Source organism: Dendrobates tinctorius, unplaced genomic scaffold (genome assembly GCF_039654945.1).
Source record: "Dendrobates tinctorius isolate UK_male_01 unplaced genomic scaffold, ASM3965494v1 ptg000098l, whole genome shotgun sequence".
In the NCBI taxonomy this organism is placed as follows: domain Eukaryota; kingdom Metazoa; phylum Chordata; class Amphibia; order Anura; family Dendrobatidae; genus Dendrobates; species Dendrobates tinctorius.
Genome location: NW_027361766.1, coordinates 9,553,281 through 9,697,459, shown reverse-complemented (window position 1 = coordinate 9,697,459; position 144,179 = coordinate 9,553,281). Strand labels below are relative to the sequence as shown.

Below are 144,179 nucleotides of genomic sequence, written 5' to 3'. Positions count from 1 at the left end.
TTCATGAAAAACCTGTTCCTAATGCAGACTTTGAGTTTCTTTTTTGTAGATGGCCCCAGATACCACCAGGATGGACGATTCTACACTGGATATGCAGTAGTATCCTCACATGAGGTAATCCGAGCGGAACCACTCTCTCCTCACATGTCGGCGCAGGAGGCAGAGTTGAAGGCACTCACTGAGGCGTGTAGAGCCGCTGCAGGTAAAGTCGCTAATATTTTCACAGATTCGAAGCCCATTAAAAATGCAGAGCTGGTGAAACAATTGATGGAGGCATTGATGTTACCAGTCCAGGTTGGCATTGTCAAGGTAAAAGCACACACAAAGGTGACTCCGTGGAGGTAGAGGGCAATAGAAGGGCGAACGAGGCTGCTAAAATAGCACAAGGCGGCCTAGAGAGAGCAGTGGACGGTGGCGGGGAGTCAGCGTATTCCAGCCACATTGGGTCTAGATGTCCTGAAATCCCTCCAGCATAAAGCTGCCCAAACAGAGAAGGTACACCGGGGGAGACTGGGAGCTGAGCTGAACTCAAATGGAGTATGGAAGAATAAGGATAAAATGTGCCCACCAAAGTCCCTGTTCCCAATCATGGCGCAAGCAGCACATGGCCCCAATCACACCTCAAAAAGTCACATGTGTGCCATGGTAGATGCCTTCTGGATCGCTCCTGGCTTCAGTTACGCAGCCGCGAAACTTGTACAATCATGCCTCATCTGTGCACAGCACAACCCAGGTAAAACAGTAAAAGTCCCTAAGAAAGCGACACCTAGGCCTCTCTACCCGTTTCAGAGACGGCAGATTGACGACATACAGCTACCAAGGTAGGAGTGTATGCAAATATCCTAGTATGTGTAGATCTCTTCTCTGGTTGGCCGGAAGCCTATCCGGTAAAACGTGCAAATGCTAAAATGACTACAGACAAACTGATGAAAGAACTGATCTGCAGGTATGGTGTCCCAGAAACCACAGAAACAGATAGGGGTGCACACTTCACGGGAGAAATAAAGAGGGGAGAAATAAAGAGGGAAGTCATGCAGGCCCCGAGTGTACAGCAAACATTTCATACACCATATAGGCCACAAGGTAGTGGGAAAGTGGAAAGACTAAATGGGACACAAACTGAAAATTCAAAAGGCCATGGCAGACACAGGAAAGAGCTGGGTGGAGTGCTTGCCTCTTGCACTCTTTTCAGTCAGACACACTCCAAATAGAAACACAGGCTTGTCTCCTTCTGAAGTCCTGAGACTTAGAGATCAGTATGATAAAGACAATGATCGTACTACAGATAGTTGGTGGTCAGACACTTTCTCCTTTCTTAATCCAGCTAATTGGTTTAAGGGTATTGGAGGCTGGATAGCTGGGATTATACTAAGTTTATTACGTATTGCCGTTTGTCTCCTTATAATATATGTGCTATTGAAACTTGTTTTTTGGTGTATCTCTGTATGCAAGAAAAGATGTAGAAATAGATAAGGAAGTTTGACTGTAAACAACAAGAATTTAACTATTATTCCTTTGAGTCCTAGATTGACATCTCATTTCTGGCATGAAGGAGCGTACTCTTGCAATGATGGACGTGGCTTCAGTATCTGGGGGATGGAGAAGGTAGAAGACCTGTCTCCCTTGGGCAACCCGTCGGCCTGGGATAGTACCTGGTGAACGAGCCACTATCCGCTGTTGTTGCAGGATCCAGTGTTCCAGATTGTGGAAAATGAAGATGTCAAAGGGGGGAATGATAAGAACTGAATGAGTTAAATGAATTCTGCTGAACTTTATCTTTTCTTCGAGGAGATGTCTCAGACATCTCCCCTTGTGAACCAAGGTCAAATATTTCCTGCTTACATGGCAAAGCTGTTGTAGAAGTAACTATTTTTCTTTTCTTTATTGCGCATGTCTGTAAATGTCTAAATTCTTTGCTATAAAAGATGGAAGCCTAACTGATAAGCCAGAGGCGTCTTGGCAGGCATCCCGAGTTGTATTATACAGCTTGCGTCTGTGTTATTCTTCTCGATGGAGCAATCAATTAGAGACATATGGTGCCTTACACCCAAGAACATCGGTCCTTCAGATGAAAGAGATATCTGAGGGATCCCGACATTATTCATATGACATTTAGTCTGGGAAACTTTAGGATGTGTGCACACGTTGCGGATTTGGCCCTGTGGTTCCTCAGCGGTTTTCCATGCGGTGTACAGTACCATATTTCCTATGGAAAACAAAATTCGCTGTGCACATGCTGCGGAAAATTCCACGCAGAAACACAGCGGTTTTCCGCAGTATGCCAATTCTTTGTGCGGATTCTGCAGCGTTTTTACACCTATTCCATTATAGGAATCCGCACTAAATCTGCACAAAATCCGCAGCAAACCTGCAGGTCATTTTACCTGCTGATTCTGCAGATTCCGTGCGGAAAAATCCATAATGGAATCCGCAACGTGTGCACATACCCTAAGGCTATAGCGATCTCGTGAGACTATGTCATTACAGGGCCTTGCCGCAAGGCATTACTGGGAACGCTAGGCCGGGAATGCAGCGCGTGACGCCGGAAGGTAAATATACCCCGATTTTTTATTTTTTATTCTTTTTTTACAGGGGTATGGTACCCAGGGCCTGGAGGACAGTCTCCTCTCCTCCACACCGTGGGTACCAACCGCACATGAGACGCTTAACTTCCCGCATGGTGGGCATAGCCACATGCGGGAAGTAAGCGGTTCTCATGCATTCCTATGGGTGCGGAATCGCGGCAATTCTTTGCGATTCCGCACAAAAGAATGAGCATGCTGCGATTTTTTCCGCAATGCGATTCCGCCGCGGAAAAAAGCGCAGCATTAGCACAGCATGTGCGGAATGCCATAGGAATGCATGGGGGGCGTTCTGTACACGATTTTTAAACGTTTTCACAGCGTTTTCACGCCAAAAATTGCAGCAAAAACGCTTAAAAATCGCTACATGGGCACATAGCCTTAAACATTTACATCTGTCACATTTGTCACATAGTGAAAAGCTCACCCAGCCTACTACTGGGGCCTTCATACACTTCACGTTTTGTACAAATTTATAAGATGAATTTTCTCTCCCCGATCATGGCCCTGGTGGGTGTTGAGATACATGAAGTAGACTGTGACCCCACTATCAGTCTAAGGCCTCTTTCACACATCAGGTTTTCGCCGTCAGGCGCGATCCGGCGCTTTTGACAGAAACCGGATCCGGCGAAATGCAATGCCGGATCCGGTTTCCCCCCCATTGACTTGCATTTGCGCCGGATCGCGCCGGATGGCCATGCGTTTCATCCGGTTTTCGCCGGATCCGGCAATGTGTCGCGATCCGGCGTCTGGAAAAAACGGAGACTGTAACGTTTTTTGTCTCCGGCGAAAAAGCCGGACACGCCGGATCTGGCGCGTCTGGCTTTTTCACACAATGAAAGCCTATGAGCGCCGCAATGCGCCGGATCCGGTTTTTTGGGTCTGAGCATGCTCAGTAGCTCTGCCCACAAGACATATATAAAAGCAAGACAGTGGGACCCACAGCCACACCCAACATGCCACCCAAGAAAGCAACGAAGCGCAGCAGGAGAAGGCAGGAGACCACTGCAGCACCATCAGCACCACCACCACCCCAAATGGAGCAGCAAATGGAACATGCTGAGGAGGGGAGGCCAGCAGCAGATGAGAGACGGTAATTATCAAATCCCCCATTCCTCCAAACTAGGGCTATTGAATATCAAGATATTCATTGGCCCTTTGTTTCTCTTTATTCAACAGCCGCCCAATAGATGCAGCAGCAGCAATGGCAGCAGGTGGAACACCACCCACAGGCATGGAGTGTGGCCACCAGGAAGACAGCACATCATCTTCTGGGAGCCCTCCCTCGCATCGCAGCGTTTGACGGTAAGTTTTTATTTCCAAAATCCATCATCTCTGTAATATATGTCTATTCATTGCCTTTTATTTCAAAACAGGATTCACAAGATGAAGAGGAGCTCCCAGAAGAAGAAGGAAGGGGTGGACAGACACTTGGAGTGGGCTCACAATTGGTAAGTTTTTTGCATCAAAAGCAGAAACACAACATCACACTACACACAACACATAGAAAACAATGTTCTGCAGACCACACACAGCAAACAAATGCCTACATCCAAAGACATAACATTTTTTGTTTTCTTCTCTAGTCTTCCCAATCTGGTGCTCGGCCAAGAGGTCCTCGCAGTGCCTCCCAGGGTCGTCGGCGACAGCAACGCGGCGGTCACCAGCGTGTAAGTATAAATATTTTTGCTTTGTTTTTTTGCACTTTTTATTTCATTTCTTTTGTGGAGGCTAATTATGTTATTTTTGTCTTTTTCTTTAACAGCCTTCACAGCGTGCTCCCGACTCTGACGGTGAGGATGGAGGACTCGATGTGGACCACCTCATCGATCTCGTCAGAGAAAGGGAGCCGCTCTGGAATATGGCTGACCGCCGCCACGCTGACCTTATTGTTACCCGACGACTCTGGGAGGAAATCTGTTCGCTCCTTGTGGGCCGCTGGGAGGACCTCGATGTTCGGGCCCAGATTAAAGAGCGTAAGTATATACAGTACCGGTTGCTTGATGTAAACCAGTGTTTCCCGAACTCCAGTCCTCATGGTCCCCACGGATCATGTGTTCAGGATTTCTATTTACTATGGAAATCCTGAAAACATGACCCCTGGGGACCATGAGGACTGGAGTTTGGGAAACACTGATGTTGTATACTAACCACTTTGTCCTTTCTCGTTTCAGGAAACAGAATTGTGAATCGGTGGCAGTCTGTGAGGGATCGTTTCAAGAAGGAGTTCAATAAAGAGATGCGGGCCCCGAGTGGATCTGGAGGACGCAGGAGCAAGTACAAGTACGCAGAAGCCCTGTCGTTCCTCCGGGAAACAATGGTCACTAGAAGGTAAATATTACACACCACATGTGAAAAAAAATGTTAGATGTAAATTTTTTTTTTCAGCCAGGGCCATACCATGTCAGTATTTTAATTGTTTTTTTTTCTCTTTATTCCACAGCACGGTGAGCAGCACTCGGGAGCCTGCACGATTGGACCCTTCTGAGGCGATCCCTGAGGAGACCAGCACCGAGGGACACTTCGACCGCCCCGGTACATCTGCACCTTCCCAGCCTTCCCACACATTCGACCCATCTGTCCCATCCACCAGCACAGGAGCATCGTGGCCACCTACATTACATGAAGCTGCTGGTGAGGAGATCGCTTTCCCTTTACCCCACCCTTCTGCCCCTGCCACCTCTAGTACACCTGCGGGTACTGGGCGTCAGCGGCAGAGGGGTCAGGAAAAGACTTATGCGCCAGAGTTCTTGCATCTGAATGCATCTTTCCAGAACGGTCTAAAAGTCTTGTCAGAGCAAATCTCCGCAGGCTATCAGCAGATCAACTCCAGCATTCTGGAGGTGAAGACACTTCTGCAAACCATGCATTCAGAAGCAAGATCTTTGCCAAACCACACCTTTTTCAGGTCTGTTGTGGAGCGCATGGAAACGCTCTCTCCTGCCCAGCAGATGCATGTAATGCATTCATGCCACGCTGCTCTCCAGCAAGTTACCTCCCAACCTCCTCCTCCCACCACAGTAGTTCCTCCACCTGCACCCCCTCCAGCCACTTTCCATCCTCCCCCTCCTATTACATCTACACCCCCTCCAGCCACTTTCCATCCTCCCCCTCCTATTACATCTACACCCCCTCCAGCCACTTTCCATCCTCCCCCTCCTATTACATACCATCCACCTCCCCAGCACCATCCACCTCCCCAGCACCAGCAACCTCCCCAGCACCAGCAACCTCCCCAGCACCAGCAACCTCCCCAGCACCAGCAACCTCCCCAGTACCAGCAACCTCCCCAGTACCAGCAACCTCCCCAGTACCAGCAACCTCCCCAGTACCTGCAAACTCCCCAGTACCAGCAACCTCCCCAGTACCAGACATCTCCCCACTTCCAGCAACCTGCCCCGTACCAGACATCTCCCCACTTCCAGCAACCTGCCCCGTACCAGACATCTCCCCACTTCCAGCAACCTGCCCCGTACCAGACATCTCCCCACTTCCAGCAACCTGCCCCGTACCAAACTCCTTCCCCATACAACTTGCCATCAACATCATCTGCTCCTACAGTCCCTGCCCAACCCTCCACTCCACCACCCACCACCTCTTCTGCTTCCCACATGTCCACCCATTCTGTAGTTTTTTCCACACCTTCACCTCTAACTGTTCCTTCCCCACCACGATCCCAGTCCTCTCTCCACACTCCCAGTGTCGAAGTGTCCCGCAGCCCCTCCAGCAGTATTTCCACCACACACTACACAGATTTATAATGTGTGTATTTAAATAAAAAAGACCAGTTTTATGGTTTCAAAGCTTTATTAAACAAGTTTATTAAAATTTTAAAAAAGTTTACTAAAAAAAACATTTTTCAATAAAAGTTAAATTATTTTACACTGGTTGTCTGTCATTTCTTTCTGCGGCGAAAAAGGTTAAATACAGGGTATTTAAAAGGTGAAATGGTATTCAAAACTAGGTATATAACTGTGGGTAAATTTTAGCTTTTTGCCACAGTTGTGTTCCTGGTTGTGTTTGAAGCAAAGTATTTCACCTAAAAAGTTGTGTTTATTGTTGGTGATTTCCTAACAATGTACACAACTTTTGTTAAAAAGTGAAATACTTTGCATAAAACACAACCAGGTACACACCTGTGGCCTAAAGCTAAAAATAGTAAGACCATGACAAGATAGCCAACTTTGGTTGGCAAAGGTATATACTGTTGGTACAGAAGGTACACAAGTTTGGTTGGGCACAAATCTTTCATACTCTGTCATCCTGCCAGTGTACTCTGCCTTGAGGTGACATAAAGTATATTGCAAAATTGTCCCTCATTACTGAAACCGTCACAGAACTTCTAGTGGTAATGTCATGGTAATCTTGCAAGGTGGTTTCTTCAGAGGTGTCCTCAATGGAAATGGGTTCCTTGCAGATAACAAAATTGTGGAGTACCACGCACGCTTTGATCACCTCGTCCACAGTTTCTGTCTTGAGGTTGATCGCAGTCAATAGGACCCGCCATTTGGCTGTCAGAATACCAAAGGTACATTCAACCATTCTTCTTGCTCTTGTGAGGCGGTAATTAAAAATGCGTTTTGTTCTTGTCAATCCTCTGCTAGAGTACGGTTTCAAAAGGTGTTCTGACAGCTGGAAGGCTTCATCCCCTACACAGACAAATGGCATAGGTGGACCAGATGTTTGCGGCAGCGGTCTAGGTGGTGGGAACTGGAAGGTGTTTCCATACAGTTTATGCCCCATGGCAGACAGTTTGAAAACTTGAGAGTCATTGGAGCGGCCATAGGCCCCAATATCAACAGCAATAAATTTGTATTCCGCGTCAGCGATGGCCATGAGGACAATTGAAAAATATTTCTTGTAATTGAAATATTCCGATCCCGATCCAGCTGGCTTTACAATGCGGATATGTTTCCCGTCCACAGCGCCCAAGCAGTTTGGAAACTGACATATCTGTTGAAACTTGTCAGCAATTTCAATCCACCTCTCTGTTGTGGGCTCTGGTAAAAACTCTTCAGCTAAGGAGTCCCACAGTGCACGGCATGTGTACTTCACTATTCCAGATATGGTGGAAATCCCGAGTCTGTACTGGAAATGCAGTGACGAAAGGGATTCTCCAGTTGCAAGAAATCTGTGGGGAATTAAAAAACAATAAATTAGTTTTAAATCACAGCATTACATACCAAAACTCAGCTATAACACTTGTAGATACAAACTACCACCAACAAGATTGCAGTGAAAGTGTGCTCTGATGCGATCATATCCAATAAATGTGGCTTACCTTAAAGTCACCATCAGACGCTCTGCGGGTGAAACAGAGAAGCGGCAATAGGTGTCTGCTTTTCTTATGAGGTGTGCAATGCGCTCCACCAAGTAATCAAAATTCTCCATTTTCATCCTAACATATCCAAAAAATTTATCCGGGTTTCGTCGAAGGTCCATGCAGAGTGTAGAATAGACCCCACACGTCATTCTCTTGGCTGTGATGGGGTGGATCCACAAACGTCGTCTACGATGCCTGATGCGCTGCTGTCTCGCTCTCTCCTTCTCCAGAACAATCACCCTCAAACGATTCGCCTCCGCTGTAAAATCCGCCAAATTCTTCAAAATATTTCCAATGACAACATCCATCTTCGCCAGTAACTTGCTCTTCTCTCCAACCTGCACTTTCTCCTCTACAACCTGTCAAAGAAGGGCTGTAGGAACACGCTATATATAGTTTTCCAGTAGCCAATCCCGTTCGGAAGGCCACAAGGGTCAATTTTAAAAACCGGATCCGGCGTAATCCGTCGAAAAACGGATAGAAAAACGGATGAACCGGATGAGACGGATCCGGTTTTGTCTGTCAAGAAAAAGACGGATCCGGCAGAAAACCGGATCCGTCACATCCGGTTTTCCGAAACATTTGCCGGATCCGGCGTTCCGGCACGACGCCGGATCGCGCCTGACGCCGAAAACCTGATGTGTGAAAGTAGCCTAAGGGCTCACACTCACTGGAGAGAAATACGGACGAGTGCAATCCAACAAAAAATCGCATTGCACTCGGACCAATGTTATTCAATAGGTGACATCTCATTTACGATTTTTTTCTCAGCTGAAATCAATCTCAGCATGCTGCGATTTGCTGCGATTTTTGGATGAGACTCGCCAATGCAAGTCAATGGGTGCGATAAAAAAAGGACCAAAAGCGGACAATCCGTTTTCCATCTGTTTTTTACGGATACATTACCATTCTGTGTCATAGAACACTGTAAATAACTGCGGAAAAATAGTTGCAGAGAAAAACCGCATTGCATATGGATGCTATGTGAGAAAACTCACATTGTACTTGCATGACACTCATCCGTTTTTTCAGTCCGGAAATCGGACTGGTTTTTTTTCTTGCATCTGGGTATGAACCCTAAGGATAAGTTTACACAGGACTTTTTCTGCAGAAGAGTCATAGACATTAGCATGGACAAAGAGACAAAAAACGCACCTAAACCTGCGTTTTTGACGCAGCTTCTTTCCTGATAAGATCAGGTTTTGCTGCAGAAAGAAAAAAGCAGCAAAAAAAGCCGTGTGTGAACTTCCCCTTACTGAACGGTCTCGTCTTCCCTGTAAAGTGTGTGCATGTGATACAATTAGTGCAGGAGGCGCTGCATTCCCCTAATTGTCCACTAGAGGGCACAGCATACAACAATATTATCACGATCATAGCACGAAACGACTGTAGCGCCGCAGACATGGTTCTCACATCACCGCCAGCTCCACCGTGATATAAACCTCCAGAGAATAACGTCATGGTGAATAAACTGGAAGTTGCCAGGACAAGACATGGCCGCCCGAATACATAACGTAATCGTAGCCATGTCAATGACGTCACAAAGATGCCACCAATCAGAGCGCATGCTTGTAACTTCCGGTGAGTGGAGGCGGAAGTTGCTGGGACAGTGGAGCGCCGGCCGGGCAGGTTTGGCAGGTGAGTGTCGGTGACTGGCAGGAGCGGGGCAGCGCGCTGTGTGACCGGTGTCCTGTCCTCCGGCTCAGGGAGCGGTGATGCCGGACCGCTGTGTCTGTTGATCGTCCTGTGCAGCCATCACAGCTCTGCCTGCAGGTGGGCTCAGGAGGAGCACTGGTTGGAGGCTGCCGACTGCACACTAGCTGGCTCTACTGCCTTAACCCCTTAACCCCCAAGGGTGGTTTGCACCTTAACTCCCGGGCCAATACTGACCACTGTCCCTTTATGAGGTAATAACTCTGGAACGCTTCCATGGATCCCGGTGATTCTGACATTGTTTTCTCGTGACATATTGTACTTCATGGTAGTGGTAAAATTTAATTCATATAACTTGTGTTTATTTATGGAAAAAACGGAAATTTGGTGAAAATTTTGAAAATTTCGCCATTTTTCCAACTTTGAATTTTTATGCCCTTTAATCACAGAGATATGGCACACAAAAAACTTGATAAGTAACATTTCCCACATGTTTACTTTACATCAGCACAATTTTGGAACCAAAATTTTTTTTGTTAGGAAGTTATAAGGGTTAAAAGTTGACCAGCGATTTCTCATTTTTACAACACCATTTTATTTTTAGGACCACATCACATTTGAAGCCACTTTGCGGGGTCTATATGATAGAAAATGCCCAAAAGTGACACCATTCTAAAAACTGCACCCCTCAAGGTGCTCAAAACCACATTCAAGAAGTTTATTAACCCTTTAGGTGCGTCACAGGAATTTTTTTAATATTTAAAAAAAAAAATGAACATCTAACTTTTTTTCACAAAAAAAATACTTCAGGTTCAATTTTTTTTATTTTACCAAGGGTAACAGGAGAAATTGGACTGCAAAAGTTATTGTGCAATTTGTCCTGAGTACGTTGATACCTGATATGTGGGGGGGAACCACTGTTCCGGCGCATGGCAGAGCTCAGAATGGAAGGAGCGCCGTTTGACTTTTTCAATGCAGAATTGGCTGGAATTCAGATCTGATGCCATGTCACGTTTGGAGAGCCCCTGATGTACCTAAACAGTGGAAACCCCCTACAAGTGACCCCATTTTGGAAAGTAGACCCCCTAAGGAACTTATCTAGGTATGTGGTGAGAACTTTGAACCCACAAGGGCTTCACAGAAGTTTATAACGTACAGCGGTACAATTAAAAAATCATATTTTTTCCACAAAAATGATCTTTTCACCCCCCAATTTTTATTTTCCCAAGGGTAACAGGACCCTAAAAGTTATTGTGCAATTTGTCCTGAGTACGCTGATACCCACATGTGGGGGTAAACCACTATTTGGGCGCATGGCAGATCTCGGAAGGGAAACAGCGCCATTTGACTTTTTTGGCTGGAATTGGGATTGGATGCCATGCTGCGTTTGGAAAGCCCCTGATGTACCAAAACAGTGGAAACCCCCCCATAAATGACACCATTTTGGAAACTAGACCCCCAAGGAACTTTTCTAGATGTGTGGTGAGCAATTTTTGTTCGGCGGTATGATAATAAATCATTATTTTTTGCTTTGTTTTTTATTTTTTAAGGGGTTCGCTAAAGGGGTTAACTAATGGGACAGTTTTATAGGGAGGGTCGTTATGGACGCGGTGATACCAAGTATGTTTACTTTTATTGTTCTGTGTTTTTTTTATTTCCAAAAAATGAATTTATTAGGGAATTTTTTTTTTTTTAATTTGGCGATTTTTTTTTTTTTTTTTTTTTATAAATTATTTTTACACTTTTTTTTTAAACTTTATTACAATGTCCTTTGCAGGCATGAGGAAGCCGCCTCCCTGCAGGGCCCCGAAGGTCCCCGCTGCCATTTTGGATCCGGTGACCTGCAGGGAAGGAGGCCCCCGCAGCAGCGCTGCACATTGCGCTGCTGCGGGGGGGGGGGGTCTCAGGGAAGCATGGAGGGAGTCCCCTCCCTGCCGATGCTTCCCTAAACCCCCGGTACACTGCGATCGAGTTTGATCGCAGTGTGCCAGGGGTTAACGTGTCGGGGGTAGTCCGTGACCGCCCCTGACACGTAGTGCCGGGTGTCAGCTGTGATAATCACCTGACACCCGGCCGCGATCAGCGACGCTCACCACGTGAGCGCCGCTGATCGCTATGACGTACTATCCTGTCCATGGGCATAGGGGCCCGGGTCCCATGGACGGGATAGTACGTCTGATGGCAGAAAGGGGTTGTCCAGCTTTTAAAGACATTGGTTGTACTTACATTCATGTATAAGGGGCTAAGAATGCTTGTTACAGGTGGGTGTCATTGAAGAGTTGCACCTTTTGCCTTCAATGGCCTCTGCATTGTCTATTGCTGGCTGTGGAATGGGTTAACTGGGAATCTGTCAGTGAGCTCATTGTGGCAGTCCGGTGGGAGAGTTTCCAGCTCTTTTCTTTTTCTGAGCTCCTCATTGCTCATTTATGACCAAAAACCACATTAAGATTGACAGTGCCGGGAAAGTAAGCGTCTGCAGCAGCCGAACGGTGCAAAACTGAGGAGGAAACCAAATGGCAAAAATGATGTTTAGCCGTAACAGTGTAGAGAAAGCTGGACCGCCCCACACAGGGGATCTTTATTGGGGTCTCCCAGGGGGAGCGCTGTGTATACTATTGATGGTGCCCGGAGCTTCTCTAAATGCAACCTTGGTGTGTTCTAGACATCTTAGACCTCCGTCACACATCGCTGGTTAAACTCGTACGTGAGAAACCAGTACGGGCACCATCAGTGTTTATCCGGTACGGTTAAAGAAGGCATTAAATCAGGGGCGGACACTGACAGCTTGGGGCCCCTGTGCAAGAAATGCGTCTTGTCCCCCCTCCCTGCCCGGCATCATGCTGCTTATGATAGAGCAATATGGCAGTGGGACCCTCGGAGCCTCATTTGTGGCAACAGGCCACATTGCCCATAATATTACTGAGATATATATATGTGTGTGCATCTCACAAAATTGGAATATCAAAAAGTTAATTTATTTCAGTTCTTCAATAAAATAAAGTGAATCTCATGTATTTTATAGAGTCATTACAGACAGAGTGATCTATATCAAGTGTTTATTTCTGTTAATGTTGATGATTTTGGATAATAGCTAATGAAAACCCTAAAGTCACTTTCACTTTTTGTATTGAAGAACTGAAATAAATTCCATTTTTGATGATATTCTAATTTTGTGAGATGCACCTGTATATGTGTGTGTGTGTATGTATGTATGTATATATATATATATATATATATCGCCATTAGAAATCGGTTCTGCTGGTTCCAGCGCAGTCAGGTGACAACTAGTGTCGGCTGTCAGTGATTAGAACACTGCGGAAATGGCTGACACTCTAGGTGGCACATGATGGCAAGTGTGCAGAGCGCATCCTCGTGGTTATGTGATAACTGCTGGAACCGGCAGAGCCCGACCATGTATATATGATATTACATTATATGCCTGTATTATCTGGTATCTGCTCTATTCGTTGTCTATGGAACTGATGGAAATAACAGAGAGCAGCACTCAGCAGCTCTATAGATAATGAAGAGAGCAGAGGCCGTATGCACAACTCTGCTCCATCCAGGACGAGACTGCAGACCCATGTTCTCGGAATCTCTGGGGGGGGTCCAGTGGTCGAATCCCCAGTGATCAGCAAGTTATCCACGATCTGATGGATCACACACATACCGTACATACATACACGCATAGTATACACATACCGTAGATACACATCCTGTACATAAACACATGTCCCGTACATGCATACATACATACACACACACGTAGATACACACATGTACATATCCAAACACATACATACTAATCTATCATGTCCGGTGTTCAGAGATCAGCTAGAGAAGGCTGCAGAACCTACTGTGGGGGACACAGAGCAGAGAGGATGTTGGCTCCCTGCTGCTGCCGTTCTGTCCCATGCAGCGAGCCTCCTCCCCCGACCTTTTCTCTGTCAGATGCTGCTGGGAATAGAACAGGGGAGGGAGCAGAATACACACTGTAAAGGCCCCTTTACATTTAGCGATGCACCAGCGATACGACCCGGTCAGAATCGCTGGTGCATCACTAAATGGTCGCTAGTGAGCTGCCAAACAGGCAGATCTCACAGCGATGCAGCAGCGGTCGTTACCTTTCACACACAGCGATGCTGACGTCCTCCGCCCGCGTCCACACGTCTCTCGTCGGCGCCAGCAGGAAGCGCTCGACGAGAAATGGACCCGGCCGATCTCGCGCAATCAGCGACAGACAGCGGGGGAGCCCGTCAGAGGTAAGTATCACACATAGCGATATCGCTAGCAATATCGCTGCTGCGTCACAAAATCGGTGACGCTTTAGCGATATTGCTAGCCATATCGCTATGTGTAAAACCCCCTTAAGTCCTCCTCTTCCTCCGCTATTGTCCCAGTGTAGTGTGCGGCCCAGGCCCCCTGACTACAGATGAGTGCTCACCATTGGGCGCGCCATGCAGGAGGACAGACGGCAGCCAGTGATCGCTCTCATCAGTCTGGTGGGGAAAACATTCATTGGCCAGCGTCTCTCCTTGTATGATACGCCCACTTTGTGAACTGCTGCATTCTGTGCGCCACTCTCTCCCCGGCTCTGGGTAGTCACGTGATTACAGGAGGGAGTGAGAGGAGCAAAATGCTGCGTGACACCGCGCCCCTCTCACTCCTGCCTGTAATCTTGAGTGAGTGGCCCTTTTGCGTCTGCATGGTCTACTGCTTTGGACAGTCCGCCTCTGCCTGCTGGTACCCCCTCCAACTCCGGGCCCCGGTGCAGTTGCACTGGCGGTATGTCCACCCTTGCATTAACTCACAAAGCTTCTCCTATACTTTGTGATGTTAAACATGGACTGTACTGATGGCATCTGTATCCTGTATGGAAACAGTCATACAAAAACGAGAAAAAGGCCAATACATGAGTGATGGGACCATGGAGACCAGGCAGCTGTGGGGTAAAGGAGCAGCGACTATTCCTGCATTTGAATGGACATCATCTCCATTACCAATCCCACTGATCCTTATGAAGTGGCGCATCCAATAAATGCCGCCTGTGTTACCAATGCTACTGACTCTAACAAAGTGTTAGAAACAAGAATCCTATATAAAGAGTGCTCGGGCTCCCAGGGGAGGAAGCACCAAGTGTGAGGAGTAAGCCAGGTATCTAAGACTGTAAGAGGGTGCATGGTGTAAGCGCAAAGGAGGGAAAGAAGGCGGAAATGCTCACATATAGGGACTATGAAGGCACATAGAGTTCCAGATGCTGGACTGCCAGTTGGATTTGAGGCAGACCCCAACTTGCATATACTCAAGAAATGAGGAGGAAGACCATGATAGCTTGTTGCTCAGAGGAACTTTTTAACATCCCCAGGATGCTGTAGTGTGGCACATAGGCATTATTACATATGCTGTCATTCTCCGCCTTCCTCTCTCTGCCCAGTTACCTGCACTTTTTGCTGGGTCTGAGTTCTCATTCACCACGATAAAAAAAAAAAAAAAAAGTCAGAACTGGGGTGTACTGCTGATGTCCATTACCAGGACAGGGTTAATAGCAACGGAAGATGCAGTGTAATCACAGCATTGATGCCGGAATTGGGGGACCTCGGTTGGAAACTCGGAGCAGCGTAATTTAATTACAGCTGTGAATTTGCCGAAGAGTGTATTGGGGCAGGTACATTGGCTTGTGAAAGTATTCACCCCCTTGGGGGTTTTACCTATTAAGTTACATTACAACCTGTGTTTGAAATATTTTTGTGTTCCGATCAGTGTGAGATGCATCAGCACTAAATGGTCTAAGTTGGTGAAGTGAGAAAAATATAGCCTTAAATTTATGGAATCAAATAGCTAAAAATTGGCCTGTGCATATGTATTCACCGTTTTTGCAATAAAGCCACAAAAAAATTCTAGTGCAAGTAATTACATTCATAAGTCACGTGCTTAGTTAAAAGAAGTCCACCTGTGTGCAATCTTAAGTGCCATATGGTCTGTCAATATAGTAGGCCACAGATTCTGCAACACCATTAACCCCTTAATGGACAGAGCTATTTTTGGTTTTGCATTTTCATTTTTTGCTCCTCTTCTTTCCAGAGCCATAACTTTTTTTTAGTTTTCCGTCAATATGGCAATGTGAGCAGGGCTGTGCAGTCGGTAAGCCAAACCTGCGACTCCGACTCCTCAATTTCCCTTACGCCGACTCCCACATATATTGCTTATATTTAAGTGAAAAATGTATTGTAGTACAATGTGAACATCAGACATTGAATCATTTTTATGATACAATAATCAAGATATTTAGGTAGAACATAATATCTATTTATTGGAATACAACTTTAGAACACAAAAAACTGTAATAAATTGTAAATATGTAATACACTATGTAATATCGATTACATATATACAGTACAGACCAAAAGTTTGGACACACCTTCTCATTCAAAGCGTTTTCTTTATTTTCATGACTATGAATATTGTAGATTCACTCTGAAGGCATCAAAACAATGAATTAACACATGTGGAATTATATAATTAACAAAAAAGTGTGAAACAGCTGAGAATATGTCATATAGTCTAGGTTCTTGAAAGTAAAAAAGAGGGGGTCTCCAGTACCAAAATTAGTGAAAAAAGATAAAACTCACATTTATTAGGAAGGTTTTAAAGGACCTATGACTAAGGACATGCATGTAATATCTGTCTGAAACGCGTAAGGTAGCCTTGCCTGTCATGGTGGCTTATTAATATGATTTTAAAACCTTCCTAATAAATGTGAGTTTTATCTTTTTTCACTAATTTTGGTGCTGGAGACCCCCTCTTTTTTTTTTTTTTTTTTTTCTTTGGAATTGGATTTATAGCGGCAGTTGAACCGCACTGGACATCTCCTGGCATCAGACCATTTATGGACTATATGGACACTGATGTACGGTAGCTGAATATATTTTTTCATCTTTTTCTGCTGTTCTTGAAAGTAGCCACCTTTTGCTTTGATTACTGCTTTGCGCACTCTTGGCATTCTCTTGATGAGCTTCAAGAGGTAGTCACTGGAAATGGTCTTCCAACAGTCTTGAAGGAGTTCCCAGAGATGCTTAGCGCTTGTTGGCCCTTTTGCCTTCACTCTGCGGTCCAGCTCACCCCAAACCATCTCGATTGGGTTCAGGTCTGGTGACTGTGGAGGCCAGGTCATCTGGTGTAGCACCCCATCACTCTCCTTCTTGGTCAAATAGCCCTTACACAGCCTGGAGGTGTGTTTGGGGTCATTGTCCTGTTGAAAAATAAATGATGGTCCAACTAAACGCAAACCCGATGGAATAGGATGACGCTGCAAGATACTGTGGTAGCCATGCTGGTTCAGTATGCCTTCAATTTTGAATAAATCCCCCACACCATCACACCTCCTCCTCCATGCTTCACTTTGGGAACCAGGCATGTAGAGTCCATCTGTTCACCTTTTCTGCATCGCACAAAGACACGGTGGTTGGAACCAAAGATCTCAGATGTGGACTCATCAGACCAAAGCACAGATTTCCACTGGTCTAATGTCCATTCCTTGTGTTCTTTAGCCCAAAGAAGTCTCTTCTGCTTGTTGCCTCTCCTTAGCAGTGGTTTCCTAGCAGCTATTTTACCATGAAGGCCTGCTGCACAAAGTCTCCTCTTAAGGCTATGTGCCCACGATGCGATTTTTAAGCGTTTTTGCCGCGATTTTCGGCGCGAAAACGCTTAAAAATCGTGTACAAAACGCCCCCCATGCATTCCTATGGCATTCCGCACATGCTGTGCTAATGCTGCCCTTTTTTCCGCGACGGAAACGCATCGCGGAAAAAATCGCAGCATGCTCATTCTTTTGTGCGGAATCGCAAAGAATTGCCGCGATTCCGCACCCATAGGAATGCATGAGAATCGCTTACTTCCCGCATGTGGCTATGCCCACCATGCGGGAAGTTAAGCGTCTCATGTGCGGTTGGTACTCATGGTGTGGAGGAGAGGAGACTGTCCTCCAGGCCCTGGGTACCAAACCCCTGTAAAAAGAATAAAAAATCGGGGTATATTTACCTTCCGACGTCCCGCGCTGCATTCGCGGCCTAAGCGTTCCCAGAATGCCTTGCGGCAAAGTCCTGTGATGACGTAGTCTCGCGAGATCGCTATAGTAACGCGAGACCAACGTCATCACAGGTCTCGCAAGGCATTACTGGGAACGCTGTGGCCCGGGATGGCAGCGCGGGACGTCGGAAGGTAAATATACCCCGATTTTTTATTTTTTTTATCATTTTTAACATTTTATCTTTTACTATTGAGGCCGCATAGGCGGCCTCAATAGTAAAAAGCTGCTCACACTTGTCAAACACTATGTTTGATGAGTGTGACCAACCTGTCAATCACTTTCCAAGCGATGCTTCAAATCGCTTGGAAAGTGCTTGAGAAAATCGCGACAGAATCGCGGTGAAATCGCGCTGAAAAAAACGCGCGATTTCTGGGAAGGAGTCCGGTTTTTAGTGTGCGTTTTAAAACACTACGTGGGCCCATAGCCTAACAGTTGTTGTAGAGATGTGTCTGCTGCTAGAACTCTGTGTGGCATTGACCTGGTCTCTAATCTGAGCTGCTGTTAACCTGTGATTTCTGAGGCTGGTGACTCGGATGAAAAATGAAATGATGGTCCAACTAAACACAAACCGGATGGAATAGCATGCCACTGCAAGATGCTGTAGTAGCCATGCTGTTTCAGTATGCCTTCAATTTTGAATAAATCCCCAACAGTGTCACCAGCAAAGCACCCCCACACCATCACACCTCCTCTATGCTTCACGGTGGGAACCAGGCATGTAGAGTCCATCCGTTCACCTTTTCTGCGTCACATAAAGACATGGTGGTTGGAACCAAAAATCTCAGATTTGGACTCATCAGACCAAAGCACAGATTTCCACTGGTCTAATGTCCATTCCTTTATTTTTCAACAAGACAATGACCTCAAACACACCTCCAGGCTGTGTAAGGACTATTTGACCAAGAAGGAGAGTGAGGGGGTGCTAGGCCAGATGACTTGGCCTCCACAGTCACCAGACCTGAACCCAATCGAGCATCTCTGAGAACTCCTTCAAGACTGTTGGAAGACCATTTCCAGTGACTACCTCTTGAAGCTCATCAAGAGAATGCCAAGAGTGTGCAAAGCAGTAATCAAAGCAAAAGGTGGCTACTTTGAAGAACCTAGAATATAAGACATATTTTCAGTTGTTTCACACTTTTTTGTTAATTATATAATTCCACATGTGTTAATTCATTGTTTTCATGCCTTCAGAGTGAATCTACAATTTTCATAGTCATGAAAATAAAGAAAACTCTTTGAATGAGAAGGTGTGTCCAAACTTTGGTCTGTACCGTATGTATGTAATCGATATTATACAGTGTATTACATATTTGCAATTTATTAGTTTTTTGTGTTCTAAAGTTGCATTCCAATAAATAGATATTATGTTCTAAATATCTTGATTATTGTATCATAGAAATGATTAAATGTCTGATGTTCACATTGTACTACAATACATTTTTCACTTAAATATAAGCAATATATGTGGGAGTTGGAGTTGGTGTAAGGGAAATTAAGGAGTCGGAGTCGCAGGTTTTGCTTACCGACTCCACAGCCCTGCTGGTGACTACCTCTTGAAGCTCATCAAGAGAATGCCAAGAGTGTGCAAAGCAGTAATCAAAGCAAAAGGTGACTACTTTGAAGAACTTAGAATCTAAGACATATTTTCAGTTGTTTCACACTTTTTTGTTAATTATATAATTCCACATGTGTTAATTCATAGTTTTGATGCCTTCAGAGTGAATCTGCAATATTCATAGTCATGAAAATAAAGAAAACGCTTTGAATGAGGTGTTTCCAAACTTTTGGTCTGTACGGTATGTGTGTGTGTGTGTATGTGTATATATATATATATATATATATATATATATATATATATATATATATATATATATATATATATATATATATTATACACATTATGACTTATCTCAGCAAAGACAAACCCTAGATCCTCAGGCTACATTCACCATTCACAGCATGGGTGTAGCCAGGATCAAACCTGGGGGGGGCAGAACCTCATACTGCACACCTCAGCTGCTGCAGAACCTCATACTGCACACCCCTACACTTGAAAATAAAGCCTGCACCATAAGAAGATGTGGTGAATGCAGTCTATTTATTCCAACTATCAACTGATGTGTTGCTAAGGACGAGCAATGCCTGTCCTGGGCGTCCTTTTGGGCAGCTATGAGATGTACCTTACTGGTGGTAAAAAAAAAAAAGTGTTAGGGTACCGTTACACCTAGCGATGCACCAGCGACCCCGACTAGCGATATGACGCGGTCAGAATCGCTGGTACATCGCTAGTGAGCTGCCACACAGGCAGAACTCACCAGCGACATCGCTGGGGACGGGGATCGCTACTTACCTGTCAGACGCGGCGATCCTGCGTCCTCCCGCCCGGCTCCACGCTTTGCTCGTCGTCACAGCAGGAAGTGACCAAGAAATGGTCCAGCAGCTTCTCGCGTGATCAGCGATAACCAGCGGGGGAGCCGGTCGGAGTTAAGTATCACATGCAGCGATATCGCTAGCAATATCGCTGCTACGTCACAAAATCGGTGACTTTACAGCGATATTGCTAGCGATATCGCAGTGTGTAACGGGGGCTTTAGTCTCTGTGCTACCCGGCTTTCATTCTTTTTGGTACAGATAAGATATGGAGACAGATATGGATAAATGGATAGATAGAGCAGATTTCTAATCTGCTTTTGCTATTGAAAACATTATCTATGAGCTCAAAAACCTTTCAGGTGATGTGGTTTTTTAAAAAGCTGATCTGCTTTTGCAGTCGAAAAACGTATCCTCAAAAAAGGCAGGAAAAACGCTGTGTGTGAATGTAGCCTTAGATCAGGAATAGAACAGTCATTTATAGGACATTTCATAACTTTCCCAAATTCCTGTGAAAAAATATTCAGCACATTCTGCATTGAATTAATGTACCCAATTTATTATATATTTTAGGAGTCGGACCATTTTATACCGACTCCACCAAAATGAGCTCCAACTCCACGACTCCGACTCCACAGCCCTGCATGTGAGGGCTTGTTTTTTTTCGAGGACAAGTTGTACTTTTGAACGACACCATTGGTTTTACCATGCCGTGTATTCGAAAACAGGAAAACGATTCCAAGTGTGGTGAAATTGCAAAAAAAAAAGTGCAATCCCAGAGTTGTTTTTTGGATTTTAGTTTTTCACCATGCTCACTAAATGCTATAACTGACCTGCCATTATGATTCTCCAGGTCATTACGAGTTCATAGACACCAAAGATGTCTAGGTTCCTTTTTATCTTAAGTGGTATAAAAAAAATTCCAAAGTTTGTTTTAAAAAAAAAAACAAACTGCGCCATTTTCCGATACCCGTAACCAGAGGTCGCGCTACATATTTTTCAGAGGAGTAAAAATACTCCTCCCAATATTTTTGAGGAGTATTTTTCACCACGGAGGAGTACGCAATTTGTATGAATTAAAATTGATGCTACACACGCTGAGATGCACAGAGAGAGCGCGCGCCGCGATGACGTCAGTCGCGCGGGTCACGTGTCCGTACGGCCGCTGCTGCACGCTACCACCCGCTGAGAGACAAGCACAGAGGGCGCGCCGCGATGACGTGAGTCGCTCCGCAACATCTGATACTGCCCATCCCCAGCACCGTCCAACTCACTGCCACTGTAGCTTAGAACAATGCGTCCCGTGGCGTTAATGCGACCTCTGAAGACACCTTATAAAAGGGATTTAAATCCGCTTGCAACTTTGGAAGGAGGAACATTCCGCAGACGCGGATTTTGCTGATTTTTTCCATATTGTGGAGATGAATCGGGAACAGAACCGGGACCAGAAACTGGGGGCGTTAAAGAGATAAAATGCCCCGGACAGAAATCAGTCCATTCACATATAGAAGATTCCAGAACATCACCCACTGCTAGAAGGGAGACCCCCGGGGGTCGTACAGGGACACAACATGCCTCGTGCGCCCCCTGCAGGCCGGGCAGGAAGCACAGTGAGGGGAGCAGGCAGCACGGAGGCCTGTGGCCGGTCACCGCGGCCCGCACTCCTTTACAGCCGACAGGAGCATGGACGAGCAGCACACAGCCCTCCCCACAGTCCCCAAGGGCTGAGGACCTGGCACTCACCGCCCACCCGGTACATTTTCGCCACCATCTTTCGCTCTCCCGCGCACAATAACTCGGGGCGCTGAGTGTTTCCGGTGCCCGTGATGGGGGCGGGGATACTTCTGGTAAGAAGGAGAGGGAAGGACTGAGCGCAAGTGCAGCTGCAATGTAGACGGCCTGTCACTGAGTGCAAGTGCAGCTCTGATACTGCCCTTTCCCCAGCTCCGTCCAACTCGCTGCCACTGTAGGTTAGAACGATGCGTCCCGTGGACGTATCGTACTAATCTGAAGGCGTTTTTTCGCCTGCCAGTGCGTCATAGACGCCCTGACAGGCGTTAATGCGACCTCTGCCCGTAACGTCTCAATTTTTCATGATATCGGCTGGCTGAGGGCTTATTTTTTTGTGTGCTGAGCTGACGTTTTTAAGGATACCATTTTGGTGCAGATACAATCTTTTGTTCGCCTGTTATTGCATTTTAATGCAGTGTTGCAGCAAACAAAAAAACACATTTGTCGTTTTGAATTTTTTTCTTGTTACACCATTTAGCGATTGGGTTAATTCTTTTTTCATATTGATAGATCAGGTGATTCTGAAGTCAGCGATACCAAATATATGTATATTTTGATTTTATTTTTTTATTTTATTTTGAATGGGTCAAAAGGCGGGTGATTTGATCTTTTATATATTTTAACATTTTTCAAAACTTTTACTTTTAGCATGCTTCAATATTTAGTCGCCATGGGAGACTAAAATCTGCCATAACCCGATCGGCTCTGCTACATACAGGCAATGGTCAGATCGCCTCTATGTAGTAGATTTACTGACTTGCGATGAGCACCGACCCCCAGGCGGTGCTAGTAGCAATCTGGCATTGACATCCGTAGAGGTCCGCAGGAGACTTTGGTTGTCATGCCGTCCCATCGGTGACCCACTATCACTTGACGCTGGTCACCGGTGGGCGGCTTTCTGGTGCGATTGCCAGAATCAAATGTTAAATGCTGCTATTAGAGTTTGACAGCTGTATTTAATGGGTTAATAGTCGCGGGTGGATAGCGATTCCACCCAAGGCTGTTCTGGGCACATGTCAGCTGTTTCGGGCACATGTCAGCTGTTCAATATAGCAGACCTGTGCCGGGAAAGATGTGGGCTCACCGCCGTAACCCACATCAAAGGGAGGAAGTCCATCATCAGCGTAAATGTACGCCCGATATGTCGGAAAGGGGTTAAGCAAGAGGCAGCACTAACCAAACTACACTATGGAGATCTCCAAATATTGTGTAGTCTGGCTTTGCAGTGGTGTTATGGTCTTACATTAGCCCTCTCACTTTCAATCTGTATGTAAATTAGAAGTAGGGGTTGTTAGTAACCATTAGCTTGTTTATTAGGATTCTTGATTTCTGCCACATATTGGAGCGCTAAAATGTTTACCAAAAGGGTATGTGTTAATGAAAGATGAACGGACATATCCCTGGTGGCAGGGCTAATTGACCCATTAAAAGTGAATTGGATCTGTAACGGAGCCTGCATGAACGGAAGGCAGGGTGAGCGGAGCGTTAGTTTACGTCTAAATCTGTATGAGATATTGAGTGTGTAAGGGAATGGAAAATGTTATTGTTTTATCTTTCATCTCATTCTTATATTTTACTGGTACTGCTACACTTTCATGTGTATTACCATTATGTGTGTGTCACATGGGTACTGCTACACTATTCTGTGTATTACCTTAAGGGATAAAAGTGTAATGTATATTTCTGTTAATGCTATGTATAACTACTGTTATAGTTGTAGGGAAAGCGTAGTACCCCAGTTAGGCCACTAGATGGGGTGGAGCACATACTCAGCCTGTAAATAGTTACATGTTTCACTACATCCTCCATTAAATAATGCAGGAAAAGAAAGGCATAGGCCAAAAATGTAAAATCAACACATTTATTGATCAAAAATTTAAAAAATGAGACAAGGAAATTTCAGTAAACATGCCAGGGTCAAATAATTACACCATATTGATGGGAAACAACGTTAATGCTATCCCTCAAAAGGCAAAGTATATACACAAAAATAGTATATAATAAAGTGCTTAATGCCAAAAATCCATGATAGCTGGCAATGAATTCATACCAATATAAACAATGCATTTTTTTTTAGCTGCAAAAAAAGTGCATGATATATAAAAATGTACATAATACATAAAAAGTGCCAAGTGCCAGTAAACAAATAGTTAATGAAGGATTATATATAATAATTCGCTCAGTGCATAATGAAGTTATCCCTAAACCAACTAACTATAATATTTTATAAGGCAATTTTGCACAGTATTATTTTAGATGTCAAAAAGACTTACATGAATATAGCTGCAAATATAAGTTAATATAAGCAATGTGTTTATTGGTTGCAATGAATGTGCCTAATGCATAAAAAGTGCTGAATGCCAGTAAACAGATATTGCAGGATAACGTAAAGTAATCCGCTCAGTGCCTAATGAAATTATCCAAAACTAACGATAGTATTATATGAGGCCAAATTTGCACAGATATTATCTTAGCTGTCAAAAGACTTACATGAATGTAGATGCTAGTGCCGCTTGTGTATATATCCCCTGGCTACCCCAACAGCGCCGTTTCGCCGTATGGCTTCCTCATGTATGCATATTATATTTATATATACATACAGTGGCTTGCAAAAGTATTCACCCCCCTGGCTTGCCTCAGATAAGCTCGCAACCCAAACGTCAAGGGTCCCCATTTTATTGCGAGTCCTAACTAAACATCAATTCAAAGCTCACAGACAGGGCAAAAGGACTTTAAACCCCTATAAAAAATTTTTTAGCAAAAACACATGATGAAAAGTAGCCTCAACAACCCTTGTCAAATGACCAAAGCACTAGCAGAGCACAGCAGGCTCCCACAGATAAAGGCTGGAGCAGCACAGGTGCCCTCCACTGATGAGAACAGCCACCCCATCACTAAACTAGTGACGATGGGGGCCCTTGACGTTTGGGTTGCGAGCCTATCTGCTTTGTCCAAAATGGTAAACAAAACCTCATTTAATGCATTTATCATATGCATTATTTTTGTATCTTTTTATTGCACCTTTTATCATTTTTTCAGGATGCAGCTGGGCTCCTTTTTGATGGCTGTTTTCTGTGTGATGCATATATAGTGCTGAACAGCCCTCTTTCCATTATAGGCGTTGTAAATAGGCTGTCATCCAGACACTGAGCATCGAACTTTCCTGTGTGACTTATGTCCTAAGCAAGCCCCATCTGTGTGCTTTTTTCCACTAGGCAGCTGACACCTTCATCATCACTGCTATAGTGATGGGGTGGCTGTTCTCATCAGTGGTGGGCACCTGCGCTGCTCCAGCCTTTATCTGTGGGAGCCTGCTGCATCCTGCTAGTGCATTAGTCATTGGACAAGGTTTAGTGAGGCTATTTTTCATGATGTGTTTTTGCTAAAAAAAAAATTTACAGGATTTTTAAGTCCTTTTTCCCTGTCTGTGAGCTTTTACCTTCATAAGGCTACTTTCACACATCCGGTGTGTGGGGTCCGGCGGCGTGCGGCGAAAAGCCGGGCCGCCGGATCCGGCCTGCAGCCGTGACACCGGATGTGTGTGCGGCGAGACGATACGGCTCGGACATTATTAAAGGAGCCGCAGGACAGAGGCAGCCAATGAGACAGCTGCTGAAAGGGAGGTGAGGGGAGGAGAGGATAGGAGAGGGGAGGAGAGGGGAGGGGAGGGGAGGAGAGGGGAGGGGGGTGGAGAGAGAGAGACATGGGGGGTTAACATTAGTGTCCAGGCAAGAGAATCTCTCTCTCTTGCTGGGCACTTGTGGGGTTAACCCCACAGAGAGATCTCTCTCTCTCACCCAGACACTGTGAGTGTTAACCCCACAAGTGCCCGGCGAGAGAGATCTCTCACAAGTGTCCGGGTGACAGAGAGAGATCTCTCTCTCTCTCGCCGGGCACTTGTGGGGTTAACATTCACAGAGTCCGGGCATGCGCTGTGGAAAAAGCCGGTCCGGCGCTGACAAAAAACGTTGCAGGGAACGTTTTTTGCAGATGCCGGACGGCTAATTTATGCCGTGTCCGGCAACAACCGGACACGACGCATAACCATCCGGCACGATGCGGCGCCCATGAAAGCTTATGGGACAAAACCGGATCCGGTTATTAAAAATTTTGCCGCATCGTGCCGGATGACAAAAACCGGATGTGTGAAAGAGGCCTAAGTCACATGATTCGTGAAAGGAAATCCACCAGTGCAAGCTAAGTGTCACATGGTCTTTCAGTATATATACACCTTTTCTGAAAGGCCACAGAGGCGGCAACACCATTAAAGGGAATCTGTCACCCTTTTGGGATAAATGCAGATTACTTCATAAGGTTACAAATTAAGGTATTCCGTACGGACTACTGTAATCCCCAGTCGATGCAGGCCGCTCCGGGTGGTCTCTGCCAGGACTGTAAGCCAAGATGTCCTGTTCTGTAGTCACCTGAGGCAAGTCACTGGCTGGGAATCGGGTGACTGGAGAACAACAGAGCGGCCTGTGATGGAGCGTTGGGAGGGTTAAAGTTGTTGGTTTAACCCCTTCCTGACATGAGACGTACTATCCCGTCCATGGGACCCGGGACCCTATGCCCATGGACGGGATAGTACGTCTAGCGCGATCAGCGGCGCCCACGTGGTGAGCGCCGCTGATCGCGGCCGGTGTCAGCTGATTATCACAGCTGACACCCGGCACAATGTGTCAGGGGCGGTCACGGACCGCCCCCGACACGTTAACCCCTTGCACACCGCGATCAAACATGATCGCGGTGTACCGGGGGTTAAAGGGAAGCATCGGCAGGGAGGGGGCTCCCTCCGTGCTTCCCTGAGCCCCCCACGGCAGCGCAATGTGCAGCGCTGCTGCGGGGGGCTCCTTTCCTCCAGGCCCCCGAATCCAAGATGGCGCAGGCATGAGGAAGCCTTCTGCAGTGCCTGTGTCAGATCGCTGATCTGTCACAGTGATCTGTGATGTGACAGATCAGCGAACTGTCACAGGACAGTGATGTCCCACCTGGGACTATTTAATAAAGTAAATAAAAAAAAATAAAAAAAAGTGTTAAAATAATTAAAAAAAAATCGCCAAATAAATTAGAAAAAAAAAAAAAAATATTCCCCCAATAAATCCATTTTTTGGAAATAATAATAAAAAAAAAAAACAATAAAAGTACACATATTAGGTATCGCCGCGTCCGTAATGACCCGCCCTATAAAACTGTCCCATTAGTTAACCCCTTTAGCGAACCCCTTAAAAAATAAAAATAAAAAACGAAGCAAAAAATAATGATTTATTATCATACCGCCAAACAAAAAGTGTAATAACCGGCAATCAAAAAGACGCATATAAATATCCATGGTACCGCTGAAAACCTCATCTTGTCCCGCAAAAAACGAGCTGCCACACAGCATCATCAGCGAAAAAATAAAAAAGTTATAGCTCGCAGAATAAAGCGATGCAAAAATAATTATTTTTTTATATAAAATAGTTTTCATTGCATAAAACCGACAAAAACATAAGAAAATGACATAAATGAGGTATCGCTGTAACCGTACTGACCCGAAGAATAAAACCGCTTTATTAATTTTACCGCACGCGGAACGGTGTAAACGCACCCCCCCAAAAGAAATTCATGAAACGCTGGTTTTTGTTCATTCTGTGTCCCAAAAATAGGAATAAAAAGCGATCGAAAAATGTCACGTGCCCGAAAATGGTACCAATAAAAACGTCAACTCGTCCTGCAAAAAATAAGACCTCACATGACTCGGTGGGTCAAAATACGGAAAAATTATAGCTCTCAATATGTGGTGATGCAAAAACTATTTTTACAATAAAAAGCGTCTTTTAGCGTGCGACAGCTGCCAAATATAAAAACCGCCATAAATAGTAAATCAAACCCCCCGTCATCACCCCCTTAGTTAGGGAAAAATAATAAAATTAAAAAAAAAGTATTTATCTCCATTTTCCCGTTAGGGCTAGGGTTAGGGCTAGGGTTAGGGCTCAGATTAGGGTTAGGGGTGTGTTGGGGTTAGGGTTGGAGTTATAATTGGGGGGTTTCCACTGTTTGGGCACATCAGGGGCTCTCCAAATGCAACATGGCGTCTGATCTCAATTCCAGCCAATTCTGAGTTGAAAAAGTCAAATGTTGCTCCTTCCCTTCCAAGCTCTGCCATGCGCCCAAACAGTGTTTTACCCCACATGTAGGGTATCAACCTACTCAGGACAAATTGCAAAACAATTTTTGGGGTCCAATTTCTCCTGTTACCCTTAGGAAAATAAAAAATTGGGGGCAAAAATATCATTTTTGTGGAAAAAAATGATTTTTTTATTTTCACGTCCGAGTGTTATAAACTTCTGTGAAGCACTTGGGGGTTCAAAGTGCTCACCACACATCTAGATAAGTTCCGTGGGGGGTCTAGTGTCCAAAATGGGGTCACTTGTGGGGAGTTTCAATAGTTTAGGTACATCAGGGGCTCTCCAAACGCACATGACACCCGCAGACCATTCCATCAAAGTCTGCATTCCAAAACGTCACTGCTTCCCTTCCGAGCCCCGACGTGTGTCCATACAGTAGTTTTCTCCCACATATGGGGTGTCAGCGTACTCATGCCAAATTGGACAACAACTTTTGGGGGTCCAATTTCTCCTGTTACCCTTGGGAAAATGAAAAAATTGGGGACTAATTGATCATGTTTCTGGAAAAAATACGATTTTTTTATTTTCATGCCCTGGCATTATAAACTTCTGTGAAGCTCTTGGGGGTTCAAAGTGCTCACCTCACATCTAGATAAGTTCCTTAGTGGGTCTAGTTTTCAAAATGGGGTCATTTGTGGGGGGTTTCCACTGTTTAGGTACATTAGGGGCTCTCCAAAGGCAACATGACACCCGCAGACCATTCCATCAAAGTCTGCATTCCAAAAGGTCACTACTTCCCTTCCGAGCCCCGACGTGTGCCCATACAGTAGTTTTCTCCCACATATGGGGTATCAGCATACTCAGGACAAATTGGACAACAACTTTTGGGGTCCAATTTCTCCTGGTACCCTTGGGAAAATAAAAAAATGGTGACTAAAAGATCATGTTTGTGGAAAAAATACGAATTTTTTATTTTCACGCCCGGACATTATAAACTTCTGTGAAGCACTGGGGGGGTCAAAGTGCTCACCACACATCTAGATAAGTTCATTAGGGGGTCTAGTTTCCAAAATGGTGTCATTTGTGGGGGGTTTCCACTGTTTTGGTACATCAGGAGTTTTCCAAACGCGACATGGTGTCCGATCTCAATTCCAGCCAAAAACGTCAAATGGCGCTGCTTCCCTTCCGAGCTCTGCCATGCGCCCAAATAGTGGTTTACCCCCACATGTGGGGTATCAGCGTACTCAGGACAAATTGCACAATAACTTTTAGGGTCCTGTTACCCTTGGGAAAATAAAAATTGGGGTGAAAAGATCATTTTTGTGGAAAAAATGATTTTTTAATTGTACCGCTGTACGTTATAAACTTCTGTAAAGCCCTTGTGGGTTCAAAGTTCTCACCACATATCTAGATAAGTTCCTTGGGGGGGTCTAGTTTCCAAAATGGGGTCACTTGTAGGGGGTTTCCACTGTTTAGGTACATCAGGGACTCTCCAAACGTGACATGGCGTCCAATCTGAATTCCAGCCAATTTTGCATTGAAAAAGTCAAACGGCGCTCCTTCCATTCTGAGCTCTGCCATGCACAGAAACAGTGGTTCCCCCCCACGTATCAGGTATCTGCGTACTCAGGACAAATTGCACAATAACTTTTGCAGTCCAATTTCTCCTGTTACCCTTGGTAAAATAAAAAAAATTGAACCTGAAGTATTTTTTTTATGAAAAAGTTAGATGTTCATTTTTTTTTAAAATATTCAAAAAAATTCCTGTGACGCACCTAAAGGGTTAATAAACTTCTTGAATGTGGTTTTGAGCACTTTAAGGGGTGCAGTTTTTAGAATGGTGTCACTTTTGGGCATTTTCTATCATATAGACCCCTCAAAGTGGCTTCAAATGTGATGTGGTCCTAAAAATAAAATGGTGTTGTAAAAATGAGAAATCGCTGGTCAACTTTTAACCCTTATAAGTTTCTAACAAAAAAAAATTTTGGTTCCAAAATTGTGCTGATGTAATGTAAACATGTGGGAAATGTTAGTTATCAAGTTTTTTGTGTGCCGTATCTCTGTGATTTAAGGGCATAAAAATTCAAAGTTGGAAAATTGCGAAATTTTCAAAATTTTCGCCAAATTTCCGTTTTTCTCACAAATAAACGCAAGTTATTTGAATGAAATTTTACCACTAACATGAAGTACAATATGTCACGAGAAAACAATGTCAGAATCACCGGGATCCATGGAAGCGTTCCAGAGTTATGACCTCATAAAGGTACAGTGGTCAGAATTGTAAAAATTGGCCCGGTCATGAACGTGCAAACCACCCTTGGGGGTGAAGGGGTTAAAGGGAATCTGTCACCTCATTTTTCCAATATGAGATGCGGCCACCACCATCAGGGGCTTATCTACAGCATTCTGTAATGTTGTAGATAAGCCCCCGATGTAACCTGAAAGAGAAGAAAAACACGTTATATTATACTCACCGGGGTGGGTGGTCCGGTCCGATGGGTGTTACGGTCCGGTCCGGCGCCTCCCTTCTTCATGAGATGACATCCTCTTCTCCCGTCCTGAAATGGCTCTGGCGCAGGCGCATTGCTCTGCCCTGTTGAGGGCAGAGCAGAATTCTGCAGTGCGCAGGCGCCAGACCTCTCCCGACGCCTGCGCACTGCAGGACTCTGCTCTGCCCTCAAAAGAGAGGACCGCCCACCACAACTCTGCCCAGGCAAGGAGGGCATTAATCAGAGACAGAGTTCCCAAGCAGAGGCCGGAGTATCTGTCCATATGACCACAATAAGCTGTACATTCCATAGATGTTGCCTTTATAGAAGTGTGGGAAGAAAAAAGCCTTTGCTTACACACAACAATTGTAAGTCTCATTTTGAGTTTGCCAAAAGACTTGTGGGAGACGCCCCAAATCTATGGCGGAAAGTGCTGTTCTCAGAAGAGACCAAAGTTGAACTTTTTAGCCACCTAGGTAAACGTTATGTCTGGCACCAAACCAACACAGCTCATCACCCCAAGAACACCTCGAGTCAGACCATTTGCCCTGTCCCTGCTGCTGAAAAACATCCCCTCAGCATGATGTGGCCACTAGCATGTTTCACTGTGGGGATGATTTTGGGCAGCAGAGAGTCGAGGCGAAGATGGATGGTGCTAACTACAGGGATATTCTTAAGATAATCCTTTAATCGTCCCACCATGGGGAAATTCAGAGCATTACAGCAGCAAGGCAGGAACAAATACAGATGCATAAAGGCATTACATTGACGGTAGGTACATATACGAAAAAAAAAAAAAAAAAAAATGTAACCGGACTGTCACAACTTTGGATCTATCAGTTCACTGTTTGGGTCGTTCTCCGTTTTGGACAGTGCTGGTTATACAGCCTAACTGCAGCAGGAAGGAAGGACTTTCGATAGCGCTCCCTCTCACATTTAGGATGAAGTAGCCGGTCACTGACAGTACAGCACATCTTTGTCACGGTCTCATGCATGGGATGGGAATCATTCTGCACCATGTAGCTCACCTTGGCCAGTATCCTCCTGTCGCCTACTTCCTGAACTGGGTCAAGGGAGCATCCCAGGACAGAGCTGGCCCTTCTAATCAGTTTGTCCAGCCTATTCCTGTCCCTGGTTGATATGCCACTACCCCAGCACGCCACACTAAAGAAGATGACTGATGCCACAACAGAGTTGAAGAAGGATGCAAGGAATGCCCCTCTAACTCCGAAGGCTCTCAGCCTTCTGAGCAGATAAAGCCTACTGTGGCCCTTCCTGTACACTGCATCCAAGTGATGGGCCCAGTCAAGCTTATTATTGAGGATCACACCAAGGTACTTATAGGTGTCGACTATCTCAATGTCATTTCCCTGAATATTCACCACTACTGGTGGATTTTTGCCCTTGCGAAAGTCCACCACCAATTCCTTGGTCTTCCAGGAATTAATCCTAAGGTGGTTCCTCTGACACCACTCCACAAAAGCTTGGTTAGTATCTCTGTACTCTCTTTCATCTCCTCCTGTGATGAGGCCTACTATTGCAGAGTCATCAGAATACTTCTGCAAGTAGCAGCTAGATGAGTTGCACCTAAAATCCGCAGTGTACAGTGTGAAGAGAAAAGGGGCAAGAACTGTACCTTGAGGTGCCCCTGTTTCAGCAAAACCTGTTTCAATCTGTCAGTGATTTGAGCCTGGACAGAAATTCACCTTCCAACAAGACAATGACCCAAAGAATACTGCTAAAGCAACACTCGAGTGGTTAAACGGAAAACGTGTAAATGTTTTGGAGTGGGCTAGTCAAAGCTCAGACCTTAATCCAAATGAGAATCTGTGGTCAGACTTGAAGATTGATATTCACCAGATGAAACCATCTAACTTGAAGGATATGGAGCAGTTTTACCTTGAGGAATGGGCAAAAATCACAGTGGCAAGATGTGGAAATCTCATATACAAAGCGACTTGCAGCTGTAATTGAAGCAAAAGGAGTTACTACAAAGTATTGACTTTAGGGGGGTAAATATAATGCACACTGAAGTTTTCAGTTATTTTGTTCTATTTATTGTTTGCTGCAAAATAAAAATAAAACCAAATGTTCACAGTTGTAGGCATGTTCTTTCCATGAACTGACGCAAAACCTAAAAAAAAAAATACAGGTAGCAAAACACGAAAATACTTTTGCCAGCCACTGTATTTATACACAGTATATGAGCGGTTACTTTATGTCTGTGTATACAGATGCTTCTCACAAAACTAGAATATCATCAAAAAGTTTTTCAGTTCTTCAGTACTAAAAATGAAACCCGTATTATAGAGTCATTGCAGAGTGATCTTTTTCAAGTGTTTATTTCTGTTAATGTTGATGATTATGGTTTACAGCCAATGAAAACCCAAAAGTCATTATCTCAGTAAATTAGAATACTTTCTAAGCTTGAAAAATCATTTTAAAATCCGAAATGTTGGCCTACGGAATGTATGTTCAGTAGATGCACTCAATACTTGGTCGGGGCTCCTTTTGCATCAATTACTGCATCAGTGCGGCGTGGCATGGAGGCAATCAGCCTGTGGCACTGCTGAGGTGTTATGGAAGCCCAGGTTGCTTTGATAGCAGCCTTCAGCTCGTCTGCATTGTTGGGTCTGGTGTCCCTCATCTTCCTCTTGACAATACCCCATAGATTCTCTATGGGGTTAAGGCCCCGTTACACGCATCAATGTCCCAATGATCTGACGTGGATGGGATCGCTGGGACATAGGTGATCGCTGGTGAGCTGTCACATAGACAGACCCACCAGCGAGCAAGCTGGTTTCCAAGGTAAACAGCGGGTAACTAAGAGCCGCGCGGCCCAGGACATTCAAGCGCGATCAACGATACCCGGCAGGGGGGCCGGTCGCTGATACATGTCACACACAGTGATGTCGCTGATGAGATCGCTGTGGCGTCACAAAATCCGCCATCTCGCTGGCGATCTCGCTGTGTGTGACGGGGCCTTTAAGGTCAGGCAAGTTTTCTGGCCAATCAAGCACAGTGTGGACAGGTGCCAAGTCCTGCTGGAGAATGAAATTTCCAAAAAGCTTGTCGGCAAAGGGAAGCATGAAGTTCTCTAAAATTTCCTGGTAGACGGCTTTGCCGACTTTGGTCTTGATAAAACACAGTGGACCTACACCAGCAGATCACATGGCTCCCCAAACCATCACTGATTGTGGAAACTTCACACTAGACCTCAAGCAGCTTGGATTGTGGCCTCTCCACTCTTCCTCCAGACTCTGGGACCTTGATTTCCAAATGAAATGCAAAATTTACTTTCATCTGAAACCAACACCTTGGACCACTGAGCAACAGACCAGTTCTTTTTATCCTTGGCCCAGGTAAGATGTTTCTGGCGTCTATTAGTCATGAGTTACTTGACACATGGAATGCGACACTTGTAGCTCATGTCCTGGATATGTCTGTGTGTGGTGGCTCTTGAAGCAATGACTCCAGCAGCAGTCCACTCCTTTTTCTCAAATTTTGGAATGGCCTTTTCTTAATCCTTTCAAGGCTGTGGTTATCCCGGCTGCTTGTGCACCTTTTTCTACCACACTTTTTCCTTCCACTCAACTTTCCATTAATATGCTTGGATACAGCACTCTGTGAACAGCCAGCTTCTGTAGCAATGACCTTTTGTGCCTTACCCTCCTTGTGGAGTGTGTGAATGACTGCTTTCTGGACATCTGTCAAGTCAACAGTCTTCCCCATGATTGTGGAGCCTACTGAAACAGACTAAGGGACCTTTTTAAATGCTTAGGAGCCTTTGCAGGTGTTTTTTGTTAATTATTCTAATTTACTGGGATAATGACTTTTGGGTTTTCATTGGCTGTAAGCTATAATCATCAACATTAACAGAAATAAACACTTGAAATAGATCACGCTGTTTGTAATGACTCTATATAATATGAGTTTCACTTTTTGTATTGAAGAACTGAAATAAATTTGTGAGAGGCACCTGTATGTTTGAGATTCTGAAGAACCCTGCTTAGAAGAACCCATGACTGCTGTTTATTGGCACAAGGTTAGAGGAGGCAGAGTTTTTATAAAGCTGGGAAATTTGTATCTGGCCTTTCCTTACGAAGATAGTGAACGAGCCTTAACAGGCCAATTAAGGTCTGAAACCTTGGTCAAAGTTATCTAACAATGTTTTTAATCATACATGCAAATACTGTATGTAGTTACACCAAATAAAGCCATGTGAAGCCGACTGCTGACTGTGGCCATGCCTATGTGTTCTGTTGGGGCATGGCGTGTGAGATACACATAAGTGTGTGTATATAATACACAGATTTATTTGTACTACTTTTCAATTGCAGCCATGACGTGCACCATTGACAAGATCTTACAGGACGCCAAGACTCTGCTAGAGAGACTTAAGGATCATGACAACGCTGCAGAATCCCTAATTGAACAGTCCAGCTCGCTACATAAGCATGTAGAAGCTATGAAGGAGGTTGGAACGACTCTGCCAGAAAAGGTAGGTACTCAAAAGCATAGACCAAGTGTTAGCATTTATCTGCGGGAATATCAGTGGGTCTCACTGTTGAGACTGATGGACATCACTAGTGTTCCCTAGTAGTTCCCTTCTAGTATGTGGAGTGTAAAGTACATGTTGGTTCTTTCTTTTGTTAACTATTCCCGTACTTGTTTTTCAGTACCAAGAAGACTTGGCAGAAATAAAGGACACATCAAAATACAAACCTCATGTGCTGTTATGTCAGGAAAACACTCAGATTCGAGACTTACAGCAAGAAAATAAAGGTGACTATGAGCTGAGGCCTAGATATGGTTGAGGCCTGTATACCAAAAACCTCAGGAAAAGGCACAATGTGCATTTTATTACCTGCTAAGATAATAAAATCTTTGGGGTGCACACACAGACGGCTATAGAAAGCTTCACTACAGGTAAATCGGCCTGGTACAATGACCGATTTTACTAGGACATCTGGTTAGACCAACTATCTTCATGCTGCCACTAGAATCCAGGCTATCTTGTGATCAGTCACTGGGACCACTGGAGCCATTGTCTCTGTCCTTTTCTGGATGCTTCATAGCAAGAATGATTGTATCTGTGTTAGCATTTACTTTTAGGAAATCTGTTTTCCCATGGAATGGTGGTATGTTACATAAGTGTTGGTCTGATCTTCACCACACACTCTAGAATAGGGGACTCGCGTTCTCACTGATACATTTGGCCACTACCAGGACTGGGATGGAGATGACTGGGGAGTCTGTGGGACGTAGTCACATCACCAACGATATGTTACATTTTATGTATAATGTATTTTCATCTTTCTCAGAGCTGTGGTTGTCTTTGGAGGAACATCAGTATGCACTAGAACTGATAATGAGCAAATACAGGAGGCAGATGCTACAGCTAATAGCAACTAAAAAGCCTGTCCCGACAGAACCAGTGCTGGGAGCTCATGAGACCTACTCCTCTGTAAGTCCTACATATCCTCATGTTGTATTATTATTTACACTGAAATTGTCAGCAGGTTTTCGCTATGAAATCTGAGAGCAGCATGGTGTAGTGACAGAGACTCTGATTCCAGTGATGTGTCACTCGCTGGTCTGTATGCTGTCATTTTCATATAATCTCTGTATTCTCTGCTGTAGATCTACCAGTGCCCTATATAAACCAGCCCACACACTGTACATTGATTGAAAGCTGCTAATCGGCGGTGGGGAGCAGGGTTATACTGAGCAGTTGACTAGGAGATATAAGCCACCTAGTCCTGTAGTTATCTCCTGCTGATAAAAACACTGATGTTATTGAAACCGCAACATACAGCCTAATATGGGACACATCACTGGAAACAGGGTCTTGGCCCCTATATCAAGCTGCTATTCAAAGATTTCTTTGCAAAAACCTGGTGACAGATTCCCTTAAAATTGTAAAGCGCTGCCTGGCCAGATAAAAACTTTTTAAATGTGCTTGAGGGGAATCTGTCACATATATGACCAATCTAAACTATTAATATAGGCATACAGGTTATAGACTGCTGAGGAGAGTGATCCCTGTATGCCTCATACCAGATGCCTTGTTGTGAATAAGCAAATTACCTCTCCAGAGAGGAAGAGGACTTGAATTCCATAGCGCCACCTTTTGGAAGCAGCGATCTTACAAGGCACTATCGACTTTTACTAGTCTTGCGATATGTCTTAGGATAAAAGCCAAATCAGAATCTCAATTTGCAGACATGGTTTTTTTAGCGTATTGCCCCTGGTCAGTGCAAAGTATGAGAACAGGGATAAATCCTCTTTTATCACTTTATATAAATGACCTCTTCAAGGCTATGGGGTGTACTCTGCCTCCTCACTTCATTATACTATCTTTCTCCTCCCACATCGTCATTGTTTCTGGACGTCAGGTGCACAACTGGAAATCCCACACTTGCACCTTCTGACTTCTGTCGCTCCTCTTCACTGTTCCACCCACAGGTACCGGGGAGTCACTGTAACTTCTGCTCCCAGTTTTCCCCGGCGTGCAGAAAAGGTGCACTTCGACTTGCTTTCTCCCGACCTGCATAGTAAGATGTCATTCGCTCTTTCCTTGCGCACCCGCGATCACATAACTGGGTCACCGGTGGGCGTATTTCCGGCGTGATTGCAGGAAGCACGCGTTAAATGCCACTGTCAGAGTTTGACAGCAGCATTTAATGGCTTTATAGTCACGGGTGGATTGCGATTCCACCCGCGGCTGTTCCTGGCACGTCAGCTGTTGAAAACAGCTGACATGTACTGGGAAAGATGTGGGCTCACTGCCGGAGACCACATCAAAGGGGAAAAATGACATGCGCAGCACATGTATGGCGCATGTCATGTAGGGGTTAATCTAAATTAATAAATGCCAATTGCTGCCAATACAGATATGTGGGGTTGTGTTTAATTGTGAACTAACATATACTTTTGTTAAAGGAAATAGAAAGTTATATTGACAGAATTTGTTCCATGGGGGAAGTGATGAGAAAAGCCATTCAAGTAGATGAGGAGCAGGCCTATAGTATTCAGGAGAGACTCGCCCAATTAGAGGTAAGACCTGATCGGCGCTCAGGTCCCAAACAGATAATGTGCAAAGAAATGCAACACGGTTCCAGACCACTGATTATTAGTTTGTATTCATGATACACAGCCCTATTAGAACACAAATACTGTTATGTATAATGAAATAACCAATGTGTATGTTGTATACCAATCTGTTATGACAGTAAAACAATTTACAGGTAAAGTGTATAACATCACTGATTCTGTTTAGGGGTGAGATATATACAGTCATGGCTAAAAGTATTGGTACCCTTGAAATTATTCCAGAAAATTAAATATTTCTCCCAGAAAATTATTGCAGTTACACATTTATTTCCTTTGTTTGTATTGAAACAACACCGAAAAAAGCAAATTGGACATCATTTCACACAAAACCCCAAAAATGGGCTGGACAAAATTGTTAGCACCCTTAACTTAACATTTGGTTGCACAAGCTTTTGAATAAATAACTGCAGTCAATCACTTCCTATAACCATCAATTCTTACATCTCTCAACTGGAATTTTGGACTCTTCTTTCCTGGGTCTCTCATATTTGTAGGGTGCCTTCTCCCAACAGCAATTTTAAGATCTCTCCACCGGTGTTCAATGGGATTTAGATCCAGATTCATTTTTGGCCGCTTCAGTACTCTCTAGAGCTTTGTTTCCATCTGTTTCTGGGTGCTTCTTGAAGTATGTTTGAGGTCATTTGTGCTGCTGGAAGACCCATGGCCTAGGATGCAAACCCAGCTTTCTGACACTGGACACTACATTGTGACCCAAAATCCTTTTGGTAATCGTCAGATTTCATGATGCCTTGCACATAGCCAAGGCACTGAGTGTCAGTGACTGCAAAACAACCCCAAAACATCTTTGAACCTCCACTTTATATTTGACTGTACGTACTTTGTTATTTTCTTTGTAGGCCTCATTCCATTTTTGGTAAACAATAAAATGATGTGCTTTACCAAAAAGCTCATTTTTGTCTCCTCTGTCCACAAGACTCTTTCCCAGAAGGATTTTGGCTTACATACATTTTGGCAAACTGCAGTCTAGCTTTTTTATGTCTGTGTCAGCAGCGAGGTCCTCCTTGGTCTCCTGCCATAGTGTTTCATTTCATTCAAATGTCTACAGATAATTTGCACTGACACTAATGCACCCTGAACCTGGAGGACTGCTTGAATTTTTTTGGAACTTAATCGGTGCTGCTTATCCACCAACCGAACTATCCTGCGTTGTAACCTTTCATCAATATTTCTCTGCCGTCCACGTCCAGCGGGATTAGCTACAGTGCGATGAGTTGGTTTCAACTTTTTGATTTTGTGCACTGTCAACAAAGGAACATCAAGATCTCTAGAGATTGTTGATATTCTTCAACAATTTTGCTCAAACAATTCTCTTCTCCATGCTTGGTGTGGCACACACAAACACAATGCAAAGATTGAGTCAACTTCTTCCCTTTTTTTTTTTTTTTTTTTTTATCTGGCTTCAGGTGTGATTTTCATATTGCCCACAATTTTGGAAAGGTGACAACAATTGTCCATTTTAGGGGTTTTGCATTAAATCATGTCCTACTTGCCTTTTTTTCCTCTGTGTTTTGTGTTTCAATACACACAAAGGAAATAAACGTGTATAACAAAATGTGTAATTGCAATAATTTTATGGGAGAAATACTTAAGTTTCTGGAACAATATCAAGGGTGCCAACACTGTCGGCCATGACTGCAAGGCAACATGTGAATAGTCAGATCTCGATATTGATGATGTGCTCATAGCAGGAAAAATGGGCACGTGTAAGGATCCGAATTAATGGCGTGACTGGGTCATAATATATCCAGTACACCAGTTGTTAGTATCTACCAAGATGATTTTCTTATATGTAAATGAGCTGTTCAGGGCTATGGGCTGGACAGAGAGCTACAAGAGTCTGTCTCCGGACCTTATTTTAACCCCTTCATGACCAGATCTTTTTTTTTTTTTTTTTTTTTTTTTCCCGCTCCCCTTCTTTCTAGACCTATAACATTTTTATTTTTCCGTCAATATGGCCATGTGAAGGCTTATTTTTTGCGGGACGAGTTGTACTTTTGAACGACATCATTGGTTTTACCATGTCGTGTATTCGAAAACGGGAAAAAAATTCCAAGTGCAGTGAAATTGCAAAAAAGTACAATCCCACGCTTGTTTTTTTGCTTGGCTTTTTTGCTGCGTTCAATAAATGCTAAAAACTAACTTACTATTATGATTCTCCAGGTCATTACGAGTTCATAGACGCCAAACATGTCTATGTTCTCTTTTATCTAAGTGGTGAAAAAAAATTCCAAATTTTGCTAAAAAAAAAAAGCGCAGTTTTCCGAGACCCGTAGCATCTTCATTTTTCGTGAGCTGGGGTCGGGTAAGGGTTTATTTTTTGCGGGCAGGGTTGACATTTTTAATGATTCCACTTTTGTGCAAATAGGTTCTTTTGATTGCCCGTTATTGCATTTTAATGCAATGTCGCGGCGACCAAAAAAATTCTGGCGTTTTGAATTTTTTTCTCGCAACGCTGTTTAGCGATCGGGTTAATGCTTTTTATTAATCGGGCGATTCTGAATGCGGCTTTTTGTTTTGTTTTGATTGGGGCGAAAGGGGGGTGATTTGAACTTTTGGCATGCTTCAATAGCCTCCATTGGAGGCTAGAAACATGCCACACTTGATCAGCTCTGCTCCATATGGGCGATGAACAGATCGCCCATATGTAGCAGATTTACTGCGTTGCTATGAGCGCTGACCACATAGCAATGTGCCTGCAACAACCATAGAGGTCTCTATGAGACCTCTGGTTGTCAAGGCAACGCATCGCCGATCCCCGATCACGTGACGGGGGTCGGCGATGTGCTCACTTCTGACCCGGCGGCGGTAGTTAAATGCCCGCTGACAGCGTTTGACGGCGGGATTAAACTAGATAATGGGCGCAAGCGGATCGTGATTCCACTCACGCCTATTGCGCAGCTGACATGTCGTGGTTTTGAGGTGGGCTCACCACCGGAGCCCACCTCAAAGCAGGGGAGTCTGACCACTGACGTACTATCCCGTCAGCGGTCAGAAAGGGCTTAAATTGAAAGGGAGAGTTACCAGTGTGAGGCATGTAACTAACACCGAACAGTGGGACTGAACTTTGTCCCATAACAAACATGTTAGCAGCTCCAGGTTTCACACCTCTTGCAATAATATTACAACCTTGTCTGCTGTTGAGATGGGAGCTGAAGATGAGAGGAACCAGTAAATATGTTAGTTATAACCACACACAGAGCGACCATTAGATATCACACTGGTAAAGCTCCCTTTTATTTAAAATAAGCTCTGCAGAAGGATTCTTAGGAGGGTTGATGGTACTGACAGATGCCCTTTCTAAATGTTTGACCACGTCAAAGGTGCATCGAGCACCTATACTTTGTTTGAGCAGTCATTCAGTGCCGACCGTTCCTTTAAAAGATCTACCTCTAACGTTTTGGTGTCAGATGCCATGGACCTCTTCAGAGATCCTGTCCATGTCTTCAGTGGTTAGAGGCAGAGGTCTGAAAACTTACACAATTTACAGCTGCTGTTGATCACCCATTCATGTTATTTGACAGTTCTGTATGTCATGCAATGCGTCAGGCTCTGTTCCACACAGGAGTGTTCTCGGCTGTGTAACAATGTTTAAGTATAAAGATAATGTAATTTTCTGTACATGTATTATGCAGTTAAGAGTTATGACAGGTTTTGTAAAATTCTATTGATTTCCTTTTTTTATATTGTCAGCTGGAGAACAAGGAGCTTCGAGCGGTTCTGTCGGTGAGCAAGGAGTCGTTACATTCAGATAAAAATGAAGAATGCAGCTCAGCGGAGAAATCACAGTGATGTCTTCCAGATTGTAAGACAGTCATCTAAATGTTTGGCTGGAACTTCAGAAGTGATGCAAGAAGGCTGTCAGTGTTCCTACACATATAAGCCTGCACCAGTATGACTGGGCCACTGCCTTGAAAGTGAATGTGTTGTACTGGCGAGTGGGAGAAGATGAAGTTGGTTGTTTTTGTGAATTCCAGAAAGTGACTTCCGGCGCACGTCTTGGACTTAGAGCACAATGACAAAAATAGATGTTTTATTTAACTATATGCAAAAAGAGGAGTCTAAGTATAAATAAAATATACTAGGAATTATTTGTTATTGCTGTCAGTCCTAACCACATTTCTTACTCACTGAGCATACTGCTAATATTGCTGCTCACTGTGGCCCCTGATCATCAGTTCCATTTTTCTGTATTCTGGTATTTATTGCTGTCTTTTGTGCCAGATTCTTCAAAATGGCACATGTGGTTTATACATTTTGTGCAAAGACAATCTATTCTATTTCTAAACACTGTTTTTTGGTGATTCCTTTGTATCCCTGTTCATACTCCATCCACACACACACACAAATAATACACCATTTGAAAGGTAAATTTGCCCCCTTCAGCAAGAAAATAGCCAAAGAAACCACATATCCACGATTTGATCACAAAATACAGTTGAAACATTTTCATAAACCTGCAGTAAAGAAAAATGACCTGCAGATGGCACCACAGTACCGCAAAGCACACTACCAACATATTTGTAAACGTGCACTGCTTTTTTGGGGACTACTTCACCCCACACACTATAAATACACCATTTGAAAGGTAAACTTGCTCCCTTCAGCAAGAAAACAGCCAAACAAACCGAACATTCACGATTTTATCACTAAATACAGTTTAAACATTCATTTTCATAAACCTGCAGAAAGACACAATGACCAGCAGGTGGCACCTCAACCGGAAAACATTTTTTGGCCTCTTCTTATCAAAACAGTTTATTGTATTACCAATCTACATATATAAATACCTATCTGTACAACCTCTAGTAGTAAAACACGAGGTACGACGATAAATTGCCAACGTTTGGAAGATTAAAAATCTTAATATAGTATGATTCAAACTTGAAGCAAACAAATGATAAAATATGATGCAAATCAAGCTAACGGAACAAGAAGGAGCACGAGAGCAGGAAGGTAAAAGGTAAGTACCAGCAATCTGAATCACAAGTGCTATTCAAAAAGCAGAGGCTCTAATGAAAAACAAGAATCTCCAAATAAAATATGGGCTAAAGCAATGCTTATTCACATATAGAAACACAGTGCATAGTGCACATTATGAAACAAGCAGCATTCCCAAAGAATGACATGAATAGATTCTTAATGACAATATGTATATACGATTGCATAGACTAGCAATGACCAGTGAAATGGATCATATAGATTGATCCAATAAATACATATTCCCATGAGCCATGAAAGAAGGTAGACCAACACAGTGTGATGATATAACTATAAAGTGCTTCAGTGCAAAGTCGTGCTATGAATCCAAATGTTGTGATAAATTCATATTGCCATAAACCAAGGTAGAAAAATCAGTGTGATGATATATCTATAAAGTGCTTCAGTGTACAGTCACGTACTATGGGCAATAAAGCAAAATGAAAGATCACAGTGTAAAGTTATACTCCAGGCACAGCAAACCTTCTTGCCACAGCTCGCATTGATGTGCCATCCTGGATGAGCTGCACTACCTGAGCCACTTGTGTGGGTTGTAGAGTCCGTCTTATGCTACCACGAGTGTGAAAGCACAACCAACATTCGAAAAGTGACCAAAACAGCCAGAAAGCATTGGTGCTGAGATGTGGTCTGTGGTCCCCATCTGCAAAACCACTCCTTTATTGAGGGTGTCTTGATAATTGCCAATAATTTCCATCTGTTGTCTATTCCATTTGCAAAACAGCATGTGAAATTGATTGTCAAACAGTGTTGCTTCCTAATGGACAGTTTGATTTCACAGAAGTTTGATTTACTTGCAGTTACAGTATATTCTGTTGTTTAAGTGTTCCCTTTATTTGAGCAGTGTAGTTCTTGCATAATTTGGAGGTGTGCTTTGGGTCATTGTCCTGTTGTAGGATGAAATTGACTCCAATCAAGCGCTGTCCACAGGGTATGGCATGGCGTTGCAAAATGGAGTGATAGCCTTCCTTATTCAAAATCCCTTTTACCATGTACAAATCTCCCACTTTACCAACACCAAAGCAACCCCAGACCATCACATTACCTCCACCATGCTTGACAGATGGCATCAGGCACTCTTCCAGCATCTTTTCAGTCTGCATCTCAAATGTGTCATCTAAACGCCTAAAACTTGGATTTGTCTGTCCATAACGTTTTTTTTCCAATCTTCCAATGTCTGTGTTCTTTTGCCCATATTAATCTTTTCCTTTTATTAGCCAGTCTCAGATATGGCTTTTTCTTTGCCACTCTGCCCTGAAGGCCAGCATCCCGGAGTCACCTCTTCACTGTTGACACTGGCGCTTTGCGTGTACTATTTAATGAAACTGCCAGTAGAGGACCTGTGAGGCATCAATTTCTCAAACTACAGACTCTAATGTACCAGTCTTGTTGCTCAGTTGTGCAGCAGGGCCTCCCACTTCTCTTTCTACTCTGGTTAGAACCTGTTTGTGCTCTCCTCTGAAGGGAGTAGTACACACCGTTGTAGGAAATCTTCAGTTTCTTGGCAATTTTTCGCACAGAATATCCTTTTGTTTCTAAGAACAACAATAGACTGTAGAGTTTCAGATGAAAGTTATTTTTTTCTGGCCATTTTGAGAGTTTAATGGAACCAACAAATGTAATGCTCTAGATTCTCAACTAGCTCAAAGAAAGGTCAGGTTTATTGCTTCTATTATCAGCCAAACTTTTCAGCTGTGCTAACATACTTGCACAAGGGTTTAAGGGTATTCTAACCATCCATTAGCCTTCTTACACAGCAAACACAAAGTACCATAAGAACACTGGAGTGATGGTTGTTGGAAATGGGCCTCTATACACATATGAAGATATTGCATTACAAACCAGACGTTCGCAGCTAGAATAGCCATTTACCACATTAACAATGTATTGAGTGTATTTCTGAATCCTTTAATGTTAGTCTCATTGGAAAAAAAAACTGCTTTTCATTCAAAAATAAGGAAATTTCTAAGTGACCCTTAACTTTTGAACGGTAGTGTACCTCTACAGCAGTGGTTCCCAAACTCCAGTCCTTGCGAACCCCAGCATGTCATGTTTTCAGGATTTCCTTAGTATTTCACAGATGATGGAAGTATCATCAAGGCATCAGGAATTCTCTCACATGTGTAACACTATGGAAATCCTGAAAACATGACCTGTTGGGGTCTGCAAGGACTGGAGTTTGGGAAACACTGCGCTACAGGCTGAGGAACAAGTGGTCTCTTGAAGGACAGAGCCAGACATGACCATTTCCTCACATGAATCACCACTCTGGGCTGGGAAGGGAAGATGTTGCAGAAGATTTCACTCAAAAACCTTTTGGAAGGCCCCCAGGAAGGCCTGCAGGTCTCCTAAGAGGTTGAGCCATGCCATAGCATCTCCTGCCAGGTAGTACATCAGGAAATGCCACCTTGGCCTGATCGGAAGAAAATTGCTCATCGAAAATTTCATAGTACAGCACGCACTGCTCCAAGAACCCACAGCACTACTTTGGATCAACATAGTACTTAGGCAGATCAGACAGGACAGGTTCCACTCCAGAGGCATAAGACTTTGGAAGTTCTGACATTAGTTGTGTCAGCCCTTCCAATCTGGTATCCAAGGTTTTTAGAAAAGGAAAAATGACAACCTTCCTGGCACTCTCGCTAATAAGACACCTGTTGGTACAGCTCAGTGTGTAGCGTGGACTGGAGCCCAGCAGGACCCACTATGCCACAGACTTGCCTAGGAAGAGGCGCAGCTAACTGGTGTTCACTGGAGCTCCTGAAGGTGGAGACAGGTTGGGCTGCAGGTAGCCGCCAGGTACCACTTCTAGGCAATCCCCATTACTGCAGGTGCTGACCCCCATTGGTCAGATTCGCCAATATAGGTACAGGGGACAAAGTTCAGGCCACTGGGCACACACACGGTGCGGGGACAAAGTTCTGGCCACGCAAGGACCAAAATGGACCCAACCACTCGCTAGGAGAAACTGCACACTAATGAATACTGTTGCTTCAGCGACTTACTAAAAAGGGAGGAAGTCTTTTCTACAAGATGCCTCCCAGCAATTGGCTGAGAGCCATCTTGTAGGTGTACTCTTATACTAAATGCATGCCTGCAATTAGCTGGGTGAATTTTACTATGTGTGCCCGCCACCCTCTTTAAGTACCAGGTGACGCATGCGCACACTAGGCGTGCCACCAGGAAGTGCGGCGAGCACAAACGGGCAGCATGCCACCCGACGGGAAGGTGAATGTGCGGCAGCGACGGTTAAGTATGTCGGCATCCCTGCATGGGGAAAGGAGGAAAGCTAGGTGGAGACACCGGCATAAACATTACACACCTTGTCCTCAACTCACGGTGCAATGGAGTAAGATACAACTCAATAAATTTGGCACTTCCTTCAACGATCATACACCATCGCAAGAAATATACACTAGCCAAGTAAATCTCTATAATTAACAGCACAAGTGGCATAGAATTGAGTTTACTGGACACACTTGTTCACATCCCCTCTCCAGAGCTCAACCCACTCCATTAAATTGGCAATCAACTTGGCATTTCAAGCAGTTTTATGCCAGAATTCTGCAAAGTTCTCACATTTCCTTTTTAAAAGGAAATCGTTCACTTTCTATGTGTCATATTAGAATTCACAAATTAACTACAATTGAGGGCCCCGTCATACATAGCGACTCAACAGTGATCCTGACAACGATAACTTGTCAGGATCGCTGGTGAGCTGTCAGACAGCTTCACCAGCAATCAGCGTGGCGTCGCTGTGTACTTTAGTTAGTTACCAGCTCCCTGCATCAGTGCACTGGTAACTAAGGTACACATCTGGTTTCTAAGGGGCGTGCATCACACAGCGATGTGTGCTGGCCAGTGGGAGACCAGCGATCAAAAAAATGTCCTGGCTATTCTAGGACGATCAGCGATAACTGGCAGGGGGGCCGATCGCTGTTGCGACACAAAACATGTGACTCAGCAACAATCTCGCGAGATCGCTGTGTGACGGGGGCTTAAGTCTGCAAAAGTATAACCCCACCAACTCCAATGATTGATAGCTCTGGCTATGCGTAGTATACACAGAAAGCTGACAATCAGTGTGGTGTGGGCAGGGTTATACACAGAGCTCAGTATTCAGAAAACTGGTAGATCTGTAGTAAACAGCCATTTTTATCAAGATGCCAGCAAGCAGCCCAGTAATTGTCAAAATCACTGGAATTAGGATCTCTGCTCTCAAAGGGAGCATGTCAGCAGGTTTTTTCCTACCCTATTCAAGTCCCCCAACCAAAAAGAGAATATTGCTACCTCATCACCTACTGAACTGTAGTTGGAGCTCAAGTAACTGATGACCGACCAGAATTGACTACAGCTTGTAAATTGGGCACTTGACTGACCAATGGATCTATAAAGAACCACTGAAGAAATATTTGAGGCATTGGAAGAACAAGGGTATCAAAGATGCATTTCTCTCTCTCTCTAAGGCTAGTTTCACACTAGCATTTCTGGGCGCAGCGCAGGGCCGCTGCTAAGCCCTGCGCCTGGCCGCGCCCCCTCCTGTCATCTCCTTCGATTAGCATACCCTATACTTAGCGTTGGGTGCGCTGATCGTACGCTGGTCTGATTCTGCTGGTGCTGCGCCCAGCGCACAAAAACGCTGTGTTGCATTTTTGTGTGCTGGGCGCAGCGCCAGCTAAATCAGACCAGCGCACCCAACGCTAAGTATAGGGTATGCTGATCGCATGCACATTCATGCGATCGGAGATGACAGGAGGGGACAGGGGCGGGGCTTAGCAGCGGCTCTGCACCCAGAAACGCTAGTCTAAAACTAGCCTAAGCAACTTTTATTAACGACTCGCTTACATGAACATACAGAGTGAACCGATTGTCATTAACATAATTGGCCGATTGACTCATGTCTGACCACAGCCTGCATCTAAGGTTAGGATTTCCTTATGTGAAAAGCACTGATGCAAATTAATGTAATTGTAACGAACTTTGTGGGGTTAATGGCTGTTAAAGTATAATTTCTATATGGATCGCATATGCTAAAGGATCGATATTGAACTTGTATAGAACACTGATTTGGCATAAGTGTACAACCACAGTTGTATGGAGTAGTGTGTGACAGCCATAACAATCAGCAAGCGTGCAAAAACAAACAAAAAAATAAATTGTACTAGCTTTTGTCAAATGCTAAAACATGGGACTATCTTCCTAAGAAGCAATGCTTATTGGGAAAAGTTTTTTTAGATGGATAAATAGATAACATGATTTTTGGTTGTTTACCGTAAAATCTGTTTCTCGGAGCCTTCATTGGGGGACACAGGAACCATGGGTGTATATGCTGCTGCCACTAGGAGGCTGACACTATGCACATAAAAAAAGGTTAGCTCCTCCTCTGCAGTATACACTAGGGTGACCGCAAAAAATCGATGTCAGAATTTTGTCCGTCTGGACCCCACAAAACGATTCCCCTTTCCAGATATTGAGATAGCCAAAATTTGAGCTCGATCAAACGAAGTTAACCCGTGCCGCTCGTCGCTCAAAGTTTGAAAAAATCCAAATTGAGGTATTTTAAGATTTAGGTATTTTGCATAGTCTGTTAGACTATAAAGAATGTGACAACAACATTGCAGAAATAGCCCTGACCAAATTTTCGAACCATTTGTGGTATTTGAATGCAGAGTTGGGATTATCGTTTTTTGATCCCACCATTACAGACAATGAAAAGTTGTTAATGGCTAATAAATTGCTCAGTAGCACAGATGAACCATCAGAGCACGCTAGGGTTGTAAATCCGAAAGTTAGGAAAGAAAAATTAAAAGAGGTAGGAAGTAACCGACTTTAACGACCATCTGACAAAAGATGAAGAACAAAAGCAATATGTCCTGCAAGTTGTAAGCAAATGCCGAGCATTCTATTCTGACGTTTCAAAAACTACTTTAACAAAAGCTCTAGAATAGATTAGATAACTATGTAAAATTATCAACTCATGTAGGTTAGCGTGCTCTGATGGTTCATCTGTGCTACTGAGCAATTTATTACCCATTAACAACTTTTCATTGTCTGTAATGGTGGGATCAAAAAACGATAATCCCACCAACTCTGCATTCAAATACCACAAATGGTTCGAAAATTTGGTCAGGGCTATTTCTGCAATGTTGTTGTCACATTCTTTATAGTCTAACAGACTATGCAAAATACCTAAATCTTAAAATACCTCAATTTGGATTTTTTCAAACTTTGAGCGACGAGCTGCACGGGTTAACGTCGTTTGATCGAGCTCAAATTTTGGCTCTCTCAATATCTGGAAAGGGGAATCGTTTTGTGGGGTCCAGACGAACAAGATTCTGACATTTTTTCCGCCCCATATGAGATCCGGTCACCCTAGTATACACTCCACAGACTGGCACTAAGTTAATCAGTTAGTTATAAAGCAGTAGGAGATGCAACAGGATAGAAAGAACAGACAACTCCAACAACAGAACACAGGAGAAAGAACGGAAGTTGTAAAAACATGGAAGGGTGCGGGGTCCCCCAATGAAGGCTCTGAGAAACAGATTTTACGGTAAGCAACCAAAAATCCTGTATTTGCTATCACTTCATTGGGGGACATAGGAACCATGGGACATCCCAAAGCAGTCCCTGTGGAGAGAAAGCGGCAGGAAAAAAAAGAACTCCATTCAGGTCATATAACTTGCCACTGCCGCCTGCAAGAGCCTTCTGCCTAGGCTGGCGTCCACCAAAGCGTAGGCATGGACCTTGTAAAATTTGGCAAACATGTGGATGGAAGACCAGGTTGCCACTTTGCAAAGTTGTAGGGCAGAGGCCCGATGCTGTACCGCCCAGGAGGCGCCCACTGCCCGAGTAGAGTGAGCCTTAATCCCAGAGGGAGGCACTCTGTTCTTAACTCGGTAAGCCTCCAAAATTGCAGTTCTAATCCAGCAAGCAATCGTAGCCTTGGAGGCCAGCAGACCTCTTCGCGCACCATCTGGAATGATAAATAGGAGATCTGTCTTCCTAAAGGAAGCGGTCCTAGCCAGATAGATCCTCACCACCCTGATCAGGTCTAGCCTGTTCAACTAACGCTCCAGAGAATGAGTCGGAGCATCACAGAAAGGAGGACAATATCCTCATTCAAGTGAAGGGGGGGGGGGGGGGGGCACGGGATTCCGGTACAGGGGAATTGCATGCTCCACTCCTTAAAGGAAAGTTCTAACTTGAGAATGGGAGGCTAAGGACTTCTGAAAGAGGATGGAGAGGGCTGACACCTGACCCTTTAGAGAACGAAGGGCAAGGCCAACATCAAGTCTCACCTGTAGAAAGGCCAAAATGGAAGGGAGCGACAAAGTCATCGGTGGAATGTCACTGGAGTCGCACCAGAGGTAATAGGCTTTCCAGGTCCGATAATAGACCCTGAGCGACGATGGCTTTCTAGCCTGGATCATGGTAAGCATCACCCGATCGGAAAAAACGGACACTCTCAGAATCGCAGTTTCAACAGCAACGCCATGAAATTGAGCGACCGAGAACTCTGGTGGCAGATTGGTCCTTGTGACAGAAGATCTGGCCTGTCTGGGAGAATCCAAGGGGCGTCCCCCAGAAGATTGACGATCTCCACGAACCAAGACCTTCTGGGCCAATCCAGTGCGATCACAATGATTGGCAACCCCTCCGCTTTGATCTTCAACAGCCTGGGAAGAAGGGGAAAGGGGAGGAAACAGGTAGGGAAGCACGAATTGCGACCACGGAATTGCTAGAGCATCGGCGCCCACCGCGAGAGGATCGCAGGACCTGGAAAAACCGTGGGACCTTCCTGTTCAGCCGGGATGCCATGAGGTCCACATCTGGAGTTCCCCATCGAAGGCAAATCTGACAGAAGACCTCCTTGTCCCACTGAGAAAGGATGGCTCGCTGAAGCAGTCTCAAGTGGAATTGTGCAAAGGGGATTGCTTCTGAGGCTTCCACCATTCTGCCCAGGACCTTCATAGCTGAACGGAAGGAAAGGAGCTGAGGGCCTTGTAGAGAACGAACTCCCTGCTGGAGGATTGCTCTCTTTTTTGGGGATAAAAACTCTCGCCTGTCGGGTGTCGAACAGCATGCTTAGGAAGACAAGGTGCTGAGTCAGAACAAGGCAGGACTTTTTCCTGTTGACTAGCCACCCGAACCAGGCCAGGGAGTCGAGGACGATGGACAGACTTTCCTGGGCCTGAGAGAGAGGCGGAGCCTTGATGATGTCGTTGAGGTATGGGATAAGCACTAGGCCCCTGATCCTCAAAATGGCCATCAATGCTACCATGATCTTTGTGAAGACCCTGGGAGCGGTCACGAGTCTGAACAGCAGGGCGACAAACTGGAAGTGGTTCTGCTGTACTGTGAAACGCAGGAACCTGATGAGCTGGGCAAATCAGAACGTGGAGGTAGGCGTCATGGATATCTATGGAGCACAGGAATTTCTGCGTCTCCATGGAAGCAATTACTGAGCGGACGGACAATCCTGAAATGTCGCAGGCGGACCCTTTTGTTCAGCAACTTCAGCTCCAGAATGGGCCGAACCGCGCCACCCTTCTTTGGCACAACAGGTTTGAATAGAGACCTGTGAAGGGTTCTCATTTTGGGACAGGGATGATAACCCCTGAAGGGAGGTGATGGATGCAAAGAAACCCAGAACCAGAGCAGGATTCTTTGGAGGACGGGATTCCAAGAACTGATCTCTGGGACACGAAGTTAACTCTATCTTGTATCCTGAGCGTACTACTTCCCTGACCCATGTGTCCTCAATGGAGGCGAGCCAAACATCCCTGAAAAACAGGAGATAACCACCTAGCCTGGGAGATACGCTGAGCTCTGGACTCGAGTCATGCCGAGGAAGATCTGCCAGGTCTGGGCCTAGTGGCCCTACTGTGGGAGCTATGAGGACTCCAGGAAGGAGTGGACTTGAAGGAAGCCTTTTTCCTCACCTGGCATGTCTACGGCCTGCGTTGATCGGAGGAATCCTCAGTTGCCGTGAAACGGCAAAAGGGCCAAAAGGAACGGACCTGCCTCTTTAAGGAAGGTCTTCGAGGTTTGGACTGTGGAAGGAGGGAACTCGTGCCCCCTTAACAATCTGGTCCAACATGGAATCAAACAGGCGGACTCCCTGGAAGGGGAGGCAGGTAAGCGACATCTTTGATGAAAGGTCGGTCTACCGTACTTTGAGCCAAATGTTCCTCCGGATGGCCACCATATTGCTGGATGCCTGAGCAGCGCAGGACATGGCATCCAGGGAGGCAGATACCAAATATTTCACTGCATAGGAAATCTGGTCTGCAAGGTCAACTAGCGCTCTCGGAGGAGCTCCCGCAACGATGCCCTTACAAAGCTGTTTGGCCCATCTGGCTATGGCCTTTGAGACCCAGGTAGAGGCAAAGGCCAGGCATAATGTAGAAGCCGCCACTTCAAAGGCCGATTTAGCCAGCAATTCTACAATTCTATCATTGAAATCCTTGAGGGACGCTGCATTAGAAAGCAGGAGGACCGCGTTGGTGGACAGTCTGGAGACTGGCAGATCCACAGCAGGGGAAACCATCCAGTTAGCTGTGAGCTCAGGAGAGAAGGGGTACAGGATGACGAGGCACTTCCCTCTTTGAAAGCGTCTGGTAGGATTCTCCCTTTCCCTCTTGAGTATCTCCACAAATTCACTGTGTTGGGCAAAGACCTTGGAAGGTGGTTTTAGAGGTATCCTTGACGCCTAAGGTCTGGTTGACTGCTACAATAAGGCTCTGGACCATATTTGTCATGCTGGAGGCCTGTTCTGAATCTAGGTCCAACTCATCTAAAAGCATGTACGGTGACGACTCACCTGATTCAGGAGAGGAGGACGCGGAAGAGGGATCTCGCCGTGAAGGACCGGATGGCGAGATGGAGCGGAAAGAGGACCTACAGCGGTGCTCCTGTCTGGGTCTCTTGCGGCCCGAGTTGAAAGAGCCGGACAGAGGATCTTGTGACCCACTGGCGACTGCGGGAGCATGATGGGGCAATCTGTCTAGCACAGACACCAGGGTCTATGACACCCTGGTGAGATCCGCCACAGACTGACAGAGGAAGACCACCCGGGATAGGGGTCTCTGTCTCGTCTGGGGAGAGAACTGACCTGAAGGGAGTCTGCTGTTGCAAGAAGAGCATGCAAAGTGTCTGACCAGAGTAGAGGAAACTAGAGGACGAGCAGGCTCTTTGTGCTTAGGCATGGTGAGAAGACCCACTAACTGATGCCAGAAGGTTAGGGGACAGAACAGTTGCAGAAGAGAGTGTCAGTCTGCAGGGCAGAGCAGCTACTCACGGTATCCTGTCAGCTGCTCCTAGGGGGTGATGAGTAGGGTGCCAAGGAAATGCATGGTAAAAATTAAGTAGCAAGTTTTTGAAGATCTTACCTCCTAATTTTGTTCCTTTTTGGTCATAGATATTTTATAATTTTCTTTTTTAAGATTAGTTATCATTTACTGGTTGCTCAATGGCACATCATATTGCAGTTTTAAATGTTTGTTTAGTATTTATCATGCATATCCCACGTTATGTATGGTATGTTATGCCGTTTACCAATCAGATTGATTTTATATTTTGATAGATCGGGCGTTTCTGAACTCAGCGATACCGTGTGTGTGTGTGTTATATGTGTGTGTGTGTGTGTGTGTGTATATGTGAGTATGTATATGTGTGTGTGCATATATATGTGAGTTTGTGTATTGTGAGAATCAAGTGGGAATAGTGGATGAGGGCAGGTATATCTCACCCAGATTCCTCTCCTATGTGGCCTAGTCTGGTCAGTATCGCACCTGCTTACTAATGGATAATGGGAGGTGGATATATAAGGATGCAAGGTGGTTGTGTGAGTGTCTCAGCCTGGGAACACAGAGAGCCTGTCTGTATGAGAGACACACAAGTGAGTGGAAGCAGTGCCCACTGCAACTTTGGTTTGGCTGGACGGGAGAAGCCCGCCAGTTGGTAGTTAGGTTGTCCATTGTTTAGTTAGTGCCGGACAGGCAAGGATTTGTTTTATGTTTTATTTCCTTTTGCATTGCTTTCGCCGTTAATAAACCTGACCCAGGGTCAGTTATACACGAATCCCCGCTCTGCGCCTGAGTTTCATGCTGAAGGCACGTGACCTTTGACCCCAGCAAAGGCGATCCCGGAGTGTTTTATCACAGGATGTGTGTGTGTGTGTGTGTGTGTGTGTGTGTGTGTGTGTGTGTGTGTGTGTGTGTGTGTGTATTACACACACATACACGGTACAGACCAAAAGTTTGGACACACCTCATTCAAAGAGTTTTCTTTATATTTATGACTATGAAAATTGTAGATTCACTCTGAAGGCATCAAAACTATGAAATAACACATGTGGAATTATATAATTAACAAAAAAGTGTGAAGCAACTGAAAATATGTCTTATATTCTAGGTTCTTCAAAGTAGCCACATTTTGCTTTGATTACTGCTTTGCACACTCTTGGCATTCTCTTGATGAGCTTCAAGAGGTAGTCACCGGAAATGGTTTTCACTAGAGTTTAGCGAAACGGGGCGAAAAAATTCAAAAGTCACCGACTTTCGCCAAAGTCGGGTTTCATGAAACCAAACCCGACCTTAGCGTGAGGTCGGCCATGAGGTCGGTGACTTTAGCGCCAAAGTCGCGTTTCAAAAGATGCTTTAGCGCCCTTTTTCAGTCAATCAGGAAAAACGGACACTGTGGGCAACGTGATGACATAGGCAGCGGTCACCACCATCTTGGAGAAGGGCATGCAAGTGATTGACTTGCTTTGTGTGGCATCACAGGGGGTATAAAAGGGCGGGGATGCCGACCGCCATGTTACTCATACTGATCTCAGAATAATGAGAGCCTGCCTTTTAAGGCTAGCTGCATTGCTGTGTGCACACTGGTGTTCAAACTGCTTTTTTAAAAGCAATCCAAATTGTATTGTTTTGTCCTGGTGAGTTAGTGAGCGTTCATTTTTTCACACACCATACAGCGGTGTACGCTCCTCACACAGTACCGTGTAACGGCTGTTATCACGGCCAAATTGAAGCTATCTACGTGTGTGACTCTGTAAGGAAAAGTCGAGGAGTTTGTCCGTTCTTACAGACCTACACCTTATAGTTTTGTCCATTTTTCAAACAGTTTAGTATATTTGCTGTTTGATTACATTCAAAACTAGAGAGAGACAGCATGTGTCAGTCCGTATACAAAAACACGGAGCTTGACAATTTTACATACACCGTACAGCGGTGTACGTGCACGCTCCTCTCTCAGTACCGTGTAACGGCTGTTATCACGGCCAAATTGAAGCTAAGTGTGTGACTCTGTAAGGAAAAGCCGAGGAGTTTGTCCGTTCTTACAGACCTACAATCTAGGGAGATTCCAATTCTGCCCAATTCTATATACACCTTGTAGTTTGTCATACACTAGGCAATTTCTGCCGGTCACATTGCGGTGTTATAGACACAGGGCCTGACAGAATCCAACTGTGTCCTGAAGTGTAGAGATTCCAATTCTCCACAGTCCTCTATCCACCTTTATTACACCATCCAGAATCTGCTTGTCACATTGCGGTGTAAAATAAACAGGGCCTGACAGAATCCAACTGTGTCCTGAAGTCTACAGAGATTCCAATTCTCCACAGTCCTCTTTCCACCTTTATTACACCATCCAGAATCTGCTTGTCACATTGCGGTGTAAAATAAACAGGTCCTGACAGAATCGAACTGTGTCCTGAAGTCTAGAGATTCCAATTCTCCCCACTACTATATACACCTTGTACTTTGTTTTACAGTACCATATAGTTGGTGGTTTTTTGGGCACATTTTCCCTAAAAATGAGGAAGTGTGGTGGAAGAGTCCGCGGAAGTGGGCGGGAGTTGGCAGCTGGTAATGATGGTGTTAGTGGTGGATCTGCTGGTAGTGGCAAAAGCAAAATAGCACCTAATGCAGGAGGTGTTGAGCCTGCGTCATCTTCTGGCTTTACAAGGCCTCGAAGGCTCCCTTTTCTGGGAGTAGGTAAACCGCTTTTAAAGCCGGAGCATCAAGAACAAGTTTTGGCTTACATTGCTGACTCAGCCTCCAGCTCTATCGCCTCCTCTTCTGAAGTTGTAAAAAATAAAAGCACTGAGTCATCATTGGAGGCTCATGTTCATGAACCACACCTTTCCTTGTGTCCTTCACCCCAACCAAAATTGAAGGATGCGGCAGGCCACACTACAGATTACTCCATGGAGCTGTTTTCAAATACCATGCCTGGGTTATCAAGTCAAATCGTGAATTACCCAGGCAAAGATGAATCTGACATGGAGTGTACTGATGCACAGCCACTGATAGATGATTCTGCTGGTACATTCACTCAGAGCACTACATTGTCCTCGCAGTGTACTGAGCCAGAATCTGACCCAGATGAACCTCAGGTGCCCCTTCCCGCATACTATACCACCATACACGGTGACACAGAGGAAGGTGCACATGACATTGAAGAGGAGGTGATGGATGACCCAGTTGTTGACCCAGATTGGCATCCATTGGGGGTAGAGGGTGCCGCTGCCAATAGCTCAGAAGAGGAAGAGGAGCATCCGCAGCGGGCATCGACATCGCAACAGCTGTTATCTGGCAGGCCCGTAGCAGTCCAAAAACGGTTTACAGAAACCCAAAGGGTTGCAGGACAGCTTGGCCAGACGGTCAAATTAGCACAGCGTGCAAGGCCTCAAAATGTCTTCCATAGTAGGAACAGTGCAGTGTGGCACTTTTTTGAACAAAATTCTAATGATCAGGCAAAGGTTATCTGTAAGAAGTGCGCAAAGACCTTTAGCCGAGGGAAAAATCTGAAAAATTTGAATACCAGTTGCATGCTAAGACATTTAACCACCATGCACTTGCAAGCGTGGACGGACTAACAAAACTCACGTACCATATGTGCTACTGCTCCCAAAGAAGGTAGTCAGCAACGCTACATTGTTTCCCCCACTGTAAGTCCACCGGTTAGCACACCACCAGCAACAAATGTTGAGTTGTCGTCGCAAGGGCAAATCAGTCAGGGAATCACACTGTTATTGCAACAAAAGACTGAATCTAGGCCATCAGAAAGAACACCAACTCCATCACCATCATCAACCCTCTCTCAGTCCGCCATGTCCATTGCTAGTTCCACCATATGCAGCTCTCAAGTACAGCTCACCCTACCAGAGACTAAGAGTAGTACAAGAAAGTACTCATCCTCTCATCCGCATACACTGGGTTTGAATGCCCACATTGCCAAACTAATCTCGTTAGAGATTATGCCCTTTCGGTTGGTTGAAAGCGCAGCTTTCCGCGAACTCATGGCCTACGCAGTACCACGCTATGACCTATCCAGTCGCCACTTCTTTTCTCGCAAAGCCATCCCAGCCCTCCACCTTCATGTGAAAGACCGCATTGTCCACGCACTCAAGCAATCAGTGAGTGGAAAGGTGCACCTCACAACTGATGCATGGTCCAGTAGGCATGGCCAGGGCCGTTACGTGTCCATCACTGCACACTGGGTTAATGTGGTGGATGCAGGATCCACAGGGGACAGCTGTGATGGCACAGTGCTGCCTAGCCCACGGTATAGGAAACAGTTGGCTGTAGGCATTCGACCCTCCTCCTCCTCTAGAAGCGAAAGCTCATCCACAGAGCGCAGTCGCACGAGCACTGCATCCGCAGCTGACAGTGGTGCACACGATGTGTCCCACTATCGATCAGCTAGTGGAGAGCGTCAGCAGGCTGTGTTGCAGATGATGTGTTTGGGCGACAGACACACGGCGGAGGTACTGGCCGACTACTTTCAGCGACAAACTGAGTCATGGCTGGGCAGTCTACATCTTGAGGCAGGCAAGGTAGTTAGTGATAACGGCCGGAATTTTGTGGCAGCCATAGCCCTTTCATAACTCAGACACATACCTTGCTTGGCTCACACCTTGAACCTGGTGGTGCAGTGCTTCCTCACTAATTATCCGGAGTTAACAGGCCTGCTCCATAAGGTTCGAAGACTGTGCTCGCACATCCGCCGGTCGCCGGTACACTCTAGTCGTATGCAGAAGCTGCAGCGATTGCTCCACCTTCCCAAGCACCGCCTAATTATCGACGTTGCAACAAGGTGGAACTCCACCCTGCACATGGTTGAGCGGCTGTGCGAATAGAAGCAGGCCGTAATGCATTTGTAGGAGGATACACGGGCAGGCACTTTGAGGGCAGACATGGAGTTGACAAGTGTGCAGTGGTCGAAGCTGAAAGACCTCTGTAAAGTCCTTCAATGTTTTGAGGAATGCACACGGCTGGTAAGCGCAGATGACGCCATCATAAGCATGAGCATCCCACTTATGCGTCTGCTCATGCAAACATTGACGCTCATCAAGGAGCAGGCATCTGCAGCCGAGGATGATGAGGAAGAGGAGGGAAGCCTTGATGACAGTCAGGGAACTGTCGTGGACGAGGTGGAGGAAGACGAGGAGGAGGAGGATGATGATGATGGGGATGATTATTTAGGGGAGGAGGATGCTTCTCGTGGGGCAAGAGAAAATGTTGGCGTGGCAAGGTCTTGTACTGGGTTTGTGCGTGACAGGAGGGATGTGGATTTGCCTGAAAGTGCTCCTCCACCCAGCACTCGCAGTGCATCATTGACACCGGGAACATTGGCCCACATGTCAGATTATGCCTTTCAGATCCTAAAAAGGGACCCCCGCATTGGCAAAATGATGAACGATGATGACTACTGGTTGGCCAGCATCCTGGATCCACGCTATAAAGGCAAATTCCAAAACATCATGCCACAGGAGAACCTTGACCTAATATTGGCTAACAAACAAGCAACTCTGGTAAACCGGTTGGTTGAGGCATTCCCAGCACACAGCAACGGTGATGGTTGTCACACGAGCCGTAGGGGCCGGGGGCAACTTGGAAGAGGTGTTGGTGGTGCACACATCAGAAGTGGCGATGGAGACAGGGGTTTCATGACCATGTTGTGGACTGATTTTTCAAGTCCCGCTCACACGACTGGTAATACTGCATCAATTGAAAGTGACAGGAGACAGCACTTGTCAACTATGGTTACAAATTACTTTTCCTCCCATATCGATGTTCTCCCTCACAGGTCATTCCCATTTGACTATTGGGCAGCTAAACTGGACACCTGGCCTGAATTGGCACAATATGCCTTACAGGAGCTTGCTTGCCCAGCTGCAAGTGTGCTATCGGAAAGAGTCTTCAGTGCTGCTGGATCAATCCTGACAGAAAAAAGGACCCGTCTGTCGAGTCAAAATGTGGATGATCTAACCTTCATTAAAATGAACCATGCATGGGTTTCCAAGGATTTTGTCACACCTTACCCTGATGACACATAGGTTGCCAGAAAATGGCTTTCTTTGGTCCGCCTCTTCCTGGGACTTGACCAATTTCGCTAACCGTTAGTTTGAGACAGTAACCGTTAGTGTAGTTACTGTCTCAAATGGGTACACCTTGTCGTGGTGGGACAGCTTTATACTTTTTTGATCAAAATAGTGTTTACTAAGTACCCTATGTTATTTAATGCACTTGCTTTTTTACTTATTTATTTTTATTAGGGTATATGCATACATTGTTTTTTTCCTTTGGTTTTGCTTGCTTGCTTTTATGGCCAATGTGAACATGCTTTTACATCATGCATGTCATTCAATTCTACTTCAGTTCAGTTTTTTCTTCAGCATTTTTGTATTCAGTACAAATAGGGTGTGGCCTCCATTCTACTGAGCTGTGTAGTTTATTTAGTACCTCTGAAGCTGGGTGTCCATTTGGGACCCAGAGACTCTGCTACTATTCACACTAGGTAGGTTTTAACCGTTAGTGTAGTTACTGTCTCAAATGGGTACACCTTGTCGTGGTGGGACAGCTTTATACTTTTTTGATCAAAATAGTGTTTACTAAGTACCCTATGTTATTTAATGCACTTGCTTTTTTACTTATTTATTTTTATTAGGGTATATGCATACATTGTTTTTTTCCTTTGGTTTTGCTTGCTTTTATGGCCAATGTGAACATGCTTTTACATCATGCATGTCATTCAATTCTACTTCAGTTCATTTTTTTTGTTTTTTCTTCAGCATTTTTGTATTCAGTACAAATAGGGTGTGGCCTCCATTCTACTGAGCTGTGTAGTTTATTTAGTCCCTCTGAAGCTGGGTGTCCGTTTGGGACCCAGAGACTCTGCTACTATTCACACTAGGTAGGTTTTAACCGTTAGTGTAGTTACTGTCTCAAATGGGTACACCTTGTCGTGGTGGGACAGCTTTATACTTTTTTGATCAAAATAGTGTTTACTAAGTACCCTATGTTATTTAATGCACTTGCTTTTTTACTTATTTATTTTTATTAGGGTATATGCATACTGTTTTTTTCCTTTGGTTTTGCTTGCTTTTATGGCCAATGTGAACATGCTTTTACATCATGCATGTCATTCAATTCTACTTCAGTTCAGTTTTTTTGTTTTTTCAATTTCGCCTTTAGCAGCAGGTGAATGTCCCACATCAACATATGCCATTTTATAAACCTCCCTAACTGGGCTGCCTCCTCCCCCCATGGCCGGGGTCACCACCTAGCGCACGCAACCGTGCGAGTGCCGTTGCCCTGGACAGGTGGGTGGGCCGACTCTTGGGAGCAGGCACTGGCACAGGGTCCCTCATAGTGCAATCAAGTGTCTCTGACGGTGGGGGTGCACACCCGCCGTCAGACACACTGCCGTACTATGAGGGGCCCAGTGCCAGTACCGACGCCCACGAGTGGGCCCCCCTTGCTTGGGCAGGGCCCCAGCGATTGCAATGTTTACCTCTCCCTGCTCCTCCGCTGTGTAGTCTGGGCTGTCAAATCCTTCACTGGCACTGCCACTACAAATTTGGTGAACTGATAGAAGATGATGGTTAAGACGTAGCTATGCCCTGTCCCGCTGGCCGGGATCTAGCTTCAGATGATCAATGGCTTCCATTTCTTATGGACGTCGACTCACAATGAGATGCAGTGGTGGTTTCTCATCAGCTTTCACAGTTTTCCTACCCACAGATGTGTGCGATTCTAGCACACATTTTTAAATGTGCCCTCTCACGCCAATCCAAATGAATCGCCTACGGCCTGTGGCTTCTGTCTTTTGCACTCCAAAGATAAGTGACAGAGCATGATAGGCACTGAGCACCATGTTTACATCTCTTCATGTGATCAAAATTATATGGATATGAGTAATGGCGATGGGATGAACGGTACTGCGATACAGCAACACTTTCTTCACAAAGAAAGGTTTTAGCTGTGTCCACACACTAATTAATTGAGGGTCTGCATCGCCTCTGAGAATTGTGACGGAAGTTTATCCCGTGAATAGGAATTCCTAGATTTCTGCAATCACTAGAATTTATGTATCTCATTTCCTATTGCGGAGAGTCTGGACTGTCTTAGTGAGACAGAAATATATATGAAGATTTAAAAATACCAGCAAAAGTGTATACTGGTGTACGCTTCAAATACATTTCCTTTTTTCTATTTTTTAGATTGCTGTCTAATCCATACTGAGAACATGGAGATTTTAAATATTTAAATTATGCTATATAAACCTGCTATCCAGTGATAATGTACCCTTTCTCAACTTTGTACAAGCTGGTCAAATCCATACTGGGCCTGAGACCGTCTGAGCCTACCTCCTGATCTATAGACATAGGTTTTTAATGTGTAAACTATGCTATACATACCTGTAATCTGGTGATACGTTACCCTTTCTCACCTTTCTCCAATCACGTCTAATCCATACTGGGCCTGAGACCGTCTGAGCCTGCCTCCTGTTATATAGACATAGGTTTTTAATGTGTAAACTATGCTACATATATACATGTTACCTGGTGAAACTGTACCCTTTATCAACTTTCTATAATCTTGTCGAATCTATACTGGGCCTGAGAACGGCTGCCAAGCTGTTAAGCAAGCTACAGCAACTGTGGTTTGGACACGTAATTTTTTGCATTTGTTCAGGAATTGCGGTTGACCTGCACTTACTGGGAAATCATCGTTCGCGGGGAATAATTGGAATCACAGATCCCCATCACTAACGGTGTTCTGCTGGTTATCTGCACCTGTAAGCGACAAAAGCTGGTCCTTTCAGTGTAGCGCGCATGCAGCCCTGGACATGTAATGCCATGATAGACCATGATGGTGCCAGAGCCTCGCGTATCCCTCTAGTAAGCTTGACGCGTACCGTGGGGGCATGCCGGAGTCTCGTTCATTAACGGAATAAAGCTGCCAAATTGCTAGCACAACTACAAACGGACATAACACACCACACACACAATCGACAAAGCTTTCAATATGTGCATCTTTTCTTGAGGTGGCATGTCTGTGGTTTCCCGGGTGGAGTCCAATTAAGCCGCAGGCTCCACGCCTGGTGGTGCCCTTTTGGACATTCCTTTAAGGTTCAGCTTTGCAATCTTACTGCCTCCAGAAAGCAAACACTTTGCCTTCATGGACGCTGTTTGGAGGTTCGTGGGAATAACGCCGCCCGATCGCCAGTTGGCATAATTTAGTCGTGGGAAGTCCGACAGTATATGATCGTGTTCGATTTCAGAATTTTATTCTTTTTGGTTGGTATTTTACATTTTTATTCCAGCCTTTCTTGACTTCATAAGGGAATGACAAACCTATATCTGTGTCTCCTTCACTGCCTCCTTTTACTCCACCTCTTTTCTAAATGTAGTTGCCCTTTTCCACATGTAATTTTTGTCTTCTGAGCATTTTCTCTGCTTTGGGACACCTTTTAAGGTGTTTTGTAATTGTTTTCTATGTGTTTGTCTGCCATTGTTTTCAACGGGGTTCGACGAACATTCGACGAACTTGCCTCCTGTGTGACGAACCAAAACACGAGCGTGGTGGCTCAACACTACTCCTGATATATAGACGTAGTGTTAATGTTAAAACTATGCTATATATACCTGCAATCTGATGATACTGTACACTTTGTCTACTTTTTATATTCTTGCCTAATCCATACTAAGCCTGTGAGCGTCTCTGTGTGACTGATGGAATATATATGGAGATTGACAATTATCCTTTGACTGAATAGAGCTGTACATTTCTGATACAGTGCCATATATCTGATGTTTTGTGTATTTTATGCAAAATTTTGAAGTTTGGTGGAAGAGGCCACGGACGTGGGCACGGGGGGGCCAGCTGGTGATGATGGTGGTGGTGCATCTGCTGGTAGTGGCAAAAGCACAACAGCAGCTAAGGCAGGAGGTGTTGAGCCTGCGTCATGGTCTGGCTCCGGAACGCCTGGAATGATAACCTACTCCCAGAAAAGGTAACCGCTTTTAAAGGCGGAGCATGAGGAACTGGTTTTGGCTTACATTGCCGAAACAGACTCCATCAAATATGCCCGCCTCTTCTGAAGTTTCAAAAAATGCAAGCACTGAGTGGTCAAGTGCTGGCTCCTGGTCAGGAAGTACCCCTTTCCTTGTGTCCTGCACCCCCACCCAAACTGAATGAGGCAGCAGGCCACACTTCACATTAGTCCGTGTAGCTCTATCATACCATGCCTGGGTTATCAAGTCAAATCGTGAATTCCCCAGTCCAAGATGAATCTGACATGGAGTGTGGGTGGCCAGCCAGGGCAGTGGGGTTAATCGGTACCGGGCCGGTGTCTCACAGGGATGTGTGACGGTGGTGGTGACCCATTCCGTGGCCCTGGGCGTCCATGCAAAGGGGTGAATTACATTTATAGGTGAATGATACGTGACGCCACCTCTGGTTTCTGATTAGATTGACCAGCGCTGCAGTGTCGCTTCTGTGGGACAGATGATGTGGTGCAGCTAAGATGTAGACCTGCACAGGTAGGGCCGTAGTCGCAGGGCAGATGAAAGAGTTGGGAGATGGTGCGCCAGGCGCAGGAGAAAGATGACAGACACAGTCGTGCAGTTCCTTTACCTGTACTTGGTAGGTGCTGTCCAGGACCCATAGTACAGATGGAGGAGTTGGTCAGCCTGGAAGCCAATTTGGATTTCTCTCTCTGCAGATAGGTAGTGTGGCCTCCATTCTAGCGCTTATTTGAGGTACTCACAGTGCTGAGTTCAATGAAGTTCCCTCTGTTGACTCTCTTTTGGAACTTTCTCGTATGGCTGGCAGCCGTATCCTTTTCCTTCTGGCTCACACACACACACACGTCAATGCTGGGGCCTCCGAGCCTCAGTTGGGTAGAGCATTTACTGCTGCTACTTCCCTCTGGGTTCTGCTGCAGGAACGTCAGTATCCCTACAAACTCGGAGACCGGAATCCGGACCATGCACTCCAGCTAGGAGTGAGCCTTAACTCTGCTCATCCTCCAGCTCCCCTTCTCACGTCCACACACTTCCCCTTCCCTGCACAGAATGGCCTAACTTACCTCCTCCCGACCACAGAGAGCAGCTCATCAGCAGTCATGTTCAGAGGTCTCCCTGCTGGCGTGGAGTGGGAAAGGTGTTGTGTATTGGTTTAACTGCTAGAGAGATCCTTTGTTGCTCCCAAGCATGACATCACACTCCCTAGGAGGAAGGCAATGCCACTGCGGCGACCGTACTCCTGGGGACGCCACAAGTGCACTGATGCCCAGCCACTGCTGGATGATGCTGCTGGTACATTGACCCAGACCACTACATTCCCTTCACACTCTACACAGCCAGAATCTGACCCAGAGGAAACTCAGGTTCCCCTTCCCACATACTATACCACCTTACGTAGTGACAAAGAGGAAGGTGCAGATGTAAGTGCAGGTTCATTGAGCTGGTGGGGGGGGGGGGGGGCCATACTCATGGGCGACGACACTGGCACAAGGCCCCTCATAGTACGCAAAAGTGTCTCTGCCGGTGGGAGAGTGTGCAAAGCAGTAATCAAAGCAAAAGGTGGCTACTTTGAAGAACCTAGAATATAAGCCATATTTTCAGTTGTTTCACACTTTTTTGTTAAATAGTCTCCATCTTTCTAATTTTGGTTCTAGACATTAAAATTCATTGTGGTAAACAAAACAATTCAGATGCAGTTGAAGTTCAGGCTTTCAGCTTTCATTTGCAGGTATCCACATTAAAATTGGATGAAGGGTTTAGGAGTTTCAGCTCCTTAACATGTGTCACCCTGTTTTTAAGGGACCAAAAGTAATTGGACAATTGACGCCAAGGCTATTTCATGGACAGGTGTGGGCAATCCCTTTGCTATGTCATTCTCAATTAAACAGATAAAAGGCCTGGAGTTGATTTGAGGTGTGGTGCTTGCATTTGGAAGGTTTTGCTGTGAAGGAAGCATGCAGTCAAAGGAGCTCTCCATGCAGGTGAAACAAGCCATCCTTAAGCTGCAAAAACAGAAAAAACCCATCCAAGAAATTGCTACAACATTAGGAGTGGCAAAATCTACAGTTTGGTACATCCTGCGAAAGAAAGCACTGGAACTCATCAATGCAAAAAGACCTGGGCGCCAACAGAAGACAACAGTGGTGGATGATCGCAGAATAATCTCCATAGTGAAGAGAAACCCCTTCACAACAACCAACCAAGTGAACAACACTCTCCAGGAGGTAGGCGTATCAATATCCAAATCTACCATAAAGAGAAGACTGCATGAGAGTAAATACAGAGGGTTCACTGGACAGTGCAAGCCACTCATAAGCATCAAGAATTAAAAGGCTAGTCTGGACTTTGCTAAAAAAAACATCAAAAAAGCCAGCACAGTTCTGGAGGAACATTCTTTGGACAGATGAAACGAAGATCTACCTCTACCATAATGATGGAAAGAGAAAAGTATGGCGAAGGCATGGTACAGCTCATGATCCAAAGCATACCACATCATCTGTAAAACACGGCGGAGGCAGTGTGATGGCTTGGGCATACATGGCTGCCAGTGGCACTGGGTCACTAGTGTTTATTGATGATGTGACACAGGACAGAAGCAGCTGAATGAATTCTGGAGGTATTCAGAGCCATACTGTGTGCTCAGATCCAGCCAAATGCAGCCAAACTGATTGGCTTTGCTTTGGGTCATTGTCCATCTGTAGTATGAAATGACGACCAAAGCAACCCAGGAGTTCATTAAAGCAAAGAAGTGGAATATTCTTGAATGGCCAAGTCAGTCACCTGATCTCAACCCAATTGAGCATGCATTTCACTTGTTAAAGACTAAACTTCAGACAGAAAGGCCCACAAACAGCAACTGAAAACCACTGCAGTGAAGGCCTGGCAGAGCATCAAAAAGGAGGAAACAGCATCTGGTGATGTCCACGAGTTCAAGACTTCTGGCAGTCATTGCCAACAAAGAGTTTTAAACCAAGTACTAGAAATGAACATTTTATTTACAATTATTTAATCTGTCCAATTACTTTTGGTCCCTTTAAAAACAAGGTGGCACGTTAAGGAGCTGAAACTCCTAAACCCTTCATCCAATTTTAATGTGGATACCCTCAAATGAAAGCTGAAAGTCTGAACTTCAACTGCATCTGAATTGTTTTGTTTAAAATTCATTGTGGTAATGTCTAGAACCAAAATTAGAAAAATGTTGTCTCTGTCCAAATATATATGGACCTAACTGTATATAATATATACTTGAACAAGTGGTAAATCTAAATTAAATGTCAACATATTTTACATGGTGAATCTTTATGCCAAAAGGAACAAATTTGAGGGGTAAAGCTTACGAATTGGAAAATTCATTTTTCCTTGGCACCCTAGTGATGAGCCGAGCGCAGGACCAGGCAAGCATGCAGATCTTCTGAGTGAAAGAGCCGTCCGGTTGCACTAGCCACAAGATGGCGTCTATAAGGGGACCCGGCCGGTGAGAGCGCGTGCTGCTTAGAATCCCGCTCTCAGCAGCCGGAAGAGGGGCGGAACTAAGCGCAGGGTCGGGGGGGGTGAGCAAGATGGCAGCGGCTCCAGGCGACTGTGGAGGCCAAGTAGTGGGTGGAGCCTAACACCGCACGCAGGAAGATGACAGGGAGAGTGACAGAAAGGCTGAGGGGAAGAGGGCGGAGCCAGCACTGTAACTAGGCCCGAGAGAAGCCAGGACCAGGGTGGGGGGGGGGGGCGCAGATGGTCTCTATAGCGGCGCAGAGGTTCCTGCAGTGGCGCAAACAAAGCGCCAGGAACCAGCTGCAGTAAAGACCCAAAGCAAAGTAAACCAGATATCCATTAAAGCGCAGATCTCCCCCTGGAGCAATGGATCTCGTGCCCCCTGGAGCGGGGCCTGTCCCAAAAAAAAAAAAAAAGGTATGCCCGGCTACAGTGTTATGGGGTTGGGGTCCTGCCGAACAGACTTATGAGGATACGGGATGGCAGTACACGCCGTACTCAGTCTCTACGTAGGAGTACATTAGTGACTATTCACACTGTAACCCTCCAGAAACCTGAAAAGCAACAACGCACATTATGTAAATACGGGTCTCCAGAGACCTGTGTCCACCTCCTACTGACACCAAGCTGAAACTGATCAACTTAGCACCAGTCGATGGGGTGTATACTGCAGAGGAGGAGCTAACCTTTATGTGCATAGTTGTCAGCCTCCTAGTGGCAGCAGCATACACCCATGGTTCCCTTGTCCCCCAATGAAGTGATAGAGAAATGAGAATACTATTTTCAGTTTAAAGTCTATCACCAAAAGGAAGACATTATTTCAAAATTAATTGGTAAAACTTTATTCTATTTTTCATTTTTTGCCATTAAACAGAAAAAAAAAAAAATATCAGAGCCAAGTTGTTTTTACAAATGTAAGAAGTCTTCAACATAAGTTACCAGAAATGAAAAAGAGCAGTGAAGGGAAAGGCTTAAAAAAAAAAAAAAAAAAAAAAAAGAAGAGAAAGAAAGAAAAGGAAGAAGGAACAAACGCCAATAACTTCCATCAACCCAGAAAAAAAAAAAGGTTATTGACCTTCCTAACACTTAGGAAATAAATTACCTAACAGGCAAGGACAAAGAAGAAAGAAAAAAAAAAAAAAAAAAAAAAAAAAAAAAAAAAAAAGCAGACTACCCATGGTTGAATGAGCAGCCCGCCTCAGGTGGCAGGTAAAAAAGGTACCAAGTTTTTATTTACCTTGATGCATACAGCAATGCAATTATTAACCGTATAATGAGTAGTTCCTGTAATCTTTAAGGAACGAAGGATAAAAAAAGAAAAAAAAAAAAAAGAAAAATAGAAATTAATCACACAGTTCAGGCACATTTTCTTCCTTTTGAATTTCTACATTTTGTAGCTGCTGTGTCTTAGCAGCAAGAACACAACAAAAAAAAAAAAAAAAACCTGTGCGTTTTCAAATCTTTTTTTTTTTTTAACCTTCACACTGATGGCACATGTCACCTTTGCAGATATCTGCATTTCCAAAGTCACTTGCTTAAAAAAAAAAAAAAAAAAAAAAAAAAAAAGCAAATAAAATGCTTTTAGAATCTAACAGCTTTCGTTCATACATTTGAATTAAAATATTCAAATCTGATATATATATATAAAAAAAAAACAAAAACAAAACATTTGGCTGTCGTTAGATGGAGAAAATGAGTGGCTGAATAGAATATATTCCACCATTACTATGTGGTCCTCTGACAGATGGGAAGAGAAAATAAAATCAAAGTTTGCAACTATCGGAGGTAGAATATATACTAAACAGTATCAAGTACAAAGCTTTGAAGGGTAAATTTATGAAATATTATATTTGATATGAAAGGGGAAGATGGGAGTGGGTGAGTGAAAAAAAATGTTACTTTAAGATGCAAAACTCAAATCAAGCTTCTTAAAAAAAAAAAAAAAAAAAAAAAAGAACACAAAGGGTCCATCTTAACTCCTCACTTGCAAATGTGCATAATTTAAAAAGGATTTGTTCAGGATTTTCCTGACGAGTGCAAGATGGAATTTATTTAATGTATATTTATTTTTATTTTTTTTTAAAACGGATGTAACTACCAGAAACACATTTTCTTGGGGGTGCAAATAGATTTTGCTCTTCAAAAATATCCTGCGATTTGATCATACTTGATTAGGTAATGTGCTTTACCAGATGGGGAAAAAACAAAAGCAAAAAAATAAAAGTAAATTAGTCGATGACACCAGCTTGACGGATCTTTCGCTCTATGCCGAATCCCTGTGAAAGCAATGAGGAAAGCAATTAGGGAAAAAATAAATCTTTATATTCAACTTTATTATACAACTGGTGTTTCAATACATCATTTTAATATCTTTGCTGCTTTTTGATGTAGAGACTAAATCCCTTAATTTTTGAAAAACGGCAAAGAATTAACACTATCAATGAAACGCAGATTTTCTGTAGCTGATTAATATTTAGTACTAGTTTAGGTTTTAAACTAAAATGATTTTCAAAAAGGATATTCAGAAGTTAGAGTCAGTTCAGAGGCAGGCCACTAGACTATTACAAGGAAACCATACAACACCTCCCCTTGAGGAAGCATGGCGATTTAGTGGGCGAAACACGTGTCGGGGTTGTTTATTTGTCTTGTGGTGTGCCTCTGCAATTGGCAAGATGACCCATGTTTACATTACTGCATATACATAGGATGGCTTTATATGATAATTTTGTGTGACAATTTTTTTGCGCCTGACCTTGTGACTGTGCCTTTGGAATTGTATCGACTTTTCATATATTAAGGACCGTTGACATTGGATGTTGGATACGTTTATTACTTTTTACTAGACGTAACATTTCACAAGGGCAGCGCTAAATTACATGGCGCACCTTACCAGAAGAAATAATCATACCGTAACGGAATATTCGTAACTTATACATTGCTGAGTGCCATTACTGTGTGTTCTCATTTGCACTTTTAATAAATGTTATATTGTCTAATGTTTCATGTGCTAATAAAGAATTTTTTGCACTTTTTAAACACTCCTATGTTTCTCCTTTTTTTAGATTACTACAAGGTATGGAAGGCAGCTCATATGAGGAAAGGTTGGAAATGTAGGGTCTGTTTAAGGTCTCATTCACATGTATAAGAGTGTATGGTTAGTAGAAAGGACTGGCACATGACTTACTCCTTCCAAAAGACCATACTAAGGACCAGGGGGCACTCATTATGGAAGGGGGAGAAGGCAGCTCTGGCAGCTACATAGAAAGGGTTCTTTACAATTAGAGCAGTGTGGAATGCCCAACCACAGGAGGAAGTAATGGCAGACACTAACAGCTTTTCTTTTTTTTTTTTAAAAAAAAAACCTGAATAATTTGCTCACTACAGATAACATTGTGGGTTATAAAGAATTTAAATGATAAAAAGGGTGTAATAATTGAACTCCTGTAACTATATGTAATTGGCTTTTACAGTTAAATTAAGATCTGAAGGACAATTGAACGTAGCAAACAAACTTACCTTTGTGTTATCTGGGCCTCTTGGCTGACGCACGACTATGAGACGGGGTGCACTGGAGTCATCCAATGTTATGCTCTTTAGACGACTCACTAATCTATCTGGGCGAGGAGCTGCCACCAGCTCAGGGCCTTTACTGCAAAAGGAAGACAAAATATTCAGGTGTTTAAATGTTTAAGTGATTTGATGCCAAAGTTTTAAAGACACCCAAATATACATGTTAATCAGACCTTGCAATGTCACCCAGTGAATGCCAACACTGCTTTCTCCCCCCCAACTTTGACATATGTACAGAAGACCCCTGAAGGAAGAGATCAACTTTGGGGGTTATAACAATGGCTGCATTGTCAGACAACTTGAATGTGTCCCCAGGTACATCTAGCCTTCTTGAACCCTTGTACACCATCACTTACAACATGTAGGACTCATGAGTTACCATTTACCTCTTTCCTAGGACCCCTACTATTCTCCATCTACACCTTTGGCTTGGGACAGCTCATAGAATCCTACGGTTTGCAGTATCACCTCTATGCCAATAACACGCAGATCTACCTATCTGGACCCAACCTCGCCTCCTTACTGACTGAAATCCCACAATGTCTGTCTGCTATCTCAGCCTTCTTCTCTGCTCGCTTTCTCAAACTGAACATAGACAAAACAGAATTCATCATCTTTCCCCCCATCTCACTCTACCCCTCCACCAGACTTTTCCATCAATGTCAATGGCTGCTTTCTTTCTGCAGTCCCGCACGCTCGGTGCCTTGGGGTGATCCTCGACTCTGCGCTCTCTTTCAGACCACATATCCAAGCCCTCGCCTCCTCCCGCCGCCTCAAACTCAGATATTTGCTGGATCCACTCATTCCTCAACCACGAAACCACAAAAACACTAGTGCATGCTCTTATCTCCCGCCTCAACTACTGCAACCTCCTACTCTCTAGCCTCCCCTCTAGCACTCTGGCTGCGCTCCAGTCCATCCTACACTCTGCTGCCCGACTAATCCACCTGTCTCCTCGCTATTCCCCAGCCTCCCCCCTATGCCAGGCCCTTCACTGGCTTCCTATTGCCCAGAGGCTCCAATTCAAAACCCTAACCATGACATACAAAGCCATCCAATACCCGTCTCCTCCATTCATCTGTGACATGGTCTCTAGGTACCTACCCGCACGCAACCTTCAATCATCTCAAGATATCCTTCTCTACTCCCTCCTCATCTCTTCTTCCCACAACCGCATACAAGACTTCTCCAGTGCTTCCCCCATACTCTGGAACTCTCTGCCGCAACACATCAGACTCGCACCATCAACGGAAACCTTCAAGAAGAATCTGAAGACCCACCTGTTCCAACAAGCCCACAGCCTGCAATGATCCTCGGTCTACTGAACCACCGCACGACCTCTCCTACTGTATCCTCACCCAACCCTGTAGACTGAGCCTCTCCTTATGTACTTGTGTGTCCCTTGTCTTACACATGTTTATTATACTTGTCTATATTTACCCTTTTCACATGTAAAGCGCCATGGAATAAATGGCGCGATATAAATGCATAATAATAATAATTTACCTGATCAGTGTGACATTACAGCCACTGCATTTCCCAGTTCTCTGATTTAGAATAACAGAGAACTCCACCTCGTCCCCAGCCTGTAGCTCCACTCCATCTTGTATCTCTTTTACATGGAAGAAGAGTTTCTTGCTGTCACCAATTTCATAGTTTATGAACCCAAACTAAAACAAAAATATGAGCGTTAGAAAAAAAAAAAAAAGTCAAAATTGCATTAACGCATCACATTCCTGCATTCAAAAAATGTTTAAGTGAAAGATTACAGTAAAGCTAGCATTTGTTACCTCCTGCCCCGTAAATGGTCAGCATTTGCAGGAAGGGCCCTCGGTCAATTTGATTTTAGTTTTTCTGATTGTATCTTATGCTTTGCTAACAGTGCCCTGGTATTAAAGGCATAATAAAATAAGGATGTCTCACTTATCACCAACAGAGAATTGGCCCATGTTTCACAATTGCTAGAAGGCTCACGCCGTTAGGCCATACATGTGTAAAATGGTATGGGCTAGCCATGATGGGGCAGAATTTCTCAATTACAAGTCAGATTTCATCGCAAAATCTGCAAAGAATAATGTAGCGTTTTGAAATCTGCAGCAAATGCACAGAACAACCACATGTAAAAATCGCGACTTCCACAGGATGCGGAAGAGTTTTCAAGCCATCATGTAGCGACTTGTGGCAATTTTGCCTGTGCTACTTGAAGACGGTAGTGGAACATGTTTGATACAAGTGATAGCTGCAATCCACAGATGGGCAACTAGCCACATCTCTTAAATTGGAGAGGTCAATTAGGTAAAATTCTGTGCAGCCCAAAGGTAACCAAAATAAGAGTCTGTCTAAAGAGCCATCAATATTATAGACTACGCTATTATCTGAGTTTATGGAGGAGAAAATGGATATTCACCTGATCTTTAACACACTCAACAGTACCACGGCGGAGAGGCTCAATGTTGCAGGCCATGGTCTGCCCATTCTGGCTTAGAACGCAGAGCTGGAACTTGACGGTTTCACCTTTCTGTAGACAATCGGCTTTATTTACCATTCCAACGATGCCAAAGGGAAAAAGGCGTCCTTTCATGCTACCTGAGACAATATAAAAAAGGTTAGCATCTGTACAATATTTTATTAGGCAGCCAACAACTGCGATTGGTGCGAGTCCAAAAATACAGCTGCTTAAAGGGTGTTGTTGTCCACTACTTGGGACTGGCTATCCAGGGGATATCACTTATGTCACGAGATCCCTGGAACCAATCCGCTGGCTCCACTCTCCCCGGCCTGGAAGTATTACATACATCAATAGGAAGTCAGAGCTGCTGCCCTCCTCCAACGTATGAGATTTGTCCGAAGGTGGAGAGTGAAGCCAGGTCCAATTAGCCATAGGGATCACGTGACAATGTTACACAAACCCCAGGAAAAAGAGCAGTCACCACTGGAACTGCGCCGGAGGAGAGGAGACGTTTTATTCTTTTACAAGGGGGAATAAAAAAAAAAAAAAAAAAAAGAAGAAGAGCTGCCGGGACCAAAAGGTGCAACACTGTTAAGAATAATTTTATTAAACACATTTTTTTTTTATTTGTATAGAAGTCCAGCTCACCCACGTCTGACCTCACCGCACCTCAGACTCGGATCCGGCCCTGCCCTGATCGCACAACAATAATAAAAGAAGAAGCGATCCAGCCGAGTGCTCTGGTGACTTATTGAATGCTGTTCAGACAACAGAACGTTGTTTACGCGTTTCTGGCTAGACACCCTTAATCATCAGTTATGATTAAGGGCGTCTAGCCAGAAATGCGTAAACAACGTTCTGTTGTCTGAACAGCATTCAATAAGTCACCAGAGCACTCAGCTGGATCGCTTCTTTTATTATACATTTTTTTTTATCATACAATATAATCAAAGTAGATGCCATAAATACAGGTACAGACAAAGACAATTGGTGGGGGAGGACTTACCATAGGGTTAGTTCATTAATGCCCATAGAAATGAACATAGCATTTAAGTATAAAGGATTTCTGAATTAGTAAGGCACAATAGGAGTCAGTAGTAGATCTTTACAGGGGATTGCATGAAGTAAACGCATAAGAAATCACAAGTACAATATGATCAGATCAGCCATCAACAGACCCGGACAGGTGTTTCACATTAGCTTTGTCCATGTACTTGTGATTTCTTGTGAGTATACGTTACGTAATCCCCTGTATAGATTCACCGCTATAGAGCCTTACTTATTCTGGGATACCTGCATTACATTGCTATACCAGAAATGCTTTATACTTAAATGCGCTATATTCATTGCTATGGGCATTAATAAACTAACCCTATGGCAATACATAACTTGCTATATTCATTCATGGATATTTTCAACTAGCTCACCCACCAATTTTCTTGAGTCTGTATCTGAATTTTTTGGCATCTGCTTTGACTGATTTTTTTTTTATTTTTTTAAATGTACTCAAAAGTATTGTTCTTAGCAACAGTGTTGCACCTTGGTCTTGGCACTTCTCTTTTTCAATTTCATATACTTCATAGGAACGTTAACTATATAGAAAAATAAAAAATTTAAGCTATTTGAGATTTGATTTTACTTTACCAGGGGAAACAAGAGTATGAGAGTAGGTTGTCCAAGTAGCAACCCCTTTAATTAGTTAAATTGATGCGATAATATGGTGATGAGCGAGTAAGCTCGTTGCTTGGGTGATCTCCAAGTATTTGGAAGTGCTCGGATATTTAGTTTGTCGTTGCAGCTGCACGATTTGCGGCTCCTTGACAGCCTGAACACATGCCTGTTTGTTAGGGAATTCCCATATGTATTCAGGCTGTCAAGTAGCCGCAAATCATGCAGCTGCAACGACAAACTAAATCTCCGACCACTTCCAAATACTTGGAGATCACCCAAGCAACGAGCATACTCGCTCATCACTAGATAATTATTTTTCGTTTCAATAATGACCTTATATTAATGGAAGATATGTGTAACAGATCAGGCAGGAAGTATGCCCTCCAATAACCACACTTTCTCTACAGGTATTTTAAGACATTTTATTGAACTCATACCTCACTGTATAAATACGAACACTTGCAAAAGTCATTAAAAGGTGCTGTCCAAAAAGAATAATATGTTCTCATTTACTTGACTGTTCCCGTTATCCCAAAAAGCTACCAGGTTTGCTTCAATTTGGGGCACAGGAACTGTTACCTTCATGCGTTAGGGGATCACACCCTGTACTCAGGAAGAAGATCGGCAAAGTGGGAGAAAGAAGACTGACCTTGCTTGTTGGTTTCAGTGCTGGCTTCGGGTTCTGCTTCCTCAGCTTGTTCAGGAGTCTCTTCTGCTATCTTTTGTTTGTCCACTACTATAGTGAAAAAGAAAAACATAACAAATAGCTGAATTCTTAACCAGAAAGGCTATGTAAACTACTTAGAGAGGCTGATAATTATACTTCATTCAAATTTGCCTAATAAGAAAGGGAGTGATTTAAAGACATAAAACACTTGTTCTTTATGCTGTGGAGTTCGTGTGAATTTCCATTTTCCTTCAATATTACAGATTACAAACATGGACTTCAGTTTGGAATCTGGATTTTTAGGGCATACAATTGAACAAAGCCTGTATATGGAATTTCATAGAGCTTGAGACCATTTTTGGCATGCAGAAAGACTTTTTTTGTAGAAAAAAAAAAAGAAATTTTCTCTGTATTAGGGGCTAAGATGGAACTAAATCAAGATACAATGTGAATGAGACTTTACTACTAGAAGTCAGAAAAACCATGCAGCTTCTGAACGCAAACAAGCAGAAGCTGTAATGGACACTTACCCTCTTCTAGAAGTTCTATCATACCCTGGTATTCAGTCTGTGTTGGATCTACACTTCGTAAGGGTCGGACTACTTTACCCCAGTACACTATTGGATCAACTTCATCAGTTGACCCGTTAACTAATGAAAAAGAGAAAAATATTAGTCAGACCATTCCTGGACAAGAGTGATGCCCACGAGAGCAAGTTTTTTTGTTTTAGTCATATCTATACAAAATTAGACAAAATGGTAGACAGCAAAAACAGCATGAAGACTCTAGATATAGTCTTACCTTGGTGGACCTTGGTGACCCTCTCCGCGCTGATCTTGTTTCCTTTCCCTTTGGACAAGCAGTACTCCACCCTATCTCCTAGCTCAAGCTTATCCACATCTCCAGAATACTCACTAGAGATAAAAGAAATGCAACCTTTATAGTGTTCAAATGGACACATTAGCAGCGTAAGCCTTCAGGGTAAGACTTACCTGTAGTGAAAGAAGATTTCTTTATCGTGATTTGCAGTCTCAATGAATCCAAAGTTATCTTTTAGTGTGGCCACATAACCATGAAACCTTTTACTGTTGGCACTCCGGCCGAGAACTTTCATGGTAACTGCGCTCTGCTGACCGGTCCTTTTTGTTTCACAAATGCTGAACTCTACCTGAAGAAAGAAACACTGATGTGAAAAACTAGTCCAGATAGGCCACAATGTTCCTTTTAACCTGCATAGAAATGCCACCATTAGATTATTCCTCAGTGCTTTACACACATCACTGTCCCCGATTGGGGGTAACAAGCTAAATAACCTATTGGTAGATCTTTGGAGTGTGCGAGAGGAATCCTTTGACATTTCAAGCATGGTTATGGCACGGATGCTACATGCTTAGCAGAAAAATCCATAATGCCAAGTTAAGGGAATGGCGCAGACTCAAGGACAAAATCTGAATGGAATTTGAAGGGTTACATGGCCAAGGATGAAGTTTTCTTTATAACAAAGTGAATAGCAAGTGTAGCATCTACGGCATAGTGTAGAGCCCCTCACCGATTTGGCACCCCTATAGCGTGATACATTTTTAAAGCCACCTGCACTTCACAGTTGGACAAGGAAAACTGCCATCACATCACCTCAAATCCACAAGTAATCAAACCTTGGGGAGTGTGGGGGTTAATTTATACAATGTGCACCAGGACTTTGGCTCATTATGTAGAAGCATGGGGAGCTTTGCGAGACACTGTTAAACATCTGTATAACACAGCAGCAAAACGCCTTAAGAAACTTACCTTGTCTCCAACTTGCGGAGGAGGGGACCCTTCCAGATCTTTCAGGTGGTAAGACACTGTAAGTCTTATACCACAGTCTTCATACGAGATGATCCCTTCCTCCCCTTCCTATGGAAATGAATACATTGCATTTATACATTAAACCATGAATAAAGTTTTGTAGAACAAGTAAAACTATAGATTACTTGTTAGTCTACTCCATTCCACAATAAAAATGCACTTCCATAACCCCTTCATGACCCAGCCTATTTTGACCTTAATGACCTGGCCATTTTTAGCAATTCTGACCAGTATCCCTTTATGAGGTAATAACTCAGGAACGCTTCAACGGATCCTAGCGATTCTGAGATTGTTTTTTCGTGACATATTGGGCTTCATGTTAGTAGTAAATTTAGGTCGATAATTTATGCATTCATTTGTGAAAAAAATGGAAATTTGGCGAATATTTCGCAATTTTCACATTTTGAATTTTTATTCCGTTAAACTAGAGAGTTATGTGACACAAAAATAGTTAATAAATAACATTTCCCACATGTCTACTTTACATCAGCACAATTTTGGAAACAAATTTTGTTAGGAAGTTATAAGGGTTAAAAGTTGACCAGCGATTTCTCATTTTTACAACAAAATTTACAAAGCCTTTTTTTTTTTTTTTTTTTTTTTTTTATAGGGACCTCCTCACATTTGAAGTCACTTTGAGGGGTCTATATGGCAGAAAATACCCAAAAGTGACACCATTCTAAAAACTGCACCCCTCAAGCTACTCAAAACTACATTCAAGAAGATTATTAACCCTTCAGGTGCTTCACAGCAGCTAAAGCAATGTGGAAGGAAAAAATGGACATTTTAATTTTTCCAACAAAAGTTATCTTTTAGCATCAATTTTTTCATTTTCACATGGGTAACAGGATAAAACGGATCCAAAAACTTGTTGGGAAATTTCTCCTGAGCACACCGATACCTCATATGTGGTTATAAACCACTGTTTGGGCGCACGGCAGGGCCCGGAAGGGAAGGAGCACCATTTGACTTTTTGAATGGAAAATTAACTCCAATCGTTAGCAGACACCATGTTGCATTTGGAGAGCCCCTGTGTACCTAAACATTGGAGATCCCCCACAAGAGACCCCATTTTGGAAAATAGATCCCCCGAGGAACTTATCTAGTGCTTCACAGAAGTTTAAAACGCAGAGCCATGAAAGTCAAAAATCATTTTTTTTCCTCAAAAAACAGGATTTTTGGGTTGCTTACCGTAAAATCTGTTTCTCGGAGCTTTCATTGGGGGACACAGAGACCATGGGTGTATGCTGCTGCCACTAGGAGGCTGACACTATGCACAAAAAAAGGTTAGCTCCTCCTCCGCAGTGTACACCCCACCGACCGGCAGGAAGTTCCTCAGTTAGTGAGAAAGCAGTAGAAGTAACAGAATAGATTGAAAACAGAACAGACAACTCAAACCAACCAACATAATAACAAGATCGTACATCCCGTTGCAGGGAGCCAATTTTCTCTTGAGGGAGAAAAACCCTCGATCGACGAGTGTCGAACAATAGACCCAGAAACACAAGACGTTGTGTCGGGACAAGACAAGACTTCTTTTCGTTGATGAGCCACCCGAAATTGGTCAGGTAAGACTTTGGCGAGCTTGACGAAAGGATGGAGCATTGATCAGAATGTCGTCGAGGTACGGAAAAAGAACGAGACCTCTGATTCTCCACCAGGCCATCAACGCCGCCATGATCTCTGTAAATGCTCTGGGTGCGGTGGCAAGACCGAACGGCAGTGCACAAAATTGATAATGTTCCTGGCGAATCGCAGGAATTCCTGATGCCCGGAGAATATGGGAACATGTAGATAGGCATCTTGAATGTCTATTGAACACATGAACTCCTGCGTCTCCATGGAAGCGATTAACCGAAGAAACTCCATTCGGAAATGACGCAGTCGGGCTCTACAGTTGAGTAATTTGAGGTCGAAGATGGGGCGAACTGTCCCGCCTTTGTTCGGCACCACGAACAGGTTTGAAGAAAACCCTGTGAAACGTTCTGATTCGGGAATGGGCACAATCATCCCGGAACTGAGGAGAGAGGCGATGGATGCAAGAACCCCGGAACTAAGGCTGGATCTTTTGGAGGACGGGACTCGAAGAAGCAATCCCGTGGACGAGAAATGAACTCTATCTTGTACTCTGAAGATACAAGCTCCCTGACCCAAGCGTCCTCTACTGAGGCCAGCCAGGTATCCCTGAAGAAACGGAGTCGACCTCCCAATTGGGAGGGACCCTCGGGAGTTCGTTGACAGTCATGCTGGCGTGGACCGTCCAGATCTGGACCTGGAGGGTCTGCCCTGGGAGGAGTGAGATCGCCAGGAGGGAGTGGGTCTGAAGGACACCGTCTTTCTATCCTGGCGTACCTGTGGTCTTTGTTGGTTAGAGAAGTTCTCTGCCGTATTGAAGCGGCGGTAAGCCCGAAAGGGCCGAAACTGACGCCTTGGCGGGGGTCTGCGAGGTTTGGACTGAGGGAGGAGAGAACTCGTGCCTCCAGTGGCGTCCTTAATAATCTGGTCCAGCTGGGACCCAAAGAGACGCGCTCCATGAATAGGCAGATTGGTAAGAGACTTTTTAGAAGACAAGTCCGCCTGCCAAGCCTTGAGCAAAATTGTACGTCGGATTGCCACAACGTTGCTTGACGCCTGAACAGCGCGAGACGCGGCATCCAAGGAAGCAGAAAGCAGATAATCCCCTGCATGGGAAATCTGGTTGGCCAGATCGGTCAATTGCTCTGGTTGGGCCTTATCTAGGATGCCTTTACGGAGATCCTCTGCCCAAGTGGCTATGGCCTTTGCCACCCAAGATGAGGCAAAGACTGGACATAGCGCCGCTGCAGCCGCCGCGAATGCTGACTTTGCCAAGGATTCTATAATTCTATCATTAGAATCCTTTAGTGACGCTACACCTGAAAGCGGGAGAACCGTGTTATTAGAAAGTCTGGACACGGGTGCGTCCACCGACAGGGAAGCAGACCAGTTGTCAGAGAGCTCTTTAGCCAACGGATACAGCACGCCGAGACGCTTCCCTCTTTGAAATCGCCTGGACGGATTTTCTCTTTCCCTGGCAAGGATCTTGCCAAACTCAGAGTGGAAGGCGAATACCCTGGATGGTGTTTGTGCCCGTCTGAACGAAACCTCCTGATCTGAGGATTTCGCAGGGGAGTCAGATATTTCGAAGGTGTGGTTAATCGCAGCAATGAGGTTCTGTACCGTAACCTTCATGTCCGCGTCCTGGTCAGAATCCAGCTCTAAAATCCCTTCAGAGGACATATCCGAGAACGCTTCACCTGACTCGGGTGAGGAGGCACGGGAGGGCGACTGCTGGGAAGGACTAGGTGCCGATGAGAGACCAGGAGAGGATTCCAGCCGTGGATCCTGCCTGGGCCTTTCGCGGCATCTGCTAGCTGGCTCAGATGGAACGTCTTGCGACCTGCTGGACCCTGCAGAAGTGTCCAGGGGCAACTTATCAAGAACGGCTAACTAGGGACTGAGACACCCTGGTGAGGTCTGCCACAGATTGTGAAAGGGACGAGGCCCAGCCAGGAATGGGGGGTTCGATTTCACGTGGCGCAGTAGATGGCTCCTGGACGGCATCCTGCTGAACGGGATTGCTGCAGTCCCGGCAGAGGGGAATTTGCGATTGCAAGAGGAGCATGCGAAAAAAATCTGCGGAAGTGCTGGAGGGTTGGGGGACAGCAAGGCAGGGTAGGGTGTCAGTCTGCAGTTGCAGAACTACTCACGGTCCGGTGTCCCCGAAAGATGGCATCTGCTGTAGTCTCCGGCTGTCAGGCTGCAAAGATGGCGGCAGCCTGATGTGAGGAATCAAAAAGCGCGGTCTGTGTGTAAGAAGAAAGGCGGAGCTAGCCGCCTGCACCAGAGGGAAGAACCGCCTCCTCCCCCTTCCCAGCCACAAGACTAGAGAGGCGGTGGGAGGGCTTAGGAACGGGCGGGAGCGCAGCCGGCCTATGATAATGAACGGGGGGCGTGGCCGCGACGGGTGCAAAGGCCCAAACTGAAGCCGGGGACTAAATTTGAAACGGCTGCCGCCTGTCAGCACAGGGCGGCGCGGAAGAATTGCGACGCAGCCGCGTCCGCCCCTAAAGGAGACGCCACCATAGCCCTGCTCCCAGACGCAACCCTCACAAGAATACCGGCGGTGGGGTGAAGAAGGCCCGCACCGCCGCCGGGGCCAAAAAGGGATGCGACGACCGTCGGACGGCGCGAGCAGTGCGAGAATCTGCGGCGCTACTTTGGCGCCGCTCCCGGGTCATCTTGTGGCTTTATGTTCCGGTGCTCCAATAAAGGTACCTTCTGTATCCCACGCTGTCTGCTCATCTTCTACATATTCGCGCCTCGTCCAACCGACAGGCTCTGGTGGGCGAGTGGGTGGGAGGCGGGGGGCAAGGACCATCTGTTTTCGCTGGCACGACACCTGTGCTCAGCCTGTGGTCCGCCCGGAGAACTAAGAGGATACGGGGTGGCAGTACACGCCGTACTCAGCCTCTTTGTGGGAGTACAGTTGTGACTCTTCACACTGTATCCCTCCTGGAACCTGAAAAGGAACGACGCACATCGAGGTAGATATGGGTCTAATGAAAGACCCGTGTCCACCTCCTACTGACACTAAGCTAAACTGAGGAACTTCCTGCCGGTCGGTGGGGTGTACACTGCGGAGGAGGAGCTAACCTTTTTTTGTGCATAGTGTCAGCCTCCTAGTGGCAGCAGCATACACCCATGGTCTCTGTGTCCCCCAATAAGGCGAACGAGAAATGATTGTTTAGCCCGCTATTTTTTATTTTCACAAGGGAAACAGGATAAATTGAACACCTAAAGTTGTTGTTCAGTTTGTCCTGCCTAAACAGTGGAAACCCCCCACAAGTGACCCCATTTTGGGCGCACAGAAGGGCTCAGAAGGGAAGGAGCACCATTTGATTTTTTGAATGGAAAATTAGCTCCAATCGTTAGCGGACACCATGTCGTGTTTGGAGAGGCCCTGTCTGCCTACACTTTGGAGCTTCCCCACAAATGACCCCCCATTTTGGTAACTAGACCCTCTAAGGAACTTATCTAAATGCATAGTGAGCACTTTGAACCCCCAGGTGCTTTACAGAAGTGTATAACGCAGAGCCGTGAAAAAAATATTTTTCCTCAAAAAATGATTTTTTTTAGCCCGCTATTTTTTATTTTCACAAGGGTAACAGGATAAATTGGACCCAAAAGTTGTTGTCCAGTTTGTCCTGAGTACGCTGGTACCCTATATGTGGGGGGGGGGGGAACCACTGTTTGGGCACACGCCGGGGCTCGGAAGGGAAGTAGTGACGTTTTGAAATACCGACTTGATGGAATGGTCTGCGAGCGTAATGTTACGATTGCAGAGCCTCTGATCTGCCTAAACAGTGGAAACCCCCCACAAGTGACCCCATTTTGGAAACTAGACCCCCCCCAAGGAACTTATCTAGATGTGTGGTGAGCACTTTGAACCCCCAAGTGCTTCACAGAAGTTTATAACGTAGAGCCGTGAAAATAAAAAATAATTTTCACAAATCATTTTTTTAGCCCCCAATATTTTATTTTCCCAAGGGTAACAGGAGAAATTAGACCCCCAAAGTTGTTGTGCAATTTTTCCTGAGTACACCGATACCCCATATGTGGGGGTAAACCACTGTTTGGGCACACGTCGGGGCTCGGAATGGAGGGAGCGCTGTTTGACATTTTGAACGCAAAATTGGCTGGAATAAATCGTGGTGCCATGTCGCGTTCGGAAACCCTGTGATATGCCTAAACAGTCGAAACCCCTCAATTCCAACTCTAACCCCAAACACACCACTAACCCTAACCAAACCCTAATCATAACCCTAATTCCAGCCCTAAATGGAAAAATATATATATATTTTTTAATTTTATTGTTTGTGCCTGGCTATGTGGGTGATCAACGGGGGGTGTATTTACTTTTTACTTTTTTTCTCATTTTGATCACTGACAGTTTTATCAGTCGGTGGGGGGGTTGGGTGTCAGTGTCCAGGGCTGTCCGATGCTATTGCAGCATCGGCCATGGCTGGATTGCAATATTTCACCAAATTTCATTGGTGAAATATTACAAATCGCTCTGATTTGCTTTTAAAAGTGAAACAGCAAATCAGAGCGATCGTAGGCACGTGGGGGCTAAGGCTGGTTTCACACTTGCGTTTTTTTTTGCACTGTATTTTAGCGCTAAAAAAACGCATGCGCTTTTTTCCCCTATATTTTGCATGGGATGCGCTTCTGTGCGCATACACATGCGTTTGTATGCGTTTTTACGCGCATGCGTTTTTTTTTGTGGTGTGCGCTCGGGTGCACAAAATGCATCCTGTTGCATTTTTTGGGCGTCTGACTTGCCTCAAAAAAACGCATACGCGCGCAATGCGATTTTTTACAGCAAGACACCCATTATAAGTCTATGGGTGCGCATTGGCATGCTCATGTATGCGTTTTTTTGCGCATGCGTTTTTTTTTGTTGACCATTGGTTTGACAATGGAAATTAGGGGTTTGGGTTAGAGTTAGGGTTAGTTAAGGGGGTTTAGGGTTAGTATGGTTTGGTTAAGGGTTAGGGTTTGGGTTAGTAGGGTTTGGTTAAGGGTTAGGGAAGGGTCAGGGTTAGCATGGTTTGGTTAAGGGTTAGGGTTAGTATGGTTTGGTTAAGGGTTAGGGTATGGTTTGGTTAAGGGTTAGTAAAGTCATGGTTTGGGTTAGTGTAAGGGGCCAACTAATGTTGGAAAAAACGCAAACGCGCTAAACGCGTTTTTTCATGCATGCGCATAAAAATGCTTGAAAAAACGCAGCATTTGTATGCGTTTTTTCCATGCGTTTTTTTGCGGGAAAAACGCACTGCAAAAAAAGCAAGTGTGAAAGTAGCCTCAGCCACACCCCCTGGGATTAACTAGAGAGTGTCCTCTTTGTGTGGGTCGGGTGACCTTTCAGTGACCCCGGTCACCTGACCCACAGGAGGGCAATTTATAGCATGACGCCTACGTAGGAGTCATGGGTCGTGAAGGGGTTAACAGCCCCTGAAACACCCCAAATGTAATAGGTCACACTGTTTTTCCACCGGCATTTTTAGCGTTGATAAACTGTATTCAATCTAGTCCAAACCGACATCTGAAGCGGAGACCATGTCACGACTACTACACAAGGGACGGGCAATAGTGATACGACTTAACGTAAGGGTGAAGGACCCAGGATCTGGACACATTTTGGTACATAACTTTAGTCCCAAGTAATACCATACATTGTAGGCTGCCATTAAACAATCAATATGGTCCTCTTCTCCAGTGTAGTTACAGTGGAGCAAGCATGGCCGCCTATTCAATACACAAGTTGTTGGCTGCAAAATACCTGTCCAGACATCATTTCCCACCAGCAGGAAAAATTACATAGATGCCTTTTAAACAAATGGCTGCTCATGGCAATTAGAGGTGACACTGAGCAGGAGACCCCACGTGGGCTACCATGACAGTGGTTGCCTTTACGACATAACCCCTTCACTTTGAGGTCAGCAGAAAAGCACAGTACTATAGCTTCACACTACAGTCAGTTACTATAAGTCTGCACAGGACATGGAACGCCCGAGTTTAGTGATAATAGAAGAGATCAGGGCTGTGGAGTCGGCGCTCATTTTGGTGGAGACGGAATAAAATGGTCCGACTCCTAAAATATATAATAAATTGGGTACAGTAGTTCAATGCAGGATATGCTGAATATTTTTTCATAGGAATTTGGGAACGTTATGAAATGTCCTATAAATGACTGTTCTATTCCTGATCTAAGGCTACATTCACACACAGCGTTTTTGCTGCGTTTTTTGAGGATACGTTTCAGCTGCAAAAGCGGATCAGCTTTTTAAAAAACCGTATCACCTGAAAGGTTTTTGAGCTCATAGATAATGTTTTCAATAGCAAAAGCAGATTAGAAATCTGCTCTATCCATATCTGTCTATCCATATCTTATCTGTACCAAAAAGAATGAAAGTCGGGTAGCACACAAAAGCCCCCGTTACACACGGTGAGATCGCTAGCGATATCGCTGAAGCGACAACGATTTTGTGACGCAACAGCGACATCGCTAGCGATCTCGCTAAGTGTGACACGCGGAAACGACCGGCTCCCTGCTGCGATGTCGCTGATCTTGCGCGAACGTTCATGATCATTTTTTGATCGCTGGCGTCACGCTGACCAGCATGCATCGCAGTGTTTGACGCCCCTTATCAACGACGAGCGACCTCGTTGGCGACTCCGAACTCATATAGATAGCGCTGAAGGACGCCTAGTCAAAGTCTGAATAGCTATTATAGACAGTGTGTGACACGGTACCAACGATCGCCGTGGTCGTTAGTGACATCGCTGATGCGTCGTTATCAAGATCGGCCTGTATGACTGCTTACTAGCGATGCACAAACGATCTTAGCCAGATCGTACCGTCGGAATCGTTGGTGCGTCGCTACGTGTAACGGTACCCCAACACTTTTTTTTTTTTTTTTTTTTTTAAGCACCAGTCAGGTACACCTCATAGCTGCCCAAAAGGACACCCAGGACAGGCATTGCTCGTCTTCAGTAACACATCAACATCAATTGATAGTTGGAATAAATAGACTGCATTCACCACATCTTAAGGTGCAGGCTTTATTTTCAAGTGTAGGGGTGTTCAGTATAAGGTTCTGCAGCAGCTGAGGTGTGCAGTATGAGATTCTGCGGAACAGTATGAGGTTCTGCCCCCACCTAGTTTTGATCCTGGCTAAAACCATTTCTTATAGATAAGGCGAACCCTCAGGAAACCCTAAATGAAGGTCAATGGACACAGGTGGCTGAATTGAAGGAATTGCCTAATCACCTATTTACCGTGACTAAAAAATTACAAGCTGAGGATTTAACTCCTGGCATTTTATAAGGGAGTGGAAGAACTTGCTATTTTGCCTGTCCCAAAGAGGAGATTTAATCGCAGATGGCATTTCTGCTTCAATGAAATGGAGAGAGACACAGCTATTGGAAAATAAAATTTTTCTGACAGCTGTTTATGTGGACCCAAGTCATCGTATATTGCTTGATGATCAACAACTTACTAAAGGAAAAGAAGCTCTGACTGAGTTAGCAGTTAGGATGAGTGGCCTACAGGAGGACTGCCAGGCGCAAGAGGACTTGGGTCCTGACAGTGCTACTGCTGCCATATCTTCATCCTCATCAGATGAGGAGTTTGACTTTGACAAGTATTTGGATGATATGGAGCAGGCAAAGCGTTGCTGCAAAGAAAAAGATTTCACTCCGTCTCCTATAGCAAGTAGATTGACCATATTTCAGCAAAATGTTTCACTTGCTCTCAAAGAAAAATTCAACCGTTCATCAAAACTGACTGTGCATGAGGCAATTCCTTTATACTTGGAAATTGTTAGAGATGCTGCCCATGTGGTTACGGTTTTGCCTCCAACCCAAGTTAGTGTAGAGAGGTTGTTCTCTGGCCTTAAAATTATTAGGTCAGATTTTAGGTCATCTATGAAGGAGGATCTGATGGAGGCAATTCTATTTCTTAGAACAAATTCATAGACTGCACAAATGTTACTTAGTATGTTTTTGTTGAAAACTGTTTTCTGCCACTTACATAGTTTATTACATAGTGTATATATAAATAATCGATCTTACATAGTGTATTTCATATTTACAATTTATTACAGTTTTTTGCGTTCTAAAGTTGTATTCCAATAAATAGATATGTTCTATCTAAATGTCTTGATTATTGTATCATAAAAATGATTAAGTGTCTGATGTTCACATTGTACTACAATAAATTTTTCACTTAAATATAAGCAATATATGTTGGAGTCGGAGTCGTGGAGTCGGTGGAAGGGAAATTGAGGAGTCGGAGTCGCAGGTTTGGCTTAACGACTCCACAGCGCTGGAAGAGATCGCCCAAAGGATTGCCATGCAGTGAACACATCAGCAGAGATAACCAGACACACAGGTCTTCGCTTCACATTAGTCTCCATTCAACACTAGGCAGCCCCAAAATATTTTATAGGGACTCACTTATCAGTCTAGAAGGAAAACCTGTCTGGCCCCCATAACCAACCAGAGCTCAGCTTATTTTCATTAAACCGCTCCAGTAAAATGAGAATTGTTGTGAGATTGGTTACAACATGCGACACAGGTTTTGGTCTAGACACTTGATAAATACACCCCATTGCGCCAACAGTTCTGAAACGGTCATGCTGTGAAAATGGAATAGTCATCACCCTTTACACGAGGGGGGGGGGGAGAACGGGGTCAAAACATGCGCCAGATTCTTGAGCTAGCAGTAACCCAAGCACAGAAACCTTACAGCCGGCCACGTGTACAATCTGCAGGTCACAAACCTATGAGAATACACAATCAGTGAAGTTTGGGGTTCAGTTACTTTGTTCAACTCCAGTAATTGTGAATTGGACTGTACCAGCATTAGTAGAATGGTGGGAGTCCAGAGAATTCTTGAACTATACCCTCTACTCAGCAACTCTATACTAAAATAGACCAAATTTTCCACATAGAAGAGTTAGCAGCAAAGGTAAATCACAATACTATTAACTTTTAAGACGTTTGGCGGCACTGGATCCACTTTAGGACTCAGTCGTCCTTCTACTCAACAATTGCGCCATAATTTTATTCTATACGCATATCCCTAGGTGCTACCCCCCCTCGTTCTACAGCTTCATTCTCTTCTATCCCACTCCCACTCTCTATAATTTCCCTGCCCCCCTTCCACTTCTCCATTTTGATTGTTCATTTCTCTTGTTATATTGAATATTGAGCTTTTCCATACCCCCTGGACGTGAAGTGATTGAGTTTTACAAACAAAACTTAAGTATATCTTGACTGGAAATATTTGTTAAAAGCTACTGTTATTACTACCAGTCATATCTCTCTTAATTGTTTGTTTCATTTTAATCTGTTTAATAAAGAGAACATTGAAAGAAAGAATAAGGTGCACGGTCTCAAAGGTTACAGCTAAGGGTGGTCACACACTAGATGTCCAAACATGAAGATTTCTGGAGGACGGGCCAACCATCTAATATTTGTCTATAAATGCCTGATAACTAATACCAAACAGAGGTCAAGAGGAAGAAAAAAAGAAGGGGGGGCACAAAGCTACTCGGGCATATCCAAGTAACAGATCTGATAATTTGGTAAATTTTAAAATGATAATGTCAGCCGATCCTGCTGAACAAGTCACGGGCAGCATGGATCAGAGCCAGACTGCCACAAATACTTTTCTCTCTAAAACACGCCAGTATTTCTGAGAAAACAGTTGGGCGACCTGGCCAGAGACTGGACAAGTCTGACGCTGCCCCCAGCTGGCTTTCCCCGGCACTGCTAGAGGCTACTGACCGGTCTGTCTCCATATACACACTAATGCGAGCTTAAACACAGTCACTTGCAGAAACTTGCTACATATTAAGGGTCAGGCAGTAAAAGGGCACATCACAAATGTTATGTTAGACCACAGGTCACACCATGCTAAAATAAACTCACCTTTTCTTTTTTCTATGACAAAAAAATAAGATGACTATTAGCTGGAGTGATGTGATGGAGAATAAACTATTGGCCATTAATTATAGAACTATTGCCTGCAACCTCATGGATTATCGAGCGGTTAAAGCATATAAGGGGCTGATTAAAAGGTGTCTGATTTTGGTATCCAAAATGTCACCAGAGTTTACCAAATAATTAAGAAAAAAGGGATCCAAACCCAAATTACCTTTTCCTTTCCTTTGTTTGGGCTGGCGGACTTGGCAGAGGCAGCAGTGGCTTCTTTTTCTACGATGCCAACGAAGCGATGATCGGACTGGGTGTGGAATGAGACGGTGCCTTTGGGGAGCTTTTTAATTCTGATGGCATGATTTCTCTGGGCAGAAAGCATGTCCTGTAAAAGAGTTTCACTGATTACAATTAGTGACATTTTCACAGGACCTAAATGTGTCGCAACTGAAAAACCTCAGTGCAAGGTTTCCAACTTAAATCAGTAATTTATGTCCAACAAAGGTTTAAGGACAAAAAAAAAAAAAAAATAATTAAATGTACTCAATTTCTCAACTCTGGAGGGTGAAAACAGGATTGGGGGGGGAAACAGCTACTTACAGGGACAACAGTAAACTCCACTTCATCTGAAATATGAAGCTGGTTTCCATCCAGGACTTCACTGAAGTGAAAGAACATTCTGGCGTCCCGATCAACGCATTTTATAAAACCAAACCCATCCCTCATTGCCGCAATCACACCCTGTGAAAGGGAAACGGCGACATCAATGCAAGTCACCACGTTCTCAGCCTACAGCTACATTGTCTACCTGGCCCTAACGCCCAAGGCCCTTACGTGGTGTAAATTAATAAAAAAATAATAGCCACAGGAAATACTGCAAATACTCGAAGCGGGGTGGGTAAAAGAAAAACGGAACTACGCTATCATGTCTACATGCTCATTTGCAGAACAATGTTTCCAGAGTTTAAAAAAGAAAAATCCAAGTCACATTGAGCCAATTTTCACTAATCTCCACTTAGTGGGTTAGCTAGACCTTGCAAAGTTGGGGGGGGGAAAAAAAAACAAAAAAAAAAACAAAAAACACCAGACTACACAGACATGTGCGCAGCTGGCTATCAGACTCCTGGGTCTGCGTCAAAACTAATCATTTTGGCAAAACCTATCATTTAAAAGCATTAGAACAAAAGTATTGCAGAGGTGGATAGACTAAAAAGGAGGTAAAAGTCACCAGCCAGAAACCCTGGAACTTGGTTGTATCTTAAAGGACTATTCCAAATGTGAAGCAAGCATTAGTATAAACCACTTGGCCAACATACAGACATTAGGAGGTTATGTGCCAATGTCCTTCTCGGAGAAACACATCACCCCTACTCGGTAATTTTTTTTTCCGGTCCACAGCATGGCTACTGAAGGAAGGGCATATGATAAAGCCCATTTACAACCTCCACTGAACACTGCACAGCTCAGGACGACGGTGCTGTGAATGTAGTAGGAGGAATCCAGCTAAACGGTACATAAACTCCAGCTTTATTTGTACACCATTATACATCCTCACATGCATGGTTAGTCCATAGATAACATCGATGCATTTGTGGTGCACCAGAAACGTGTTGATGTTCTCCTCTATGGACTAATGATGTATGTGAAGATATTTTAATCATGCACAAATAAAGCTGAAGATTTTATACCGCTGAGCTGAATTTGCTACATCCTTAGGAGGAACTATACAAATGCAGTGATCCGACTCTTCCCAAGCTAGTGCTGTGCGTAGTGCTACTGAGAGGAGGCACCAGATAGAGGTCACATGCCTCTCCTTTAGTGGCCCCTAGTCAATAGCACTGTGCACAGCAATAGCATCCAAATTTGTGCAGTGATCAGCGGAGGATGTTGTTGGGTTTTAGCAGAGGCCAATCCTTTGGCAGCTGTGTTATGGGGCCAGAGCCCCACATGGACAGACCCCATTAAGTGGAGCTTCACAGAGGCAGATCGTGGCACACAATGTGTAATAACCATACACCGAGAGGGACTTGTCACCTGCAGGTAAACAGTGTTTAAATCCTGTGTAGCCGACTTATCGGATCAGTGGCTACAGGGAGAAAATGAAGTTATTCTCTCTGCAGCAGCTCTCAGACATTGAGGTGGTGCACGGAGCGGTTACAGCTACTGCTCACTTGATTGAGTGCGGGAATATCGCAAGCCAGCAATGATTGCAAGCCAGCAATGATTGCAAGCCAGCAATGATTGCAAGCCAGCAATGATTGCAAGCCAGCAATGATTGCAAGCCAGCAATGATTGCAAGCCAGCGCTGTACACACAGGCTACAGGGAAGGCTACCAATGTGCAAGGGAAAGATCATTGACCAATCGCTTCCTGCACCGCCCCGATGACTGTAAGAGAGTTGGTGCTGGTAGGATATACGTTCATTGACTAAACAGGGTTTAAACGCCATTTACCTGCAGATTACTCACTTATCTGCAGGTAAATAGCATTTTTGTGGAGGCGACAGGTTCCCTTTAAGTGGCTTATAATGCCGTTTCCAACACATTTGGCAAAAGAATGATAAAGTGGCCAACCCCGATTAAGCTTTTTCTAACATATTACTTACAAAATTCTCTGTCACTTGAATTTAAAAACACAGCCAAAACATGCAGACTGCTTGTAGCTAATACTAACCATTTCTCTGGACTCGTCCGTAAACTCAAAGGTATCTAGAAGAACTTCAATATTCGTGGCACGTTCCAATTTGTCCCGACGATCTGTAGAAATGTTGAATCGCACATGGTCGCCTTCTAGCAGGGTCACCTTGGATTTTGTATCTTTGTCTCCAAAAGGAAGTTCTTTAGGGATCACAAAGTCAACTTTTATACGTCCTGGTAAAGGATCATTCTAGGAAACCAAAACCGAATACAAAAGAGAAATTAAACAAAAAGCAATCTGTTTTACCACACAAATTAACACAAGAGTACAAAGAACATGCAGTAATTAGGCATTAAAGCCATTTCTCAAAGGGCTATTCTCACCTGATTTTTATTCGGTACTTTAGGGATAACTTTGGTAACCACACCTTCAAAGTGTTCTATGCTGATATCTTCAAAAATAACAGTTCCTGGAGCCAGGAGCCTCACATCAGTTGCAACCTCCTTACCCTGCAAAGTAACACTCAAATAACTTAGCCAGTTAGGAGTACTTTGGGGTGTCAAAAAAGCAGACCCTAGGGGTGGAGGGGAAAAACCTAGAGCAAGGCCACAAAAAAAAAGCTTTACACTAAACTTACATTGCGATCCTTGATTGTAAATTCTACATCATCTCCAGGTTGTAAGGCATCAATGTCTCCCTTAAATTCACTGTAGTGAAAGAAGATCTCTTTAACAACATCACCCCTTTCAATGAACCCAAAGGCTTCCTGTAAACAAAATTGTCACAAGGTTAAAAAAAAAATAAATAAATCTACACTGAAAGATAAATTAAAAAAAAATAAATAAATAAAAAAATTAAAAAAAAAATCAAAAGAAAACTTAACTTACCTTCATGGCACAGACAACCCCCTGACAACGCATTTGCTTCCTTTTCATAAGCAGCATGATGTTACGAGCACTTACTGCACCAGTGCTAAATAAAATAAAAAAAAAAACGCAAGAACGCCATAAGGGACACATCTGCATCACAGTAGAATCCCCAATCAGTTCTCATTCAGCAATCGCAATCTGTCTAGTTAGGAAGCACAAGCCATTGTGAGCCTATTTCACCGGCTTTAGTGCAAACAAAAGTGACAACAGGTACACCACCCAAGAGGAAGAGCAAGACAAAACTTACAAAAGAATCGTTTTACAAGTTGTGACTCTCAGGGACTTATTATTCTTCTCTGGTTTTGCGTTTTAGTAATGACAAGGACACCAGCACTAGTATGAGGCGGTGCATATAGCCAATTAAGGCTTCACAGAGAGCCCAGCTTCTCCAGGATGTAGAAACATACAGTCTCAAGAAGGTTTTCTGTGTCTCAAGAAGATACCAGGCCATGAGTACGAGTAGTGGCAGATTCTGCTGAAGGCGGCATCCCAGCAGGAGACACCGAATCTGCGCTTTAAGTCAAAGAACAGAGCCCAACAAAAAGACTTCCAGCAAGCTACTGGTTTGGAGTTTCTAAGAGACTCCCAAGAAGGCCCACCATCCTGTAGTAGAGCCTGATCTCACATCCCAGCACTGTACAGCTCAATTAGCATTCACAAGAGAACTATAATTACCAGGTCTGCCAATCGGGGCCCATTCTCTTCACATATGAATGCAAATTCAGGGTGGCTCAGTGGTTAGCACTGATGCTTTGCAGCGCTGGGATCCTGGCAAGTCCTGCCAAGGACAACCTCTGCATTGAGTCTGTATGCTATCCCCATGTTCGCATGGATTTCCTCCCACATTTTAAAGACATACTGATAGGGAAACTAGATTGAGAGCCTCAATGAGGCCAGCGATAATGAGGTTTGTAAAATGCTGGGGAATAGGATGGCACTACGCAAAGTATAACGAAAAAAAATAAGTTCAGACTCGACATGTCAAAATCTGTAGATGTCACAGTGAGGTTACAAACATCATTCAGCAGGTTTGATTGCCATTCAATGATCATCCAGAAAAAGCAGTCATTGGTAAATGCACCAACCTCAACAGGATAGTCAACCATGATAGCTATTAATGCCTCTAAGCAGGTCAACCTAGTACCCATCAGGCCTTACGGTTGTGTCCAGCCCTATGATGGCAATTGCTGGATGGTAAAAACCAATGATGTCACTGACTTGCTCTCACGTGCTCCAGACCTGGACCCAATTAAGACATTAGTACCAGAGCATCCAAAATCAATATTTTTGGCTTGACTATTTCATGCACCAAGATCTGATGTTATTGTGGGTTTTTTTTTTTTTTTTAATCAGAGCATATTCAAATTGAAATAAACCAAATTACATACTTGTGGGGTACCTAATCCTCACTGCAGTACCCATCCTGTAAGCTCACTGAAAGGGAGGAGATTAACCACTTCAATGCCATGGCATCTATGTAAAGTGGTTGGAAAGGAAGGGGATTCCCTTGACCACATGATGACATTAAGAAGTGGTTTTCTTTTATTTTGACTTTCTTCCTGACAAGCAAGATAAGCAAGTGCAGAAATGAGGGAGAAAATTATACAATTAAGGAAAACTCCTATGCCTGGGGGGAACAAAATCCCTCAGTAACAGTGCTGGTAAAGAAATGCTCATGTTCTTTAAATGAATGCTGAGAAAACAAAAAAAAAAAAAAAAAAAAAGCACCGGGTGTGGACTTACTGTTTGTTAGTTTCAATAATAAAATTAATTTTGTCTCCAGTTTCAAGCTGAATATTTCCATCCACATCTTCTAGGGTATAGGTTAAATAAAATACTTCCTGCAATGGAATAAAAAAAAAAAAAAAAAAAAAAAAAAAAAGAAAGTCAGCTTCACATCTCAAGAGGGGATAAAAAAGGTGTCTCCTCAGCTGACTGGGGCCATTTAACAGACAGCACCTTCCCCATTCACAATGGAGAAGTAAGACATTACTCGCTAGGTGGGTGTCTCAATCTCAGGCACAATGGACCGCTACTTCACCCGCCAGGTACAGCAGTAACTGACCTTCCTGTGCCGCCTCCAAACTGGCAGACGACAGACAGGCCTGCTCTGCAGTTATAGCCATCAACAGCTATTAAATGTGAAAGGCTTTCCTAGAGTCAAGGGATTTTAAGATTTATAAAACTGATGACCTATCACAGAGTGAAGGGCAACCAAAAGTTGCACCCCACCGAAAAGGCTCAGCAATGATTTGCCTCGGTTTAGCTCAAGGCAAAGCAGTGAGCGATGGTGTGATGCGTGGTCCACAAATGCTTTTCAAACACAGGACTTACTCCATTACGCTCATAGCATACACTCCCTGAGGGACTCTGGCCAGGAGCAGCAGGGGATTTACTTTCCAAATTATGAGGCACTGCACAGACGACCTGTTAAGATACAAGAGGAGAGTATTTGAAAAACAGGTTTATTTGTTGCACAACGGAACTGCAACTTCCCCACAAAAAAGCAACGCAAAAGCTATAGAATAAAAAATAAGATTTGAAATATTTTGTTTAAGGCCAAGCCATATTGTTATTTTAAGTTATGCTATACATTCATACTTTGCTATAGACTCCAAAAAAAACATTTGGCCAAAGTACAGAAGAAAGGAGGGGACAAAAAACAAATAGGCAGAAGATTGTAACATCCCAAACAAGAAATCGCAGAATTGGTTAGGCCTTGTGATGAGCGAGTATACCAAGGTTTTACCAAGCATATTCGGGTGGTCTCCAAGTATTTGGGCGTGCTCGGAGATTTAGTTTTCGTCGTCTCAGCTGCATGATTTGCGACTGCTAGACAGCTTCAACACGTGTGGATTGCCTGTTTGTTAGGGAATCTCCACATGTATTCAGGCTGTCTACAAGTCGCAAATCATGCAGCTGAGACGCCGAAAACTAAATCTCAGAGCATGCCAAAATACGGGGAGATCACCCGAGCATGCTCGCCCATTACTAGTTAGCAGGGCTATGGAGTCGGAATAAAATGGTCCGACTCAAGACTCCTAAAATATATAATAAATTGGGTACAGTAGTTCAATGCAGAATGTGCTGAATATTTTTTCATAGGAATTTGGGAAAGTTATGAAATGTCCTATAAATGACTGTTCTATTCCTGATCTAAGGCTACATTCACACACAGCGTTTTTTGAGGATACGGTTTTCAGCTGCAAAAGCAGATCAGCTTTTTAAAAAACTGCATCACCTGAAAGGTTTTTGAGCTCATAGATAATGTTTTCATTAGCAAAAGCAGAATAGAAATCTGCTCTATCCATATCTTATCTGTACCAAAAAGAATGAAAGCCGGGTAGCACACAGACTAAAGGGCATGTCACACTAAGAGATATCGCTAACAATATCGCTATAACTAGTGACGCTCTAGCGATATCTCTGTGTCTGATACTTACCTACGACCCGCTCCCCCGCTGCTTATCGCTGATCGCGCGAGAACGTTCAGGACTGTTTCTCGTCGTCAGCTTCCTGAGGCGCTTCCTGCTGTGAGAACGAGCGACACGTGGAGCCGGGCGGGAGGACGCAGGATCGCCTGGTGTGACAGGTAAGTAGCGACCCCCGTCCCCAGCGATGTCGCTAGTGAGATCTGCCTATGTGGCAGCTCACTAGCGACCACTTAGCGATGTACTAGCGATCCTGACCGCGTCATATCGCTGGTCGGGATCGCTGGTACATCGCTAAGTGTGACAGTACCTTTACACTTTTTTTTAGCACCAGTCAGGTACACCTCATAGCTGCCCAAAAGGAAGCCCAGGACAGGCATTGCTCGTCTTCAGTAACACCTCAACATCAATTGATAGTTGGAATAAATAGACTGCATTCACCACATCTTAAGGTGCAGGCTTTATTTTCAAGTGTAGGGGTGTGCAGTATAAGGTTCTGCAGCAGCTGGGGTGTGCAGTATGAGATTCTGCGGAACAGTATGAGGTTCTGCCCCCCCCCTAGTTTTGATCCTGGCTAAAACCGTTTCTTATAGATAAGGCGAACCCTCAGGTAACCCTAAATGAAGGTCAATGGACACAGGTGGCTGAATTGAAGGAATTGCTTATCACCTATTTACCGTGACTAAAAAAAATTACAAGCTGAGGATTTAACTCATGGCATTTTATAAGGGAGTGGAAGAACTTGCTATTTTGCCTGTCCCAAAGAGGAGATTTAATTGCAGATGGCATTTCTGCTTCAATGAAACGGAGAGAGACACAGCTATTGGAAAATAAAATTTTTCTGGCAGCTGTTTATGTGGACCCAAGTCATAGTATATTGCTTGATGATCAACAGTTTACTAAAGGAAAAGAAGCTCTAACTGAGGTAGCAGTTAAGATGAGTGGCCTACAGGAGGAGTGCCAGGCGCAAGAGGATTGGGTCCTGACAGTGCTACTGCTGCCATATCTTCATCCTCATCAGATGAGGAGTTTGACTTTGACAAGTATTTGGATGATATGGAGCAGGCAAAGCGTTGATGCAAGGAAAAAGATTTCACTCCGTCTCCTATAGCAAGCAGATTGACCATATTTCAGAAAAATGTTTAAATGTCTGATGTTCACATTGTACTACAATAAATTTTTCACTTAAATATAAAGCAATATATGTTGGGAGTTGGAGTCGTGGAGTCGGTGGAAGGGAAATTGAGGAGTCGGAGTCGCAGGTTTGGCTTACCGACTCCACAGCCCTGCTAGTTAGGACAAACAAAATCTGAAAAACTATACATACTGCCATGGATAACCATGGCAGACAAGTGTAAGGGTCCCAGAATGAGCTGCTGGGTACAGCTGAAAGCCATGTCGACCTGCGGAGGCAAGCACAAGTCAGCGGTGATCGAAGCTTCACTGTGAACATTTTTTTTTTTTTTTTTTTTTTTTTTTTTTTTTAAGTTGTCCCAGGTGGGATGGGCTTTCTCAAAAAGCAGCAAAGCAATTACATATTCTCGTATAAAATACTCACATTTCCATTAATTCTTTCTTCTGGCATAATTTCAGTTTTGATCTTTAACAATTTAACGGCAATAGGTTTACCGGTGCGCCGGTCTGAGGACACTTCAAACTCCACATCATCTACAGAAACAAAGCATTTTATTAGGGTTGTGAAAAGAATACGTTGGCAGTCCACTTACATTTATAAAAACAAAGTAATAGTTTTACTTCAATACAAAAATAAGCTGCAAAATGTGGAAAGCCCAACTGGCCATTGATGTAAGGAGCAGGTTAGAACATGGCGTTACCAAAACCTATATAGAGGAAATGGGTTTGAATTCATACGAGGAGGAGATGGGAAGGAACGGGACGTAGACAGAGCTCAGTACGGTAGTTACCTCCCACTTTCAGCTCTTGCAGGTTTCCATTGTATTGGGAGCAGTGGAAGAATAGTCTAGCTTGACGTTCTGAACACTGTATAAATCCATAAGATGTTAGCAGTTTCTCAATCATGCCCGTTTCACGCAGCACGGAAGTACCGTTGGCGTACCCATTGTGTCCATTGTTGTGGAGAAGGTTGGGGTCAAAGCTCATCTAATAAAACAGACATTATTAGTTTCAATGACAGTGAAGAGTTAAATATTTTATTTAAAAATGTAACAAGTTAGATAAATAATTCAAAAAACAAAAAAAAGCTGACAAAATAAAATGTGGAAAGAAGCGACATTAAAAAAACATAAACATGAAAAACGATGTGTATGAAGGACTGCAGTTAAAGAAAAAAAAATAAAGTTAACATTTTTCTGCCCGATGAGTCAAAATTAAAATAGCCTTTGTAATATATATTAAGCTGGCCAGACAAAAATGGACAATACTTGCCAAAGTAGATCCGGTATAGCCACATCAAAGCCACACATGCAACAAGACCACATGTCTAAAGTGACGAAACATCACCCGAGATGCCCAGAATTGGCCAAACCTTAGTCTCACAGAAGCCCAAATATTGTATTTAGTAGGTTAATAAAGACCTTGTGCTGGAAAACGCTCATGCTGCGGTCCCTGACTTACAGATCTCTGATACAGTGGGGTCCTCTTCTGCTTTTTAGGCCCACACGAGGTGGAAGTAGGACTTATAGGGAGGAGTGCGGCAGATGGGCGAAGAGGCTCTGAGACAGTATAGAGCTTCTCCATCACATACAGCTAAGATAGACAGTTAAAAGGGAAAAATCAGAAGACTGACCAACTCAAGACGTTATAGGGGTTGTTCACATCTGAACTTTTTATTTAAATGTAAGTTGATTTTTTTTTTAATTAAGCCCAACTACAAAATTAATTTTTCTTAGCCAAAAACACATGAATTTAAAGAGCAACTCATTTTAATGCAACTTCGTAAGATTGGAGAAATCTGCTTCCTTCTCCACCTGCCCTGGTCACTCCTAATTTATGGGTAAAATGTGTCAGATTTTACCGAAGAATGTCCGTCTGCTTCTAGCTTCTCCTTCATAGAATTTTACAAGCACCAGGTCCAATCTCCATAATGGGAAAATCTGCACTCACTGTAGAAAGATTTTACCCATGAAATAAGGGAAAGCAATCCAGAAGCAGATTTCTTGAGAAGATATATTACAAAGTTGCTTAATTTCATGTGTACCATTTATTAAATAAAAAATTAAAACAGTTTGTAAATTAGAAAGATGTGGACAGCCACTTTAAAACTTTGAGGCCAAAAACTATTTAAAAAGGAAAAAAAAAAAAAAACCACTACAAAGTTCTGGAACTATAAAAGATTCACCTTAATGTGCTAGAAAACCCAAGAAACCATAGCCTGAGATCGGGGAACGGGGTGGCTTTACTGAGGCCAAGATTAGGCCTTTCAATGGCAAGCTCAGACAGCCTACCCTCAGTGACCTGCATGCACAGACCCTACACAAGGACATAACGTTGGGGTCATCTAGGAGAGACCATCCTTACACTACACCAGTAATGGTGCCAGACAGATCCGCAATTACAAACAGTTATACAGTTTGACAGCAGTCACCCAACCTCACCGAAAAACACATTGGTCAAAGCTCACAAAAGACAGAGGGAGAAGCTGCATGCGCTACCGCTAGAAGTGATGTGACCCATACTAAAAGAACGTTGGATCATTTCAGAGGTCAGCGCTGCGTCATTACTAGGTTGAGTCCCAGGGAAATGTAGAAAGAAAATTGCCAAAAAGGGGATTTGAAGTGGTGGGTGTCCCTACACAGTCCAAAACTGTTAATGTTACTTCTTGAAATTTGGCTTCATGGATTTGGACAGAGTAAAGAGTTTAACCCCTTCCTGACAGCCAGCTCGTATTTGAATTTTCATTTTCTCCTCCCCATCTTCCAACAGCAATAGATGTTATTTTTCCCCCAACGATCTAGCTGTACGAAGGCTTGTTTTCTTATCGGAGAAGGTGCCATTTTGAATAACACCACTACAATGCACTGAAAAAAAAAAATTCCAAATCTGGTATAACTGGCTAAAGGGAATTGGTCACCTCATTTTTCTGATATGAGATGCGGCTACCGCCATCAGGGGCTTATCTACAGCATTCTGTAATGCTCTAGGTAAGCCTCCAATGTAACCTGAAAGATAAGAAAACAAGTTAGATTATATTCACCCAGGGATCCGGTCCGGCGCCTCCCATCTTCTAGAGATGACGTCCTCCTCCTTACTTCTGCCTCGCCTCCTGCACAGGCGTACGATATCAGCCGTTGAGGGCAGAGCAGAGTACTGCAGTGCGCAGGCATCAGGAAAGGTCAGAGGTCCGGCGCCTGCGCACTGTGGTACTTTACTCTGCCCTCACCCTCAACAGGGCTGATATCGTACGCCTGTGCAGGAGCCGAGGCAGAAGTAAAGAGGAGGACGTCATCTGTAGGAGATGGGAGGTATCGGACGGACCGCGACACCCATCGGACCGGATCCCCGGGTGAGTATAATCTAACTGGTTTTTCTTATCTTTCAGATTAGATCGGGGGCTTATCTACAGCATTACAGAATGCTGTAGATAAGCCATTGATGGCGGTGGCCGCATCTCATAGGGCAAAAATTGGGGTGACAGATTCCAAAAAAAAAAAAAAAAAAAAAAACACACACAAGCTTGATTTTTACTGCATTCATTGGGTGTTATAAAAAAAAAAAAAAAAAAAAAAAGGACCAGGCCCATAGACTTTTGTCCTTTTTCATCCGTACTGCCAGGAAAACATGGACACGTCTCCTTGTGTTTTCCACAGGCATACGGTCCATGAGAAACATGGACATGTGCACAGCAGCAAAGGTTGGGTAGATGCTGTATCCAAAAAAAAAAAAAAAAAATACAAGACTTAAACAATATGGATGTCTTAATGAGGTCCAAAAAAAAAAAAAAAAAAAATTCAATAAATGGCTTCTAGATGCAAAGCATCTTATAAAGGCATGACTTCACTCCATGTCTGCTTTTTATTCTGTGGTGCTGATCCTAAGGCTGGGTTCACACGTGGGGGGTTTTTCGCGCGATTTTGCCGCGAAAAATAAGCATCCCATGCATTCCTATGGGATTCCGCAATGCTGTGGTTTTTACCGCGGCAGAATTGCTTTGCGGTAAAAAAAACGCAGCATGCTCATTAATTTTGTGGAATCGCGGCGATCCCGCATCCATAGGAATGCATTGTTCAACTTACTTTCCGCATGTGGCTGTGCATGTAATTTCCGCGAGAATTCCGCTACATGTGAACCCAGCCTAAGGCCTGCACACTTGTACTGCCCACACATAAATCCCATCTGAACGAGGCCTTAGCTATAGGGTAGCTCATGGTAAAAGGGCAAGGCCAAACAGGAGCCAGGCTGTGAGCAAAAAACTTTAAATAAAGTGTCTCACTTCTAAAATAAAAAAATAACAGACACTACCCTGCTGCATAGGCGCTATCACGCGAGTCATCACCGGTATGGTGCAGGAGAGCATTTCACTGATAAAAATGAACTAGTCAGCCCCTTTCAAATAAGAAGTGGTGGTCCCGTTAGTGGACAATCCCTTTAAGCAGTTTTGTGAACAGCCATCTGAAAACCGCAGCGGCTATTGGCCACTTCAAGCCCAAGGGGAAGATCAACATTGGACATTCGTTCAAAGTATATGCCCAATGTGCAGGCTACACGAGCAAAATATTAAATGGCAATTGACCATCAGAAGGCAGCCACATTACTCCGTATTCACACAAGATATGCAGTCACAAGCTACATTTTGAAGAAAATTAAATTAACATAAGCATGTGACAGGATGTGCAGAGTAATGATTGGAAATTAACTAAAATTAGTAAAAAGTTTTGCACCAAAAATTGTACGTGGAGAGAAAAAAAAAAAGAAAACTAAAAACAAGCAGAACACAGAACAAAAAAATAAATAAATATGATGGGAAACAAATGGATAGATGGGCAGGGGATTAAAGAGCCACTGTGAAAGGCATGTGCCCCAAATCTATATGGGCTACAGCAAGTGGTTAATAATTACAACTAGTGGAAAAAAAAAAACAAAACAAAACTTACTGATCGGCCATATGGTGATAAAGTCAGTCCGACTGGAGATGCATTGCCCAGGTTGGCACTAACGTATGCAGTAGGGGGAGAAGACGGCATGGAAAATTCAACAAATTCTTTCCAGGTGCTTGCCATATTCCTACTCCTGTTTCAACTTAATTTTTACAATGCTGCATATAACAAAATCAAAACAAGACAACCTTATCAATTCCAGCGAGGCTGTAAATGAGGAGCAGCTCATTGCATGATGCCAGCCCTAGGAGGTGAAAACAGGTTAGAGGTCTAAGCTACAATGGACAGCAATTCATGGATATCATTGATTTAGGTTATGGAAGGATGCAGAGTGACCGACAGCAAAGACAAGACAGAAAAGGAGAAAACATTTACAAGTCCTCTAACAGTAGGATTCTCCAGTGACCGCACATACCATGCATGGCGTGGAGAGAACCCCGAGAAGAGAGCCAGGCAACCATCACTGATCGAGGCCATCTTGGTATATTACTTCTCAAAAAGGAAAGAATAAAACACTAGGAAACTTTCCACATGACGTGGCATTACATGCACCTGGCAGGAGTGGTCCAATACTAGGACACATCAATCATTTCTCCTCTGACGCATCAGACGCGCATGTTACATGGGAAGCCGAAAGCCAAGCTGCACAGGATACATTATGTGATACTTAAAACGGTTGTCCAGGCTGGGGACAAAAGTCAGCAATTGCTGAAGAACCGCAAGTGTGTGATGTGCATAATGTCATGATTCCCAGAGCGAGCGGGTGGTCAGCTTTTCTTTGTTCCTGCGCCTCTGCCGTCTTGACACATGCATGCTCTTCAGTGTACGCAAATATAGTCATTAGCCAAATGGGATTGATCCTCAACTCTCTATTGGAATCTCCTCTAGGACTGAACCCAGGCGGCCAACAAGACTACAGTTACACACAGGGAAGGTTGTGGGGCACAAATCTCTCAGAAACAGAGGTATAGAGACAAAAAGAAACATGCCAGATTCTGGAGAACAGTGCCATTTACACCAGAGAGAAAAGGAGAAAAAAAAAAAAAAAAAAAGTGGATAGGAATCCTGTAGGGGCAAGTCTTCAGTGTGGCAACAGGGTGGATTTCCTACACTTTAGTTAGAACTGGTTGGACTCCAGTTCTCAGTGCCCTAAAGCCAACTACCGGCATGTGCTGCCGTGTGCGACTCACACCTTACCTACCTGTACAGAATCTCAGCAGAGTAGAATAAAAGCGCTCCAGTCTTTGCAGGCCATGCATTATCTCCTGGTACCCCAAATGCTCTTCTCCCAGATATATATGGACCCTCTACTAAGCTTGCATGTCCTTAGAGGGAGTGGGAGAAATCTGCTACCACACTCGTGGAGAAAGCGCAATTGTCTGGAACCACTGAAATTGGAGGGTAAAGGCTACGTGCCCACATCAGGAATAGCAGCATTTTGGACGCATCGTATTATCACAGTGTCCAAAACGCTGCATTCTACATTACAAGCACGATGGATGGGATTTATAGAAATCCTATGCCCACCGTGCTTCTATTTAACGCCGCACAAACACACCCGCAGTGCAGGATTACAAGCAGCGGCATCTTCATTTCTGTGAATCCGCGTGTGCCTAAACAGAAGTGCGGTATATTAGAACGCAGCGTTTTGGACAAAGCAAAAATATGCCACGTCCAAAACACTCCCATTCCTGATCGTGGGCACATAGCCCAAAGAGGTTCTTTAAACATGTACACAGGCATTTGCTTTGCTACACAGACGGCAAGTTTAGGGCATGTCTTACTTGCCTCTATAGTATGTAAAAAAAAAAAAAAGTAGCACACACATCCTGGAAAGAGTAAAATCAAAAAAGCTCAAGGAAAATACCCTTAATGTCCCCACAAAGGAGTATAGGGGGGTGAGGGTACCATGCATACCAGGATAGGAGGGGGGCAGCACATACCAGGATGGGAGACCATATACCAATAAAAATGCCCACCACCCGGGCGTAGAATGGGTTCATAGCTAGTTAAAATATAAGCATGTGCAAACAAAAGTTGTAACAGGTAGTTGTATTGCACATAACCACAGATGACCTCTCCTGCTGCAATGGCGTGAGCACCAATGAGCATTTCTGCACAATGCATCTGGGAGTCGTGGACAGAGGGAAGGTGGTGGTCTGTGTCTGTTCTGCAGGCATTCAGGCCTGGAATTATTAATACACAAGTAGATCATAAGAATAAATGACCTACATGCCCATATTGACTGCTGGAGGACAGATCCTACTGAGATTCCATAGAAAGTTCTAGGTAGATTTTTTAAGAAGCACTCAATTTTTATCTTCTAATATATTGCAATCATATTATATAGCATTGTGTACCTACAATTGCTCATTTCGTCATTCCACCCAGCTAATTCTTCTGTTTTCCATTAGATCTATGAAATCACGTGATTAAAAACTGACTAACTGAACCCTACTAAGCTCTATGCAGAAAAAGGTCAATTTTCCCCAGTATGAGTCACTGCAAAAGTGCATCCGAGCACAAACAGAGGCGGACAGCAACAGTTCGGCTCTTCTACAGTCATTGCTGTAGACTTAGGCCTGTTTCACACTTCCGTTTTTGTGTCCGCCAAACGGATCCGTTTCCGTTTTTGACGGAAACTGATGCAAACGGATCCGTTTTTAAAAAAACGGATCCGTTTTTTTGACAGATCCGCGGTAACCACTAATGGAAGTCTATGGGACAAAAAAAACGGATCCTGCAAAAAAATGGCGGATCCGTTTAACGGAAACCAACGGATTTTGACGGATTTGAAAAAACGGAAGTGTGAAACAGGGCTTACCCCTCTGCTCCACTGTCATTGTCATTTATATTCTGTATGAAACCGTCATGTACAGCACCAAGGGCGATGGTGATAATGAGAATTTTCAAAGTGATTACTTCTATGTCAGTGTCTTAATATTAATTTTACCAAAATATAAAAGATACAGTGAAATAGAGTCAGTGTATTAGTACTAGAGTTAATAGGGGACATTTTTGTAGGTATGCCAATTCACACTGCTCCACATGTAATCAGCTCGATAAGGACCATAGAGAAGCTGAAATGTTGCCATCTGTGTCACTTAATTTGGGCTTGATGCAATATTTAAAAAAAAAAAAACAAAAAACAAAAAAAAAAAAACCACAAACAAAAAAAATACAGCACCACTTACCAATATCTGGTCCAAATAGTAATACTCAGAGCATTTAGAATATTGGGTACCCACTCCCTATAAGTGGTTGGTGTGCAAGTGGTGGTTTGATCAGTATTGTGGAGCCTGCACGACAGCCACCTTTTCATCACTGGTGCCTGCTGCATCCTGTAGTGCATTAGCATTGTGACCAAGTATTGGGAAGTGTGGCTGTTTATTTATGGTGATGTGTTTTGTATTAGATGCCCGTTTCAGTGAAATAATGCAATAAGGCAGGTCAGGGTATGTGCACACTGAGGCCACAATTCATAAAAGCACATTAAAAAACTTTAATAACGTGCAAAATTTGGGCGCAAAGCGAGGCTGCGCCAAAACTTAGTGATGTGACGTTTATGCCATTTTAACCCAGCTCCAACAAACAGGACAGAGCTGGGGCAACCCCTTGAATTCGTGACGAACAGCGGCAGTGTTCCTTTACAGGAGTAATATTTGTGGTGAGGCAGTTGCACACCGCTTTTCACACGTGCCGGTCTCAGGCAGGGCAGACTCCGGCATGCCGCATCAAGAGAAGTCTGTTGATGAGTTTTAGGAGTGGAAACTCCAAGGATATGAAGAGGATTTGAAGACTTCCTTCTACAATAACTCCGTACATACCCTTACACAAGTTTGATTTTTTTTTTTTTTTTTTTGTTTGTTTGTTTGTTTGTTTAGGAGTGCTGCTTTCATTAGTCTCTCCTGGGTTATTGGAGACAACCCTGAGGAGGCGTGCACCCATATCAGATTTATCTTCTCTTTAAACATTCCTTTAGTATAACATGCTTACGTAATTTTCAACCATGAATAGATCGATAGGATTCACACGTTTGGGGGTTCTTTTGAAAAAATGTCACTGTATCTTTAATAAAACCACATGAAGACTTGATCCCGAGCATTGCCAAAGGTAAAAGTCAGCAGCTTCTCCATCAGAGCGAGCATGCTCAGGTTTCTGCTACATTTGGTTGAGATGTTGAAATCCACATGTGTTGTACTGTAAGTAGCTGTGAAGTTGCTGTGCAGAAATTGGACCAATTCTACATTTGTAGGTGGTCCAACATCTTTATCTCCATATGCACATACAAATTTATGCACCAATCAGTACAGATATGTTATATAGATTCCTGAAGCCCTGAGGTTAAACAGCTGCAAAGTCTCAAGGATGGCCACTTTACTATGGAACTTGTGAAGGCAGAAACACTTCATGTCAAGATTTGTAGTCCAAGACCACAAAAATTAAGAAATATAAATGGGTCTCATCATTGACCTTCAGGAGCACGCCACGCCACCTGCTTGTCAGGGCACAGTGCGCTCCTGATGTCCGACAGTTCAGAACAGAGGCAATGTTGGGCACACAGGTCCGAATGGAGCGCTAACTGATGCTGCTAGCAATGGCAGCTTAGCTTCTGTAGCATTGGAGGAGTGCACGGGCACTGAGACATGCCGGATCCAGGCAGCTTCAGACCGTGAAAGTGCTAGACTCCCTTACCTGGAAAACCAGCCATTACTGACACTGCAGAGGTGGCCGGACACTTAGGCAACGAGTAGCAAATTAAAGACTTCAGAGTCCCTCAGTTCTTCAATGGGAAGGATTTTCAATAAGCAGCAAACTGCAAAGATGCATGTTTTTACAAGCACTTCACAATTTTACCCATTTGAGAAAAGATGGCTTGTCTAGTGAGTGCAAGAAACCCATATACCCTTCCCGAATGACAAGTAGTAAGGTTAATGGTATTTAGACAACCAGCCACAACTTAAAAGTGGGTATCGAGTAAAGACCAATCCTTTTTAAAAATCCAAGCTAACCTGGCAAGCAGCAGATCGCTATGGGTTCCTGAAACCAGACAAGCTTTAAATCATGTTAGTATTGGGGAAGACTGATGCGAACCAATTCCCTGTCCAACCATGTGAAGTGAGGGGTTAAGTCCCTTATAGGTGTTCTTATTGAGCTGCCCTCTATTTTTACTAATGGGTAAGAAGTTGAGGGACTCCCAAGGCTATCCAAAAGGTTAAAACCACATGCGATTCTTATGAGTTTATAAATAAAACATGTTAAGTAATGTATGCGAGTGTGCGTACATACACATAAATACACACACTCATTTGCAAAACATGTGACCATAAGCTAATGATATAACACACCTAATATATGCAAACTGCAATTATCTTTAGGTGAAATTTCTAAGAAAAAAGAAAAAACTGTTGAAGCAATACTACAATGTGATATATACAGTGGGGAAAAAAAGTACTTAGTCAGTCAGCAATAGTGCAAGTTCCACCACTTAAAAAGATGAGAGGCGTCTGTAATTTACATCATAGGTAGACCTCAACTATGGGAGACAAACTGAGAAAAAAAAAATCCAGAAAATCACATTGTCTGTTTTTTTTTTCATTTTATTTGCATATTATGGTGGAAAATAAGTATTTGGTCAGAAACAAGCAATCAAGATTTCTGGCTCTCACAGACCTGTAACTTCTTCTTTAAGAGTCTCCTCTTTCCTCCACTCATTACCTGTAGTAATGGCACCTGTTTAAACTTGTTATCAGTATAAAAAGACACCTGTGCACACCCTCAAACAGTCTGACTCCAAACTCCACTATGGTGAAGACCAAAGAGCTGTCAAAGGACACCAGAAACAAAGTTGTAGCCCTGCACCAGGCTGGAAAGACTGAATCTGCAATAGCCAACCAGCTTGGAGTGAAGAAATCAACTGTGGGAGCGATAATTAGAAAATGGAAGACATACAAGACCACTGATAATCTCCCTCGATCTGGTGCTCCACGCAAAATCCCACCCCATGGGGTCAGAATGATCACAAAAACGGTGAGCAAAAATCCCAGAACCACGCGGGGGGACCTAGTGAATGAACTGCAGAGAGCTGGGACCAATGTAACAAGGCCTACCATAAGTAACACACTACGCCACCATGGACTCAGATCCTGCAGTGCCAGACGCGTCCCACTGCTTAAGCCTGTACATGTCCGGGCCCGTCTGAAGTTTGCTAGAGAGCATTTGGATGATCCAGAGGAGTTTTGGGAGAATGTCCTATGGTCTGATGAAACCAAACTGGAACTGTTTGGTAGAAACACAACTTGTCGTGTTTGGAGGAAAGAGAATACTGAGTTGCATCCATCAAACACCATACCTACTGTAAAGCATGGTGGTGGAAACATCATGCTTTGGGGCTGTTTCTCTGCAAAGGGGCCAGGACGACTGATCCGGGTACATGAAAGAATGAATGGGGCCATGTATCGTGTGATTTTGAGTGCAAACCTCCTTCCATCAGCAAGGGCATTGAAAATGAAACGTGGCTGGGTCTTTCAACATGACAATGATCCAAAGCACACCGCCATGGCAACGAAGGAGTGGCTTCGTAAGAAGCATTTCAAGGTCCTGGAGTGGCCTAGCCAGTCTCCAGATCTCAACCCTATAGAAAACCTTTGGAGGGAGTTGAAAGTCCGTGTTGCCAAGCGAAAAGCCAAAAACATCACTGCTCTAGAGGAGATCTGCATGGAGGAATGGGCCAACATACCAACAACAGTGTGTGGCAACCTTGTGAAGACTTACAGAAAACGTTTGACCTCTGTCATTGCCAACAAAGGATATATCACAAAGTATTGAGATGAAATTTTGTTTCTGACCAAATACTTATTTTCCACCATAATATGCAAATAAAATGAAAAAAAAACAGACAATGTGATTTTCTGGATTTTTTTTTCTCAGTTTGTCTCCCATAGTTGAGGTCTACCTATGATGTAAATTACAGACGCCTCTCATCTTTTTAAGTGGTGGAACTTGCACTATTGCTGACTAAATACTTTTTTTCCCCACTGTACATGATCTGCACATGTTCCCGGGAATAGAATAATCTCAACATTGTATCAATTGCCGTGGAAATTCCGTAATTCCATGCCGCGGGAAATATGCGAGAATACCGCATTTTAATTCCCGCCTATTTCCCGCGGAAAAACTAGTGATTTGCAAGCGTAATTAGCTTGCAGAATGCTAGCGTTGTCCAAACAATCTGTAGCATCGCTTGGAAAAGTGATTGACAGGTTGTTCACACTCGTCAAACAGTGTTTGACGAGTGTGAACAACTTTTTACTATTGAGGCTGCCTATGCGGCATCAGTAGTAAAAAGATCTAATGTTAAAAATACAAAAAATAAAATCGCATTTTTCTCACCTTCCGACGTCCCTCGCAGCGTTCCCGATCATCGCAATTCTCCCGGCAGGTCCCGTTCCCAGTGATGCATTGCAGCAATGACGTTTGATGACGTTGCGGTATCGCGAGACTGCGCCGTCAATCAAAGGTCATTGCCGCAATGCATCACCCGGAACGGGACCTGCCGGGAGCATCGCGGAGGCCTGGTGACGCTGCGAGGGACATCGGAAGGTGAGAATATGACAATTTTTATATGTTAATTCTATTTTTTACAGGATTATGGCACCCAGGGCCTGGAGGAGAATCTCCTCTCCTCCAGACCGTGGGTGCCATCTGCAAATGTTCTGCTTACTTTTCTCATGGTGGGCACAGCCACATGCGGAAAGTAAGCAGAACAATGCATTCCTATCTGTGCGGAATCACCGCGATTTCACAAAATTAATGAGCATGCTGCTTATTTTTCCGCGATGTGATTCCGCTGCGGAAAAAATCCACGGCATTAGCACAGCATTGCGGAATCCCATAGGATTGCATGGGATGCTTATTTTTTGCGTTTTCACGGCAAAATTGCGCGTTTGAAAAATGCAAAAAACCGCTACGTGTGAACACAGCCTGAGTGTCTAAGTTAGTGATCCAAAAAGCTTCCCTAAGAAATCAATTTATTTTTCCAGTCTCCTCCTCTATGTGATGACTTTCTCAAGACAAAAAAAAAAAAAAAAAAAAAAAAAAAAAGGGAAAACTAATGGTATTACCGTTCTGCATGTCAATAAAGTGTCTAGTGTCACTTGGTTCTGTTCCCATTGCCAACATTCTGCAAGTGTTCTGCAATCCTCTTCAGTTTCCGACTTGTGCGAGCGATGTATCTGATATTACAACGGTCACAACATATACAACATACCACATATTGTGTGTTGCAATTGATTAAACAATTCATCTTTAAAATGGCCATCAATTACTTGCTTTGTTTGTTAAAAAACAAAGAAGTCATTGATTGTCAATTTATTCTATGACTAAGGCCAGTAATGCCCGATACACACAAGAATCGCATGTGATTTTAACAAATGAAATAAAACCAATTTTTATTTTACTCATGTACTGATCTGAAAAAATATAGTCTACAGAACATATGGACTAAATGACCCTGTATAATTTGGAAATGTTAGGAAAAGCTAGCAAATGATGAACATTTTTAATGTTCCACCCTCTCTACCGAACTTTCAACTTCTAAGGCCTGTTTCACACATCCGTTTTTTCCCCTTTAGTCAAAATCCACCAAATATGTAAAAAAAAAAAAACGGATCCACCAAAAAAGGGGCGGATCCGTTTTTTTCCCCCCCATAGACTTACATTATTGGCGGATCTTGACTGTCGGTCGTCCGTCCCCACCCTTTTTTTACGGATCCACCAAGATTTTAGCGGCTCCCGGGCGGATGAAACTGACCCTGCAACGTTTTTTTGCTTTGACGGTCAGCTAATTTCAGCATTAACCCATAAATGCCGCTCCGGGAGCCGTTAAAATACCTCCCGCGATTATCCCCTCTCATCGCGCTCCACCTCCCGCGATTATCCCCTCTCATCGCGCTCCACCTCCCGCGATTATCCCCTCTCATCGCGCTCCACCTCCCGCGATCTACATGCAATTCGCGACCGCCGCAGTCGCTTTAAGTTTGGCCGCATTGCTTCTCCCACGGATCCTTCATCCTATGTGCTCCAATGACATCCGTCCATCACGGATCAGCTGGTTTCAACTGACCGCTGATGACGGAGGTATGAAACAGGCCTTAGCAGTAAAAGAAAACAAAAATGTATCATTTCAATTTGGGGTTCAGGAATCCCATGCAGGATTTTGGGTTACCAAGAGAAACCAGCAATGTAACCTTTTGGAGGATACCACAAAGAAAAATTGGTGACAGACTGCAAAGAGGAGCAATACAATCTTTAAAAAAGGTGTATTCCCATCTCCAAGATCCCATCCAAATATGTAGTAGATGTAATAGTATTAGTACCGTATATACTCGTGTAAAAGCCGAGATTTTCAGCCCTTTTTTTGGGCTGAAAGTCCCCACCTCGGCTTATACACGGGTCATATACCTGGGGGTCGGCGGGGGAGGAGAGCAGGGGTGTCAGAGATCATACTTACCTGTCCTGCTGCGGTCTCTGCAGCCCCCTCGCTTCTCCACTGTCTCCCTTCCTGTCTTCAGCAGTCACGTGGTACCGCTCATTACACTCATGAATATGCGCATATTCATGAATGTAATCAGCGGTACCACGTGACCGCTGAAGACAAGAAGGGAGACCGCGGCAGGATGGCTGAGTATAGCGATATTCACCTGTCCCTCGGTCGATCGCTGCTCACCGCTGTCTCTGCTGCATCCTGTGTCAGTGACGTTTAGGCAGCAGGGGGCGCGGTGAAATGGTTAGTGCGCGCCGCCCCTCTGCTGGCTGAACAGTCACTGACACAAGAAGCGGCAGACAGCTGCGATGGACCCAGGAGAGGAGAGTATGGCTCAACGAGCGAACTGTCACTATATCAATGGTCGGAACCATGAATACCTAAGGTCCTGCAATGCTTGCACATGAGGAAAGACATAGCGAATCAACAGAACTATGCATTTCTAATTGGAGATATTTGCTAATACTATTACTACAACTACTACAAATTGGGATAAGGTCTTGGAAATGGAAACAGCCCTCTGAGCCTCAAAGATATTTGTGACCGGACAGTGATGCATGGCCTGACCACAGGAATATAGCCACTGTCAAGTATGGGTCAGTAGATCCACAGCCAGTCCCATCCATGCATCAGGGTCTGCATACGAGCTGTGTTGCATGAATATCTGAATGAGGATATAAGGCAATTACTGAAGGTCTCACAAAAATAAAAAATGGAAGTTAACTGTTAACCACACGCACTGCAAGTAAATGGACATTTTTAATGCAAATGGCAATAAAGTACCCACCTTGCTGAGATATTCGGGTATTGCACTCAGTAGTATTACTGGTTTGTGTAGACAGCAGATGGTACAGAAGGTTGTCGGTTGCTAGTTTAAAAAGAGATAGTGAGAAAATGATCTACTGAGCTAAGAAAGACGACTCCCGCCACACAATGCGAGTGCAGAGTGCGGCGCTGAGAATAAAACAAAGACTAATAGCAGCGTTGGGAAGTGCTCTTGTGTAGCTGTTGAGTAGGCACAAACTTCTTGTTTCAGATCAAGCGTTGTGTCTTCAGCGCAAGTTCTCTTCTTTGGTCTTGTAGGTTACTATTGTGGCGGATGTTCCTTGACTGATCTGAACTTGAAGCAGCAGTTTCAGGTGGTAGTTTCTGTTCTGTTACACTTCATACTGGAAAACAAAGACGACACTATGAATGAATTACAGGTGAAAAAAGTTCAGTCACCGGCAAACAGAATATGGCGATTGCTCATGGTTTCACGTTTTTAAAGCAGAAAGTGAGCACATGCAGCAGAGCATTCAGTTGGAGAACCTCAAACCTTCCCACCCCCGATGTTAAATGTGAATATATATCTGTAATACATTCTCTATACCCCAAGGCTGCTGTTCCACCCCGCACCATAGTAGGTGGTGGACATGTGGTTCTCACTCCATAGTGCTCCTCAATCCTATGATGCGACCATTTTAGAGCAGAGGAGAAGTAGCAAAGCACAGATCAGTAGGTACTGTGCCTATACATTAGTGTACAGGATCTCTACCTAGTCACATTTAATATGAGGGGTGGTAGACCTTTAAGTGGTTGTCCACTACAAAAACCTTGCCTAATCAATTTGAGGTCCATTTAATAATAAAACAACGTATTAATGCAGCAGTCACATGACACCATGTCTCAACACCCGCCAGCGACACCGTGGGAACAAAAAAAATTTTATAATCTTCTTTGGACCCCCGAATTGATCAAACAGGGATTATGTTACGCAGAAGTGGACAACTCCTTTCAATAGGTTGTCCACTACTTTAGCATTGATGCTCTATCCTTAGGATAGGTCAACAGTGTCTGATCGGTCAGAGTCCGACACCCAGCATCCCCGCCAATCAGCTGTCATCATTGGCAGAAAATGCTCACTTACGGAGTTTGCTGTTTGACTCTAGCCAAGGTAGGGTACTGCATATCCACCTCTTATTCAAATCAATAGGAGGCAGATGCGTAGTACCCTGCAGCCAGCCACTGCCAGTAGATGGCCAGCTCAGCAAGTGAGAACTTCTGACCAGCGGCTTCCAACACCGATAGCAAGTGATAAGCAAGGGTGCAGGGTGCTGGACCCTGACGAATCAGACATTGATGATCTATCCTAAGGCTAAACGCTAAACTACTGGACAACCTCTTTAAATCAATCAACAAGTAAAAAGGCACCAGATGGGGAAACCGTGATCCAAACACCACAAAGAACAAAAAAACTCATTGTTCCTTTTTATTGACCACATAAAACTGTGGTTTCGCCTATTAAATTACATGCTACACCGAGCACTTAAGTTACTATATATTAAATTTCATTTTTACAAGTCCTGTGATGTGAATATAACGCCACACCTTCATTATTCCAAATGCTAGACAAAAACCTGACGCGCTTGCTAGATTACCGATGGGGCATGCTGTGACAGCCAGTGGTCTGCTGAAGACCCCCATGATTATCATGGAGGTACACCTGTGAAACTCAGCTTGTGGCTGGACTCTATAATAGACCGATTTCTCACAATTGCAGGTTCAGGTCACCCAAAGATGACTAAAATACAGTAAAATGTGTTTTGAAGTTATGCCTTTTTTGATTTTTCATAGCTTTTAAATCCCGCCCATAAAAAAAAAAAAAAAAAAATCACCACAAACCTATGGATGTTAAGTATTGCCACAATTGCACTGGCCTGGAGAATATTATTTCTAGGTAGGTTATTTTTACTGCAAAATAAAAAAAAAAAAAAAAAAAAAAAAAAAAAAAAAATAATATGGAACTGCAGTTTTTTGTTTATGCTCACCCACTTTTCAGTACATGTGATAAAATGAATGACGAGCATTCAAAAGTTCACCTTGTCTAGCAAAAAACAAGCCCTCACATGGATGTGTCAACCGAAAAATAAAAACTGCTGTGGCTCTTGGAAGAAGGGGGGCGGGGGATTGCACCTTTACTTCTGCCTGGTTCTCACTTATTGGAAAAGTAGAAAAATCTAATCTATGCAATGACAATATCGCATAGCAGTCACTAATGTACAAAGTACCATAAATATGCATCTAGCAAGTTTAGTAGCAGTTACAATTTCTTTAACTTGGAAATATCTAGACTTAAGGGAATCTGTCACCTATTTTTTCGCATATGCAAGATGCGGCCACCGCCATCAAGGGCTTATCTACAGCATTCTCTGATGAGAAAGAGAAGAAAAAGGAGTTAGATTATACTCACCCAGAGGCGGTCCGGGTCCGATGGGTGGCGGTCCGGTCCAGCGCCTCCCATCTTCTAGCGAGGACATCCTCTTTGTTTCCTGTCGCGGCTCCGGCGCAGGTCCTCTCTGACCTTTTCCGGCGCCTGCGCACTGCAGCATTACAGAATGCTGTAGATAAGCCCCTGATGTCGGTGGCCAAAGCTTATAGACGAAAAAAATAGGTGACAGATTCCCTTTAACCAAGTGATTAAAGTACCGTGACCGGCAATACTGACCCTTACAATACCCAGAAAGATTAGCAAAATTAGGATTTAGTCTAGAACAAAGACGCCAGAGGGGCGATCTAATAGCCATGTATAAGTATATAACGGGGACAATACAAATATCTCTCCGAGGATCTGTTTATACCAAGGAACGTGATGGTCACAAGGGGGCATTCTCTGCGTCTGGAGGAGAGAATGTTTTTCCACCAACATATTATTTATTATAGCGCCATTTATTCCATGGCGCTTTACATGTGAGGGGTGTACATAATACATACAAGTACAGTAATCTTAAACAATACAAGTCACGACTGGTACAGGATGAGAGGACCCTGCCTGCGTGGGCTCACAATCTACAAGGGATGGGTGAGGATACAGTAGGCGAGGGTAGAGCTGGTCGTGCAGCGGTTTGGTGGATCGGTGGTTACTGCAGGTTGTAGGCTTGTCGGAAGAGGTGGGTCTTCAGGTTCTTTTTGAAGGTTTCCATGGTAGGCGAGAGTCTGATATGTTGTGGTAGAGAGTTCCAGAGTAAGGGGGATGCGTGGGATAAGTCTTGTATGCGATTGTGGGAAGAGGAGATAAGAGGGGAGTACAGAAGGAGATCGTGAGGATCGCAGGTTTCGTGCAGGTAAGTACTTGGAGACAAGGTCACAGATGTATGGAGGACTCAGGCTGTGGATGGCTTTGTATGTCATGGTTAGGGTTTTGAACTGGAATCTTTGGGTAATGGGGAGCCAGTGCAGGGATTGACAGAAGGGAGAGGCCAGGGAATAGCAGGGGGGGGGGGGAACGGCAGGTGGATTAGTCGGGCAGCAGAGTATAGAATGGACTGGAGGGGTGTGAGAGTGTTAGAGGGGAGGCAACAGAGCAGGAGTTTGCAGTAGTCAAGGCAGGAGATAATGAGTGCATGGACTAGGGTTTTTCCAGATTCTTGGTTGAGGAATGTACGGATCCGTGAAATATTTTTGAGTTGAAGTCGGCAGGAAGAGGAAAGGGCTTGGATATGTGGTTTGAAAGAGAAATCAGTGTCAAGGATAACCCCGAGGCAGCAAGCCTTTGGGACTGGAACTTTAAGGCTGAGTTCACACGTGGCTTTTTTTCGCGTTTCCACAGCGGTTTTAACCGCGCGATTTTGCCGTGAAAAAGCATCCCATGCATTCCTATGGGATTCCGCAATGCTGTGCTAATGCTGCGGGTTTTTACAGCGGTGGAATCGCTTCGCGGTAAAAAACGCAGCATGCTCATTAGTTTTGCGGAATCGTGGCGATCCCGCATCCATAGCAATGCATTGTTCTGCTTTCTTTCCACATGTGGCTGTGCACACCATGCGAAAAGTAAGCAGAACAATTGGGATGGTACCCACGGTCCGGAGGAGGAGATTCTCCTCCGGGCTGTGGGTACCATATCCCTGTAAAAAATAAATATTGCTATTCTCACCTTCCGACGTCCCACACAGCCTTCCCGCCTCTCTCCACACTCCCGTTCCCAGTAATCCTTTGCGAAAATGCCCGCGATGACGTCCGTTCTCACGGGATCGCGAAGTCACGCGGTCATCGTGAATTACCACGAGAACGTACGTCATCGCGGGCATTTTCGCAAAGGATTAATGGGAACGGGAGCGTGGAGAGAGGCTGCACGGGACGTCGGAAGGTGAGAATAACACCATTTTTTTATTTTTTTTTTTATTATTTTTTACAATTTATCTTTTACTACTGATGCAGCATAGGCGGCCTCAGTAGTAAAAAGTTGGTCACACTTGTTAAACACTATGTTTGACGAGTGTGACCAACCTGTCAATCAGTTCTCCAAGCGATGCTACAGATCGCTTGGAAAACGCTAGCATTTTGCAAGCTATTTACGCTTGCAAAATGCTAGTTTTTCCACGGGAAAGTCACGGGAATTTAAAATGCGATTTTCCAGCAGAATGGAATTCCGGAACTCTCGACGTAATTTCCGCGAGAGTCCCGCTACGTGTGAACTTAGCCTAATGGATAGGTCCGTTTGGGGGGGGGGGGGGGGGGGGGGTGTTTCACGTGAGATGGGGGAAAGATTATAAAATTCTGTTTTGTCCATATTAAGTTTTAGAGATCTAGCGGAGAGGAAGGATGAAATAGCAGACAGACATTGAGGGATTCTGCTTAGTAGGGAGGCGATATCTGGTCCAGAGATGTAGATCTGTGTGTCATCAGCATAGAGGTGATACTGAGAGCCATGAGATTCTATGAGCTGTCCGAGGCCGAAGGCGTAAATGGAGAAGAGCAGGGGCCCTAGGACTGAACCTTGCAGGACTTCCAACGGAAAGGGGGCGCGGTGAGGAGATGTTGTGCGAGTGGGAGACGCTAAATGTCCGGTCTGTTAGGCATGATGCAATCCAAGATAGGGCCAAGTCTGTGATACCAAGAGATGAGAGGGTCTGTAGTAATAGGGAATGGTCCACTGTGTCAAAGGCAGAGGATAGGTCAAGGAGGAGGACGACAGTAGTGTCGCTTGGTGGCTGGTAGGTCATTGGTGACCTTAGCTAAACTGGAGTGGTGTGGCCGGAAGCCAGATTGTAATCAAGGAGGGAGCAAGAAGAGGTGGGAGGACAGTTCAAGATGGACATGTTGTTCTAGTAGTTTTGAGGCATAGGGGAGAAGTGATATAGGGCGATAGCTAGATACAGAGGATGGGCCAAGAGAGGGCTTTTTGAGGATAGGTGTGATTGAGGCATGTTGAAAGCTTGAGGGGAAAACACCAGTTGTTAGTGATAGGTTGAAGAGGTGGGTTAGGGTTGGGATAAAGACTGTGGTGATGTTTGGGATGAAGTGGGATGGGATCGGGTCAAGTGCACAGGTAGTGAGATGTGATCTTGAGAGTATAGTGGAGAGTCGATCTTCTGTAATGGTGGAGAAGTTGGTTTTGGAGGAGGAGGGCAGGGCTGTTAGGAGGAAGGGCACTGGGGGTTGTTGACCAAAACTTGTCTCTGATATTATCAATCTTCTCCTTCAAGAATGAGGCAAAGTCTTCAGCTGAGATGAGTGGGGAGGGAGGAGGTGCTGGGGGGGCAGAGGAGAGAATTGAAGGTGTTGAATAACTGTTTAGGGATGTGAGACAGGGAGGATATGAGAGATGAGAAGTTTGTTTTGCTTCAGCGAGTGTGGCCTTAAAAGTAGTGAGGGACTGTTTGAATGCGATTAAGTCCTCATTGGAGTGGGATCTTTTCCCATCTCCGCTCAGCAGCCCTGGAAGCACGCCTCAGTTCTTTGGTCAGACTGGTTTGCCAGGGCTGTCTGTTGATTTTGCTAGCTTTGGTATGTGTGAGGGTAGGCCACAAAGTGAATTCACAACAGCCATCTTTGAGTGGCTGCAGAAGACCATTGAGTGAGGCCAAAGGAGGAAGTGAGAGATAGAAGTTTAGTGGCAGCTGAGAGAGAAGTGTCAAAGGGGATGTTGAAGTCACTCAAGATGATAGTGGGGATATCAGTGGAAAGGAAATGAAGTAGCCAGGTGGTGAAGTGGTCAAAGAAGGTGGTGGCTGGCCCTGGAGGGCAGTATATGACAGCTAGCTGGAGGGGGAGTAGATGCGCACAGAGTGCACCTCAAAGGAAGGGAGGGTAACAGAGGGTGGTAGTGGGATTGGGGTGAAGGAGCAGTTATCTGACAGGAGAAAACCGAACTCCTCCACCATGCTATAAGAGGATTCTTTACTGTTAGGGCAGTGAGAATCTGGAATTCCTTGCCTGAGGAGGTGGTGATGGCGAATTCAGTCAAAGGGTTCAAGAGAGGCCTGGATGTCTTCCTGGAGCGTAACAATATTGTGTCTTACAGTGATTAGGTTCTTTAGAAGGACGTAGCTCTGGGGATTTATTCTGACGGAATATAGGCTGAACTGGATGGACAAATGTCTTTTCAGCCTTGCTAACTATGTAAAACTAGTCTATTGAAGCCTCCAAGACTCAAGGCTTCCCTGCCACTTATCTGGCTACGGTTGGCATAAGCAAACTATTGACCAATTTCACACTAAAACTGAAAAAGGAAGGCTTAGTATAAAGTAACATCATTTATGATGTAAAATGGAGTTTATAAAAAGCATATATACAGCCATATAATGAAGAAATCAAAGGCCTATGCGTTGGATGTCACAGAGACCTTGTGAATCAGACAATCAGCACCAATGCTGCAGTGGAGAAGAGAAACCTGATAAGTTGTTAAAAATGCACTGGATAAGTAGTAGCAGCATCAAACTAAAGCCCCCGTTACACACTGCGATATCGCTAGCAATATCGCTGTAAAGTCACCGATTTTGTGACGTTGCAGCGATATTGCTAGCGACATCGCTGTGTCTGATACTTACCTCCGACCGGCTCCCCCGCTGGTTATCGCTGATCGCGCGAGAAGCTGCTGGACCATTCCTAGTCGTCCACTTCCTGCGGCGCTTCCTGCTGTGACGACGAGTGGAGCCGGGCGGGAGGACGCAGGATCGCCGCGTCTGACAGGCAAGTAGCGATCCCAGTCCCCAGTGATGTCGCTGGTGAGATCTGCCTGAGTGGCAGCTCACTAGCGACCACCTAGCGATTCACCAGCGATCCTGACCGCGTCATATCGCTGGTGAGTCGCTAGGTGTAACGGTACCCTTAGTAACCATCATTGGGATTGTGGGAGAACCATCAGGGTCCTTGTCCAATCTTGTACACTAGCAAAAGAGGCTGTCTGACTCAGCCACGGATATATCAAGTACCATTCTAAAATGTCCAAGATAATCTAAAGAAAACAATGGATATTCTACTAAATTAATGGGCATAGACAAAAAAGGGCTTCTAAAACCCTTTTAGAGACTCCCATACCTTTAGTTATCGCATAATAGTTTCACCAAGTGCGGTGAAATTGCAAAAAAGTGCAATTTGTTTTTTGTCTGTTTTTTTTTTTTTTTCACAATGTTCACCAAATGTTAAAACTGATCTGCCATTATGATTCTCCAGATCATTACGAGTTCATAGACACCAAACATGTCTAGGTTCTTTTTTTATCTAAGTGGTGAAAAAAAAATAATTCTAAACTTTTTTTTTTTTTTTTTTTTAAACAAACAGCGCCATATTCCGAGACCCATAGCGTCTCCATTTTTCGTGATCTCGGGTTTGGTGAAGGCTTATTTTTTGTGTGCAGAGTTGACGTTTTTAATTATACCATTTTGGTACGAATACGATCTTTTGATCTCCAGTTATTGCATTTTAACCCCTTCATGACCCAGCCTATTTTGACCTTAATGACCTGGCCATTTTTTGCAATTCTGACCAGTGTCCCTTTATGAGGTAATAACTCAAAAACGCTTCAACACATCCTAGCGATTCCAAGATTGCATTTTCGTGACATATTGGGCTTCATGTTAGTGGTAAATTTAGGTCGATAATTTTTGCGTTTATTTGTGAAAAAAAACGGAAATTTGGCGAAAATTTTGAATTTTTATTCTGTTAAACCATGTCTACTTTACATCAGCACAATTTTGGGAACAAATTTTTTTTGTTAGGAAGTTAAGGGTTAAAAGTTGACCAGCGATTTCTCATTTTTACAACAAGATTTACAAAACTTTTTTTTTTTTTTTTTTTAGGGACCACCTCACATTTGAGCATCAATTTTATCATTTTCACATGGGTAACAGGATAAAATAGATCCTAAATTTTGTTGGGCAATTTCTTTTGAGTACACCAATACCTCATATGTGATCATAAACCACTGTTTGGGAGCACGGCAGGACTCAGAAGGGAAGGAGCGCCATTTGACTTTTAGAATGGAAAATATGCTGGAATATTTAGCGGTTGCCATGTTGCATTTGGAGAGCCCCTGTGTGCCTAAACATTGGAGCTCCCCCACAAGTGACCCCATTTTGGAAACTAGACCCCCCAAGAAACTTATCTACATGCATAGTGAGCACTTTGAACCCCCAGGTGCTTCACAAATTGATCCAAAAAAAAAAAAAAAAAAGTTTTTTTTTTTTCCCACATAAATATTATTTAGCCTCAGTTTTTTTTTCATTTTCGCATGGGCAACAGGATAAAATGGATCCTAAAATTTGTTGGGCAATTTCTCCTGAGCACACCAATACCTCATATGTGGTCATAAACCACTGTTTGGGTGCACAGCAGGGCCCGGAAGGGAAGGAGCGCCATTTGACTTTGATTGGAAAATTAGCTCCAATCGTTAGCGGACACCATGTCGCGTTTGGAGAGTCCCTGTGTGCCTAAACATTGGAACTCCCCAACAAGTGACCCAATTTTGGCAACTAGACCCCCAAGGAGCTTATCTAGATGTGTGGTGAGCACTTTGAACCCCCAAGTGCTTCACAGAAGTTTATAACGCAGAGCAGTGAAAATAAAAAGTCATTTTTTTTTTGCCCAAATATTTTTTTTAGCCCCACTATTTTTTATTTTCACAATGGTAACAGGATAAATTGGACCACAAAAGTTGCTGTCCAGTTTGTCCCGAGTACGCTGGTACCCCATATGAGAGGGGTAACCACTGTTTGGGCGCACGGCAGGGCGCAGAAGTGAAGGAGCGTCATTTGACTTTTTGAATGGAAAATTAGCTCCAATCGTTAGCGGACACCATGTCGTGTGTGGAGAGCCCCTGTGTGCCTAAACTTTGGAGCTCCCCCACAAGTGACCCCATTTTGGAAACCAGACCCACTAAGGAACTTATCTAGATGCATAGTGAGCACTTTGACCCCCAGGTGCTTCACAGAAGTTTATAACGCAGAGCCGTGAAAATAAAAATATTTTTTTTTCCCCTCAAAAAATGATTTTTAGCCCACTATTTTCACAAGGGTAACAGGATAAATTTGGACCCCAAAAGTTGTTGTCCAGTTTGTCCTGAGTACGCTGGTACCCCATATGTGGGGGGGGGGGGGGGGGGGGAGGGACCACTGTTTGGGAACACGCTGGGGCTCGGAAGGGAAGTAGTGACGTTTTGAAATGCCGACTTGATGGAATGGTCTGCGGGTGTCATGTTTAGGTACATCAGGGGCTCTGCAAACTTAACAGTGGAAACCCCCCACAAGTGACCCCATTTTGGAAACTAGACCACCCAAACAACTAATTAGATGTGTGGTGAGCACCTTGAACCCCCAAGTGCTTCACAGATGTTTATAACGCAGAGCCGTGAAAATAAAAAATATTTATTTTTTTTTCCACAAAAATAATTTAGCCCCCAATTTTTTATTTTCCCAAGGGTACCAGGAGAAATTAGACACCCAAAGGCGTTTTGCAATTTTTCCTGAGTACGCTGATACCTCATATGTGGGGGTAAACCACTGTTTGGGCACACATCGGGGCTCGAGTTGGAGGGAGCACTGTTTAACTTTTTGAACGCAAAATTGGCTGGGATCAATGGTGGCGCCATGTCGCGTTTGGAGACCCCCCTAATGTGCCTAAACAGTGGAAACCCCTCAAAACTATCTCCAACCCCAACACACCCCTAATCCCAACCCACCCCTAACCCCAATCCCAACTCTAACCCTAACCACAAGCCTAGCCGCAATTCCAGCCCTAGCCCCAATGGAAAAAGAATAAAAATATTTTCTTATTTTATTATACGTCCCTACCTATGGGGGTGATAAGGGGGGCAGTGATTTACTTTATTTTGATCACTGTGACAGTGATCAAAATAAATGAATGAATCTGCAGCGTCGCAGATTCCCGGCGGGCGCACGGCGCATGCGCCCGCCATTTTCCAAGATGGCGGCGCCCATGATCCAGGACAGCGGGACGGTCAGAGGGAGTTCGGAGGCCTCGTGGAGGGTGAGATCGGAGGGAAGGCGGGGGGCAGATCTTGACAGCGGCTGCCGATCGGCGCTGTCAGTCAGTTGGGGGGGGGGGGGGGTGTCGGCTCAGTGTCTCCAGCCATGCCCGATGGTTGGAATGTAATATTTCATCAAATATCATTGGTGAAATATTACAACCGCTGAATGGCAGTTTCACTTTTAACAGCCAATCAGAACGATCGTAGGCACCTGGGGGCTAAGCCACGCCCCCTAGGGTTAACTCTAAGGTGTCCTCTGTGTGCGGGTCGGGTGACCTTTCAGTGACCCCGGTCACCCGACCCACAGGGGGGCTTTAAAGTCATGACGCCACATAGGCGTCATGGGTCGTTTTGGCACGACTTTTCATGACGCCTACGTGGCGTCAAAGGTCGTAAAGGGGTTAACACAATGTCGAGGCTATCACAAAAACGTAATTCTGGAGTTTTGAATTTTTTTCTTGCTACATCGTTTAGTGATTAGGTTAATTCCTTTTTTTATTGATAGATCGGGTGATTCTGAACGCAGCGACACCGAATATGTCTGATTTTTTTATTGTTCTATTTTGAATGGGGCAAAAAGAGGGGTGATTTGAACTATTGTATTTTTTTTTAATATCCTTAATTTATTTTGTTTTTAACTTTTGGCATGCTTCAATAGTCTCTATCCATGGGAGACTAGAAGCTGCCATAGCCCAATCGGCTCTGCTACGTAGAGGCGATGATCAGATCGCCTCTATATAGAAGAATTAGTGACTTGCTATGAGTGCCGACCACCGACAACCATAGAGGGCTCCAGGAGACCTCAGATTGTCATGCAGACAGACCGGTGACCCGGGCGATGCGGGTCACCAGTGAGCGTATTTCCAGACCGATGGCCCGAAGTGCTTGTTAAATGCCGCTGTCAGAGATTGACAGCGGCATTTAACTAGTTAAATAGCAGCGGGTGGATCACGATTCCACCCGCAACTATTGCGGTCACATGTCAGCTGTTCAAAATAGCTAACATGTCCTGGGAAATATGTGGGCTCACCGCCGGGACCCACATCAAAGGGGGAGATGTGACATGTGCTGTACTAGTACGGCGCATGTCGCAAAGGGGTTAATGTATGTGTGGGCCTCCCAGTTCTACTCAACGATCCAGCCCGGTGGATTTCCAGTGGCTTGATCCTTTTCAGCTCAGGGAGATAAGATGCTGCCAGAGGAGTCTAGAGAACACAGGACCATTCCGAGACATAGCAGTTTGGCAGACAACTACCCAACATGTACGGGGGCCTTAATGTAGAGTATACTCCCAAAATCTCCACTATAAATCAGCACTAAGACAAATTTGGCAAGGAATCTGCCTAGAACACATCCTGAGAATTTGAGGCTGCAACTTCACAACCCCAACAATATTCATGAAATCACACCACTTACTAGACCAGAGCCGTTGGTCAAAAATGCTACGCTTCAGCTTTAAATGACTGTTCTATGGGAAGAGGAAAGTTTGACTACAACTTTAGGAGGAGACAGAAATAACAAAAGGTGAGAGTGGCAACACCATGAAATAGCTCCCAAGTGATGTATGCCTCTTTTGTGCAAATACGCCTTTAACAGCTGTTGTTCCATCTGAAAGAATTCCTATGTAGTTGTTCCATGGCCTTACTAGTAACTATTAATAGGTCGTCAATTCGGAGTATTGTGTGCAGCAGCTGAGAGTCCAAGCCGCTTTATTCTGGCCATGTGGCTACAGCAACGCACATGTCAGTGACTGCGATATGGCCAAGATCCATTCATGGAAAGGTCGGTAGAAAAGAGGCTTAAACCACTACTATGACAAAGCAATGCTCCAATGACTAACCTATATTTTACCTTCTCTCACTATAGTCCCCCAATAGTTAAAGAAAACAAAACTATCCAGTGATTTTATTTAAAGTGCTTTAATCCATGACAATACCTTATTGGTTGTTCCCTTTTGTCTGAAGATTCATGGCAGGCATCTCTGGAGTTGGTTCATGTGAATACATGGTGACACCCCACCCCACAACACCTCTCCCCTTGGACATTATACACCTTTCCAAGTTTGGAGCTTGGAAGACCTATGACTGCTGCAGCAAAAAAAAAAAAAAAAAACACTGATGGTAAAAACTGACTTAGATGAAAATCTGATTCAAAACAATGATAAAAATTGATTTTTTTGTGAAGTATAAATATGAATTATACCCCTGGCAGACTGTCAATGTAAGCAAGATAGCAAGATATGCAAATCTTAACGTGCACCTGACCGATCCTTGGCCAGCATGTGTCAGATCGGCTGTATGATCTCAGCCAGGTATGGAGACTAGCTGGACAGGCAGGTCCCCCAGAGGCTTCTCCACACCTTTACACTGGAGTGACAAGGCTCTCCATATACACACACATGCAAGGAGAGACCTGCCAATCCAAGGCAGCAGGCAAGGAGCAGGGATGGGGACCCGCCTGTCTGGCTAGTCTCGGGGCGGCTCAGTCCCCGCCAGCTTTTAAAGTCTGTTTAAAGGGAAATAAAACAAACATACCTCGCTGAGCTCACATAAGCAACGCCGATACATGCTGACCGCTTCACTAACTTCAAACTTATTAAACTAGAGCTTCTAGTTAGCTTTTCCTAAATATGCATTCATTAAAAAGGGAAGAGGTTGGGGGAAGAAATCCTTTTAGAAAAGCAGAGGAGACTGCACTGATTTTATGGCATGGTAAACTACACACACACCAGCAAAAAAACAGATTGGCTGATAGTAGTTGTGGGGGGGGAAGGGCACTGTCACTTTGTTATACCACCAACCATGAGCAAAAACCTTACTGTGCGGCTCTTACCTACTGAACATGAATACATCACCATTCACATTAATAAGGCATGTCTGTACCTCCGACACCAATATGTCACTGTAGAGGAGTCCACATAATATAGCTGATGTGCATCCAATGTAATGTCTGGGGGATCCGACAACAGCAGATTTGGAAAGGAGGTGAGAATTCAGCATGTTGGGGTTCATCATACACAGTGCTGTGTCACTCCTACAGCTTAGGCCGCTTATTGCCAGATGCCCTCTACGAAAAGGGCCCAAAATGATTTAGTAATACTAATTTTCCCATAAGAAATGACAGGTTATTATTGTGATAACACTGCGGCACTATTCTGTGCGTTCCCTCATAAGCAGCTTATGGCAGTCTGTAGGGATATCCCTGACAGATGAGGCCTGCCACCGGCAGGAGGCCAGAACAGTGAGGGGCGCCCACAGCAGTATGAAGGAGTGGCCGATGCCTGGAGAGGGTTTGATTTTTACTTTAGGCCTAATTTATAACCCAATAAACTGTAGCTTAAACCGGTTACATAGAAGCGACAATGCATAGCTTATATGGCACCATCATATTACGCAGCGCTTTACAGATATTAGCATCACTGTCCCCAATGGGGCTCACAAGCTACATTCCCTATGTGTTTGGAGTGGGGGAGGACATCCACGCAAACACGGAGAACATACAGACTCCTTACGGATGTCGTCCTTGGCGGGAAGCTAAGCCAACAAGCACAATGTATAATAAAGGAACCATTCAGGGTTCCAGAGTTTTTGTCATCCCTCCCCCAATACTGTGCCATTACAGAGAGATTAGATGTTGGTTTTGGGGGAGACTATTAGTATCCTATGTATTTCAGAGGAACCTGCCATATAAAGTTCTGCGCAGTGGGCCCCATCAGTCCCCAGCACAGCCCCTAGATCCTTACGGTGGGCTTCATGCAAACAGCCGATTTAGTGGAATCATTCCTCCCCTACAGCCATCCATGTAATAATCCGCCATCGCAGTTATCACATTTATAAGTCAGTAAGACCTCGGCACACAGACTATGGAGACACTGTCCAGCCATGTCCAATCTCAGGAAGCCCCCTGGAGAGTCACCCACTGAGGACTCGGGTCTCTGGGCCTCCAGGCATCACCACATCGCCGCTCAGGTGTTGGCAGAGGGAGTCTGCGCGGCTCGGGCTCTTATCGCCCTTGGATTCCTCTAGGCCGGGATTGCGACACTCAGCTGACTGGAAACAAGCACACTGCATTTCACAAACCACGTTCCTCAACCCCGGCGCTGTGCCTTCTGGGATACGTAGTCCCAAGGTGCTGGCTATGAAAAGCAAGAGCCCGCTCAGGACTACAGCTCCCATGTGCCCCCGCGGCGATCACCAGGAGACAGTCGGTTCGCACCCTGCCTGCCAGCTGCGGACTAGGCGCTCCACCCGCTGCCTGATTGGCCGCCCAAACACCCGGTCCCCGCCCCCACACTGCATTGTGAGGCTCTTTGTCCACCCGCTACACGCATCGCTGCCAGATACGTACGGGCACTGCCCAAGGCTCGGGTGAAGCCGTGCGGCCGGGAATCCGGTGCCACGTCCCGCTCTGCGCAATACCAGCCCCGGCCAGTACAGACACGACACCAGCCCAATAACGTCCCGCTGACGGGGCAAGGCATGACAGAGCAGCTCTGCCCGGTTATACGGCGCCACTAACAGCCAGCGAGCACGCCTGTCACCCGCTTATCCCACACAGAGGCTAAACCAGCCATTCCCGGCCCCCAAAGCCCGAGAGCACGGCAAACTCACCCCAACAGCTCACAGCACTATCACCAGCGCCGCCATAAGCAGCACGGCACATTACGTAGGAATAAAACACTGACTTCTCGCGAGAACTTGTATTCCCATAGGAGGAGTCGGGTACAGCGCACATGCGCAGTCTCCTTCAGACAATGCGGAGCTGGCCGCGGCCCCACGCCTGCGCACTAGGCGTCTTCTAGCTAGGCTCGCTCGCAGCCGCGCAGGGATGATGTCATGAAGGCCCCTTTCACACTTCAGTTTTTTACTTTACAATCAGTCACAATCTGCCAGGTTTTGAAAAAAACGGATCCTCAATTTTTTTTGAGGATCCGTTTTTTTCCCCATTGACTTCCATTATTGGCGGATTGCCGTCCGTTGCATCCGTTTTTTTTGCGGATCCGCCAAAAGTTCCTGTCCGTCACCATCCTCAAAGATTTCAAAATGGAGCTTGCAACGTTTTTTTCTGTGGCGGATCCTCCAGACACTCATTTAACCCGAAATTCTTTCTGGGTGCCGGACAAAAAAAATTCTCTCTCTCATCAGCGTTTCCTTTAAATTTCCTCATTTTCAGGATCCGTCTGAAAACGGATCCTTTGCCATCCGTTCACATCAGTTCAGAACGGATCCGCTTGTCTGCCTTTTTGGCGGATTTGAACTGATGCAAAAAACTGAAGTGTGAAAGAGGCCTTAGTGGCTGCTGGATCTGCTGGACTCCAGTGTTTTCTCCCCTTGTCCTGCGGGACCCTATGACCACTCGTGAACAGCTGACTTCCCACTGGCTTTGCGATCCCTTCTGTGGCAACATTTCCAATATGTCTCCTTGGGAATAGGGAATAGCTCCCAGTATTTGCTTAGCCACACCCACTTGTCATCAGACCACGCCCTGTTTATATTTCATATACATTTACACCTGGATGCTTTGGCTTCGCTGCTGCACCCAGTGTCTGATCGTCTGCAGCGCTGACCACGTCAACAGAGCTGCAGTCAATCTAGTGAGCTCAGCGCCATGTGCAGTCAATTCAGGCAGCGTCACTGAGCTCACTGGATGCAGCACTATCGACGTGATGTCAGCGCTGCAGACGATCACCTGGAACAGCGGCAGGGTAAACATAGCGCCCAGTGACGTAGGGGGCGTAGTGGATCCCGTTATGTACAGGGAACTGGTGGTGACACCATATATAGTCTCGGGCTCAGCGATCTTTTTTGGGGGTACAATGTGAGGCACTTTTTATTTGGGGTCTATTTGTATTTAAGTGAAAATTAAACACCACTGACTGAGCACTCCGCCCTTCACCATGCTGGGGTTTTAATTACATCCAATCACATTTGGTTCCGACCGTCCTATAAATACAGGCTTTACCAAGTTATTAGCTATAGGTAAGTGTTCACACTAGGCAGTCACGTCAGGGACCCATCCGATCCATGAGATTACCTTGACGTTGGTGAATGGGCTCACAATTTTTTGGCCAATTTTTGTGCTAAGTATCTCGTGTTTTTCCTAAATTTCAAAAGCCATTACACTATTCACACTTCGTGTATTTCACATTGACATGCCTTAATGCAATTGAGTGCAACCATTTCCTCATTTTGATATGTAAGCTGTTTTTTGGTTTGCACCTATTCAGACTAGTTCTTGATGTGCCGTCAGTTTTCTGTTAATTAGATCCAAGCCGCAGACATTTCAGCCCATCCTAGGCTTTTGTCTGTAGTGAGTTATAGACGATAACATGAGTGTCATGATCTGAAGTGATCTGACAGTTTTAAATTGCACTGGGTGAACTTTTTTTACTTTGGAAAGTTCCAAGGTGTCTTGACTGTCCCCGGTGGTGGTTAGCAGTATTGCACTTTAGGTTTTTGTGCACTTAATTAGGGATCAGGTGTGAAACCCTATAAAGGTGTGCTTGGGGGTGCAATCACTGCCTGTGAGATTGTCTTCACTCTGAGTTGGAGAGCCTGGAGGAAGGATGGAGCTGGTGAGGAGTCCTGCGCAGCTTAGCCAGGGGGGACGTGTTTCAGCTATGGTGTCTGGACGAAGGGCTGGCATGGCGTGGTGGAGTCGCAGTGATGGTGTCAGCGGGAAGTGTCTGCATGGGCTGGTGGAGTGGCGACTATGGAGAGTGGCACTCACCATGTGGGACTTGGCTGCTGAGTTGGACTCAAGCATGCTCGACTTCGTGTCAGCAGCTGAACTCATCCTTGGGACTCTGGTTCTAAGCAGCTGCAACTGGTGGTGGACTCTGCTCCAAGGCTGCACTAAGGTGAAGGATCCTGTTATGGTGATGGATCCGGGTGGAGGAGAAGATGCACTCAGGTGGAGGGCTCTGTTGCTGGGAGCGCACACAACAGAGCAAAGCTAAGTGGTGTTTCCCCTGTATTGTCTCTTTCCTCATGTGTGTTATTAGTGCAGTGGTGGGATTAGTCTCCTCACCGACCCATTCCCCAGTGAGGGTTTAGGGTCAGGGTGAGCAAGGGCGTTAAGGTACGCGTGCGGCGACAGGTGCGGAGCCTGTTTAGGGAATGTAAGGAGTGCAGGGACACTGGCTCAGGGGAGCTTAGGAGGTCTCCATTTCCCCACTCCCTATCGCAGGGCCCACCATTGTTATAGTTTCCCAGGTTCCCCCTCTATTATTTGATTATTGTATGTATAACGTGTAATACCCAAATTCGCCAGGTGGAGGCGGCGTATCCACCTGCACGTTTTATTTAAATTCGCCCCACTGGAGGCGGTGTATCCAGGGTCACGTGTGTCACATGGGTTCGCCTTGCGGAAACATCTGCGTCCTGACACACGTGATCATGACAATGAGTGGTTACTTACAGTCTGTCATTGGTAATTGGAACTAACAGTAAAATACACTGCTCAAAAAAATAAAGGGAACACTCAACACATCCTAGATCGGAATGAATGAAATATTCTCATTGAATACTTTGTTCTGTACAAAGTTGAATGTGCCGACAACAAAATCACACAAAAATCATCAATGGAAATCAAATTTATTAACCAATTGAGGCCTGGATTTGGAATCACACACAAAATTAAAGTGGAATGTAATGTCCTTAAAGTAAAAATGAGGCTCAGTATTGTGTGTGGTCTCCACATGACTGTATGACCTCCCTACTGTACAACGCCTGGGCATGCTCCTGATGAGGCGGCGGATGGTCTCCTGAGGGATCGCCTCCCAGACCTGGACTAAAGCATCTGCCATCTCCGGGACAGTCTGTGGTGCAGCGTGACGTTAGTGGATGGAGCGAGACATGATGTGCTCAATCGGATTCAGATCTAGGGAACAGGCGGGCCAGTCCATAGCTTCAATGCCTTCATCTTGCAGGAACTGCTGACACACTCCAGCCACATGAGGTCTGGCATTGTCCTGCATTAGGAGGAACCCAGGGCCAACCGCACCAACATATTGTTAGGCGTCAGTGTTGTGAGTTCATTATCCCCTTCGTCACTGAGGTCTGGTGAACTCCCTATTCTGGTAAAGGAAGGTAATGAGCCTGATTATCAGGCACCTGAGCCTAATGATGATGACTGGCTGAGTGGAGTCATGGACTGGATATAAGGCTGCCGACGCCCTTCTGCCCTGCGGGTGATTTCTCTGTGGACTTCTAGGAAACCAGTCTGATTCCTGCTCCTCTAAAGCTAAGTTTTCTGCTTTGCCTGTTAGCATTTGCGTTTTGTTTTTGTTTGCCTTGCTTTTCTGGATTCTGCCATTCCCTGCTGGGGTGAGCTGAATCTCCTTTTGCCGGTTGCTCTGTCTTCAGAATATTCCTGAGTACTGACATAGTCTTTTTGAAGCCTAGCGTCTTCAGGGCCTTTTTCTCTGTCAGTCTGTTGGCTCTTATTTTCATAGGGTTTTTCACGGATTGCAGACAGCAGCCTTCCTGTCCTTTCCTATCTAGTTAGCTTGGGCACCGTCTTTGCTCAGTCTGTGTTGTGTTCTTTCTTCTTGCTTCACCGTCATTATATGTGGGGGGCTGCCTTTTGCTTTGGGGTCTGCTCTGGGGCAGTTTAGATTTCCCTTTCTGTCTTTAGGCTATTTAGTCCTCCGGCTGTGATCGAGGGGTCTAGGGCATCGTAGGAACCCCCCACGGCTACTGCTAGTTGTGTTGATAGGTTCAGGGGTCTGCAATCCGATAGCTGCCAACCTCTCTGGTTTTCTGGACTTAGCTAGCATTTCTGTTTTTGCCTCCTACGGTGACTCAATCATAACACGTCAGGTTTCTGCATCTGCTCTGCAGGAATCCAGAGCCTCACATTCTGCGGTCTCCTGCTGTCTATCTACCGCAGAGGAGATTGCTTTGCAGCAGATCGCTCCAGAGACTAAGTCCCTCTGTTCTCCTACTGGGCATGCTCACGAGACGATCTCCCATTGGAGATTAGGTGTCATGTGCCCAGGTCCTGCTCCAGATCTCATTGGTCTATCTCGGAGCTTCCGGAAGGTCCCGGCTATAAAAAGCGCGCATGACTGTTCGGCCATGCACTAGTATAGACTATCTGTGCTGTCTATTGCTATCTGTGTGAATGCATGTGCCTGCGAATGACTCATTAAGATCCCCTCCCTCTGATATTACGCGTGTGGATAGGGACTTAGTCATAGAGTCAGCGCCACTCAGTGGCGCGCTACAGGCCACAGTTCACATCTTACAGCACTAGCGTCCGACAGTGCGCCTCCTCTTGGGCATTGTCGTGGGGCGGCTGGGTCGGTCGCCGTGCTGCAGTCAGCAGCACTTGTTGGCGTCCGCGCTAGCGACGCCGCACGCACGGTAGGTCTAGACGGACATTGATCCTGAGTCTTGGCCTAGTCCTGTGACCGTATACCGTGTGTGCACACCGCTGAGACCTGTGAGGTCAACAGGCTCAGCATTTACATTTAAGCTCTCAGTGTCTCTGTGGTGATAACAAAGTACGCTCAATGCACACCGGGTGACGTTCAACCCGTGTGCGATATACTGCCATATTGTGCATCTGCCATTATCTAGCAGCGGTGTAACACCTATTGCACAGTGGACCCCGGGTGGCGAACGCACTTATTATTTATTATTTATTTATTAGTGCATTCCGCCGTCCCTAACACATGGCCTCACAAGGGGTCTGAGGATCTCATCTCTGTACCTAATGGCAGTCAGGCTACCTCTGGCGAGCACATGGAGGGCTGTGCAGCCCTCCAATGAAATGCCACCCCACACCATTACTGACCCACTGCCAAATCGGTCATGCTGAAGGATGTTGCAGGCAGCAGATAGCTCTCCACGGTGTCTCCAGAATCTGTCATGTCTGTCACATCTGCTCGGTGTGAACCTGGTTTCATCTGTGAAGAGCACAGAGCGCCAATAGCAAATTTGCCAATCCTGGTTTTCTGTGGCAAATACCAAGCATCCTGCATGATGTTGGGCTGTGAGCGCAACCCCCATCTGTGGACGTCGGGCCCTCAGACCATCCTCATGGAGTCGGTTTCTAACTGTTTGTGCAGATTTGTGGCCTGCTGGAGGTCATTTTGCAGGGCTCTGGCAGTGCTCCTCCTGTTCCTCCTTGCACAAAGGCGGAGGTAGCGGTCCTGCTGCTCTGTTGTTGCCCTCCTATGCTCCCCTCCATGTCTCCTGGTAGCGCCTCGAGCCTCTGGACACTACGCTGACAGACACAGCAAACCTTCTTGCCACAGTTCACATTGATGTGTCATCCTGGATGAGCTGCACTACCTGAGCTACTTGTATGGGTTGTAGAGTCCGTTTCATGCTACCACAAGTGTGAAAGCATAACCAACATTCAAAAGTGACCAAAACATCAGCAACGAAGCATTGGTACTGAGATGTGGTCTGTGGTCCCCACCTGAAGAACCACTCCTTTATTGAGTGTGTTTTGATAATTGCCAATAATTTCCATCTGTTGTCTATTCCATTTGCACAACAGCATGTGAAATTGATTGTCAATCAGTGTTGCATCCTAAGTGGTTATATTCTGTTGTTTAGTGTTTTCTTTATTTTTTTTTAGCAGTGTAGATCCGTCATCAATGGGCTCCTGTTGATCTGAAGAATAGGCGCCTATCGATTTGTTTGAGGAATCAGAACAGCGCTTTGAACTAAAGAAATGGACTCTAGCCTTAGGAAAATTTTTGGTGTTTCCTGGATTTTGACTATAACCTTTTATTCAATGGGTTTTGTATAATTATTTTGTGAGTGTCAGGGCATCATAGCTGAAAGTTTTTCTTCATTTTGCTAAAACAATAGCGCTTTTTTCGAATTGGTAATCATATTCTTATTTCTTGGCCTTTCTGCACACTGGCACAATGGATATAAAATACTGTAGCATGGTGCGGGGCGGTAGCCGTGGGCGAGGTTCTCGTCTCCTACGCCCATATTAAAGTGGGGGTGCTTGCTGGGTGCGTGGATTTGTTCTGCGAGGGCGTTACGCCCGTGAAGGCCCCCTGTAACCGATGTTGCTGGGTTGCCAGGACCAGCTGTTTCACAGTTCAGTGTGGGAGACCACCATTCAGAAATAAACTTTTTTCTGAGCGGGAGCTTGGTAGGGAATGTATACAGGCGATAGGCGCACAGTGTTATGAATGTTTTCCTCCCAGTTTCTTCCCTCTTTACTTTCTTGTCTTCTGTGTTCACCTTCTTTCATTACTATCCTCGTATGTATTCACTGTTCCTCACTACTTCACCACAACCCAGCTCGACACTACAGTTCAGTCCTGTTTAGCAAGAGTCCTTTACTCAATCGGCAGTTCCACATCTTCTCTCATCTAGCGGGAGCTATGGTACCAGCATGGCCGGTGCTTATCTGCTCTAGTGCTGACGCTCTCGTACTCCCAGGACACTTTATATGTCTCATATATTCAGTCCTGTTACCTCATGGAGTTACGTTATAAACTCTGGGCCTTACTACTAGGCGTACTCTCCCAGGACCCATCTCTGGAAAATAACCCTCTCAGTCACTTCTGCTCTGGATCATGCTATCCTTTTCCTCAGTCTCCTCTCACTCAGGGACACCCAACAATGCGGTACTGCTCACTCTGGACCTTAGGTCTTTCTTTACGTACTCCAGGCCCTATCTTACGTTCTAGAAGGAAACAGTCACTGTCCCTTTCACTGGCTCCTTGGTTTTAAGCAGAGCTTGATCCTACCTGCCCATATAATTGTAGGCTTTCAGCCTGGGAGAGGCATCACGTTAGGCTAAGTTCCCAGCAGAGGAGGTCACCTTGTTGGCTGCACGGCAGTCATAAATTGGCCGAGTATCTTCATTTTCAACTTATTTTCTATAGCAGTAATGCAATTCTAATTTCATATATTCCATGTTTGCTTATTATAGTGTTAGTGTGCACCATAACTTTGATAGTTACATATAGAGTGGCTCTATTAGCTTACACCTGTTCACATTTGTCTTTGTTTGGAAGTGACAGTCAGTCTACAGTATTTCCAGTGAGAAGTAACTTTATTGGTAAAAGTCTACCAACGCCATTTATGGTGGACTCTGTCAGAAAAAACACTTTTCATTCGTCACAATGGTAGGAGAGGAAGCAGAAGTCTTCTCTGCCATCAATCACACATGTCAGCAAGATTATTTATATATTTTGACATGCTTAAAACACCAGCGAATGTAGGTCAATGGCTTGAGGAACCATACCATTGGTTGTAGGTTGTTGACAGGAAGTTTCTGGCTGCTAGACACCGGTATGTAGATATGGATTCTGATGTGCTCAGTAGGTAACTGCTGGGGTTTGTTTTGTGTATGAGGTCCATAAAGCATTTAATTGTTCTGATGTCTCCCAGCACAAAAAAAAACAAGAAAACCATGCCCTTTACCCAGGTTGTAGAAAATCTTCTTTATTCATTACTTGTTCAGAGTTGAAATGAAAGTTTCCCTAATATTTCCCTACCCCAGTCATTTTTCTAATGGCCCAAGTAGACAGGTCGATCCCAGATGTTAATTGACCACCTACAGGCTATACCTAAACCAGTTATATATATATACCAATTGGCCAATATGGCCACGGAAATAGTGATGGGGACAGAATGATCGGTCGCTAATACAATCGTTCTGGCCTCATAGAGAGTCATGCTATTGGTATTATATCGCCTCTTTAGCTCGAGCGATCATTTTTCTGCATGCATAAAATCATTGCCCTTCACAAATAAGTGTTTTGCTCTTTTTTGTGTTTATTACTGGCATTTTTTAGACAAGCCAAAAATTGGGAACGACCATTCCTGCGAACACTCGTTTGTTGATTATTGTCTTATCTATAAAGTCTATAACTGACCAGTCACTTTTCTTATAAGAACTGACTGTGTGTTCCAAAATATGCAACCCTGCAACCATGAGCTGGGGTGGGGGGCTTCTTCCTGACTACATCTTTTCCGCTTCAATAGTGTAGCCTACAACACTATACTGTCAGACAATGATGGACACTGACGGAGAAAGGACAAACATACTCCAAAGTATCATTTTTAGAGCTTGCTTGCCTCATCGATGTCAATGGTTAGGTCAGGGGACCTTCAGAATACAATTGTTCAGGTCTTCAGATGGAAACTTCATGCGGACTGCTGAATGGGGATGCACAACAATGGAGTGAACCAAGCCTAATCTTCATTCAACGTTGGCAGACTTTGTAAATATATTACACTATTTGTTTTGCACTGCCGCACAAACCTTTTGAAGCCCAACACTGTGTTTGCAATTCTTGTGGCTTCAAAGCTGAAACCTTAGGTTTCTTTAGTTTATCCATGACCATGACAGCACAAAGCAGAAACTGAACGGTCCACTGGATTTTAAACTGGTGAAGCATTATTACATAACAAGAAGAAGGATTTTGAGGGTACACTACAGATAAATTCAGGCTAAGTACCATATACAAGTGCTTCTCACTAAATTAGAATATCATCAAAAAGTTTTTCAGTTCTTCAGTACGAAAAGTGAAACTCATATATAGAGTCATGACAGACAGAGTGATCGATTTCACATTTTTATTTCTGTTAATGTTGATGATTATGGCTTAAAGCCAATGAAAACCCCAAAAAATCATCATCTCAGTAAATTAGAATAATTAACAAAAAACACCTGCTAAGGCTTTCTAAGCATTTAAAAAGGTCCCTTAGGCTAGTTTCACACTTGCTTTTTTTTGCAGCACGTTTTTCCCGCAAAAAAACGCATTGAAAAAACGCATACATAAGCATACAACTGCTGCGTTTTTTTCAAGCATTTTTATGAGCATGCATGAAAAAAACGCAGCGTTTTTATGCGTTTGTATGCGTTTTTAGTGCGTTTTTACCGCGTTTGCGTTTTTTCCCAACATTTTTAGGTGGCCCCTCACACTACCCAAACCATGACTTTACTAACCCTAACCCTGACCCTAACCCTTAACCAAATCATACTTAACCCAAACCCTAAACCCTAACTAACCCTGACCCTAACCCTGACCCTAACCCTTAACAAAACCATACTTAACCCTAACCCTGACCCTAACCCTAACCCTGACCCTGACCCTAACCCTTAACCAAACCATACTTAACCCTAATCCTGACCCTAACCCTTAACAAAACCATACTTAACCCTAATCCTGACCCTAACCCTGACCCTAATCCTTAACAAAACCATACTTAACCCTAACCCTAACCCTAACCCTGACCCTAACCCTTAACAAAACCATACTTAACCCTAATCCTGACCCTAACCCTGACCCTAATCCTTAACCAAACCATACTTGACCCTAACCCTGACCCTAACCCTTAACAAAACCATACTTAACCCTGACCCCAACCCTAACCCTGACCCCAACCCTAACCCTAACCCTGACCCTAACTCTAACCCAAACCCCTAAATTCCATGGTTAAAAAAAAAAAACGCATATGCAAAAAAACGCATACATGAGCATGCCAGTGCGCACATATGCGCATCCATAGGCTATAATGGCCATTTTTAGCGCAAAACGTGCGCATATGTGCGCATGCGCTTTTTTGCAGGGCCAAAAAATGCAACATGCTGCGTCTGGAAAATACCAACGCACACCCCAAAAAAACGCAGCGCATGAAAATCGCATACATGCGCTAACCAGCGCGCAGGTATGCGCACCCATGTTAAATATAGGGGAAAAAACGCATGCGCAGGTATGCGTTTTTTTCCAGCGCTAAAAAACGCAAATGTGAAACCAGCCTTAGTCTGTTTCAGTAGGCTCCACAATCATGGGGAAGACTGCTGACTTGACAGATCTCCAGAAAGCAGTCACTTACACACTCAACAAGGAGGGTAAGCCACAAAATGTCATTGCTAAAAAAGCTGGCTGTTCACAGAGTGCTGTATCCATGCATATTAATGGAAAGTAGAGTGGAAGGAAAACATGTGGTAGAAAAGGTGCACAAGCAACCGGGATAACCGCAGCCTTGAAAAGATTGTTAAGAAAAGGCCATTCAAAAATTTGGGGGAGATTCACAAGGAGTGGACTGCTGCTGGAGTTGCTTCAAGAGCCACCGCACACAGATGTATCCAGGACTAGAAATGAGTGAACATTGTATAGTCCCTCCTTATTTGGCAAACTATAGCGCTTACCGAAGAAGCTGCATCGGATATCTGGAGCGCACCCATTTACCAGCTGTTCAGCGCCACATGCTCTCCATGCATGTGTTGTGACTGTCACACAGCCGCAAAACATGCAGCTGCGGCACTGAACAGCTGATCATCGGGAGTGCTCCAGGTATCTGGGTTCCTAATACAGCTTCTTTGGTAAGCGCTATAGGTTGCCGAATAAGGAGGGAGCCAACGATGTTCGCTCATCTCTATCCAGGACATGGCTGCAAGTGTCGCATTCCTTGTGTCAAGCCACTCATGATCAATAGACACCAGAAGCATCTTACCTGGGCCAAGGAGAAAAAGAACTTAACTGTTGCTCAGTGGTCCAAGGTGTTGTTTTCAGATTAACCCCTTTACTCCCAAGGGTGGTTTGCGTGTTAATGCTCGGGCCAATTTTTACAATTCTGACCACTGTCCCTTTATGAGGTAATAACTCTGAAACGCTTCAATGGATCCTGGTGATTCTGACATCGTTTTCTCATGACATATTGTAGTTCATGATAGTGGTAAAATTTCATTCATATAACTCGTTCATTTGTGAAAAAAACAGAAATTTGCCAACAATTTTTAAAATTTCGCAATTTTCCAACCTTGAATTTTTTTGCTCTAAAATCACAGAGATATGGCACTCAAAAAACTTAAGTAACATTTCCCACATGTTTACTTTACATCATCACAATTTGGGGGCCAAAATTTTTTTTTGTTTGGAAGTTATAAGGGTTAAAAGTTGACCATCGATTTCTCATTTTTACAACACCATTTTATTTTTAGGGACCACATCACATTTGAAGTCACTTTGAGGGGTCTATATGATAGAAAATACCCAAAAGTGAAACCATTCTAAAAACTGCAGCCCTCAAGGTGCTCAAAACCATATTCAAGAAGTTTATTAACCCTTCAGATGCTTCACAGGAATTTTGTGAATGTTTAAAAAAAATGAACATTTAACTTTTTTTCACAAAAAAAATTACTTCAGGTTCTATTTTTTTTATTTTACCAAGGGTAACAGGAGAAATTAGATGGCAAAAGTTATTGTGCAATTTGTCCTGAGTACGCTGATACCTGATATGTGGGGTGGAACCACTGTTTCGGCACACGGCAGAGCTTAGAAGGGAAGGAGCGCCGTTTGACTTTTTCACTGCAAAATTGGCTGGAATTCAGATCGGATGCCATGTCACGTTTGGAGAGCTCCTGATGTGCCTAAACAGTGGAAACCCCCCACAAATGACCCTATTTTGGAAACTAGACCCCCCAAGGAACTTATCTAGATATGTGGTGAGCACTTTGAACCCACAAGGGCTTCACAGAAGTTTATAACGTACAGCTGTACAATTAAAAAATCATATTTTTTCCACAAAAATGATCATTTCACCTCCAATTTTTATTTTCCCAAGGGTAACAGGACCCCAAAAGTTATTGTGCAATTTGTCCTGAGTACGCTGATACCCCACATGTGGGGGTAAACCACTATTTGGGCGCATGGCAGAGCTCGGAAGGGAAGCAGCGCCATTTGACTTTTTGGCTGGAATTGAGATCGGACGCCATGTCGCGTTTGGACAGCCCCTAATGTGCCAAAACAGTGGAAACCCCCCAATTCTAACTCCAACCCTAACCCCAACACACCCCTAGCCCTAACCCTAGCCCTAATCCTAATCTCAGCCCTAGCCCTAACGGGAAAATGGAAATAAATTCATTTTTTTTTATTTTATTATTTTTCCCTAACTAAGGGGGTGATAAAGGGGGGTTTGATTTACTATATATTGCGGGTTTTAATGTTTGGCAGCTGTCACACGTTAAAAGACGCTTTTTATTGTAAAAATAGTTTTTGCATCACCACATTTTAGCAGCTATAATTTTTCCATATTTTGACCCACAGAGTCATGTGAGGTCTTATTTTTTGCGGGACGAGTTGACGTTTTTATTGGTACCATTTTCGGGCATGTGACTTTTTTGATCGCTTTTTATTCCGATTTTTGGGACGCAGAATGAACAAAAACCAGCATTTCATGAATTTCATTTGGGGGGTGCGTTTACACCGTTCCGCATGTGGTAAAATTGATAAGGCGGTTTTATTCTTCGGGTCAGTATGATTACAGCGATACCTCATCTATGTCTTTTTTTATGTTTTGGCGCTTTAATGCAATGAAAACAATTTTATATAAAAAAATAATTATTTTTGCATCGCTTTATTCTGTGAGCTATTACTTTTTAATTTTTTTTTGCTGATGATGCTGTGTGGTGGCTCGTTTTTTGCGGGACAAAATGACGTTTTCAGCGGTACCATGATTATTTATATCTGTCTTTTTGATTGCGCGTTATTGCACTTTTTGTTCGGTGGTATGATTATAAAGCATTATTTTTTGCTTCATTTTTTATTTTTTAAGGGGTTCAATAAAAGGGTTAAATAGTGGGACACTGTTATAGGGCGGGTCGTTACGGACACGGCGATACCAAATATATGTACTTTTATTTATTTTTTTATTTTCATAAAATGAATTTATTAGGGAATATTTTTTTTTTTTAATTTATTTAGCGATTTTTTTTTTTTATGAATTATTTTTACCTTTTTTTTTAACTTTATTACATTGTCCCAGGGGGGACATGATTATAATATGTCAGATCGCTGATCTGACACCTTGCACAACCTTGCACTGCTGAAGGCATTCTCATGCCTGCGCTCTGCAGGCACTGACAAAGACGCCTCCCTGCAGGCCCCCGAAGGTCCCCGCCTCCATATTGGATCCGGGGACCTGCAGGGAAGGAGGCCCCCAGAGCAGCGCAGCACATCGCGCTGCTGCGGGAGTCTCAGGGAAGCACGGAGGGAGCCCCCTTCCTGCCAATGCTTCCCTGATCCTCCGATACACTGCAATCATGTTTGATCGCAGTGTGCCGGGGGTTAATGTGCCGGAGGTGGTCCGTGACCGCCCCTGACACATAGTGCCGGGTGTCAGTTGTGATAATCAGCTGACACCCGGCCGCGATCAGCGGTGCTCCCCACGGCGGGCGCCGCTGATCGCTATGACATACTATTCCGTCCTTGGGACTTAGGTCCCAGGTCACATGGACAGAATAGTACGTCTAATGTAGGAAAGGGGTTAAAGTAAATTTTACATTTAATTTGGAAATCAAGGTCCCAGAGACTGTAGGAAGAGTGGAGAGGTACACAAGCCAAGCTGCTTGAGGTCTAGTGTGAAGTCTCCATTATCAGTGATGGCTTGGGGAGACATGTCATCTGCTGGTGTAGGTCCACTGTGTTTTATCCAGACCAAAGTCAGCGCAGCCGTCAACCAGGAAATGTTAGAGCACTTCATGCTTCCCTCTGCCAACAAGCTTTTGGAGATGGAAATTTCATTCTCTAGCAGGACTTGACACCAGTCCACACTGCTAAAAGTAACAAAACCTGGTTTATAAACAACAGTATCACTGTGCTTGATTGGCCAGCAAACTCGCCTGACCTTAACCCCATAGAGAATCTATAGGGTATTGTCAAGAGGAAGATGAGAGACACCAGACCCAACAATGCAGATGAGTTGAAGGCAACCTGGGCTTCCATAACATCTCAGCAGTGCCACAGGCTGATCGCCTCCAAGTATTGAGTGCATTTACTGTACATACATTTCAGTAGCCGAACATTTAAAATAATTTTTCAAGCTGATGTTATAAAGTATTCTAATTTACTGAGAATGACTTTTGGGTTTTCATTGGCTGTAAGCCATAATCATCAACATTAGCAGAAATAAACACTTGAAATAGATCACTCTGTAATGACTCTATATAATATATGAGTTTAATTTGTTGTATTGAAGAACTGAAATAAATTAGTTATTTGATTATATTCTAATTTAGTGAGAAGCACTTGTAAGGCTGGTTTCACATTTGCGTTTTTTTTCGCGGTAATTTAGCGCTAAATAGCGCATGCGTTTTTTTTTCCTATACTTTGCATGGGATGCGCTTATGTGCGCATACACATGCGTTTGTACGCGTTTTACCGCGCATGCGTTTTTTTGCGGTATGCGCTCGGGCGCACAAAATGCAACTTGTTGCATTTTTTGTGCGTCCGATTTGCCTCAAAAAAACGCATGCGCGCGCGCAATGCGTTTTTTTACAGCAAGACACCCATTATAAGTCTATGGTGAGCATATGTGCGCATTGGCATGCTTATGTATGCGTTTTTTTGCACATGCGTTTTTTTTTTTACCATTAGTTTAGACAATGGAATTTAGGGGTTTGGGTAAAGTTAGGGTTAGTTAAGGGGGTTTAGGGTCAGGGTTAGGGTCAGGGTTAGGGTTAAGTATGGTTTGGTTAAGGGTTAGGGTCAGGGTTAGGGTTAGGGTCAGGGTTAGGGTTAAGTATGGTTTGGTTAAGGGTTAGGGTCAGGGTTAGGGTCAGGGTTAGGGTTAAGTATGGTTTGGTTAAGGGTTAGGGTCAGGGTTAGGGTTAAGTATGGTTTGGTTAAGGGTTAGGGTCAGGGTTAGGGTTAGGGTTAAGGTTAGTTAGGGTTTGGGTTAGGGTTAAGTATGGTTTGGTTAAGGGTTAGGGTTAAGTATGGTTTGGTTAAGGGTTAGGGTCAGGGTTAGGGTTAGTAAAGTCATGGTTTGGGTTAGTGTGAGGGGCCACCTAATGTTGGAAAAAAACGCAAACGCGGTAAAAACGCACTACAAACGCATAAAAACGCTGCGTTTTTTTCATGCATGCTCATAAAAATGCTTGAAAAAAACGCAGCAGTTGTATGCTTTTGTATGCGTTTTTCAATGCGTTTTTTTGCGGGAAAAACGCGCTGCAAAAAAAAGTAAGTGTGAAACAGGCCTAAGTAATGCTATCTATTTTCAAAGTGTGTGAGTGCTTGGGGTCCACTTTCCTTTATTGGTCTGCTTTGTGGGTGCATTATAGTCAGTAGGATGTACATTGTTGGACTGGGATGCCAAGGGCCCACCAATAACCAACTTCACTGCCCCACTTTTCAGCTACATACAAATGTGACATTATCCTCAATTATAAATTTACTAGATTATGGCCGGATGCTATCGCATCGGGAGGATGCGATAGCATCACACCTCTTGCCATGTTAACCCTCAACACACACTCCTCTCACCTCTCACCTTTCACCATCTCCACTCACGTCCACTCACTCCTTCACTCCACATACGACCCCTTCAGTCACTCCGTCTCTCATACTCACGCCGTCATCGCCGCTGCTCCACGATCCCCGACATCTTCCGCCGGCGCCATCCTGGATCCAGACGTCTTTCCACGCCGGCGACATGTTCTTGCGGCGAGGCCATCTTGAGTATCGTGAAATCTCGCGATACTCAAGATGGCGTCGCCGGAAGAACATGTCGCCGGCGTGGACAACGTCGGGATCCAAAATGACGTTGGCGAAATCTCGCGAGTTTTCGCCGACGCCATTTTGGATCCCGACGTCGTCCTCGCCGGCGACATGTTCTTGCGGCGACGCCATCTTGATTATCGCGGGATTTCGCCGATCCAAAATGGCGTCGCCGCAAGAATATGTCGCCGGCGTGGATGCCGTCGGGATCCAAAATGGCGTCGGCGAAATCTCGCGAGATTTCGCCGACGCCTTTTTGGATCCCGACGGCATCCACGCTGGCGACATGCTCTTCCGGCAACGCCATCTTGAGTATCGCGGGATTTCACGATACTCAAGATGGCGTCGCCGCAAGAACATGTTGCCGGCATGGAGGACGTCTGGATCCAGGATGGCGCCGGCGGAAGATGTCGGGGATCGTGGATCAGCGGCGATGACAGCGTGAGTATGAGAGACGGAGTGAGAGAAGGGGTCGTATGTGGAGTGAAAGAGAGTGGAGATGGTGAAACGTGAGAGGAGTGTGTGTGTGTGTGTTGAGGGTTAACATGGAAAGAGGTGTGCGGTGACGTCACCGGTTACAACTGGACGGAAGTTGTTACAACCGGAAGCTGCTTAGGGCATTTATTATTATAGATATAAGAATGACCTCTTTAGATTGTTAATTGAATAAGATTCCGCCCTTGTCTGTACACAGAGAATCAAGTATACTGTGCAATGTACTGCTCATATGTAGGGGGTCAGCCCCTGCCAAGAACGTTAACAGACAATGCTCCCCTCTGTTTAGTGTGCACCTTGACTAGTCCTGTCTCCCCTGCAGCTTGCTGTGTGTTGGTGCCTGTGAGAGACAGGCAGGATAATGAGTATGTCCTAACAACGGGAAACTAGAAAACAAACTATTGGCTTCAAGGGAGAAGATATTGCCCAGTTACCACAGATAAGATCACCAGGACCATGTGAGAAGGAAAGAGTCACATCACACAGCCAAGGTGGTTTTCTCCGAGCACCTGTAACCTGAGAAAGGAAACAACACTGTGGTACCAGTTGTTAGGAGCTGGCGGAACACACCAAATAATAAAGATGGTATTTAGGTGCATTCGCAGCCCGGGGTCCACTGTGCAGAGGTGTTAACTGCTGCTCGGTAATGGCAGACGTGATATGGCAGTATAATAAAGGGACACACGGGGTTATCCTCACCCAGTGTGTACAGAGGTAGACTCTGTTACCTCATAGAGCCTCACAACCGCCAAATAATAAATGCCGTAGCCTGTTTGTACTCACAGAGCTCGGCAGTGTGAGCGCTAGCGTTTAGTCACAGGACTCTGCCCCTGAGACACTGGGTTAGAGTCCCTCTAGACACGCTAGTGCTCAGCACCACGGCTGCGGTGCCAGCAGGACAATAGCTGGAGGAAACGCGCACTCAGTGTAGACTGCACCGCTCTGGCGGACGCCACTAACCTCCCTGACTAGGGCACGGAAAGTGCATGACTTGCGCACGGCGCCGCACTGGCAGTTGCAGCTACTTTCTGCGGTACTGTACTGAGTTGCCTTGTGCTGAAGGGCACAATATGGCACTAAGAAGAGTGCTGTGACTTGGAGCACAGTGGCGTGAGCACAGCCACCTTTTGGCACTGACTCTAACTCCGAATGCCTAACGACAAGCACAACCAAGGGTAGGGGTTTCCAATGAGTCAGTCACCAGATACATGCATCCATCATCATGCACACCATGAGTATTAGAGTCTATACTTG

The 144,179-nt window shown here is 44.5% G+C and overlaps 2 protein-coding genes across 6 annotated transcripts; one reads left to right on the top strand and one right to left on the bottom strand.

The window, feature by feature from the left end:
• The first annotated feature begins 9,387 nt into the window (after nucleotides 1-9,387).
• Nucleotides 9,388-41,626, top strand: SIKE1 (suppressor of IKBKE 1). 3 transcript variants are annotated; one of them, XM_073587091.1, is made up of 6 exons: nucleotides 9,388-9,543; nucleotides 34,742-34,902; nucleotides 35,081-35,186; nucleotides 35,726-35,868; nucleotides 37,347-37,460; nucleotides 41,229-41,626. In XM_073587091.1, exons 1-6 carry the CDS (start codon nucleotides 9,399-9,401, stop codon nucleotides 41,325-41,327), a joined length of 768 nt encoding a protein of 255 aa, XP_073443192.1. In that variant the 5' UTR covers nucleotides 9,388-9,398; the 3' UTR covers nucleotides 41,328-41,626. The 3 variants fall into 3 exon arrangements, with proteins under 3 accessions (XP_073443192.1, XP_073443193.1, XP_073443194.1); XM_073587092.1 differs by having other exon boundaries at nucleotides 9,543-9,678; XM_073587093.1 differs by lacking the exon at nucleotides 9,388-9,543 and adding an exon at nucleotides 34,372-34,446.
• Nucleotides 41,627-67,177: 25,551 nt separating this feature from the next.
• On the bottom strand, nucleotides 67,178-126,704 carry CSDE1 (cold shock domain containing E1). Of its 3 annotated transcripts, XM_073587088.1 has the most exons (22): nucleotides 126,550-126,704; nucleotides 111,482-111,863; nucleotides 101,148-101,308; nucleotides 97,002-97,197; nucleotides 96,635-96,744; nucleotides 93,980-94,072; nucleotides 93,389-93,486; nucleotides 91,604-91,688; nucleotides 91,354-91,482; nucleotides 91,100-91,225; nucleotides 90,753-90,965; nucleotides 88,680-88,820; nucleotides 88,300-88,464; nucleotides 76,497-76,604; nucleotides 75,701-75,876; nucleotides 75,510-75,622; nucleotides 75,239-75,358; nucleotides 74,691-74,777; nucleotides 72,329-72,507; nucleotides 71,428-71,591; nucleotides 69,868-70,000; nucleotides 67,178-68,627 (listed from the first exon to the last, which is right to left on the bottom strand). In XM_073587088.1, the coding sequence occupies exons 3-22, from the start codon at nucleotides 101,271-101,273 to the stop codon at nucleotides 68,580-68,582; spliced, it is 2,610 nt and encodes an 869-aa protein (XP_073443189.1). In that variant the 5' UTR covers nucleotides 101,274-101,308; nucleotides 111,482-111,863; nucleotides 126,550-126,704; the 3' UTR covers nucleotides 67,178-68,579. The 3 variants fall into 3 exon arrangements, with proteins under 3 accessions (XP_073443189.1, XP_073443191.1, XP_073443190.1); XM_073587090.1 differs by lacking the exon at nucleotides 88,680-88,820; XM_073587089.1 differs by lacking the exon at nucleotides 101,148-101,308.
• Nucleotides 126,705-144,179: the final 17,475 nt, after the last annotated feature.

Coding starts and splice junctions, on each gene's coding strand:
- SIKE1 (XM_073587091.1), top strand. CDS start 9,399: ATGGCCGCCCGAATACATAACGTAATCGTAGCCATGTCAATGACGTCA. Junction 9,544..34,741: donor CGGCCGGGCAGGTTTGGCAG/GTGAGTGTCGGT, acceptor TTTCAATTGCAG/CCATGACGTGCACCATTGAC. Junction 35,187..35,725: donor CTTACAGCAAGAAAATAAAG/GTGACTATGAGC, acceptor CATCTTTCTCAG/AGCTGTGGTTGTCTTTGGAG.
- CSDE1 (XM_073587088.1), bottom strand. CDS start 101,273: ATGGCAAGCACCTGGAAAGAATTTGTTGAATTTTCCATGCCGTCTTCT. Junction 96,745..97,001: donor GCAAGAGCTGAAAGTGGGAG/GTAACTACCGTA, acceptor TTGTTTCTGTAG/ATGATGTGGAGTTTGAAGTG. Junction 90,966..91,099: donor AAGTACCGAATAAAAATCAG/GTGAGAATAGCC, acceptor TTGGTTTCCTAG/AATGATCCTTTACCAGGACG.